This window comes from Tauraco erythrolophus, chromosome 3 (genome assembly GCF_009769465.1).
Source record: "Tauraco erythrolophus isolate bTauEry1 chromosome 3, bTauEry1.pri, whole genome shotgun sequence".
Lineage (NCBI taxonomy): Eukaryota > Metazoa > Chordata > Aves > Musophagiformes > Musophagidae > Tauraco > Tauraco erythrolophus.
In genome coordinates this window covers 54,358,844-54,503,022 of record NC_141467.1, presented here as the reverse complement: position 1 = coordinate 54,503,022, position 144,179 = coordinate 54,358,844, and positions in this window count along the sequence as shown.

The window sequence follows — 144,179 nt, the reverse complement described above, 5'->3', positions numbered from 1 at the left end:
AGGTCCCTCTGGGTGGCATCCCTTCCCTCCAGCATGTCCACAACACCACACAACTTGTTGTCATCTGCAAACTTGCTGAGGGTGCGCTCGATCCCACTGTCCATGTCTCCAACAAAGATGTTAAATAGCACTGGTCCCCGTACTGACCCCTGAGGAAGACCACTCGTCACAGGCCTCCACGTGGACATTGAACCGTTGACCACAACTCTTTGAGTGTGACCACCCAGCCAATTCCTTATCCACCAAGTGGTCCATCCATCAAAACCATGTCTTTCCAGTTTAGAGACAAGGATGTCAGAGGTAAACTGTTTCTGCCAGTTTTGTCTTCATCTCAGCAGGTGCTCCTATGCACCACCTTCTCCTCTCTTCTTCTATCCTGGCCAGTGACAGCACCAGTTGGAAGCAGCTGGGTAGTTTGCTGTCTTGTGTAAGATGTGTTAAATGCCAAGTTGCTGAAGGTAGCAGCTCACTTCACTCCAGTGGAATATGTTGAATATCCAGACGCTGTTTTTGACCTCTGACCTTCTGTGCTGTGTAGTGTCTAGCTTTGCTTTTTCTTACTTCTCCATGCAAGTAACATCTGACTTGGAGGGGTAAGCTGTGAACTTTATGATATAGGAGTTGCCTCAAGATTTCCTGCCTTCAGATTGCCTTTTGGTCTGCACTCACCTCTGAATTCAAATTGGGTTGTTTCAGTGCTTCAAATATGATAGGTATTCCACAGGCAAATGATTGAGCAGCTGTTCCCTGGAAAAACTTCAAAAAAACAAATAGTTATCCAGCCTCCACTGAAGGGTTGATCTTCAAATATAATTGTGCACTGACATATGAAAGCAAGGAATGTACCGGTTTTATCTGCCAATATAATTTATTTCCAGCCACAACTCTACCTGACCACTGTTAGATACACTCATTGTATTCTGCGCTGCACAGCAGAAATGGGACAGGAGGGCAATGAATGGATAAATGAAGGTTTACAAAATCGCAGAGGCTGTGGATAAGATGAACGCAGAACTGTTACTGACCAAACTTGCAATATTTGGACTAAGGAGCATGTATGGAATGTTAGTAGGAGATGGGCTTAACATGCATAAAAAAAAGTACTTTTTATGCAGCAATAATGACCTGGAATTTGTTGCCACAAAGGCTGTAGAGGCAAATATTTTTCAACGGGTTCAAAAAGGGCTGAGACTGATTCATAGACCACAGGACCATAGAGAGATGCTAAGAGAACAGGCAGGGATACGCCCTTTGACACCTCATGAAACAACTGTGGAAGCTGAAGAGCAGGATAGGAGGGAATGGACTGCAGATAGTGGTCAGGCTTGTGTGTGTTCCAGAAACAGCACTGATACTACATTTTCTGCTGACAGATCTAAGGGGAACAGTTCACTCTCTGCCCCCTGCGCTCAGGCCCCCTTGAAGGGCCAAACCTTCAAAGTTGGCTTTGAAGTTCTTCTCATCTTCTGAGATAATACAGGTTTTTTTCCACTTTTTCTTCTCTGTAAACATTCCTGACTGATATAACTGATCCATATATCTCAGTTGCCACCTTCAGTTCCTCAGTCCCACTTCTTAAGTACATAAGAGTATCCTTAAAAGACTGGCAGAAGAGTGTCCGTAACTATAGCTCGAACAACACTCCCTCAGTTTCTGCAAAATGAGTTTCAGAGTCTCTGTGTACTTGTTGCATCTACAGGGATTGAAAGAGATTATGTGTTAAGACCTTAGAAATAACGCATGTAAATACCACTTTACAGAATCCTCATTTCTGCTTTTCAAACAACACTATCCTTGCTAAATCTGTGAAAACTTTCCACGCACTAAAACTTAATAAATGGACCCAGATCTTCTAGGACAATGTAATGTATACCTCTAGAATGTCCCCATAAATAGACCCATCAAAATACTTTGAATTTGTACATGATCTTCTTGAAAATTAATGTCCTGTGCAGCCAGTGCTGTCATTGTGAAACTGAATAATCAGTGTGCAGAAATAAGAACTTTTGCAGATAATCAATAAAGAGTAGAAATCTTCAGCTCTAGTACTTTTCACAAAGCCTCTCTGACTTCTCAATAGCAAATCTCAAGGGACACTTACAAATCCCTTCAAATAATAAGCCTAGTATCAAAATTTGCAACTCCTCTGGATACTAAAAAGGGGGAAAATGAAGATACTACTTTATGTGCCACTACAATTTGCCATCCGACCCTATTTTCATCAACATGAATGGTTTCTTTTTTGTGTCTGTTCCATAAGATCTGTCAACTCTCTCCCTGATAATGTGTCACTTCTCTGCCAGTGCTTTCTTCTCAAGTGATCTAATTAGTTAGCAAAATTAGATTTAGCGATGAGCAAATATATCTAACTTGCTTTTAGCTTTTTTTTGATGTGATGCTTCTTACCAGACCTCGTAAAAGAACTCCAAAGTCTGTTCTTACTGTTTTGTAAATCTAATAAAAGATAAAAGTTTTTGCAGCCCTACATCCAAACAAAATGCTGGAGAAGATAGTCTTAGCACTTACCTTTTGAAGATTGTTGGTGTGGAAAGGTAGGAACCAGGGAACAAAAGAGTTTTTTTCAGATTACATTGATGTGGAATTTTTGATGGTACGTCAACATCAAGTAAACACATTTCCATGTTTGGCTTTTTCATGAGAGTAGGAAGATGACTTACTTACATTTGTCATCTTTGCCGGGACTGCCAGGTGTATTGATTCTCATACACATTTCTCCACTGGCACGAACAGTTCAGTTAAAGGCCATCGCAAACTCTTGTTAACCAGTAATAGGCTTTGGTAACTAACAATTGCCTATATTGAAATATATAGCAGAAAATAAATTATTTTCTAGTGTAATTTCCTTCTCCTGTGCTGTATTTTGTAGATAAGGTTTCTATGGCTTAGAATTTAGAGCTTCAAATGACACATAAAATAGTGTAAATAAAATCTAGGTGAATTTGAAAGACATCTTTTGACCTTTTGACTTCACTAGGCTTTGGTTCATGTTTGGTGGTCATTTAAGAAATAAAATCCCACCTTTTAGATATATGCGCATATGAACCAGGTACTTTTATAGCCACTGCTTCTTGATCTTTAATCTGAAAAAGCAGAATGGACTGGGGAAAAGATAGGTTTCTTTTTACACCACAGAAATAACTTGCAGTGTTTCTTAGATCTCTCTACAAGTATGAGTAATATGGGAAGTGATTTCATTATTAAAAAGGTCACAGATCACTGTTTTTAAGTGAAAGACCTCCCTTGGAAATGTAGTAGGCGTATTTTACCAAGATATGTTTCTGTAGAATGCATTTAAGGAGTGATGAAAACACTCTTTACTCTTGCTCAATCTGTGAAGGCAGCTGCTTTGGGAAAGGGAATGGTAGCAAGGGAGAGGGAGGAAGAGGGAAAAAAACACTTTGCCAAAGGACTTAATATCAGTATCTCTTTGTTTTTTCTCATTGTGTTTTTATGCATTTACTTTGAAACTAGGGTGTTTGGTGGACTTTCCTGGCTGTGTCTGAGCTGAATATTACATCAAGCAGCCCAGCCCAGCAGCGGTCGCGCAGCCCTGTCTGATATTCCCTTTGTGCGTCAGGCAGAGAAAGGTTTTGTTTCATGCATCATTCATAAACTCACTGCTGGGATTCTACAAGTCGCTACATCTCCCAGTCCTATTGCAGAGACTTAAAACAAAAAGGGATGACTGTATAGTCGTCTTTTGTGGAAATTGGTCACAGATGCCACATCATAAGCTGTTGCTGATGGCAAAGACGACACTTATTTTGAGTACAAGGTAAAAAAGTAGCTGTTTACTGTTGCGTCCATGTCTTGAAAGTTTTGTTCAGTCACATTGTGTGCTGTCTTGAGGTATTATTTCACATGCTGACAGAGGAGTTACCTATATCCCCAGCACAAAGAACAGGAGAAAACAAAGCCTCTCCTTTATGTGGAAAGCCGTTGCTTGAGAACTTCTGCACATTACTTAATCTTCCAGTCAATCAAAAGCTTTTCTCTTACCCAGCTAAGGCACAGTTGGACCTCCTTCCCCTCAAATTCATCCTATTCTTTGCATCTATTGGACTTCTTTCCTCTCTTTCCTCCTCCTGTATTGCTACACAGTGCGTAGTAGATACTTTCCTCCTGTTCCATCCACCATCTGGAACGACTATTCTGTGACTGATTGAGTTGGGCTCATTTCATATCTGGTCTCATGGGACGTCTATTTCCACTGGCCTATGCCTCCTTTCCCAACTAAAAAGTAATTATAAAAACCTCCAGACTTTCATTATTGAACTTTGCATTCCCCATAAGAAAACATCTGAAAAGCCAAATGTTGCAGCAATCACCTTTACTTCTAGCCTAGACCATGTGTGGGATCCATTGTAACAAAGAATATTTGTATTTGTGCTGATAAATGTGGCCCACAGAGGCATGTTCTCAGATGCTTCTGGTAATGGCATATATAATCCATCACAGTGAATTTTGGAGCAGGCCCCAGGATGGGTGATGAATCCTGGGCTGAATCAGTTTATAGTAAGGCAAATGTGTGCTCCTATCTGTTGCCCAGAAATTGTTCCCTACAGATGGCTAGTCACATCTTTCACTGCATTTTCACCTGATTAGGCAGAAATATAGGAAGTCCCTGATGCAGATCCCATTCAATCAAGGGAAAGAGTATAGGAATTTGATAGCACCCAGGAGAAAAATCCCATATTCAAATTTTGACGTCACATTTCTTAAAGCTCCCCACAGATGGAGGGACATCAGCTTTGATCTTGCGCTGGTCCCTGCTGCCTCTTCCAGTGATTGCTCCCTCATCTTAGCCATATGATTGTCCTTGTTTATCACACCCAATTTGTGCGTCAGTGTTAAAGAATTCAGGACTGCAGCAGAACCCTGAAACACGCCATGCTTTTTATATAATTCTTCAAATCTTTTTAGTAATATCTTCCTTTGCTGACCTCCATAGAGCTTGAAATAGATGCACTTTTCAATACACTACAATGCAGTATAATGTAATACACAGTTCGCCCCAAAAGCCAGATGAAGTGTCTTTGTGTCTAGTGTAGTATAACTAAAGGCGTCTTCTGAAATAAACCAAAATGATGAATGTATCAGGGAGCACAAGCTCAGAAAGATGCCCTGCTCCTCTCCTGCTCTTCATTGAGGCTGAAGTAGCAGTTTCTCCTTGTTAGGGAGCTAATAAGGACAAAAATAATAACACAACCGGTATTAGCTTTGTGCCACCTTGACCCTTCTGCACTTTTCAGTCAATGACCGCTGAAGGAATTTAAAACCAATATGTTCGCACCACTGATGTCACATTACCAAGAAACCCAGACAGACATTCAAGGGCACAATTGCATAGGCTTTTCCTGTTTGCTTTTTCTTGGCTAACTCACTTTTCTCTCAGATCTGTTTGGGAAAGGAATAGCAATGGTTTTGAATAATGAAGAGACAAGTCCACCTGAACCTTCAGGCAGATGTTTTTCAGATCAGATTGAGGGATGCCGTGGATGAATATTATTTACATGGTGCTGAAGATTAAGTCTCGAAGAGCATTATTTTAAGTCTAATTAGTTTTCTCTTACATTTAAGGTAGATAAGATTACTTGGATACTAGTTGTCTGTAGTGTCATACAGCTTCTGAACTTAATTCTATTTTCTTTTACATGCAAGCTCCTTCTTAGACTGTGGATAAATTGATGATTTTTGACAAAACTAATGAAAATAAAATGAGTGGGGACATGCATGGAGGGTATTATGCTGACAGATATCATCTTTCCCAACATGCAGCGGAATTCCACTGTGTGTACTAGTTTGTGTGCAACATGCTTTTTATTGCTGCCACAATAAGCCAAGGGTGATAATGCTCTAGGCAAATTGGTATTTGCCTATAGGAATTCATGCCTATCGATTGGAGACTTCTTCACTCATACGGTATAAAAGGTGTGAGAATTTTTGTGTATGATAGTAGAATGGTATCTTCTGATAGTTCTTCTATTGCAAGTGCCTGTGCAATGTCTTTAAAGGTTTATGTGAAAGCTGTGTTTTGCTCTAAGTGACTGCCTTGTTCCTGAGTGTTCCTCCACATGCTGCAAAATGAAGATATTTAGCCCTTCACCCTGTGAATTACCAGCAGCCTTTCACTCAGCTCACATTTAATTACTGTGCAAGTCTTTTCTTGTGGGTCTATGGACCTCATTCTGTGCTGGTATCACCCCTTGTGGAACAATTTGCATAACGCAAAGTATCAAAAAGTGTCATTTTGATTTAGTCTGCTTCCGTTGAGGTATAAATAGCCACTCAAGATGTAAGGCACAGAGTATTATTCTCTGTTCCTTCCTTGTGTTGATTCAGAACCTCAAAGGCTCTTCAGGCAGATGGATCAACATTTTCCATGAGGGAAACTGAAGGGCAAGAAACACTACAAATGTCTCCTTAAGGCTTGTATGGTATGTGAGGCAACTGGAGTTTTTCATAAAGCGGTAATTAAACCGAAGCACATACTCTGTCTAAGCAAAATCGCTGTGGGGAGACTTTAGCTCAAGCTATTCTCTCTACGATGTTTGTTACTTCTATTTGCCACATCCGAACCAGAAATGTTTGGGAGTCTTTGGTGCAAAACTCGTTTACTCTGTGAAAGGATGTTATAAAATTAATTAATTTTAGGTCTGCTTTTATTAGTTGTTCAGGGGACATAATAGCCCCTTTTAAATTTTGTAAAGGACAGACAGAGAAGGGAATTACTGAGCAAGACTCAATTTCTGTCATCATGGCTCAATTTACTTGCTTTCTCTGGTAGCTGCACCGCATCAATTGCTTGCCAAAGAGCCTGTCTTCCCTTCATTACAATTTGCTAAATCTGCTCCTTACCTCCTGAACTCTCTGGCATTTTATCCAGAGGACATATCAGTTCAAAGCGAGGGACAGGACTGTAGAGCTTTCTCTCCCTGAAGAAATTAACCTTTGTGCTGGATTGACACGTCTGTGCTCTTAAAATCATTTTATACCTAACCCATGTCCAACTCAGATCCCGCAAGGCCCAGCATTTCAATCCTGAGGGAAGGGGGGCAATTTACATATAATTTTGAAGAGGGTGGGTGGAAGGGTGCCAAGAAAGATGCCAATTATGAACAGGACAAGCTGTTTTTCACCTGCTTGTTGAGACATATGCATAGGCAAATCCTTCGCTGCTGTAAATTAGCGTAATTCCACTCACATCCAGAGAGCTATCTCCATTTTCATTATCTGTATCTTTATTTTCAGGTACCAAGTGCATTACACAATTTCCTGTGTGAGGTAATTTGCATTCAGGCTTGCTCCAGCTGCATGGTTCTATAATGTTTATACGCCTGTCATTATAAAATGCTGAGTGAACAATAACAGGGACTAAACAGCAGCATATGAAGAGGAGAAAAGCCTCGGGATAAAGTGTGTGCCTCGCACAGATATTCAATGTATTAAACTGCTTTATTATTATTTTCAGTTATTTATTTCTTAGCTAGACATAGTCAGCCAGTCTACTGTAGTGAAAAAGAAATAGTCTCTCCAACAACTGTAAGAAATTTAAAAAATAAAGCTATGGCACAGCTGCTTTTTTCCTGCTGCAAGGGCTGAGAGAAAAATGCACTTCGAGGCTGAGCTGTTCAGTGTAGAGAAAGTAAAAAAAAAAAAGGAGCCAAGGACAGTACAGGAAAACCTCTGTGTGTGCAACGAGGTTAACCCTGCAGGAAAAAGAAGTTCACTGAAGTCCATGAAATGTCTCCTTGCCACGTAGTCTATGTGTTATACTCGAAAAATGGAACTACTGACAAGAGAGAAACTGGGAGGCAAAAGCGCAACTGTCAGAAAGACCAAGCGAATGTAGCCCCTGAGATGAGACGGGGAAGGAAACAAAGGAAGAGAGAAACAGCACTAGGAAACCTTTATGCAGACAGATTCTTGCAGTCTCCCTCTCTGCCAGGGTCTGAGGCACGATGAATTCTGGCCATCAAAGCAGCCCAACCAAAACCTTGCAGAGACATCAGATGACCTACCCTGCTGGCTGCTGGTCTTAGGTGGGATTTTATGAAGCTGTCATTTGAAAGCCACTGATGATGAGACATAAGGAGATAACAAGAATCATCATTTAGAGTGCCAAGTGGTTTTAACACCTGGGTTATGAAGTTTACTAGAGAAAAGCATTATTAACTGTTCAAGCACTGTCACACTGTCTTTTGTCCTTCAGTGAGATGTTTAGCCTTCTGATGAAGGGCTAGTGGCTGTCAGTGCAACCTCTAATACAAGTAAAGTTGAATTTCAGAAATAAACTATTAGGCAGCACTCACACTTTGTTAAAAAGTGTTGACCTTGAAAAACGGATCAGTCCTTTGGAGTGTCAAGGACTCAAGCATAAATAATGTTGAGTATCCAAAGAGCCCTCTTACTCTTTACTATCCAGATTGCAACATTGTTGCCCTCCAATGAGAGAGTGGAAACAGGCTCTGCCATTCAGTTAACCAGTCACAAAGCATCAGTAGCCAAGAGTACGTTGCTTGAGAACAGCCCATGTTCTGGGAATTATTCATACAAGATGGTCAATGGATATTTATGGACAACAAATGTGGTAAAACAAAGCCAGGTTACTAAATTGAAGAGCATGTATTTCTGTAAGAAAATATACATATATGCAAAAATACAAAATAGTTGAGAACTACTGAACTCTGAGTTTGAATTACTACCATTGAGAACCAATCCAAGAAAATTTAGTAAGGCGAATGATTTTAAAGAGAGTGCACATTCTTTAAATAAACCTTTAAAGCCCAGCTCCAGCTGACTCTAGGGAGCATGCCTTTGAGCAAAGAGGATGCAACCAGAGTCAGCCAAATAGACATTAAACAGTAATAGACATTATATATTGCTGAGGAACTATGAAGGATTTGGGCATGAGGAGGAGATGAATATAATGAACCCAAATAAATGGGTTACACAGTATAAAAGGTCTAAATCTGAGCTCAGAGGCATTTTATTCAGGCTTAGCTCAAACTAGCACCAGAACTGAAAGCAATATTCTTGCATTAATATGTCACCGAATGCAGACAAATAGATGTTGTGGACTGATGTAGCCATACAGCTTTCCAATCCCAGCTAGTATCCTTGCATGGAGTGACACTGCACCCTGTGAAAGTGTCACCATGAATCAACAACAGATGAAGGGGCAGGAGTGCAGCACAGCAGGGCAATAAGAAGGGAGGCAACTGTGCCTTGCAGCACCTCCAGGTTCACGCTTCATCTGCCCAGCACTCTGATGTCACTGAAGACAATTTTTTTCACACGTATACAGTATTGCAATGAGGCTTACTGTTTCTCCTCTCTCTTTGGAAATAAGGAACTCTAAACACACAAAAGACCAATAATTTTCCTCTCTAAAGGAAAGAAAATAGAAAGAAAATGGCTTTTCTATTCATTACAAAATCTCTCATGTGAAAGTCATGTCGCTAAGTCCCAGTTGGGATGCACTTTGGTCTTCCTTCATTTTCAGCCATCTAAATGAGTCTCACAGTTTTGAGGAGATCAGAGAGGGTGCCATTTCTTATCTAAAACTGGGGCTTTGAAGATGGAATGGTTCTACTTCAGTCATTTTATTTTTGAAGACATGAGAATTGACCAGAAAAACAGAAACCTTAACCTAAGTAACTCCAAACACGCTTTATGTTGTAGAGGGGAATAAAGTTTGAAACCCTACCCTCACAACTGCCTCTAATTTCTAAAGAACTAACCAAAAACCTGAGACATTCCAGATGTTCTAAGACTTCAGGATACAGTTTCAAATTCCACAGTATCAAGCCACTTTTAAAAATAAATATGAAATGTAGTACAGATTTAGACAATTTAAGCCACTGAATTCTACTCATATCCTGTATAGACAAGTTGTTTTGCTATTCCTATCAGTAATGACTTTTGTAATTGGATATGCTGTGAAATTCAGCTCTTCTTCATAGCTCCATGTATTAACAGTTTCTCTGTTCTCTTTTTGATGCCTAAATGATCTCATATTCATCTGGACCTTGTCAATGCAAAGCTGTTGTTATTACTAGCCTTTATTGTTTCCTGACTTGATTTTGAGTCAAATTCCCTTCTTGTAAATATGTATCATTAACATACTTGATAAACTTATTAAACATTGCAGCACAAGCTCATTATGGATTTGTCTGATGTGATTTAACTTTCATTTTTAGTGAGTTCATTGCAACAGAAAGGCTGCATGATGCAGAGGGAGTGCAGGGTACAGCATAATGTTCTCTCCCTGTCAAGCAGTGGTTCAAATCCAGTCTCCTCAACAGCAGCTTTAATAATCACTGACAGTTTGGGAGAAGGGTTGTTTGGTTGCTGCCTCATAAAACTAGGGATTGTTTGTGTAAAGACTTTGTTGCAAGAACTGAAGAGTCACAGAAAAGGTGCTTTATTCTAATACTGAATAAGGGACTTTATTCTAACAAAGAAAACTATTATTCCCCTTGGTTGTTCTTATATCTCCTCTTTTTCCTGCACTGTAGAATTTCTGCTGTGAACTTTTTGTTGCTTTCCCCGTGCTTATCTTCCACTTATTAACTAAAGCAATGGTAAGCCTGTTTATGCCACAGTCTGACCCTGGGCAATCACTGTGTGAGCACATATCCTTTTTCCAGCTGCAGCAGTGCCAGCTGAAAAGGTTACCAGCCCGACCCTGCCTCTCAGCTAGCCCTCCTTGCCAGAGGCAATCTAGCCTGAGCTGCCTTTGGGAACATGCTTGGATCCAGCTGGGTTAGTAGAGATTTACTCACCACCCTCTTAAGCAAGACCCACTTGTTAAGCTGAAATGTGTTGGGGAGTTTTGCTATGAGCTGCTGGGGTAGCCTGGAGGAGTGGTGGGAGGGTGGAGATCCGCCCTGGGCTTTGGGTAAGCTGCAGTAGCTCCTTCTGTCAGTTTAGCTGTAGGTAAAAGATGACACATGTCCACACTCTTTTGGTCAGTATACTTTGCCTCTCCCTCTGTAACATGGGGTTGATATTGTTCTCTGTGTTTCATGCAAAGTAAAGTCCATCAACACGTGCAAACTACTCCAAGAATAAGGGTGGAAAACACAAAGAAAAGTCAAAGGATGATTATGAATTGGTATGCCAGAGCCTAACAGAGAAATGATGGTGGGCATAGCTACTACATTTTAGCCATGAAACTAAGTAAATGGTTTGTTTCCATGCTAACTATTCATGGCAAATAAGAATTGCATCTCCCACTGTCCCTGGAGGAAAGGCCTCATATAGCCATCCAGCTCTGCATGCAGAGTGCATGCCAGGCTGTAGGTCACAGCAACGCCTTCCACCCCCACTCCCAGACTAGAGAGGAGATAGGTCATTTTTGCCTTCTAGGCTCATCTATTTTCTTATCTGTGCAAGCACAATTGAACTTGCTACTGTATTAGGGACAAGAGGAATGGGCACCCATGTCTGCCTGTTCACTGCACAAGACATAGACCACTGGTCTTCTGTAAGAAGAAAATCCCCAGGGGAAGAAGAGCCTTCTCTGCCTCCCCACCATACTTCTCTATGTGGATGAACAGGTCAGAATGTAATTCTTCATGATCAGCCCATCTTTCTGTTGGTGCCTCTTCAGTGAAGTAGCCCCAGAGCTCCCAAATGCATTTGACCATCGGACCACCCTACAAACAGACAACATTGGTGCACGATTCCCAGCATATCAGTAATTCCCTGCCTGCATTTGAAAAAAACGTTTCGTTGCAGGGGTGTCTTCCAAGCAGAGCAAAGTAAGCCTGTTAGATCAGGTTTCTGATGTGGGAATCTGCAATTAAGTCAAAAGTGCCACTTCTCTACAGTGTCTGTGTATTGAGAAAAGCACTAATATTCCTGGGAATAAAGTCATTCACTGTGATATTCTCAGGAAGACAGTAGAAAAGGCATGTCTATGTCAGGAGGGCTGGGACACACTATATTAATTAAGAACTGAAATTGATACTCTGCAGTAGAGATCCCTGTTTCAAGATTTACTCAGCTGCAGTTCACATGATCCATAAAGAACTAAGAATTACTTTTGTAAAGGATCATAGAATCATAGAATGGCATAGGCTGGAAGGGACCTCAGAGACCATCTAATCCAACCTCCCTGTCATGGGCAGGGACGCCTCTCAACTAGACCAGTGTCATGGTTTGATGTGGAGGGGGGGCTGGTTCTGGTGGTAGGAGAGGGGTTTTACTCCCTGCGACCTCCCCGGTTTTGGATCCGGGTTAGGCTTAGTTCTGGCCACCAGATCAGACTGCCATCCCCCTCGGGATTGAGCCAATAGGGCGCCTCTGCGAATTGCCCTATTTAAGTCAGGACAAGGGAACCGGAAAAGGTGCTTCGCCCAGGATCGAGCAGAGAAGGGAGGAGGGCACTGCCCCCGCTCCTTGGCTCCCGGCCGGGCAGCTGCCTGTGTCGGGCCGGCGCCGCCCACGGAGAATGGCGGCGGCGGAGCCAGCTGGGGAACTTGGGGGCACCCCACTCCCGGGGTGCCCACTGGGCTGAGTTCACCTGGAGAGGACTGAGATCTGAGAGAAACAGCCGCATCGACAGCAGGTCAGTGAGGATGGAGCGGGAGGAGGTGTGCCAGAGCCGAGTTTCCCCTGCGGCTGATAGTGAGATGGCAGGCGGCCCCCCTGCAACCAGGACGGCCTCGGTGGAGCAGAGACCCACTCGCAGCCCGTGGGGAGAAGATGCCTGAGCCTGAGGATGGTCGTGTTGGGGTGCACGGCAAGGCAGAGAGGCATCTGGAGTCTGCGTGACGACCCACGCCGGAGCAAGTGGCTACAGCTCCCTAAGTACCCGAGACTGTGGTAAAGCCCACACCGGAGCAATCTGTGGGGAAGGATTGTTTCCAGTGGGCTGGACTCACGCTGGAGAAGTTTGTGGATTTTTCCTCGTGGGTAGGGGATCCATTGGAGTAGGGGAAAAGGGTGTAAGGACTCCTTCTCCTTTAAGAAAGAAGCAGCAGTAACAGCACGGAATGAACTGACCTGCACTCCCCCAGTCCCTGCCCCCTGTGCTGCTGGGGGGAGGAGGTAGAGCCGGGAGGAAAAGGAAAGGGGAGGGGGGAAGGTGTCAGTTTTAAGATCTGGTTTTGTTTCTTTCTGTCCTCTCGAGTAATCGGTTTTTTGTTTCCCTTTGTCCTTCTAAGTAATCATTAATAAACTGTTTTGCTTTGAGAAAAGCCCCGTCTGTTTTGCCCAGGACCATGGTTGGTGGGTGCTCCCTCTGTTCTTGTCTCAACCCTCAGTCCCTTTGGTTTTTTTTTTTTTCTCTCCTCTCTACTTTACTGGAGAAGGAGAGACTGTGTGAGTTTTAGTTGCTGGATCAGCCTAAAACCACGACAACCAGTCTACTCACGGCCCTGTCCAACCTGGCCTTGAACACCTCCAGGGAGGGGGCATCCACAACTTCTCTGGGCAATTTATTCCATAGTCTTACCACCCTCGTACTGAAGAATTTCTTCCTAAAATCTAATCTAAATCTGTTGTCCTTCAACTTAAACCCATTTCCCCTTGTCCTATCAGTGGACACTCTTGTAAAAAGTCCCTCCCCAGCCTTCCTGTAGGTTCCCTTCAGGTATTGGAAGGCAGCTATTAGGTCCTGTCGAAGTCTTCTCTTTTCAAGGCTGAACAATCCCAGCTCTCGCAACCTGTCCTCGTAGCAGAGGTGCTCCAGCCCCTGGATCATCTTTGTGGCCAAACTCTTCAGACGTTGTTTCAGCAAAAAAATGAGGCGACACGGTAGAAGGTGACACTGCCGCTTTGCTGTCTTGTAGATAAAGTAGCTCAAATACTCCATGAAGAAAAATTCTCTCCTTTGGAAGAATTAGTGAGGGGGATGTATATAGTCTGTATTGTGTGGGAAATCAGTCTCAATGATTGCCACTGTCCCTGCTGGATTTAAGCTTGTCAATCTCTGCAGCTGATAGTCTGGGGTCTTGCACAAGTCCTAAACTAGTCTTTAAAAAATTGTTGAGCAGTTGTATGTGATATGCACCATAGGACAACCTGACTGTATGAGTGGCAGATTTTCAATTTGCAATATGTCTTTATAAAGAATCACACTTTCTTTTAGAACAAATGGGGGAAAAAATATTCTTGTGTTCATCAAACTGTTGGAGCTACATAACAACAAGCAAGAAGTCCAGAAACCATGGAAAAGAGGGCATCATAATCCATAACACTGCATAATTAATAATTTTCACAAAAACACAATCTTAAAAGCCTTGAAGTGTTTATAATCTTCCAGTGGCCTATTAATAAAACACAGTCAAAATGGAAATTAACTCTTTAAAATATGACGGTAGGTAAAATGAGATTTTCCACAGGATAGAATTATTCTAAGGACATGCATCTCTTTGTCTCCTGTTCCTTTAGAAAGAGTCACTGAGTAAATCTAACTTTTGTTTTAAGCTGAAGGTATGTACAATAGTGTATGGGATGGTAATTAGATCTACAGAGCAGCAAAAATGTTAGCACAGGAGCTATATAATCTAAAAATAAAATTGTTCCAATGGCTTAGCAAATTGGCTAAACAGCACAGTTTCTGAAGGCAGGAACTATAAAGAAACTCAAGCATTTCTCAGTGCTTCATGATATTTTTCCATTGCCTATCACATTTTTTTTTTAAATAAAGAATAATTGGTTTACAATACACACTCATTATTTCACATGCCAAAAATACTATCTATTAGAGAAACACTAAGGCAATAAAATAATCCCACAGAAGCAAGAAAAACTGTAGTTGCAGATTAAACATATATGGTTTAATATAAAGGACGCCACAAGAAGACATTAATGTGGAGCCTAATTTTGGAAACGTAATGGTAATGATTATTCTCCAACAGCTAGTAAGAATAATTGGCATTTATACCAGTGTCTTGCCTCCCGCATGATCTGGATGCACTTGGTACTACTGAAGTGAAGCTACCTTTTGGGTGAATGAGGAAAGTGGGGGAAAAGCAGGTCCGTGACATGCTGTAGAAGAGTGCTGGTGGGAGCCTTTCACACAGTCTCCCTCCAGTTTTCATGAAAAGGCCAAAGGTGTTTATGTGGGTTGGTTCTGTGTTTGGGGAGTTACACTAAAATGGTATTCAGTGCTTTAGAAAAGCCCAGGCTGATGCCTACCTAAAGTGAAAGGAGCTGGCAGCATGGAGTCTTCATAGTCTTTTAATTCCGTTTGTGCTTGGGGAATTTTTTTCATTTTGTTTTTAGTTAGTTTTTCAGTTTTTATTATGCTAAGTAAACACTGAAAATAGATCATACTATTGATTTGGTAATAATAAAACTGATGTAAATTTAGATAAAATCATGTAATAATGATGTAAAAAGTCTTACTAAGCTTCAGTGGAAGAAGCGTGAGTATACAAGTTGAGCCAGTCCAAAGATTCAGGATGTTAGTCATTTCTAATGTGGCTACTTCCTCAAAATTGCAAGAGCTGCTATGTATTGATCATAGACTGGATCAAAAACTGGACTTTCAAGACAGACACAGTAGATTAGGAGGTGATGCTCGTCATCACTAAACCACTGTACCTGAATTTTCAAACTGTAGTTCCCCATACACTTTAAATTGCCGTCAGCCAGCAGTGCTGTTACAGCAAGTTACTCTGCACTTCCCACAGCTCCCACTGTGAGCTCTCCTCACTCCCCTGTTGCACTGGCATCAACTTTTTCTTCTGGATGAGGCCGTAAGTGTTCGTGTGTACAGAGGGGAATAAGACTGGGAACCCGAGCAGGTTAAAACTAACCCATTTCTCTCTCTCCCTCTCTCTCTTCCCCCTCCCCTAGGTTACTTTTACCCAGGATCCGTTCCCCAGTCCATGCCACTGTGTGCCTTCACTGGCACTGATGCTCTCCCCACAGAGAGGAAAGAGCTATTCAGGCATTAGCTGCTGGAGTCAGGGCAGAGCAGGACTTAGATCGTTAAATATAAGGAAGAAAATCTTGATTCTGAGGGTGGTGAGGCACTGGAACAGGTTGCCCAGAGAAGTTATGGATGCCCCACCCCTGGAAGTGTTCAAGGTCAGGTTGGATGAGGCTTTGAGCAAGCTGATCTAGTGGAAGGTTTGTGTTGGAACTAGATGATCTTTAAGGTCCCTTCCAACCCAAACCATTTTATAATTCTATGATTCTATGACTGTTTTCTCTGGCAGCAATGTCCAAAGTGTGTGTGACACTGTGGCTGCCATTACATGGCACTTGCTCTTCCCCGGGAAGCTGAGCTGACTGCAGGTGACACAGTCATGGTGGTGACCTAGTTAGCCAGGATCTTGGCCCAGATACAAGCTCAGTTTTCTGTCCCTAGGGAGCCTGGTTTCAATATGAGGCAGGTAAAAATGGAAATGGGGTTGCTCATCTCAATGTAACTCTTCTAACAGGTCATGGGCTGCAGTTTGGCCCAGAAAACAATTTCTCCTTGGGTGCTGTCTACAGAATCGCACATAGGTGGTCACAGACCACCTTCTCCTGTCCTCTATGCTAATGAGAAATGAGCCAGCTCTGGCCCTGCAAAGGTTAGTGGCATGGTTGTGTTCAAGCCAGTAAGTTGTACTGACAAGAGCTTTGCAGTATGTGCTAACGCAGCTAAATGGTGTACGTTCCATCAAGGGGGAGGACAGGCAGAGTCAGGCCGTAAATAATGACATCTGTCTGGTCAACACGTGCTCAGAGTGGTAAGGCAGGTTATGAATCAGCGGGTTTGATAGACACTGGCACGAGCAAACTCTTCCAGTAACCACTGACTAAATGCTGATCTCTAAGATGTCTAATGCCATGGGAATGAGATTGAGTTATTGTGTTTGCAAACGTTAATCTTGGGCTCAGATGAGTTGCATAAGATTATAACTGAGGGCTCGGAAATTTCCAGCTTATTCTTTGTCTTTCGCTGCTATAAAATGGCTGAATGATTTTTTTTGGAATTAAAAGCAAAACAAACAAACAAAAATTACTGCTAAGCTAAGATCTGTATTCCAAATTACAGCATAGAGCATATTTTTATGGCAGGATTTAAAGTAGAAATGCAAGTAGAATCTTAATTAAAGGATGGCTATAGGACTCACTATATATTGGTTGCCAATGACTATCATGCTGTATATGGTTAAATATCACCTTCTAGGCCTGTATTTAGCAATATCCCCAACATTTAATGCTTCTTTTTTATAAGTACAACAAAATGTGTACTTTAATTTGATACATATGCTGCATGTAACCTTATTAACATGTTTACTATGATTATTCTGATTCAATTTCTTTCATTCTTCAAATAAGGTCTGTGGAGAGGCAGGACATGATCCCAGGGTATTTTACATACATCAATGAGGTATCACAATTCCAAGAGCGCACTGCAGCCAAAATGACTTAAAAGTATCGTTCCTTTGTTGTCTGCACGTGAAATCGGAATCATGTGTGTAGATACATTAAATTCCCCCAAAATGGAGTTACGACATAGAAAAATTGGGGAGAATTCAAAAGCTTGATGTTACTGAGTTTTATTCTGCTGTGCTGCCACATGTTTAAGAGGATGTAGCTGGGTGAAGAGAACACAGTCTGTAATGGGAATATATTGGTTAATGAAGGCTCATAGCCCATGGGGCCAGCCTCATCACAGGCCTAATTGGACACAACACCACCAATCTCAACGGTGTCGTACCCACATATGCTGGCAGCAAATCTGGCCCCATGCCCGTAGGCAACGAGTAGTAATGTTAGAGCAAATATGAAAAAGCACAACTCTACTAATGATTTTGAACTGAGATCACCGGTGACACAGTTCAATTACAGTATTAGTTCCTGGTGTCAAAGAGGGGTTAAAATGGAACGTAATGACTCTTTAGCAGATAGATTTGGAGCAATTAGAAGTCTGAAAATGTCTCTCTGTGTAACTAAAAATATAACTGCTTTTGAATAGCTGGGATATAGAATCTTTTTCTTCTTTTTTCTTTCTTTTTCAGCACTGAAAACTGTGGATTTTACTCCTATTACTCATCTACATGGACTTAATTGACTGAGGTTCTAAACCCCAACCCTCCAGTGAGTACTGATGAGGTTTTAAATTACTCTGAATTGCAAGCACTTTAAAATACAGGCAAGGAAGTGTGCTAAGGCAATGCAGCATACAGAGTGAGATGGTAGGTTTAGATTATCTCGGTTTCACATCTCTGCATGGAACTTCGCTAAGGCCACCTTGGAAAGGGCAGCATTGTCCACTGTTAATCACTGTTATTCCAAAGCTCTGTTGTCTGCAGCGTTTTCCAACTGGTCACCAGAATTGTGTAGACCTTGTGTTTACTATTCCTGGCCATAGTGGTATGATGACTGAGGCTGACATACTTTCACTGGAGAACAACCTTGCCATCCATTCTATACTTTAGCCGAAAACACGCAAGTCAGGAAGGAATGAGTGGGAGTGGGAAAGAACCAGTTTCGTGGAAGATTCTGACCTTCCCCATCAGGCTCTTTCCTGTTTTCCTGGTTACCTTCTACATCACAGGTCCAGACCAATACAACATACACCACAGCAACCCTTTGGTAGATATCCTTCTGTTTTCATCACCTTAAGTTTGGAGATTTTGGGAGTGACTGGGTTTTTGGGATCTTTTGATCACAAAAGATCCAGCTTTTGATGACCATAGCACCTGCAGCAGGTGTTCTTGAATGATGAATAGAGGCATTTGAACTGTACTGAAATGAACAAACAGGAGTGCTAATGAGATACAAAGCAGTCATACTGTGTAGAAGGACCATGCTGTACTCGTATTTCATGTAGGTTTTCAGCCCAGCATCACTCTTCTGCAGTGCTCCCCTGCCCAAAAGGGAAGGGAAGCTCCTCTAAGTTCTGTACTAAAGATACTCTGAACAGCAGCATTTCCATATGACAAGGAGCTGCAGAGCCAGATTTTGCACTTCCCTCCTTCCACACCTCAGATGTGTCAGACTTCAGGAGGAAAGCAAAGCCAGAACCAACATCTTTCAGCTGTTGGTGTGCAATCGTAACCTGCTGATGCAAAATAGACCCAGAACTACTATGGAGTCAAGCAGAAAACCAAGGAGCTGAGTAAATTTCACTTGTGCACCCCAAATGAGCCAGAGGAGTTCCTCCTGCAGGGGTTGGTGACAAGCCGCTGCCCTTCCATGCCCCCCAAAGTGTCTGAAAGGCATATTGCAAAGCCACTGGGGAAGAAACTCATTGGAGGGCAGCAGTAGAGGAGCACAGAAATTGTCATGCTGCCACCTGTCTTCTTCCTGTTTCAAAACTTGTTTTTTTGTTGTGGTGAGCAAACTTCACTGATTGACATGATGAGAGAGGAATAAATTTCCAATAAACAGCTACCTCCCAGGTGTCAGATGCATGAGACAAGACGCATATCAGATTGGCTAAGCCATCTCTGCCTGAAATCTAGTAGTGCTGGCAAGCAGCAAGAGATGCCAGTTTTTGTATCCCCATGATTTTGTTTTGGACATAGGGAACTGCAGAGACCAAGAAAATTTTTTAACTAAATCTTAAACACTGAGACTCTTAGCAGTTCTTCAGAGCATTGACCCAAAATGGGAGCACAGGCTCAACTTTGGCATGAAGAGCTAAAGCAAATATACATGCATTTCTATCATTTTTATAGCACTACCAGATGTTCTGCCTCATCTTCAACACTGCTAATGTGGGCAATGAGGCTGCCTGAAAACATCAGGTCACTTGACCTTGAGTGGAATTTTCCTCATTCCTATGAACAGCAAGGTCGCATTCATTAGCTAGAGAGGCAATAAATGTTTATGCCCAATTTAAGCAATTGCAGACAATACCCATTATGTTTGGAGTAGTGGGTTTTCAACAGCGAAGATGAATTGAAAAAAGAAAGTATAACTGCCGTTTTATTAAGACATAAATCCATGAAGGTTTAATTGGAAGGAAACAGGTGAAGGAGAGCAGTACTCTACCTTCTTCCAGAATTTCTCCCAAATAACATTCTCAGCAGAGCAGTAAATGCCAGCATATTCCACCAAGGAAACAAAAGAAAGAAAGATTCTATCATAAGCACAGTCTTCACTGCGTATTCAGTGATCTACAGGTAAGATATTATTACTGACACTTGCCACTTCTGAGAGTTGATTAATCGTTCTGGAGGTATCAGATACATCTCAGCAAAGTCTTGTCTGTTTGTTTATAAAGTGATCAGCGTTGGATGCTTGCTAGTGATTCCTGATAACTATTTTTTTTTTCTCTTGACTGCATGTTTAATTTTCATCTATGCAACCCTTACATCAGTTTTCAAGTGATATTATAGCTCTCCAGAGTTTCAGGAGACAACACAGTCGATGGCAGCAAAAGTCTAATAACTAGAAGCTCCTGGATTCAAATTGTGATTAGCCATTAACCTATTGCATGACCTCAGACATGTCTCTTAATTCTCTTGTCTCTCAGTTTAGCTATCATCTAATTTGTTTTCAGACAATTGCAAAACCAAACCAAAAGATTAAGAGCCTCCAGTGAACCAGCTATCCCGAGAACAGGGAATTAGAAAACAATGACAAAAGGAGCACAAAAAGAAAGTGAAGAAGAAGGCAATGGAAAGAGTGCTAAAATTGTTACTAAAAAGAAGAGAAAAAGGTTCATCTCCATTCATGTGAGCGCCTTGTTACACTATCTGCTCTTTAATACTGAACAAAACCTTTTCTAAACAATCTCATTGGCATCTGCTTCTTAGAGATTTTTCTTCTTCTTCCAGATTTGTTGACTAATAGATCTGGCATTCAGGTTCCTTTTAGAATTAATGTAAACTTATTGCTAGAGCAGATGAGAACAAGTAGCTTTCCATGTCTGGAAAAATCTGGTAACTCACTCAAAGCTGTGTTGGTAGCTGAAGCTCTCAACAGTGATTTGTTTTTCCCCCCACATATAAAGTAAATCTGTAAAATAACTAAAAATGTGGAAGACACTGGTCAGCAAACAATGTGAGCCCAATTCTGACACCCTTTTACACCATTCTAGACACAAAAAGAGATTTCTGACACAAGGAATTCCAAACACAACTAGATGCAAGACCTACTGGCACTGGTGAAAATACCAACCATCCAGTTGCATGTGCTCACAAATTCAGTTACTCTGCTCATTTTGGATCAAAAGCAGAGCAGAGGGTGATCCAGAGACACGCCAGCTGGCTGGAGGGTAGTCGCTCTGAGCTTGGATGCACGCTAATGCCAGACCCCAGCAGAGTCCTGGTTGCTCCAGCTTCACCATGTTCAGAGCTAAACACATAATCTTGAGACAGTATGGGTTGCACCACGTTAACCATAATGCTTGTATCATCATTTCCTTAGACATCTTTGTGCCAGGGTCTGTTTTGCATTGTGTGAGCTCAGTCCTGTCTGTGTCATTTCTACTTCATTCCCTGCACTTTAGTGTCGTGGCAGAGCAGTAGGCATGGATCTGCTCTTGTACAGACCTTTATGACCGTTGCTAGATATAAATTCATCTCCAAATGAAAAAAAAAGAACAAACTCATAATTAAAATATTTTGTATCTGGATTGATTGTGCCTTCCCTCTTCATTACTACTCTTCTACCGCTCCCTATGGCTAAGATCCCAGAAGGAGGGTTGTTTGCAGGTCACACATTCATTCCAGTGTGCTACAAGCCATATGATGAGTTGGTCCTTTACCCTTCCACCTTCCTGGCCAGTCCATGGCACTGACACTCCTTCACGGTCACCGCTTCAGTCTTGTTAGTGCCCTTCAGCACTCCTGGCTGAAGCACTGCTGAATCACGGTGCTGTGTTTGTCTCCCATCCCTCCTTAGCAGAAAGGGACTCCTAAACGTGCATTTTCTTTCCTTAACACGTATTCTCTTTTTCCAGAGCCACCTCTTACTATGCGCCCAGAGAGAGCTTGCGTGTGACAGTCTAAGGGCACAGTCAAGGCAAGGTTTGTTGGTACTAGCATTTAATAACCCGCTGGTATAGTCTGTCAAACAAGCTCTTGGGCACACAAGTCCTTTTTCAGGCCAGCTCATACGTGATGTTTTTCATTGGTAGGCCTCAAAGTGCTTGACAAATGAAAGCACTGTCATTTTGCAGATGGGGAAAAGAGGTGGGGAGCAGGAGCCTAGCACAAGAAGGGCGTGATCTCGCGGCTTTTAGGAAGCACTGAAATGTAAATAATGAAGAGAAAGGCAGGAGGCTGCATACCTAACCCCTTCACCTCGGCATTATGCACTAGGATCTCCCCTGCCTGACACTGCCGACACAGCGTTATCTTCCATGAACCAGGTGGTAATTTGAGATACAACATCTGAATTATTAATAAAACGTGCTTGGAGACATCATGCCCTATTAGAGAAACCTCTTACAGTGAAACTCTGCAGATGGGGCAGAATGTCGGCTTAAACGACACGATTAATATTTATGCAGCTTGATAAACCAGTTTAGATCCTGGCCCTCAGTGGGTTTCTGTGGACGTGTTTCCAGGCTTGCATCCCTTCCTTCCCTCCTCTTCCTCCTCCTGCCACCACCCTGGTAGTAATCATGTGGCTGCTGTCTCTGCCGTAGCTCTCAGATTCCAAGGTCTGAGGTCCAAGCTAGGAAGGGGCTGAATGCTGCTCAGCCTTAAACTGGAGCTTCTGCCCTTGCCCCCTCCCCCTGTCCCCCCCCTGTCCCCCCCCCCTTTTTTCTGCACCTCTTTTCAAGGAAGAAGAGGAGGGGAATCTGCTGGCATCCATTTAAGTGCAAAACAGATGCATGAAAGCACAAAGCTCAGAGAGTCAATCTTGGATTAGGATAGAGGTTTTAAATTTTGACAGGGTTTTAGGTGATGCAGAAGGAGAACAATAAGAAACTCAAGGTAGTGAAGCTCCTGAAAAAGATGAAGTGATCCTGTGAAATGGTTCTGCAAGATATAACAGACCAGGGAGCATCATTTTTATACGCCCTAAAATTTAAAGGAACAGGAACCTAACATGTCTATCGTGATTTTGTTCAAGAAAAGTTCCCCTATTTTTTTCCAGTTGGGCTGAGTTGCCTTATTTTACCTCTCAGTGACAGTATCAGCCTAAGGCTTATCAATACATCACTGTGGGACGATTCACTCATAGCACACTTTAAATCCAATATCCACAAATTGGATTACAGCTCCAATGTTAAGCTTTCATTGTGTAACAAGTGCACTTGCATAGGAAAAGCGACGCTGAATTTAGCATAAAGCCTTGCTTTGCCAATTTCATGTGATAAGAGCAGGCAAGAAAGCAGCGTTTTGCCTGATCGGTGGTACTAACCTTAAACCTCCCCGTCCGTAAGGGAATGCAAGGCTGTGAGCATTAGAGGGCAGCACAGCAACACTTTCCCACCTGCAAGGAAAGGATTTCAGGATGCCATCACTTCCAAGTGGTCCAGTTCAGCCAGTTCTGTCAGATCTCCAGGAGCTTCACATATCTCCCATTAGGAGATCTCTTTTCTTAAAGGGCTGTGGAACAGAGGATGGAGACAGTGTTGGGCTCAGGAATAGGCGAAAGAACAGTAATTTTCACATTGTGACTGCCGATAAAGTTTCTGACCTTACAGTCTCTCTGTTGGCAAAAGTTTATTTGCCCATTTGTGGCTCACTTTCTTTGTTCTCATTTTATAAAGCTTTTAATGTTGTTTTCTGAGAGAGGGCAGAATCAATCCACTCCAATGATTAACATACCAGTTGAGTGGTGATTGAAGTGTATTGTGTCTTCTGGACACCCAAAAAAAGTCTGTCTTTGGAAAGGGCAAGTTTAAACATGAAAAGAACTAATGATCTGTAATAATGACAAATCACCCAGTGCGTTATCCAATTTGCTAGCACCAGGCACCTTGGCAATTTTTGTGCTCTGAGTAGGAGACTGGATCTTGGTAAATAATCCATAATAACGCTACCGTCAGATGAAGATTGATTCAAGAAGGCCATTTTCATCCTGCAAGATCTGAAGGATTTATTCCTTTCCTTTCTTCTTATGTGACTAAGTCACTCTAGTTGTGACAAGATAAGTACATACGATATTGGAATATACATGAAAATGTTACAGAACTCCTCCATTGCCCAGACAAGCCAGAAGACTGATCCAATTATAACAGGATGAGACAGCCCCAGCTCCCAATTAGGTGTCATGATGAGCCCAGCTGGAGATTCAGACCAGCAAGTGACCTCCAGACTGCCATTCTGCAGGCCAGTGGGCTGGAAATAAGGTTAAGAAGGAGGTGATCAGCTCCATTCCCGAGCAGCCAGAGTTCCTGTCCCTGCCTCATACATGCCCCATTCTCCCCGCGGCACAGCAGCCAGCTCACAGAGGACCAGCACTGATCAGAGGCAAACACTGAACATCTCACAACTTGCTGTACCAGGCTCTGAGTGTCCTGAGGCGATGTCGCTGAGGGAGGTTTTGGGAGCCATGAGCGACACAAAAAAAGGCATGCCCAGAACCAAAGGGAAGCAAGCAAACTCTTTCACAACTAATTAGAATGGCGTGGTGTCCTAACTCCATCTTTTAGGCAGGTGAGAAGCTTTTTCTCCATGGTAAGAAAGAGAAAGCCTGTGAACAGATGCCTGGGGCCTGCAACACACATTCAAAAGACAGGAAGGAAAAAAAGAAGAGAAAAAAAGTCTGCTTGCATACTTTCAGCAAACCAGCTGAGTGAAGGCTTGTATCATTGAATTAGCTTTTAAATCAACTAGACCTTCCATAGTCGAGGCCAATGCTTTCATTCTTGTACACTCAGTTTGACATCCTTTACCCACTCATTCAAACACTACCCGCTATCACTGAACTGTGCTGCAGGGTGCTTGACAAAACAGTGAAAAAACAAAAACATACATAAATAAAACTTGGCATGATATGTCTTTCTGCCTATGTAGATCAACAGCCTTGTCTTTATCGCAAATTTCTTCAAAACAACTTTCCTTTCCAGTAGACAGTAATTTAGCATTGTCCAGGGAAAATTCTCTTATTTCATGCATTTAATTGTACCACAGATGACTGGAATCTGAGTGACGAGACAGACACTTATGTGAATAAATTGATTATGAATAATATTCTAAAACTTGATTTGGAGAACAGAAAATAAGATGGTTGCTTTTTGATTTCCTCTTGGAGCAAGCTCTGGCTCCTGTTTGCCCCTCATACGTGCTTTTTCTTTATGTAAGACCAGGCTATCTGGAGGGAAGGAGTGTGTCAGGCCAGTTATCACCTTACATGGAATTGGATGCATGTTATCATACATATGTGTATATGACTGAACTTCCCTTAATCATTTGACCCTCTTGCATCTACAGACCAGTGGTTTACAGGGACTATCAGCACCATGTAGGCTTTCTCAAACAGGCTCTACGCCTCCATGGTAAAGCCTTTGGAAATACTAACAGAAAACTAATTAAAACAAAAATATGGGTGCCAATTACTATGAGATGCTGCTGCAATTACAGAGACAGTGCAGGACAGGAGTGCAAGGAGACCTAAGATGACCTTAAACTAACTAGCCCAGCTACCAGCAGCTGTGTAGCTGCCCAAATTTTTACCTATCTCCTTAGCTTGCTTTTTACTTTGAGTTACCACAAGTTCACTGATTCAAGGTATTTTGAGTATAGATACAAGCTGCAGTCACAGCAAGAGAGGCAGACACATTGTTAAGGGGAGAAAAAATGAGAAGAAAGAAATCAGAAGAAAGAAAAAGGAGAAAGAAATAAAAAAGTGGCAGCTGGGGCCAAAAGATGAAATTGCTGTCATGATGGGCTGTAACAAGCTCCTTCACTCTTGGTCAAAGATACAATAGCACTATATCTTATCTGATATCTCCCTTCCCCTTTCCCTGAGTCACTCACTGCCCCATTCATTTTGGTTCTCTGTGGAGTCCTCCAATCTCCTACAAAATTTTCAAGAGTAGGCGGAAATTACAAGGTAATGCAAATGCAAGGTAATCTTTGACGTGTGATCTGCCTGTGGATACTTTCCGAGGCACTCGGAAAGGGATGAAGGAATGTCAGACATCCTTCTTTCTATGGAACCAGATAAGTAAATGACAAGAACCCATGTCCAGAGAAGGACTTTTGTTCTTAAGACTAGAAAAAAATCCTGCCTGTGCTATTCTGCACCTGAAAAATAGTAGTCAATTAGATTTGCTTGTGTAAAGTTCTCTAGTGCTGCGTCCAAATCTAACATCATAACTTTAGGATACATTTGCCTGATTGTCCAGATAAATCACTTTTTGCAGCTGTTTGCCCATGTGTTTCTGTGTCTGGAAGGCACTCTGGGCCTGTACTCTCACCTGGAACTTTGAGAACTCAAACGATGCTTCAGTGCTAAATCTTGCTCTGCAGACTCCCAGAGCTTCCACCATACTGACAGCTACACTTCAGCAGCTATCTCCCACCCAAATCTGGTCACGAGCTAAAAATGTGGGAGTTTTGTGGCTGGCTTCCCCGACATATCCACTCCTCACATCTGCCAGCGGCGTTGTGCTCTATGCAAAACACAGGGACTCTGGCAAACCTGTCTAAAACGCGTTAAGGCTTTGAGGGCCACTTCCATTTCACACAGTTGCGTTCTTGTGATAGCATCCACCCGGGAGATCAGATGCCTGGGTGTAGAGCATTTTTCCAGAGTTAGTGACTTCAAATGCCTGCCTCTTGAAAGAGCACCTCAACAGATAGACTTTTTTGGAACTAATATTCTGTCTCTCCTGTTGAATACAGAAATAAGATTTCTTGGGCAAGTGTGACTCTTTACCCAGAGCACGAGGCATATGACTGGGAAAGGAGCTCTCTGAGCTCCTGATAGGAAGAATACAATAGATACGCTTTAGGCAATGATTTAATAGTACAAATAGTACTGACAGTCTGCTTTTCTTTTCAGCATGGTCACAAATAATTGTAAAACAGTAATTTTCTTGCTGTTTTCTTCATGTCTAAGTTTAACCTCGTTTGGAGAGTGCTTTGATAGGAGAATCCCTTGCTCTGTTTTTTGTGCTCTGATTGGCATGGACCAGTCCACACAGTTGGGAGAGGCAGCAGTAGATATTCTTATTCTCCTTCTCCTGATGCGTGGTTGTGGTCTTCATGATTTACCTGAGGCTGAATTAATGCAGCAGTACCTAGGCTTTGCCTGTGGGATTGCTTGCAAAAGTGTATGGATGCATGATTTGATATGGTCTTCCTCTGTAGACCTCAATAGCTTTGTAGGAGCGTCTTGTCATCTGCATGGAGCACTCCGCAAGCCTGGGACCAACTTTTGGATGAGTTCCCCCTTTATGTGAGATGTAGCTGAAGTGAATGCTGTTGTTTGCATAGGTTTTTAGACTGATGAAATTTGTCCTTGTTTATGTTGGAATACACTTTTATCTCCCTTGAGTATTATCCAAGTGTAGAGGTGTTAAAAAATAGGTATAGTTGCCCCACCACAGCTACTGAGTAGCAAATAAATTAATAGCTTCAACCCTCCACCAGTTTTGGTAAAATCACACACAATTTTAATTCATGACATATTTCATGGCTTGTAAAGACACGAGTTGTGTATTTTGGGGATGAGATTCTGGCATACTGAGAACTCACAGACCTTTCCCACTCCACAAGGGGTATATGTTCTGCATAAAGCATTTAGGTACTACAGACAGGGGGAAAAGGACTAATGCTTTTTCTTCTCATAAGCAAAACACATACACCCCTTTCATAATTGTGGAGGCAAAATCTGCTGGTAAAGACCACAATGAACTCTGCTGCAGAACTGCACTGCATAGTTTTGGGGAAAAGATATGCACCATTTATGCAGCTTCAGTTTTAAGGTGAAGCTTCTCTCTGGAGTATTGGATTTATTTTTTCCTTGAGAACATTTCTGAAAATATCTTCAGCATAGTATTATCTGTCTTGTTATAAAAGCAAAAGTATAATTTATGAGCTCCAAGTATAAAATCTCCCTCAGATAGGGACAATATGACAGCTGGCAGACAAGAAACAGACTCCATCAGAGGTGAAGAAAGTTACTCAACTGTTCTTTCAATTGAGTAGTAGGACTTTTAACGAGCTGGACCTTCAAACCCCATGGCAGTATGTTTGGTGCACATAGGGCTGCTATCACCTGTCCTCTTTTGAATGGTACATTACCAGTCCTATTTTGGATGAGCATGCAGTCCTCTTCTAACGACTCCCTTGCAGAATATCATGTTTAATTTCTGAATTTCACGGTTCCGTATGATGCAGTTGGGTGTCGCTCTACAGAAAGACGACTGCTGTGCGTGTTAAGTATTGGAGTGATTGAAGCGGCAGGGCGTAGTTGTGCAGGCTGCAGGAGACAGGGAAAGGTGTGAACGCAATGTGAGCTGAGGGAGCCCCTGTTCAGGAAGGATGAAGTCAACTGGTTGGAGCAAGACATTTAGAGGACAGAGAGGAGAGGCTGGGAGTGATTGATGAGAAAAGGCCATATTGGGAAAGAGAGTCCCTGTGGAAAAAGACCCTTAGAAACATGTCCTTTCATAACAGATGTACAATGATGTTGGAGATAATGGAATAAGAAAGCAAAGGAGGAATTTCTTTCAACAAATCTTAACTGTTAAATGTACTTAAATGTTTCGATTCAGATCAATTTTCCCACTCGACACTCTTAAGGCAAACTCTTGACCTTGTAACTCCTCAGTCAAGACCTGTGTAGTACTATGATGAAATTCTCTTATTCCCTGGATGGTTGTCTCTTTTGCGGGACGTAAGAAACAAAAGTATGTATTTTTTGAGGTATAGTAAATTGGAGTCTTTCAGCTGTTTCCTTTCTGTTTTCCTCTGTATCAGTCCTTTTGCCACTCCTCAGCCAACTGCCTGATTAGAGGAAAGAACATTGAAATGCAGTTGCTTTGTGTTGGGGATCTACTTCAAGTCCCAGCCTGTGCTGAGCATCCAAACAGAGGTTGTTCCCTTGGAAGCTGCTAGCCCTATTCCTTCGGGCTCCTTTCAGAGGGAACAATGCTCCAGGCTCCTCTGCTCTGTCTTGATTCAGTGCTTCTATTAGTGCGGTGATCCCTACCGTCTTCTCATCATTTAATTTCACTCCTTTGTGGTTGATGGTTTTCTAGGCATGTGGCTGCTTCTGAGTGAAGAGATGGGCTGTTTATTCCAGGTGGACCATCTCTAGCATGTGAATGTGGCCTGGAGAACTTTGATATTGGCTGGAAATAAACCAGCATGGGTATCCTGACGATACAAAGCCAGGCTGTGCTTTGTCCTATTTTTCAGCTTTCTGTTTTCACTCTCTTTGTTAGTTGTCCCCCAGCTTTCTCTTTTTTTAGTAAAGAAAAACCCGACCTAGAAATGCAACCAGGAGGATGGGAAGGGAGAGTCACAGCATGAAAGGATGAAAAATTACAGCAAGTACATACCTTGATAGGAACATGGCATATAAAACATGCAAGAGTCCAGCTAGGACCCTCTTGGCCAGGGAGATCAAGCTGAAGGAAGGCAGAGAAAGTTAGGGGAGAAAGTCCTATTGCATTCCTTGCGTTAAGGAACGTGGCATCTGCATTCACCTCTCTACATTTCAGTGAGAACCATCTCTGTTACCTAGAGAAGTTAAATTGCATTTTCAGTGCTGCAAGCAAGGAGGTAGTTTTGAGGAAAGATTTGCTATCAACTTTTACATGCTGACTCATTCATTTCTGTAATGTGGTAAATCTGCTCACTTGGTTGATGGTTAGTGCAGATAATTTCTAATTGCTACCCATAATGCACTTCTAACCCCAGAGAAACCGATTTTGTGACCTTTATTTTCCTCCCTTGCATTTTGTTAGTTGAGATTATGTTGATATCATGTAAATTTACAAGAGAAAATTTTTTCTGCTCTGTAAATCTGCTGTCTGGACATCCACAGCAGAGGCAACAGCTTCAAATGTTTATGAATGAAAGAAGCCAATGTCAGCAAAGTCAATATATTGTAATTTTAGTATAAAGTATTCTGCCTCTTTGATGTTGAAAATATATTGACTTCTTTCAGACGTCATTTTGTTGTGCTGTACACATAGCTTAGCGAGAGAGGTCTTCCAAGTTCAGGACAGCTGGCTTTTCCACTGGCTTCGCATGTGGGTGTTAGTGTGGGCACAGTAGTCCGAGTCTTCCAGATTGTGCTTACTTTGAAGAGGCGTCTCTGACTATAATTCAAGTCAAAAATTAATTTAGCCTGCAGCCTAAACAGATCTTGCCTTAGTGGGCTGTTGTCTATGCTACCGAAGAGCTTCCTGCCATATTTTCCCTCTTGTGAGAGCCTGCCGTGGGCTCAGATAACGACCAGAGCTGATGCAAGGGGAAGGGACTGCAAGACTGCAGGAAAAAACAAGGATTGCATTTTCAGTACTTGTAAAGTGAAACTTCATTTTATACTCATCTCACTGAGCAGCTAAACTTCAGCCAGATTGCTCCATAGGTGTGTTATGTTCAAGATCTGAAGGGCCTCCTGTTTTCACGTGTCCCATTACACACAAGCTCGTTGCTACACTTGTTGGGAGAAAGTAACTCTTCCAAATAGCACAGTGTGTTGTCTCAGTTATGGCCCAGAAAAAGGAGCAATGAATCAGAGGCCAGAAAAACACTCAAGCACCAGGTATAGGAAAATAGCTTGACTTGAAAATAGACTGTCAAATGTACTGCCCTGCACTGCACCTGCCTTCAGAGCTGTCTTTGGGGAAGGGGTGGTCAGGAAACAATGGACATGAGTTTACAGTATCTTTTGTGAAAAAAAGGACATTTCACTTCGAGAAGTAACTGGGATGTTGGGTCTCCTCACCTGATTTTTAGGGCTGCAGGGAATGTCTGCATCTCTGGCTGGGTCCTGCCCTGCCGTTAAGCCAAACGAGTGGGATGTGCAGCAGAAAAGGATGGGACATGACATGAGAAATTGCTGGATGTGACAGATAACCATGTAAGGAGCTGACAGAAGTTAGAGATAGTGCCATGAGGGATGGCCGGGTTTCACAGGTGGCTAAGAGGGAGTTATGTGAGAAATGGCCAGGCTTCACAGACAACTGAGCTGGGGAGGGCTGGAGACCTTCCTGGCCATAGTCCTGCAAGGCCACCAGCACCTAGATAACTGTGTCAGTAACACTCGATTTGGGTACAGATGTAGCAAAACTGGCACCCATCGGAAAAAAAGAGCAGTTGTTTGTTTGGGAGGAGGCTGCAGTAGGCAAAGGAAGGTAGGAGGGCAGAAGAAAGGAGGATAAAAATGGGGCAGAGGATAATAAGGTGCACAAATCCTGTAAGCAGTGCTGCCTGGGGGGTTTGTGATGATCAGCCCTGCACAAATAAACCAAACCTGTTCCTCTGACCATACTACTGGGCTCCAAGCTGTGGCTAGGAGATCAAGGGTGGGGGACAGGATGCTCCTCTGGGTTTACAATGGGATGCCCGGGTGAACTGATGGGACATCCTGCTGTCACTGTGTCCGTGCCCATTCCAGTCTCGAGGGTGCTAGCAGCTGCCACCACCTTGTAACACTGACAGGCACGGTGCTGGGCCACCTTACCTGGGACAGGAACAGATAAAACCACCTTCCCCAAATTGCAAAGAGGAATCTTGTCCCAAGAATAAAAAGATAACGGTCTTCTTTCAAATAAAAACATAGTTGAGAATGCTCTGTAAAACTTCTAACAGGAGTGTATCAGAAAAGGAAAAATAACCCCTAAAAAGTTTGTTGGGAAAAAACATTTAATATTTTAGGGGGGTGCAGAGGGTTTACTTAGGCACAGGAATGCAGGGGGTTAATTTCTCAGTGTTCTTATGCTGATCAAGTGGGAATGCTTGGAGGACTAATCATAAATAATGATAATCATATCCTGCCTAGATGGATATGGGTTTAAACATAGATGCAGTTGCCTGCAAATTGTTCTATAAAGATACTGAAGGCAAAGAGGGGATATGTGAAATTAACAGCAGAATGGGCTAATTAAGATCTTCAGATAGGTGCTTAAAACTGGGTTATCATATAGAATGTCACTTACTTGACTGTGCTTTCTAAAAATGCTAGTTTCTTGAGGTCTTTTTTGTTTTGTTTGCTAACTTAACTGCTCCAACACTTCCGTTTTGACCTCTTTGGGACGCACAGGTGTACAGGGCAGAGTCTGATCTAATGAACACTGAGCAAACGCTGCAGCTTCTCGGTTCTGCTGCCTCCAACGTGTTTTGCCGGGAAAGCCTCTGGGAACAGACTGGTGCTGAATAACATGGAAGAGAAAAAAACTTTGGAAGCAGCACTTTTTTTTGTTGTCTTAAGGGTTACTGAGAGAGTCTCGGTCCATGCATGCTGAATGTTGCTTTCCGGGCGGGTCTTGTGGTTGGTTAAAAAACTCTTTATATTTTCTCCTGAAAAATTCACTCTCTCTCCTGCAGTTTTCCTTTTCACCCAAAGGCCTCCTGGCCAACTCATCAATTCATTTAGTAGAAGCAATGAGAAGGCTAGAAGGTGGATGTGGCAGAGCTGTAAAAAAAACATTGGTTGTGGCAAGAGAAAGGAAATGTTGCATCTCTGCATCAGCACTTCCACATGAAAGGATAAAAGATACAGAGCTAACCAGAACTCATCAGCTGCTTCTTTTCCATAAATAATTGAAGTTGGTCTCTCTTTTTTTTTCAGAAAATGAAAATGTTCTTAAGATCTAGAGGGGTTCTGCACTCATGTCAAAACCATTGAATCATTCCAAACTTTCTGGCAGATCAGCAGCACTTTCACTTCCTAGATAACTGCAGGTACTGTGTTGGCACAAATATTTGAAAAGTGCTTGTCTGGGACACTACTCTGGGAAGCAAATGTTCACATCTCTCCATAAGTGGAAGATAAGTCTGAGCTCCAAAGGACAGCCGTCAGTGTTACAAGGAATGTATCTTCCCAGCTGCTTTACTACCACTGCTTTTAACTTGGAAACGTTTTGCAATACTCCTAAAACACAAGCACATGAATTCTCACACTTTCAGAGCAGATGTCTTTTTTCTGTTTTCCTTTTTTTTTTTCTTTTTTTTTTGTCAGCTGTGCCCCTAAAAACTATTGATGGCTCAGGTTGAACACATTTTTTTATGCTATTTTAATGTGTGGTTATCGGGATTGCTTCTTGTTGGTGTGATGGTAGTTGCCTACCAGCTGGTGTCTAGATTCTGCTGGACAATGCACAATTTTCCCCATCTAGTGAATAGATTTACTCCACGTGCATCTTGTGTGTGACAAGGTCTGAGGTTCAAACAGAGATGTTTTGGTGAAAGACTGTTCTTCACTGTCCAGGGTAGGGCTTTCTCCTGTATGCTTTTCGTGTTTTCAGAGAACTATGGCTTTTGAAAGTGATGGAAGTGCTGTTTAAGTGGTTTGTGATGCTCCAGTTAGACTCCGGTGATTGCAGTTCCTCTAGAAACGAAGCAAAACTACAGAAATGGTGTTTCTAATTTGGCGAATAACAAATATCAAGGATTTTTTCCTTTTCACACAAACTGTTCATAATTAAGTGTCGAGCTCTTTTGGTGACCTGCTTTGTTTCCACCTCCTGCACAGCTCCAAATTAACAGATACCCTGTAAAACCAATCATAGCAGGACTGAATTGTTTCAGAGTCCACTTCACTACATCTCATCCTGCCAAATTCCAGCTGATTGTAGAAGTCATGCTGTGCACCCATTTAAATTGAAAAGCTCACAGGCTTGGCTGGGCCATTTCAAAGTTTGCAGAGATTTAGCTCTAATCCTCTTAAAATATTAGGCCATGTGACCTTGCATACCGTATTGTCAGAGGGATAAAGATCCCTTTGATTTTTATTTACACTTCTTCACGTGGGAGGAGGCAGGTTAATTCATTACATCTCAGTGCCACCTTTGGCTCCTCATCCCCTCCCTTAGGTCACTCATGTGGATGCAGGAATGCTTTGACAAGTAGGGTTTGCATTTTTCTGCAGTTCTGTGTTCCAGTTTGTTCTCCAGAGGCACGTTTACAAGATCTCAGCTTTGCAGGCAAATAAATTGTTTTATTTTTGCATAAGAGATGTCCTTCCCTCTATCTTTATGGAATGGATTTTTTCAGTATGTTTCATGCAGACAATTTCAACAATGCATGTTCTTGCTTTTACTTTATAACTTTTCAATTAAAAAATGATTTTCAAAAGCTGGCAGTAGTTCCAACACAATGTTGTTATGAATTTTGTCTTCAAGCACGGTGAGTTTTTTTATGTTTACAGTGTAGCAAAAAGAAAGCATAAGGAGTTAGAGAAGGAAAATGTTGTAACTAGGGAGGATAATGGGGTTTAAAAACCAGAGAACATAGGAGTTCCACAACCCCTATCTTCATTACTTTGCATAGTTATTTATACACACAAAAGTAGTAAAACTTTTTGATTTACTAGTGGGCTTGGCTAGGAAACTATGTTCCATGCAAGGAAAAATACGGAGCTTTTCTGTCTAGGAGAGGAGGAAAGGGGAAGGAATATTTTTCAGAGATAAATTGAGAGAGTTTTGATGTTGTCCAAGCATTTAGTATTTTGACAATGAAAAAAAAAAAATGCAAGAGGCTGGATACGTTCTGTGAAAATAACATTTTAACTGAAATTCAATTTTTCTATCTAGTATTGCATTCCAACTTTGACTAGTGTTGTTTTCCTATAGCCTTCCATAAGTCCAAACTAAGGGTAAAGCAGGGGTGGTTTCAGGCCCAGTGCTAAAGATACACTACTTGCCTATAAAGTTAGTGAATGTAAAGTCAAAATATTAACCTATTCTGCCATCTTCTAGTAACCAAGCTATTCTTACACCATACCAATATTATGAAGGTCAGATTTTGTCCATTCCTATGTGTCTTTCCTTCTGAAAGAAGTAACTTGTGTTACTCGTCTCCGTACTTCCCTACACTTCATCAGGCAACAGTGTACTTCATAAATTATTTAAACACATACAAGCCCATTAAACAAAACAAATTTACCAGGCGACCTAATACAAGGCAACATTAATCCAAACTTTATCTGTCCGGCTGCATCTCCAAATGAAAATGCCCATTCCTACAAGAAGCCTTTCCCACTGTCAACAATCCATAAAGATTTCTATGGGATTTAATAGCCCTTCAAATGTGTAAAACTGTATTATAAAGGGGATAACTTTAAGGGTCGTCTTCCAATTTAAATATCACCTAGATCTAAGAATTTTCCAGCTTCTATTACTTCAAGTAGTGCCTACATCTTCAGACTGACAAAGATTTAAAAAAACCCTTTTTAATTCTACTATTTATTTTACACATTCAGACACATTTTCTTTTTCCAGGTGACTCTACAATGCATAAAAACTTTAGAAGAAATAATACTTTCATTTTTGGTGTCGGGGTAGGAGAATGAGGCTAGGCAGATAGCTACAGCAATTTGGAGGCTTGGCTCAATTTCTAACTGAAAAGGAAGAGATCACACTTAAAACATGTGGAAGAGTCCACAGGCTCTGGATCACTTTTCCTTCTATACAGCTGCAGCTAAACCGATTACGTTCTCCCCACCACAGCTATTCCCAAAAACGGGAGTGAGGGTTCTAACAAGGGCAGCTAACTCCAAGATAGATGATGAGTCAGAGGCTTCAGCTGTGATTTGTGCAGCCTGGCATATTAATGTAAACTGATAGCAGCTTATAATGAGCATCTGCTATTGCCTTCTGTTAAAGATGAGGTACTGGACTTGCTGGACTTTTGATGTGACCCAAGTACAGCTGCTCTGATGCTCTTCGTAAGGGCTCAAATCATTAGTGCAGCCGCTCAGGAGCGGAATAAAACGTGCAGGAGCTGACCATTGCAAGTTCCTTGGATGCCTCTCTGTAAATCAACAGAGCTTGGGGAAAAAAAGAAAAAAGAAAAGTTAGGATTAGTCTTTTGGGGACGAGACTCAAAGCTATAGATGGACTGAACCCCTGGAGTAGGCTTACATTTTTTAAGCTAGGTTGACGTTTGGTTTCTGTTTGGACCCTGAAGGCTTCAAATGTGCCAGACACAGTGATTCAAGCCCCGAATAATATCGTAGGGTCTGTGTCTCATCAAGAGGGAGGCCAGTCAGTGTCAGATATGTGTGAGAATGCTCACTCACACAGTTTCTCCCTGAATACTCAATTTTAATTTGTTATCTTGCATCTCTTGTACTCCAAGAAAGGTGATATGTGTGAGAAGGAAAAAAAAAAAATGTGTCTAAAGAAAACTGCAGTTGCAAATTTGCAAAGAGATTTGGGAGCAGATGTGAAAATTGAGGCTGCTTTTAATTCATTTTAAATAGCTGGATGGCAAGTCAATGGCATTTCTCTAAATGCATGGTTATATGCTGAACAGGTATATAGCACATATCAGAGCATTAGATCTATAGATTGCTGCTCTGGAATGGTATATAACCTGTGCTGAAAATTAAATGTCATCCCACGTTTAGTATTTGATACAGTGAAATATGACTTTTGAGACTTGGGTAGAGAGTTGAGGACTAAGTGAATATTTTGAGATCCTGCTGCTGCCACGTGAAAGAAGAAAGTAAAAGGTTCCTGCTGGAGTGGGTGGGAGTGCCACAGCCTATTCCTTGTGATGAAGTGACTGGATTAGACAGTTTCTACATAAACAGATGCGGGAAGGTTATTACTATCTTAAAGCAGTAGCAGCAGGCAGCAGCGCTGTGAGAGAAGGGCCGGGTTATAAACAGAGACTTTTTCTCAGGATTCAAGCTGTTGCTTTCTAGCTTTCCATCCGTTCCCCCTTCTGAGTGATGTGATGAAATTATAAGTTGCTGTGATGGGCGATAAGTGGAGGGGGATGGGAACGGCATTGTCGAGAAATTAGGAGTGGCCTTTATCTTTTGATTTCCTTCTAAATCTGCCTCTTGCCTTTAAATCCTTCCTCTCTCTTCTTCCCTGCGGAGCTTGCCCCCCTCTCTCTCCGCTTACGTGCTTACCAGCAAAACTGACTCCTCCTCTCCCTCTGCCCGCGGGCCGGTAGCGTCCCGTTGTGTTGTCCCACCGGTGCGGGGCTGGGTGCACAGCTGCTGCTGGCACCACGGACCCGGCACCCAGTAACACGCCGCAGGTGCTGCGGCGCTGCTGGTGCAGCTGGCGTGGCAGCAGCTGGGCACTGGGGGGGAACGGGCTGCTTTATGGAGCGAAAAGAGACTGTGGGCAAAGGGGTGGTAATTCCCTCACAGGGCTTTCTGGCTTATTTTGGGAAGCTCGATGGCTGCGTGTTTTGTTGTTGAGTGATGCAGCACAGGGGGATTCTCATTTCAGCGGTATGGTAACTTCTTTTTTTCATTTGGGAAAGAAAACAAATTCACAATTGAGACATATAAAAACACGCCCAAACATCGGTACTAGGAGTATGGGAAGTTAAAAGGAGGAGGAAGAAAGCAACACTACATGACAAATTCACTGCATGCTGGACAGAACAACCTGGGGATCTGCCCTGTGGAAAAGGAGCCGGCAGTGGCCCCTTCACTGCTCAAAAACAGGAGATGAAACCTGGGAACAAGGGGGTAGAAGCAGGTGGAAAGCTTGAGATTAACACACAGGGACTGAGAGGACAAAATTCATTAGAGCTGGAAGAGGAATGGTAGAAAGGAAAGGGCTGTCAGATCACACACGTTGTTGGGGTAGGAACCAGTTGTGTTGAGCAGTAAATGCTGCCAAGGAAAGATTATTACAGTGAGTCCTCACTCCAGCATAAACATCAACTGACAGGCTCTCAGGAAAAGAACACATCTTAAAAAAAGGACCTTTTGCTTTTTGACTGAGAGCAAAGAGATCAATGAATTGTCTCACACAAGCTATTTTAATTTTTGCTATTTAAGAGGTGATTGATTTAGGTGTAGCAATACTTCTTGGCTGTACTGGAGCCTCTGAAATCTCAGCGATTTGCAAATGAAAGGTGGCTGTCGATCAGTGCAAGGAGTCCTCCCTAAAGTCTCTCTGTGACTGTGGCAAGGAAGCAATGTTGTGGCTGAAGCAAAATGTTCCAATAAACACAGCCAGCCAGGGAGCGAATCCCTGTGGGCAGCAGATACAGCGCCTGGACTGCTACCTCAGAAGGTGAAAGCAGGGTAGATTATAAATGCAATAAAAATTACAGTATCCTTGAAGACAATTTCACTGTAAAATGAAAAATTCAGATGATACAAAGGAGTCAGTGTGGCTATGAGAGCCTGCTCTGAGAGGTGGGTAAAGTAAAAAAGACTGGTGCTGACAGAACACTGGATCCAGAAAAGCTAATATGACAAAGTGACTGGTCAGCGCTTTCAGGGAGGAGGTACAGGCAGACAAACCAAAAATGAATAAAAGATATTCTAAGATCTGAAAGAGAAGAAGGCTCTTCCAAGTCCTTGGCGTGAACAAAATAAACATTATGAGACAGGCGTACTAATGAAAGGCCTGGGAAATGCATAAAAAATGTTCCACTCTGAGTAACTAAACAGATGCTTTTTATTTCTGCTGCGGCTAGAAAAAAGAAACAGCATGGGGAAGAGTCAGAGTCAGACTCAGATGAAGGGGACAGCATTGAAAGGGGTGAGCCCTAGTAAGGCAGAGAGGAGCGTTCATGGCTATCAGTATAGAGGGGAAGAGGATCCATGGTTCTAGCCGTGCCGTGCCTCCGACATCAGCAAACACCTACGAGTCCTCCTCCAGAGGAGGTGGGTGTTTTCTGCTGCTGATCTAGTTATTGAGTGGCTAAGTCACTACTGAGAGCTGTTTGCTGTGACCCGAGGTGCTGCTGGTGGTTGTTTGGGCTCCAGAGCCAGACACTATGCGTGCCACCGCACTACAGAGTTGCTTGCAGGGTCCTTCTGCATCTTGCTCTGACATGGCTGCAGAGTCCTTCTGCACAAGCACAAAAACCCTCTCCTTCGGGGGAATGATGGAGCTATCACTCTTCCTGGCTGTGCTGTGGGCTCCAAGTCTACCTGGAAGTGCCTGGCCCACTCTGAAGATCCTGTATTTTATGTGTGTATACCCTTCCGTTTGGAAAAATGCCGGACTAAAGACAGCAGCAGACAAAATCTAGCAGCACAGGCCAAAATGCTGAGCAGTTACAGTTGTGCTTTACTCATGGGTGCCATATTTGACGGCGTTGAAGTAAGAGCCCTCTAAAAACCAGAGACCTGCTTGTCTGACTTTTGAGAAGTGTCTGCTGCTTTTTTAGCTTCGTCTCACTGTAGCCGTGCACAAGGCAGGAGTGCACGTCAGCGGCGGCTGCACGTGCTGCGTCGCGACTCCGCGTCAGAGAGGTGTGGTGGACGGGTCTGCCTCCCTTCGCACAGCCCCGGTTCGGGGGGTGGACACCCACCCCTGCGTGCAGGTGTGCAGACCTTGAGACGGGCATGTGCTTCGGCCTGGGTGCCTTTATGGACAAATGGAGGAAACAGGGTGTGAGGGCACATTTTGGTGGGTTGCTGTGCTTTCTAAGTGCAGCCTTGCTTCATCAGCTTCCCATCTTTAACATGGAGGGAATAGAAACTCCTCTCTAATTTAAAGATAAATTAACTTCTGCTTCTGAAGCCTTCAAGTGGCATATTGAGGAGCACCACAGGAAAGTCCATGAAGACATAAATCATTTTATCCAGAGGGAAGGGATTTGGTTACTGTACAGTTAAGCAGAGCCTGGAACTACATGGTAGGTGAAGGGAATGAAACAATACATTGCACAGTTGTGCATTGGCACCATCTATTGCACTGAGTGATGCACGGGGTTTTGTCAGAAAAAATAGCCTGTGGCCTTATCATTAAAGGCTGTATTGCAAGCAGAAGGGGGGTAGAAAATCTTAAAGCTGCCATTTCCTAACCTTTGAACAGTTGTCTTTGCACCCATAATGTTCTTTTACTGTTTTGTTTGGTTTTTTTTCATGTAGCACAATACAAAACTGAAAGGGCTTTTATTATTAAACAGAAGTGACAACAGGATGGATATCTGTGGCACCGGGCTGCATAGGAATGTAGTGGAGTCAGCAGTCCAGTCCATGATTGTTTAATCCAGGGTTTAGGCAGTCTCCAGGCAGTAATACACACTGTGCAACCGCTGTTCATCCGCCTGCAGGTTAGAGAGGACCAGGTAAGGACCGCATCTCTGTATTTCCACCCCTCCCTGATTATTTTGTTTCCCACATAGTCACTCGTACCACTGCAAACCAGGTTAATCCATGAAAAGATGCAACATTTTGCTTGTACTTTACGCACTGTTCAAGAAGCAAGCAATGAATACACCTGCTTCAGCATGTACTCCTTGCCCTCACCATGTGTTTTGTGCTGCCTTGAAGAGCTCTTTTGTGTTAAACAAAGGTGAAACGTTAACATGAAGATAGTAGAGAAGCAAGCTGATTTTTGGTGCTTAGAAGTAGTAATAGATGCTTTCTTCTTATGAACTTTGTGTCACTCAAGCTTAACCTTTACATGCTTGTAAGGATAAGAGATAGATTAGGCTTGAAGGAAGACTGAAGGTTAAAAAAAAGAAAAAAACCTCAAATCCCAAAGGCATGGGGGAGAAGCCAGAGGTCTGATTGCATTGTGTTAGATGGCAGTTCTTCTCTTCCTCTTTGAAGCAGCTCTGATACACGCAGGGTAGTGTAATGCCATGGTGCTACAACCCTCCTCTATTCTGTGAACCCTTAGACATTGTTTTCAGAGGAGCAGGAGGTCCTTAGACCTTGTCTACAACAATATGCCCAGTTTCTTAGGCAAGTGCTTCATGTTTATTTTTAGACAGTGTAAGAAAGACCAGTACTGCAGCCAGATGAAACTGTGCCATGCTCAGCTGCTTGGTCCTGCCACTGCGTCATCTCCTTTCTTGCATTCCATGCAAAAGAAGAAATGACTTGGGGATAGGAATAAGAAGTCCAAGTGGGCAGATCTGCTGCCCTAGTAATTACCTGCTGGCAAGACAAGTTTATAGTGACTTAAGCCCTAGACCCACAATTGCCTTGTGGACTATTGTTAAGTGATGCGGACTGCCAGGTTTCAGCATACCATGGGATGCAAATTGCTCTAATGGATGAGTCAGTAAATGTAATGGAGAGAGTTTATAAATAAATTTATACAGTAATTAAGCATTCTCAGGGTGGTAGGTAAATGCAAGTAAGGAGAAGGGACTCCTGGACTAGGGGTGCACAGGCACAAAGAGTGTAGATACCTTTCCGTATCCTCCACTACACATCTTCAGAACTGTGGGCATCAATCACCACAAAACCCTTCACTTTTCTCCGTGTTACCAAAAATGTGGTTGAGCAGTCCGAGTCAGACCCTTCCCTCAAGAGTGCACATTTGTTTACATTTGGAGACATGAGAGACCCTGATGTGGTGAGGTGTGGGGACTCAGGGGTATATGCTGAAGTCTCTTTGCCCTCTGAAAGTGGTGTAAGTTACAGCTCTGAAGTGAATGAAAATGTCACTCTATGCAGCATAAGCTAGTCTAAAACAGGGCTACTCTGATTCCCCCATCCCTTCTGACTCCAATTTTATATTCCCATCCACCCTGTTTTAGCTGCTGCTTGTAAAGTCATAGAATGAGACCTGAACCAACTGAATGCTCCTGAAGCTTTTCTTTTTCAGTTTTACACAGTTAGTTTAGCTCCTCAAACAAGCTCTTCATGCAGCTGCGTGAGTATCAATCCTGGTGCAAAGGAGGGGGCAAAAGCACAGCTAGGGGCAGAGCCCCTGGGTGCAATGCCAGATGGGGCACAGCTGACTTGGATCAAGCTCACCTACTAAGGAACCGCAGCTTCATTAAATATCCTGAGTGTTGCTTCTGGCCCCACAGAAATGAGTTATATACAGCCCTTGATTACAGGCTATGCTGAAACTATTGTCTAGCCCAAAGGCATGCCTAGAAATCTCTATCACTCCCATTGATACAGAACAAAAAGCCCAGGAGACTTTGCCTCCACCTTCCAGAGCAGTCCTTCCCAGTGTTTGTAGTTGCTTTCATGCGTTAATGGTTACGACGACTTTGGCCTTTTGTATTCATCATGTGGGGTGGTAACAGGCTGTGGTATATATGTATGACATGTTTGTACTACAGGGATTACACAAATTAAAACTAATTTCAGGGAGGTGGGGAGAGTAACAGAAAAAGGTGATGATGAAGAGCTAGTGGAGGAAGCAATACGAAAGAATAATCCCAGCCATCTTTATAGATCAGCCAGTATATTTACAGCTACTGTTGAGAGATGAGATATTGAATGATACCCATTTTCACCCTGGCCATAGATTTCAGAAATGCATGCAAGTACAATTATCTTCACCCAAGCGGTGAACGTTTGGACAGTTATCAAATCTAAACGTTGTTTATGAATCGATTTTTGCCTCCTTAAGTTCAGCTTGGCTATCCTCACAGCATACCAAGCACCGTAACCAGCCTGACAGATTACACAGGGGTTACGTTTTGCATGTGGAATCCTGCATGCAGCCCTCGTCCTGGAGAGATGCTTTCAGACATCTGCACTTGGGCTGGAAAGGAAAAGGCAGACACAGGAAGACGTACCCTTCCTCCCTCTAAATGTAATTCTAAAGGCAATTCTTTAAGGACAGTCTTTTGTTATTGCACAGGTAACGCTAGTTATGCTTCTGTGTTTTCATTGTTTATTAGTAGCATAAGCTCTGCAGGTAACAAGGGCTTGACTTTTCCTGCTAGGCCAGATCCTGTGGTCAGCTCTCAGCTTCAAGTCGTGCAAACTCCTAATGTGAAAACTGGAGGGATTTGCCTGCATACAGGCTTTTAGAATTTTATTAGCTGTAAAATTGTCTATAATGAGGATTTCACTCCAGTCTCTGAAGAACCTGTGCTGGCTGCTGTCGGGGACAGAACGTGGCGCCGGATGGATTAGTGGAGTAATCTAGTAATGCAAATTCTTCATATTTAATCAGGGGAGCATCTACTCTGCAGTCCCAAATGCTTCTTGGCAAAACAGACTGGCAGCGCTGAGCTCTGGCAAGATGGCAGCACTGTTATTTCTCCCAGAGGGCCAGAACTAAGCTACCTCCCCTTCCCTCTGGGAAAGGCTATAAATAGACGTCTACTGGGAGCCTGATCTGATGTTCACAGAAGCAGCTGCCGGCTGTGATTGCCATTGACTCCCTATCCCTTCTTCATCTTCGCTCCTCTCTTCCTTGCTGGTATTTGTGTGATTTTGAGGTGAGCTGGTCCAGGGAATTAAACCAGCTGAAAACTAATCATAGGAACAGAAGAGTCTGGTGCTTGCACATATTGCACGTTGCTGCCGCCGTGTTTCTGGCTACCCCCAGAGAAGCTGGCTCTACCTTCCTCGTGACTTTCCGAAGCGCCGGGCAACGAAGTAAACAACGTGCAAGACAGCTTAGAGATTTAAGTTAAATCCACGTCTACGTAGTAAACTTCCAGAGAAAGGCACATATTATTCACAAATACGGGGTCAAACTGAAAAATGCCAATCACAAGTTATTACTAACTGCAGTAACAGTTACTATCTCTGTGCCTGTAAACCACCAAGAGGAGGAAACCTTGTAGGTTAAATTAATGGAAACTGAGACAGACAGCAAAACAACTTGCTCGGGACTACAGAGTGCCCAAGGTGTAGTTAACTCCCAAGCTACTCTGAGCTCATGAGCCCCTGCCGTACACCTGCTTTCTTGAGAAAGAGCTGCATTTCTGTGCAGGAGGAGAATGTCCTCAGAGAAGGGCACAGCCTAAATGAGGGCAGGAACACCAGCTAGCGAAAGCGGCGCTGCAACAGATTTAGTCAGCTATGAAGATGGATCTGTTGTATAAATTTTTCCCCTAAATGTTTAGCCTGTTAAAAGCTCCTGCCTGATAAAACCACAGGAGAAGGGGGACATTTTTTAACTGACCAATATTACATGTGTGGGAAGGAACCTTTACTAAAGATGCCCCCGGTGACGTGTATTTTGCTGGAGGGACCAAGTGACATCTGCTTTATCAAGATGCAGGAAATGCCATTTCCCGTCTAGTCAGGGGCATCAAGCCAAATACTGGTCTCAGTTGTCAGCCAGTCAATTATTTGATTATGGATGTACAGCCGGCTTGCGTTTGTGGATCGTCCTCCAGCTAGACTGCAACGATTACATATACATTTGACAGTCAGTCTCAGGCTTATTTTCAGCTTAAAACCATTACTTATCAACACAGAGGGCTGGCCTCATTGAAGAGAATTGTTCCCAACTCCCCTGTTGTTCAAAAATTTGATGCGAAGTGATGAGCTTGCTCAGGTCCTTGTTCTTTTTTTTTTTTTTTCTTCAGTGAAAAGAACTGGTTTCTTCTTCTCAGTAAGATAAGAGTATTTTTCCCCCTTATATCCTGAAATAAATTAAGCAAGGTTTTCTGGCAACGGTGTTCATTTCACCCCTTGGTTTTGGGAAACGCTATTCATCCTGAGAAAACAACTCTCTGTCTGTTGGCTTGAGGAACCAGCTGCTTGTCATGTTAGACCGTGTGGAGACTGCATCTAAGTCCAGCTGTATTGCCAGGATCAGTGCCCCAGGGACTCAGCACAAAAAACACTTTGATCCCTCCCAGTGACAGGGTTTTTGCTAACAAGCCTCCAGACATTTCAGTTGGTATGTCATCACCCTTGCTAAACTAGAACAGAAGGATGAAACAAAAGTATCTCCAAAGACCTTTAATAACATCAGTCGAAGGGGAACGAATAAAACATCCCAGGTGAGACACTTCTGTAAAAAGCGTTAGCATCGGCCGCATGACTGTACAGAGGACAGAGAGGCTTTTTTTTCCCTCCTTTTTTCTTTTTTCTGTCTTTCTCTTCAGAGATGAATGAAAGGATGGGAGCTATGGACTGCAAATTGCAATGAACAAAGCACTTAACATCCTTTAAATAGCTGGATAGGGTCAAAATAAGGCAAAGAGTCTAAAATGCATAGAAGAGAGAATGAAACTGAAAAGTCCTAACACTTTTTATAGTGAGCGGCCCCCCTGCAAATTGTACCTCTCAGTGATGGCCTGATTAGTTCAAATTTTCCACGCACTTAACAGGGACTAAGTTACATAGCTCCGGTACATGGTGATAGGATTTATGCTTTTAATTCCCACCGTTATAGAGCTGCGAATACACCCTATTGCTTTTCCTTTTTGAAATCCAGACTGCGTATGCAGAGGGCATGTGAATTGTGCAGCCAGGATTTGGGATGAGTGCCTCAAAAGTGCAATCGCCTGATGGTCTTGTGCCAGGATAATAAGTGAGAAGTTAAGTAATGCCTTGCATCGATGAAGCACTCTGGTTAGTGACTAACTTGCAGGTACCGTTGGATTTTGTGCTAGACCCCTGAAATCCAGGGTTTTTACAATCTAAGTGCATTACTTGAGCAGAAATCGCATTAGCTGGATTGTCAACAAGGCGGTATGTGATTAGCATTAGCAGAGTAACTTTCAATAGATCATGTAAATGAAGCAGGTAGGGCAGCAGGGCCAAAATCATTGTCTTAATGAATAGAAAACATGTTTTGTAGATGATTTTATGGCTTAAGGAAAAAGAACTGTGAAGGAGAGACAGCATTAAAATGCAAGGCTCTGTGACATGCCCAGCCACGCTCCTCCCACTTCTGCAGAATAATTTTGCAGAAGACAGGCAATTTGATCTGAAAGCCTGACTCTGCATCCAAAGGCACGGCAAGCTTGCCACTTGGAAGATGATACTTTGTGCAGCCAGATAACGATCCAGCATGACCTAGTGGAGCAGAAACATTTAAGCAGGTGTTTAACATTTGAGCACGTCAGCTGGGCTATGATGCTTGAAACATGTGATCCTTAGAAGAGTATATTTCTGAAAGAAAGAGATACCTTGAAGGTTTTGAGGCTAAAAGTCTAAGAAATCAAGGCACAGATACCTTTTCAACAGTGTGATAGAGTTGATCAGTTCATCCTGTCAAGCACCATCCAGTAGCTACCTTGACTAATTATTATTATTAATAATGTTGTTCCAGATAATGAGCATTAGTGAAAAATGACCAGGTTTTCAGATCTATGCAAATCAAGTGGGAGACTATTTGTCTCTAAAAAGCTGATGTTTTGTAAATGCACCTTTTGTTTCCAAGATTTTTATTTCAAAAGAGTGATTTTATTTTTTTTTAAAAGGCTCCTCTTTCCTTCTCACCCTCACGAAAATATTTCCATCTCCCTTTTTGCTGCAATTTGGAACTGCAGAACGGAGAAAGCTTCTTAAAGCAGTAACTCGTCTTTGCCACACAGGACAAAGGAAACACGTTTCTCCTGACCTTCGCTGGTTTTGACTCCCTTTTAGTGTCATCAGAATTCTGTTTCCCATCCAGAGCATCTCTGTGTTTTCAAGCTGGGTAGCATTTGCATTATGGTTGAAACAACTCAGAAAATTTGGATTACTTGTATCATGTATTTCTTAGCGAATGGCACCCAAAGAAACGTTTTCCTGCCAGAGCTCCCAGCTGTCCTCTTGACAGAAACTCTTGTGGCAGTGAGTGCAAATAGCTCAGTAAGTGGTTTTAGGGTAAATGTGAAAAATCTCCCCCATGCCAAAGGGAGATTTCTCAGGAGCATTTCACAATGTCACTCTCCACAAACATCAAGCCATGCCTGGTGGCAACCAGACTGACATTGCCTCAATATTTCTCTTCTCTTGATAGTACTTTGACAGACAGTTTAGTTGTGGGTTTTTTTTTTTCATTAATGGCAGCACTTGCAGAGTTTGTTTGTGCTAGCTAGGCAGCAATGTGCCCACTAGTGTATTAGCCAATCTTTCCTGCCTTCATGAAGCAGGGATGCAACCAGCTCTACTACTGCGCTTATGGTACACTCTGATCAGAGCTTACTTCCTTGTAGTTTTATTTTACACTGTTACACTTGGGAGTATGGGCACATATCAATCACATCAAGATTCCTGAAGGCATTGTATCATCCTTGCCTGTCTGCTCTAGCTGTAAAGCAAAACAGCATCATTATATACTGCCCTCCTACATGAGTCAGGTGATTTGACTTCAATGGCAAGAAACCAGTTCAGGAAACATCTGAAATATATTGGTAATGTCACTGAGCTGTCCAATATTGTTATACAGCTAAAGAAGAGGAAAAAAATTGGGCTGGAGAAGCCAGACTTGTGCCTCAGATGACCTTGAAAAAGATGCTGGTGACATGCAGTGGTAGAGAAGGGAGGAATAGTTAATTTTTCCTTGCAAGTGCACTTCATCATTTGGCATGAACCAAACAGTACCCCTTCAGTGGAAGACTCCTGAGCTCATCTTCAATGGACGCGGACATATTTGTTAGTTCCATCTTGCTTGTTCTAGCCCAGTGTCACAGCCATCAAACAGCACCGTGAGCAGACACAAGTAGAAGGCTTAGCAAGAGCAGAGGGGGTTTCTGTCCTTTGTGTCTCTAATACATGTAGACTCATGCTCTTTACCTCTTGGGTTGTACCCTGAAGAGACACTTTGGAGCTTGCTTAATGTTAGCTGAGGAACTCTTGCCTATTGTCCTGTTCTTCAAATTGTGTAATATACATTAAATTTCCCTTTTTCAGTGAATGGAGTGATGCTTGGTAGCTTACTGTCTATCCGTGAAGTCTTTTGACACTATGTCATTGCTTTATTTTCTCTCTTAGATTCTGTTAAATGCTGCTGCATTTCTGATCATGCTTTTGCAAGACTCCAGCTTTTTGTTAAAGTGACTATTCTGGAGACTGAGCATCCTTTGCTAACAGTTGTGTTTATAGGCAATAGCTGACTCAGCTGAAATACTAGACAATAGTAATTGCAGAGAATTTTTATTTACTAAAAAGTCTGATTTTATGTGAGCTGGAAAAACTTTTTCTCTTCTTCCCTCTGAAGTACTGTGCATGTTCTTATTCTAAGTCTAGCCCTGAGAGAATCTAAATTTACTCTTTTGTGGCTTTTGAGGAGCAGACAGCAAGACATCAGGTCTTGATGGGGAAGAAAGCTCTGAAACGAGGGAAGCACGAGAAGCTTACAAAAGAAAGTAGCTTGTCTGTATTTACCTGTTTATAAGAGTAGTCTGCAGTGTCTCTGAGGGTACATTTTCCAAGCTAAGCGCAGGAAGCCTACTGTGCTGTGAGTAAGCCGGGTGTGAGTCAGCTCTCACGTGAAAGCCACGTAATTCATCACGTTTTTGCTAGTCTGACTGTGGTGTCACGCGAATGCTGCTGCCACTGCCACCCTCCGCGTGTGCGCCGATGGGCACCGCGGGAACAAGCGCCTTGCACGCGGCTTTCCCTATCCTTACAGCCTTTGCGAGGAGCTTTAAAGCCGGCGTGTGCTGGCTTCTGCTTTGAGACTCCTTTCTCCTGCCGCAGTTGTGCAAGGGCAGACTCTCATTTACGCAGAGGCCTCTGTGAGCAGCAGGTCCTAACTTTTTGATGGAAGTACCTGCAGACAAGAAAAAAAAAAAGGAGTTCTGCTTTAATGCTTTTGTGTAGTCGAGGCTTTCTTCCTCAAAGAAAAGGAAAGCTTTCTTCCTGCCAATAAGAACAAAATCCTACACGCAAATGTCTATTTCTGTCAGCATCCCTGGAGGTGATGCCCCCTCCCTCCCCTCCTGGCTCTGGATTCACAGACAGCCAGGAGCAAGCCATCACCAGGAGCACAAAAGCTTCCTTGACCTGTCACACTGGTTACCTGGCTGGAAGGAAACACTGATGAGGAAGCTGTTTGGAAGAGAGATTCTGAATGTCAAACTTTTTTTCTTTTTGGTAATGGCTCAATCTAACTGAAGTGCTGTAATTTTTCCTAGATTTTGCAAATATTGCTGCGTTTTTATGAAAATATGGCAAGTTGGGGCTTTTTTTTTTTTTTTTTTGGGGGGGGGGAAAGCTGGCTCACTTCTTCTTACTCTCCAGGTCAATAACACATTAGGAGAGTTTTGGAAAATTCAAATCCCTCTTCTTTCTTACTCTAAGGCAGTTGGCCTCAAATCTTTTGTTTTACTGTCTGTAAAGCCATACTCTTTTACTTCACTTTAACTCTGCTGGTATAAGGGCTTCCTTTCCCAAAAATGTGTGCACAGATATATGAGTCTTATATATGATCTTCGATAAAGGTCCCACACAACTTAATCTGTGAATATATCTATAGTGTGCATCTCTAACTATAGCTGAAATAGTTCATGGTGGTGTAGCAGAACAGCCTAAGTGACAGCAGCAAGGAAACCAAGGTCCTAACTGCCTGTGTCAGGATTTTACTATCAGAACCACCTAAGTAGAGAGTGTGAAAGTTATGATGATATAGGGTCCTTCCCCTCAAGTAATTCCAGCAAAATATGTACCTCAAGTTGCAACTCCAAGTACAGTTGAGTAACAGGGGTTTGGATGTGCTGCTGTGATTCTGCTGAGCTGCAACAGCTCTCCATGAGGACACCGTTGGTTGTTGCCTACAGCACAGCAATGCTTACCTTAAATATCAATGATAGTGTCAGGCACAGCGTCAAGTGAATAAGTGTGTGTGGAGGGGGTGGTGGAAAAATACTGATGTCAATATATAAATGAAGTTTGATCCAAACACAGAAGCTATTCATATATGCTGAACATACCAATCATATTACAACTGTAAATAAACGAGAAAGGTCTCTGTTGTTGATGGCACAGGTGCGGATACAGATAAGATACAAAACCAATTTACTCTCTTCCTCCTGTGAGAATAGCTCTATTGGCATGAAAGATTTAACTGCATCCACATTAGAGAAACTGTTTGGATTTTAGTCCAGTGTAGCTAGAGAGACTGTTATGCTAGTGTAGGTGAAGACTTGAGGTTAAGACTTGATGAGAGACAGAACATCGCTTGTATTTCCTCTGTAGTTAACAGAAAATATACACAGAAATGAAATGTTGTGCATTGATAATTTCCACTAATTTATTATGTCAAGTGCAGAATGGAAAGTCTGCTACTGATCATAATATTCCCGCTCTACATCACTCTCTAACATAAAAGTTCATAAGTCATTAGGATAATGATTTCTACCATTCCTTGTCAGTAAAGTGTGAAAATATTTTTTTTATTATCCATTTACATTAATTTGACCATCCATTTGGTCAGGAATATGGACTTTCTGAAGTGATTGCTCCCTACAGATTAACGTGGCCAGAAGTTTTCTGATTTGCCAAATAACACAGAACAACATTCTATTAATAGTGGCTGATTTTTGTGTAAAGCTCGGTATCTGAAGAGGTTTCATATACTAAATAGTAAGGCTTAGAAATACTCCAATTTAAAAGAGAACATGTATTTGTAGCGTGGTTGCTGTGTTGAGGATTTCACTCCTAACACATACCAGTAGTGATCTTTTGTCTTTGGATGAATGGAAAGTTTGAGCCTTAGAGAGGCTGAATTTATGTAATCTCTAAGGTGAAGAACCATCCTGATATAGTGAGCCATCTGTATGCAATGCAATTTAAAAATGTTTTTCATCCTCCTCTGAGAAGGAGCTTTCCCTGCCGCACTTACATTCATTCAGGATTGGATGGCAAAATTCACTGGTAAACTGGAGATTTTGCCATCTGGAGGAGATGCTTTAAAATAGCACCTGTCTGACCAAACTGTCTTTTGCTGGGAATTTTTGATTCTTCTAGACCAAAATTTTTCAAGGGAATGAGAAGGAGTTTCTGGAAAGATCAAGGCATGTGTCCCAGGATAAGCAATAACCCTGTGCTAGAAGAGGGACCAGGGACTTAAGGTTTCAGGATTTGACTCATTAATTCAAATCAGTAACATAAACCTCTGCCACCAACTGTGCTGTGACAGTACTGACTCAGCTCTTTCTGTAGCAGTTTTGTGGAGCTAACAAGCTGGTAGCTGAGGCTCTATCTGATCCTCCATAACTGGAGACCCTCACCACCATGTATTGAGGTCTCTTTTTCATCCTAGTTTGAAATGTCTTCTTTCCCTCCTAATCCAGTAAGAGGAGATATTTGAAATCTTGGGCTGGAGACAGTAAAAGCATTTTCTGTTTACTTGCTGTAACGTAGAGCTGGGTTGAAAGCAACAATGTTTGCCACTACTCCTTTTGTTTTCTCTTTCTGTGAATGCTCAAGTGAGAAGGATTTTGTCCTCCACGTTTGTAGAAAAGCAATTTTAGCAATTTATTTAAAAGTTTCCTTGGAAACTAGATACTATATTTTGCCCAGGCAAGCACTGTTGCTCAAGAAGCTTGAATATGCACTCAGCTGGGTAATAGGAACAACACCATGTGACTAATAAAATCAATGTCTGCTAAGTAATGTGGTTCAAACTGGAAATGTCCTCAATCAATCCAGGGGTACTGTTTTTTTTCTGTCTGAAGAGTAAAATGGAACTAGTTTAACAGCAGATATTTTGCTATAGAAAAAGTTAATTTATATAAAGCAGGATTTCAATAGATCTGATCAGCTCTACATGAAGACAACATCTCTGATTTAATGCTATCTTAACTCAGTCAAAGTAGCATTAAATCTTTTCTTCGTGTAAAACGTTCCCTGTGATTAACCAGTTTCTGCCCTTACTCCTAACATGCTTTGTTGTTACAATGCGCTTTGAGTATTGAAACACTCAAATTAGGAATCAGTGTGTCATTAAACACAGCTGGGAAGAGATCTGGCATAGTTCTATACTTTCTTATTGCTGAAGTAACTGCTGAATATTAGCACTGTAAATTGCTGGCAAACCACGAGGCATCGGGACCCTGCAAATCTGGGAAGGGATCTTGAGGGAGTAACAGTGATAGAAGTAAACGCTGCAGAAAGAGTTCAGGAGCTTCTTCAAAGTCAGACGAGGGTGTTTCATGCCCAGGTTTAGATGTCACCATGTGCAGTTTGGCTGAAGAAGAGGCATTCCTGGGCTGTACCAAAGTAAGAAAGAGAAAAATGACAGTTCACAGCATTCAGCTTTGCTTTGTTGAGAATCATCTAGAAATAACGCTCCTTCAGAAACTGTTTTTTTCTTTTCTACTCATCTCTCATGCTAGTAAAACACACCAATTTCAGTACAAGTCCTCTGTTTAAAGACTGTAGTTTTGATTCCCATGAAAGCAGATGGACGGAAAATCTCTAGTGTGTAGAAAATAAACCATGCTGTCCAGTTAAATTGCCACACTGATTCCTAATTCCACTGTGGCCTGCCTGAGAAGGCCATTAGGAATAAAAAACCTCTCCAAAGAATATTTTGCTGGCACTTTACACTCCTGAGAAAGGTATCTGCGGGCAGCTAGGCATGCAGCGTGCTGGGAAAAGTGAGAGACACTCAGGACTGAGGATGTGTGGCATTCTGTGCAACATTGCAAGGAAAAATAGAAATATTTAAACACCATAAGTAATCCTAAGCAGAGATGCTATGATCAACATAAGAGCTGAGTTTCACAGCAAAGGCAAGAGTCTTGGTGTCAGAATCCCCACATCTTTGGCTCTTATCACTTGCATAGGGCTGCAAGATGCCCAGCAGGCAGGCAGGTAGCTGTGGGGTGCAGGCAGGTGGCCATGGGCTGCAGGCAGATGGCCATGGGGTGCAGGCAGGCTGTGTGTAGTAAGTTAAAGCAACAGCATGCTCTTTAGTAACTGCATTGAGGAGGGGAAAATAATATTTACTTACCTTAATACCAGGCTGCAGTAAATGTCTTTAATACATGATGTTAAACAGGCAATTAATAGACAAACGTTTCTATATCTAGAAATATGGCAGTATACAAGTTAATCCCTAATGGTACAGAGCAATCGCACTAAGCTTATTAAACTTCATATCCAAAGACAGTATATTTACTATAGAGCTTTCATATCTAGCGGTGAAATTCCAGGCAGTTATATCTTTTAATTTGAAGGTAAACACTGATAGATCCATTGCTTGGAAACTGCCAGTTGTAAACTGAAAACAAAGAAACGAAATACTGTGGGTTAAATGTGTTGTCTGTGTGCTGCTTTCTAGCACCATATACCAGGACACTGTTTCAGTATCAATGAGATTTGGCAACAAAAAGGAAGAATATGGAGGAACACATTTGCTTTACAGAGCAATGCACTACCAGGGCTGTGTACGGAGTACAAAGCCAAGCCAGTGAATTTCTGCACCAAAGTCAACAAATAAGCTGGTCGACAGTGTTTGCTGATAACAACCAGAGTCTCTCTGTTACACCCAGCCAAAGCAATCAAAACTCAGTAAGCATGAAGGGACAGTATGAGCAAGACCTACAGTTAATGGATGAACAACAGCAGCCGCTCAAGCTTGAAGAGAGCTTGCTCACCAGAATTTGAATCTCCTTGCTACTCGCGGTAGCAACAGAAGTGGTTTCTTCTTGCAACATTAGAGACCGCCCCCAGAATAACTGTAAAAGAGTGAATGCTCGTCCTAGAGCCGTTACGCCGTGTTTCAGCTTGTTTTCTCGGCAGTGTTACGGCGGAATGTAGTTCTGTGAATCATGAATCATGAATATGATTCATACTAGCCAAACTGACCTTTGAAAATTGGGAGTAGGCAAACATATCAGAAAGAGATTCAAGCTCTAACAAATAAGCTGATCAAATCAATGAATGATATTTACCGGCCATGCCAGTCTACTAAGAGGTCACTTTAACAGCCCTGTAGGTCCAAATGTGAGACTTTCCACTCTGTCCTGTGCACCTGAGCAGCCATTCGTACATACCTAACAGCGAGATGTGTTCTCACCGTTTTGGCTATTCACACAGACAGCTCTGTGATAAATCCGTACGCAGACTGCAGCCAGTGCTGCAGAAGACTATGCACATGTTTTTGCAGATCTGAGTGCTCATGAAGTTCCTGACAACCTTAAGAAGCCCAGCTGAGACAAGGAGAGAGAGAAATGAAGGAAGGAAAATTATGGCAGACGTATAAAAACTTCATCATTACCTACAGCTGACCTTGACCTAGGGTTGGAAAAGGGCCCTGCTTTGAGCAGGCAGCAGCGTTAGAGGACCTTCAGAGGTCTCTTCCAGCCAACGTGTCCCCGGCTCTGTGCAATCCCATGGGAGGAACCTACCTGAGCAGACATGGTGGTGAGCAGGGTAGGTGCAAGAGATGATCATCAGTAAACTTTCACCAAGAGAGCGCTAGAAGGTCACCGTTCTTAAAGACTTTATCAGTCAGTGACTGTAGACAGTTTCAGTAATGTGGTTTGCAAGACGTACGCCCTAGCTTGGTTTTGCTTCATGTGAAATCGTAGACATCAGAAGTGCTGGAGGAAATGTAAATGACCTCTTAGCTAGACTATTTTCTTAATCAAGGGATCCTTGGCACAAGTTGAGACCATGACCTGCCCGAGCCCTGGAGTCCAAAGCTCCGTGTCGCAGTAACAGAATATTCTTCCAGGCACCCCTGTGATAACCTGTGCCATTACTGGGTTTATAACTTCAGTTTTTAGTTAAGCATTTAGAAAAACCGGCACATGCAGTTTGTGCACTTCTGAAGCTGTGGCTTCGCTCCATAGCTGTATTTGATTGCCATATATGAGCCCTTAAAGAATTTTGGAATCTCTCTAAAAGAGAAAAGCTGTTTAATATAAAAATCTCTTTCCTTTTTTCAGTCTTAATAGCAAGGTAAATAAGAAGTGCTGGGAATTGCGTGTGACAGGAAGATTTGAGGTTTGCTTAGAGCCATTTCAGTGGTTATTTAGAACCTCTATAGAAAAACAATATCATTTCCTTTCTTCACATTCATAACTTACTAACATATTTATATTTTCAGCTGAACATTTCCACTCTTGGCTGTGCTGAAAAGTGATACTCCGTTTACTGGATGTAACACAGAGCAAAATTCTTTCAACCTTTTGAATTACCTCAGGTTGAAAAGTATAATCCATTATCCAAATATTCTCCTTATGTTTTTCTAGTACAATAATATCGCACAACAAGCTGAAGATGAAAGCTTGGCCTGGATATAGCAATTGCTAAGGATTTCTTTGGCTGGAGATGAAGGAAGAAGGTTTAAAATAAAACCATGTCTGTATGTGCTCAGTGAGTGTTTTGCTTAGATTGTAACTCAGTGCAAAGAACCATTTGAAACTGTCTCTCTAAAAACTTCCTCTACCTGTGTGGATGAGAAGCTGGTACTGAGAATACCACACTCAAACTGGTATTAGCTACTTAAAAACACTATGAAGATGTAAAGCCAGAGTCCTTTAATATCATTTAAAAGAACAAGAAACACGCAATAGAATAGAACATGACTTCAGTATGATGTGAATGTAGCTATGAATGGCTACATACTCAGAAACACTACATGTGCTTGTGTGTGTGCCACACGCATGCGCACACACACACTCTCCTTTTCTATCTGAAAAAAAGTAAAGGAAGTCATAATTTAAGTTCCTTCTCCACTTTGTCGTCCATTATTCTTCATATTACATTGACTTTCTTTCATTGTGAGGCTACAGCCATGTGCACAGATCATTTGTCTCCATGCAAACATTAGTAGTCAAAGAGGGGACATTGCTTATTTCCTGGGAGTTAGGAGCTTCGGTACACAGCTGGAGTCATTTAAAGGCTAACATCTCATTATGCATAAGACTTTTTTTCTCTTTAAATAATACTAATTTAAAAAAAGTGGTAGGATGCTAAACAGGTAAAACTCTTCTTTTTTTCTTTTAAACTGCAGTTTAAGCTATGCAATGTAACATGATCCTTAGAAGGCAGTAGCATTTTTTGCTTCTGCTTAAATGCATATTTAATACTGTGCTTTGCCAAAAATTAGAGAATCAGGACATCATCCCATCCATCCTTTTACCCACAGCAGGATCAACTATACTTAGATCATTAGCTGACAGATGCCAACCTATTTTGGGAGGCTTCCCAGGCAATCTATTCCTGTGCCTTGCTATACTTCCAGATAGAAAGTTTTTCCCTGATGTCTATGCCAAATCTCTTGTGTTGCAAGTTGGATCTATTAGCATTCACTTTTACTCTTTTTCCTCCTCTCCTCCTCCCCCCCTTTTTTAACACAGTGCCTAAAAATATACACAGTATTTCACCTGAATCTTTACAACTGAAAGAAAGAAAAATGTCATTTTCATGCTGGTTTTGCTCCTGTTTATAAAATGCAATATGTTGCTTATCTTTTTGTTTGTTTTGTTTTTGTTTTTGTTTTTGACAACAATCTTATATCATTTACTCATGTGATACATAACCAAAGTTCTTTTCTGCAGAACTCCTACCTGTCCAGATGTTCACCAGCTCTATTCATGCAAGTGATTGTTTCTGCCTAGTTTAGAAACTTCTACTTGTGTTTGATAAAGTTGATCTCATTTTTTCAGTTAGTGTTTCCAATTTGTCAGAATTTTAGTTCTTTCTTCCCTTTCTCTCTTTCCATGTTAGTGTGACATGCAGATTTAGGAAACATTATCTTTTCCATCATCCATCCCATTAACAACAATATTGAAAGAAAGGAGAGATGCTGCTGGGGCATCTACCTTCTCACTAGTGGAGAGTGTTCTCTCAACCTGCTAGATATACAGAATCGCTTCACCACAGCTTCACAGATGTGAGGGACGCAGAGGTTTGTTTGCTTCCTTGCTTGTTTAAAAGAGAGATAGAGTGGTTCTGTTTATTTTTTTTGTTGGCAGAGCTGTATTAAAGTTCATGTACTCCCTGAAGGTCAGAAGGACTTACTTGAATCCAGAGTGCTCTGGGTCTTGCCTGGTGTACACATGCCACATGCTTAGGCTCAACATAACACAAAGGGTCATGGACTGAGCAAAAACTGCAAGTCTGCTGACCCATCAGTCAATCTTGACAGCCACGTGTGAGACAGACCAGTCTGAAATCTGCTCTTCCCTTTGCTGACAGGGACCTTACACAGAGCTACCATGCTCTCTTTCTTCAGTCCTTACTGCCTGGTGGTTCTACAACATACATGCAGAGGATTGGGATGCAGAGCTTCTCCCAGCAGCGTTCCAGTCTGGAAACACCCTATTTACTCTCTGTGGTTGGGGTGGGGCTGCTTGCAGCTTGGGAAATGCTGAGGGAGACTGATGAGTCCTTGCCCTACATCTGTCACTCCTTAGCCTCCTGTTGGGTAGACAGGTACATAGGATTGATTCCAGGCATTTTTATGCTGCTGTCACAATCTTAGTATAATCTAATGCAGTTCCACTGTCAGGTTTTTGCAAATGCAGCCTGACTTTGAGATTATTTACAGCCTGGCTAGCTGGATGTTATCCTTCCTGTCTTCCTTGTTGTAATTCCCAACAGCAATCTCTTATCTCAATATTATACAATGAAAAACCACTAGATTGGCAACAATAAAATGAATAACAAGTTATTGACAGTAATTATTCTGCGATTTATCTGGAGTCCTCTGCCTCACTTTATCGGATGTTCATTCTTTCTGATTCAACCTTTTGCTCACTTGTTTTCTTGCTTGAGTAAAAACATCCTTAATGACTTTTTCTTGTCCAGAAAAGAAACTTCTTTAGCAGAAAAAGAACGGCTGATCAGAGAACAGCTTTCACTGGCATATTTGTTGTGACTACTTTATAGTCTGTAACATATGTGGGAATAACATGAAAAGCAATACCACTAATAATAGGGTGTCTTACAAAAGCAAGGTAGGCAAGGTCTATGATACATTGAACAGACATGAAAAATAAATAGGTAATTCATTGTAGAATAATAATTTGCCACAGAGCATCAGGGTAAGCTCAATAAAACTACTGGGACAAATCTAACAGTTGGTATTGGGTACTGCTGATGTGTCAGGGAATGTAGCCCAGTAGGAGCAGATCCATAGAGTGAAACAGTCGAACTAGATTACTGATGTAGACACTCACCATGACCAAAGAGAGGAAGCAGAGCAACAAAAAATGAGGAAATATATTAAATCTAAAAATAAATAGCTGAGCTTAAATTATTGTAGCATGTAATGAGGCTTTTGCTGCTCTGGATGACAGAATGTCATATTGTAGTGACTTCATTAAAAGAAAGTGGCAAATTCGCAGTAGCCCAGTGGTACCTCAGGACTTCTTAGAATCATCTCAGGCTATTTTGTTTAGATTTTCTGGAACCTGTTCTAAAATCAGGAAAGTCCTGAAATCAGGAAATTCAAAATAATGCCATATCAATGGAGTTTCAGGTGCATAGTCAACACAAATGGAGTGAAAAATGAAGCCACTTAATCCATTCAAAATTGGGATCATGATTCCAATTTCCTGGGGAAAAAAACCCAAACAAACAAACAACAACAACCACTCCATAACAATCATCAACTTCTAATTCTATTTTCTGTTCCACAGAGTCTTATATTTCACTTACAACCATGGCCTCTGAGCAACTTCCTGTATTGCCTAAGCAGTGTATCTACCATCTGTCATCTATTTGTTTTGTTCTTCTGCAGAGAAGCACGGACAGTGACATCTCTTCTTTTTGTTTTGTTACTAAGGGATTTTTGTTTAATCTTTCACATACAAGCTACTATACACTTTTAGGGGAGAAATGAATGTGATAGAGCTGATGGTTGTCTGTGGTTCCTTGGAAAACCTATTCAGATAGGCTCCTGAGAAAGTTCTGTGCTGGGGATAAAAAAAAGCACCAAGAATTACTGATGGGTATTTTATCACGCTACATTACTGAAAAGCTTATGCTTTTGTGTGTAGGTGCGTATGTGTATATACATTATCTGAGAGCAGGGGGAGAGAATTGCAGAGCTTTGTGTGAGACCAAGGAGTTAAGGGAATTTGTAGTCCAGCAGTGACTACTTTTTCCCTCCCTCCTGATTTTCCTTGTGCTTTTCTTCTTGCGTTGCTGCTACCTCAGGGCTGAAAATACGAATGATGACACTGCAGTGAAATTCTCGTATCTGTCTTACAGAAGATTCATTTAGCTTGTCTCTATTTGCTAATCTTCTTCCACAGCCACGATAGGCAATCAGAGCAGCAGTGAAAGTAGTGGGGAAGGTGCGGAAAGGAAAGGAGAGTCAACAGGCGCTCAAGGCACTCACTCACCAGCGGCACGCAACTAGCATTTCCAGCTCGAGAAACAAGGAGTAAGAGGTGGATCTGGGCCACATTGTGAATCTGGAATGAGTAGTAGCTGCTGCCCAGCTTTTAGGTGGAGAAGGGCATGCTCTGGGAGTTCGTGTACTGAAATCACTCCAGCTCTCAAACTTGCAAATGCTAAAACAAGAATTCCAGCAGTGGAGCAGTAAGTGACTGTATTGGGTTTACGTGGCAAGGTTTTGGTAGCGGGAGAGAGGGGAGGCTACAGATGTGGCTAGAAGCTTCCCCTATGTCAAACAGAGTCAATGTCAGCTGGCTCCAAGATGAACCCACCACTGGTCAAGGTCAAGCCCATCAGCAACAGCAGTAACGCCTCTGGGATAACATGCTTAAGAAAGGGGAAAATCCTGCTGTGCAACAGAAACTGCAGCCGGAGAGAGGAGTGAGAATGTGTGAGAGAAACAACTCTGCAGACACCAAGGTCAATGAAGAAGGAGGAGGAGGTGCTGCAGGTGCCAGAGCAGAGATGGTGAGGCAGGCTGTGCCCCTGCAGCCCATGGAAATTAATAGTGGAGCAGAGATCCACCTGCAGCCCATGGAGGACCCCACACTTGAGCAGGTGAGTGCCCAAAGGAGTCTGTGACTCTATGGGAAGCCTGTGCTGCAGCAGAATCCTGGAAGAATCTGTGGACCCATGAAAAGAGAGGAGCCTGCTCTGGAGTAGATTTGCTGGCAGGATTAGTGACCCCATGGAAGGGATCCATGCTGGAGCAGTCTATTCCTGAAGAACTGCACTCTATAGAAGGACCTATGCTGGAGAAGTCTGTGGAGGACTGTCTCCTGTGGGAGGGACCCCACACTGGAGCAGGGGAAGAGTGTGGAGAGTCCTCCCCCCGAGGAGGAAGGAGAAGCAGAAACAGCATGTGATGAGCTGACGACAACCCCCATTCTCCATCCCCTGCACCATTGGAGGAGAGGTGATAGAGAAAATCAGGAGTGAAGTTAAGCCTGGAAAAAAGAGAGGGGTGGGGGGAAGGTGTTTTTAAGATTTGAGTTCTATTTTCTCGTTATCCTACTCTGATTTGATTGATAATATATTAAACTAATTTCCCCAAGTCAAGTCTGCTTTGCTTGTGATGGTAATTGCTGAGTGATCTTGCTGTCCTTATATCAACCCATGAACCTTTCATAATATTTTCTCTCCCCTGTCCATTTGAGGAGGGGGAATGATAAAGCGGCTTTGGTGGGCACTTGGCATCCAGCCAGGGTCAACCCACCACTGTGATGTTCAACTTAGCTGCCTTGGAGAACTGGAGAACTACAAACCTCTGGAGATTCTCCCTCATGCAGCGTGTCATAAAGTTGCGCACGCTTGCTAAAGTTTTACCACATCTTCACGTTGTACCCCTGCTTCTCTGAGCCACACTGCTTTGTTTCTACGAGCTGGCAGGAAACGGAAAAATCTGTGTAGGCTTCTTATATGTTTCCATAGCTGCCTAGGCACAAATATGACAAACCGTAACAAAGTTTTCATAAGGACTAATCCTTGCTGTGACAATAGTGCAGTAGACAGCTCATGTTTGTTCTGCAGTTGCCACTGCTGTCATTTATTTCCTCTGAAAAGTGGCTCTTCTGAGGATATTATACGAGCACCTGTTCCATCAATGCTACGGGGTGCATTTACACACCTATCTAACACGCGTAAGGGAAGAGTAACGCGGAAAGAGAAATCAGTTATACGTGCTTTGAAGGAGAGAGTCTAAACTCAATATTAAACAATGCAGATCCAGGCCTGTTCCAATCCCATTTTCATATTTACATTTAGTATTTAGCAATAGAATAGCGCAGCTTACAAATGGCTGTGCTGGCACCATTTTGGGGTCCCGTTATTAATAATTTATGTAACAAGCATTAAAATTAACTATGGAAGTATTTTTAAGGAAGCAAGAGTTCATGAGCTAAGAAGCAGATGATGGAGGACCTAATCAGCTGGAATGTGCTTTGCTTATGATGTGTGAGTCTCACCTAGTGTTGTAGGTTTGAAGAAGAGTAGACTTGCTGCATCAGAAAGTTTACTGTGGGCTCATGGTATCTTTGTGCATTTTCATTTCCAGCTAAAGGGTGCAATTTTTGCTTTGTAACTTTCAGAACTAAAAGTGAATGTTGTTGTGAGCTCACACAGACAGCAAAGCAGTTTCAGACTCTTGCCTCAGCCACGCAGACTGTTGCTGTTGTTATTATCAAGTTTCACACGACTTTTGTCATCTCACTTTTCTGTCTGCCCTCAAAAGAAGTGCAAGTTTTGCTTCTGTTTATAAGCAAATGTGGATGCTAGATCTTAGCTGTGATTTAGAGAAGGTCTTGTTCTTCCTCCTGCGAGTAAAAATTCCTGCCAACACATAAGATAATTTTTAGATTTAGAGGAAATAAGCAATACTGGATGGTAATAAAAAAGAAGGGACAAACTAGTTAGTTTAAAGCTCTCGTAGTAACTGATTTTTCATGTGATATATATATAACCCCCTTTTCTTCCCATAGGCTTTACGTCCTTGATCTGGAGAGCATCAGTGTGCAAAATTGTCCTGGTTTTATGAACTGTTCTTGTTCTGCCCTGGTGCATTTCTGCCTCTTTGTGCTCTGGCCAAATACGTCTCCTGGTTATGTTGCTATGTCAGGAATGGTCTAATAAGTGGTAGCCAAAGCACCGGTGGGAAGGAAAACAACAACAGCAAAAATCACACAACCCCACTGTAATGGTTTCCCCTGGTAGCTGGTTTTGTACATTTTCCTCTGTGAGATCTTGACTAGAAGAAAGCTTTGTAGCAGTGTGACTTAGCAGTTCCTTTTTGGGTTTTGTTCCTTCTCCTTCTTCGCCCCCCCCCCCCCCCCATCTGTCATCTTTTCATACTTGCACTATAATTGTGTCCTAGGAAGCTGCCTGTTGATAATGGCAGTTAGGAAAAACCTGTAAAATTATCTTCTGTTTCTTTAAAAGAAACACATAGGTCATGGGGAGCTGTGCATATACAAGGACTTGTCTGTCATTCTAGTACAATTCCTCCATTAAAGGGCTATAAATTTCAAGGCTATTGTTACTATTGGTCAGTTCTCAAAATCATTTGAACAAATCAGTAGATCCTTGCACCTAAATCTTTGAAGTTTAATTTTGAAACTGGTGACTAGTCCTGCAAGGGAAACATGTTTTAATTCCCTTTTTCTTTAGTTATGACAGTCTTGATGTGTTTGTTTTTTCCCTATCAGATTACTTTTTGAAATATAATATGTTGTCGGCAGTATAGAGGCTGTGAATAAATACGAGATTCGCTACTAGCTTGAGAAAGAAGGCAGCTTGTACATTCTTGTTTCTGTAAAACCATATTTCAGTTGTCCTAATCACCCGCACTAACACCCAAAGGGGCACCTTTACTGATACAGAAGAGGTCACAGTCAATCAAAATGAAGCCCATCTGGAATGCAGAGGAGGGTTTAATGTTAATACCTGCAGCGTTGCGGGTGGATGTGAAGGATCTGCAACATCCGTGATTTATAAGGAAAGCAAGAGAAATGCAGCCTGCCTTCAGACTCAGGAAGGCACTGATCCTTACTGGGCAGTGCAGGGCTCTTTCTGCCTCAAAAGCTATTGAGAAACCAAATGCCGAGGAGAACTCTTGTACGTTTAGTCTGGTTCAGCTAAACAGGGCTTTCACTTTATAAATGTAGGCCAGCTCTTAGAAACATAGACCAGAGGTCTTCTGCATTTTAAATCATTAATTTTCTATCTGTTTCTAAACTGATCGCAAAGTGGCCCCAGTGAAACACCACGGCAAGAATCTTGCACTTTGCGCGCCGCTAACATGAGAGTGATTTATGTGTGAGTATAGAAAGCAAGGAGGGGAAAAGAAGGCAAAATGAGCCTTTGACACTTAAGAAGCGATGGCAGGTATGTGATGAGTGGTACACTGCACACTGAATCCTAAGAAACACCTGTGAGCATTGTAAATTGAGTGGAAGAGCTACATGTTGGGCTGAGCCGGTGCATAATTGGAACCCTGGAAAGTATTTGTGCAGTCTGCAGCAGACATACGGAAATATGTGGACTTGGCAAAAGCAGCCAGTAGTGTCAAATAATTATGAAATACTTGAAAGCTCCAGGTAAATAACCTCTTCAGAATTGGCAGGCGTCAATGGGTCATTAATTATTTTGCTATTTCCTTCTTTATACGGTGAGCTGTTCTAAATCCCTGGTGGAAAATCCAGTGAGGCAGACAGGGGAGAATGCAATCAGCAATCCAAGCAATAAGAACAAAAAGAAGAATGGCACTTACAAATTTTCCTACGAACTCCACAGTCCTTTCCAATTCCAATCTGATAGAAAGGATTTAGCTGAGCGGCTTGGCTGGGTGAAGTGTAGTTTTTACAAGTCTAGCACAAAGGACCAATACGTTTGATTTGGTGGATGTGTAAGCTCTAACAATAATATTCAGCAAATTCAATTCTTTAATCATTGTGACCATAAGAACCAAGTGTTTATAATGTTCTCAGGACGTGTAGAGAGTAATTACATCGGATTTTAATAAGACTTGCTGTGAATTGTTGATCAATGATTCACTATGGGGAGAAAAAATTAATTAAATTTTAATGTGAAAAATTATTGTTAATTAAAAGTTGGATGAGAAACAGCCATAAAAAGTAGGGAAAGTGGACAGGTTTTGAAATGACTTAAAGGGTACATAAAGGAACAGAATAAGATATACTTTTGGCCTGGGTTTTACCCTGCAGGATATATACCTGAAAAGACATATCCATGTGCAGATTCTCTTCTCTAGCCATGAAAAGTCTTCCCCAGGAAGATGCACACCCTGTGACAGATCACAGTTTGCACCCATGGATGTCGAGATAGGAGTGGACTGTGGGATCAGTGGATGGGCCAGACTCAGGAAGGATGTTTACTTTCACACCTTTCTATATGTTTGCCTCTGCAGAGCTTACAAGTAAAAAGAGCGTGCCAGCTGAGCAACCAGTGCGGGAATGCAGCCACCTGGAAATTATGCCACTGCAGCCTCAAGGTACCTTCCAGCCCAAGCCCCTGCCAGCTATGCCTCTGCTTTCATCCATGTTTCCCATCCCCTGGCCAGCCTCTGCTTCCCACCTCCAACAGCGGCCTTTTTACAGGGCCTATAAAGAACCCTCCAGTCATATGGAAGCTGGAGAGAAAATGCCAGAAAGAAACTTAGGCACAGGTCCCAAAAGCGACTGAAGTGTAGTTTACAGTTCTCAACAAAAAATTGCTATCCTCAGGACCACAGCTGAGCTGCCACCCAACTCCACTGCACCTGAGCTGCTGTAGACACCCTGCACATAAGGATCTGCGTTTGAGCATGACCAGAACACATAGGAAATGTGGCTAAGCAGAGCCCAGTTTGTGTCTGAACCTGATTAGGATCTACGTTTTCTTCCTCCTCTGAGAGGTTTGGACAGAGCCTGGTGCACTCTTGCAACACCTACCTGATCAACATTAATGTACAAGAGAGAAATAAAGTGGGATTTTTCTGTGTATTTAGGGAGAGGATTTTGTGTGGGGAGTTTGAGCTGGGTGGGATGCTTTTTGTGAATCTTATTCTTAGGCACCTGGTTTTCCTGCATATTGTTTCGTCACTCTGGTTAGAGTTGTGGACCAGGCTTGGAGGACCAAGGACCATAATTCAAGTTATGTAACACCACCATTATGGCAAAGAAGTCCTCTTTAGGTTCCAGACCTTAGCATTTTCCTCCACAACAAACTTATGAAGGATAAGCAGGGTCTCAAGTTGAGGGACGGGTTTTCTCACCAGGATTCTTTTACAGACTGCTTTCTCCTTTTGCAGTCCAGAGATTCATGGGTCTTAAGTCACTTCATCTTATGTGTCTCATTCAGATCATTATAATGAAATCAGCAGGGTTAAATCACGCATTACAAAGTGCTTTTCCTTAATCATCAGTTTATCCAAAGAGCTGACAAGTGAGCTATTGCACTGGATAATCCAATATCCATTTTCTCCCCAAGGATTAGGATTTATTTACTTGTAACTGACAAGCATCTACTATCTCATTTTGATGGCATTTGTGCAAATGAAAATTTAAAGTCTTCCCCATTATATGGTAAACTCCTATGAAAACATCATCTTAAATTTTAAAATAAATGCAGCTGTATATCTGTATAGTTGGCTTTAAAAAATCTCAGTTCAGTGGTCTGAAATATATTGGAATATAACACAATATTTGTGGTGTAAATGCTTTACAGTAAAATATTCCTCACGACTCTGTCAGGAGGTCGGTGATCGAAAGCGGAACTATAATTGTAGTCTAACTGCTTAGACTCATTTTTCCAAACAAAAATGAGCTTGAATCTATTTCCAATGCTCAGTATTTCTTAAAAGGCAAATACATGATTAGAATTAAATTGAAATTTTAATTTAGCTTTGTGAACACCGTACTTGCTGTTCTAAAAGAAACCCAAGTGGAGCTTCTAAAAGATGCTTGCAGAATCCTGTACCTTTTGATTGCTGAGAGCATCTCTAAATATTAACTCAATACACACATATGTATAACCTTTCAAAGAGCAGTTTGCATGTCATTCTCAGCAGCCCCATGAAAACGTTCCAGATAAAATGTCAACGGTGGGATCTTTTTTTGCATATCCACTGATCAAAAGTTGTGCTTGCTACACAGTCCTGTGATTATGATGACCTGAGCCACACAAGCATAGCTGCACCAACAAAGTACAACATTAACCAAAAGTAACAGCTTACTCTACCATTATTCTGTTGCCTAAATCACGTAATTGTGTGACTATTAATAAGCATAGTTGAAAAATAAAGTTATCTGGAGAGGTTATGTCACAAAGAAAAATCAAGACTGCCAAAATATAGCCCAAAATACAGAGAACATGTCCTTTGATAGAAAGGAAACGTTTGAAGGCAAATTATTTCTAACACTGTAATTCCCTCATATATAATTAAAAAAAATAAGAAAAGCACTTGCACAAAAATCAACATTTGATCCCTAATCAGTGTACGCTGGGCTACAGCCATACAATTGCATCTGATCTCCTCATCAGAGCACTGCAGTATCAAAGCCAAACTTCAGAGCAGGTGGCCACCCAAGCTCTGCCTTCTCCTCCCATCCCTTGTTAGCTTGTGTGAAGACAAGAAGTTCTGTGTCGGCACAGGGCCTGCTTCCTTGGGGACCCATTTGTGAGGGGGGGCCTTTCTGCCAGAGGTCGTGGAAGATAGGGGAGCGGTGGGTATCTTTTTGGTAGTGTTTGGGCATTAGCCTTTGAGACTCTTTTGTTCCTGAATCATGCAGGACCCTGAACCAAATCCTTTCTCTTTCGCCCTGATTCTGTACAATGACTTCAAACCATTTGCACCTGTTCTTCACTGGCAATGAACAGTCAGCCACTGCATCCATTTTTGTCGTAATTTTGCCTTTCATTGTGATCATACTTCTTAAAACGACAAGTACCTAAACATCTACAGTCTATTCACTCATCCTGTGCCTATAATCAATAATTCATTCTCTGAATAACTCCATAAAAATGGCAAGGATGATTAATATTTTCTTTCTCTCTCAGTTTAAAATAAAATCTATATTAGTTTCATCAACTGGCAATTATTAATGTACCTTACTTAACCAAGAATTGATTTGATTCTGACAAATTCTTAATGTCTTTAAATTGTGGTAAATAATTGCTATCCATATTCAGCAGTTCAGTATACCAACATAAGCTGATCTTATTTTAATGGCAGACATAGTTGTAAAATCTTGCAGAATATTGGGTAAAAGCCTTCCACTGCTGACAAGACATTTCTTGTGCTTTAATGCTTGTGCTGGGCTGGGTGTGTGGGCAGCTATAGCAATAAATGGAGGCTAAACAAAGATTGGGGCTCAAAATTCAGAAGTAAAATCAAGCTGCAGATTCTCAGGTTGACTCAAACTCAATATATGAGAAACGTGTCTCATCACTATTTCTATTTTTATTCCCTAATAATCTGAAAATTGTTATATAAAAGTCTGCCTTTTAGAAGTCCTCATGGGTTTGGCATACCTATTAATAATTCAGGACTTAGAAAGGATAGCCTGTCAGTGGCATTAACTTGTCATAAAATTGGTACATTTTATGTTACGGATATGGCGATATTACATATACCTCATATAGACAGTATAACTTCTGCAGCAGATATTTAGCTCAGATGTTCAGGTTTCTTTGTCTAGTGCCTTCCCTCTATAAAAGCCTGTGAAGCAAAGGGGAAAATACTGATAATAACTACGGATTGAGGGACTGTGGGTAGGATAGACCTTATTTGAAATGTAAAATGGCCGTGGAATAATTTAAGAAATATGGTATATTTGGGAAATGTAGTCAGTTTAAAGACCTCATGACTTTTGATTTCTTTATTCTTTTCCCATTTTTGACTGATGTACCGCACCATTTGGCTGTCCAGCGGTGGATGCTGAGTAAAGCACATTGAGCCTAAGTATTTAAGATTAAGTATGAACTGAACTTGCACAGTAGCTGATTGAGGGTTCCTAAATCAAATGTGATCTTCTCTAACAGTCTATCCCAGGTCTTATTCAAAGGCACTTGTCCCTGTTGGAAGAAAAGTCTGTCTCATTGCACAATATCTCAGCAATGAGACTTAATGTAAAAAGCTGAGCTTGTAGGTATAAGATGAAAAACTTTGGAATGAGGAAACTAGAACTTGTTAACATATTCTGTTTGTATGAATGGCATTAAGCTGCCCAGACCTCAGGAAAATAACAATGATAAAAAAAAGTAATAAATCCGTTTCAAATTCACAGAATGCAGGTAGAGAAGTGCTGCCTGGATTTAGTAATTTGTTTATTTAAAATGGCACGGTAAGCATGAATTTCAGCCATCCTGCTGGAGTAAATTGTACTAAAGTGGGCTACAAGTGTTGTTTAGGCCCCAGACATAAGCCTCTTCCCAGTAGGACAGCTTACACAAGCCTGCTGGAAAATGCTTGTATTCAACAGCGAATCTAAATTCACATTGAGTAGTAAACCTTGCTATAGTCTGAAATGACGAACAGTCACTTGCAAAGCACATATTGTAGAAATAACCCACAAAGATACAGGAGCTCACATTAATCATGTGAGCTAGGACAATGGGTGACCTTTTCTAATAAGAAATGAAGCATCTAAAGCAGCCATTAAACTTCACAGCAGCCCTATTTACTGTACGTCTGTGGCATTCATCATCGCACGATCTAAATGTCCTCAGACTGCCGATGTTTGCCAATCATCCTTCACTGAGAGGAAAATTGGTCTGAAGCTTTTAGTGCACCGCTTCCCAAATTCTGGCAGTGCCAAGGCCGTTATAGCTCCTTTCAGCCTCAAAATGAACAGAGAGCAGCTGTTGAGCAAGTAAGGTTAACAAACCTTGGAAAAGCATTAATACTGATTTGTTTTTAGCACTTTTCTAAGCACAAAAGTTGAAAATGTCTGCCTGACATGGGCCGACCACTTTCCTAGGACTCAAATCTAAAAAGTCATTGATAAGATAGATAGGCTTTGGCTTTCAATAAAAATTCTCGTGCTTACAGATCTAATTCATGAAGGGCTTTTAATAAACAGAGGCTGATATGTGCTGAGATGTAGTCACTGCTTTAAGCTCTGCAGTTTGATTTCGAACTCCGGACAGAGATGATAACCAGAAATGCTGTCGAATATAGATACCATAATTCGGTGCCCAGGGAATGCGTTCTCTTGTTGGGCTCGTGAACTCTCTCTGCCACTTTGAAAACTTGGACATCTGCTACTCCTTCAAGACCTTGTTTCACCGGCACATTGCTTTTAGCTACCCCATTAGGATTTTCTGCTATTGAAATTAGCCTCAGGCCTTCTCAGCTTCACAGAAAAAATGATGTTAAAACAGCAGCTAGACTGGTGCAGATCAGTCAGGAGCCTTGAAACTATCAGTGGGCTTTTCTTGTTTTCTTTTTTTCCTTGTTGATCTGCCCAGTCTTAACCGATAGCCCCTGCTTCTGAGTAGGGAGCCATCACTTTGACACCAGTGCCCTCCACAGCCCCAGCGGTGTCTGGTTCCACATCAACGGCGCCGAGCTGGTGGCAGGACAGGTTTCGCAACATTAGGCTTCCGCGAGCACCAATGAAGTTTCATGCTGGTTTAAACATAGAGCAAGAGAGCCCTTTGCCACTGATGGATGATCTGTTTCTCGCTACCAGCAGATGAGTCCTTGGTGCTATTACCATTTCAGCTTACATGGCATTTGATGCAGCTGACTTGCCTGAGAGATTTGGGAGAGTGAGGAGATCTCGTCCCTTTCAAAATGCCTTCTTCCATTTCTCTCCGACAAGCCTGGGCTGTTTATTAGGATTTTCCTCTACATCCTCCCCTGGTAGCTCTCACCTGGAAAACTTCTGTTAAATGCCATGTTTCTTTGTTTTGATGAGTATATATATAAAAATGTGTCACAGAAGATAACATTCATTTATAGTGTCTTAAACGTCAAAGATGAATGATCCTCTAATTCAGTGAAAAACGGGATTTGAGAAGAAAAAGACCTGGTTCAAGGCAAAAAAATGAGAGTTGTGACTTCTTAAAAAGAGAACACAACTACTTTGATGAGAGGAAAAAGCTGTGTGAGTTGCCTCATTGATGGACTGCTGTCATCCCTTTTTTAGGTTATAGTTTTGGATTCAGTCTCAGGTTTTCCTTCATTCTTGGATGTTTATTATAGTCACTGAAAGGAATGCCAGTGGATAGCAAAGAAACCCAGCTTTGGAGAGGAGCCAAGTCTCTGTAATCCAAGTTTTGGTTTTCAGTGATACGGATTATTGCAATCCTTTCTCCTTGGATATACCAAAATAACCCCTGTGAAAGCTTAGCTGGTCTAAAATGCAGTTGCAGTTGCACATCTTCCAAACCAGACAGCTAAGAGAGTTATCAATCCAGTTCTTCTTTGCTTTTCTTGGCACCTATATCCAGTTCCTGCTTGGACTGAAAGTGGTTTTTCTCAGTTTTAAATCCTTGAACAGAATAGGTCATGGTTATGTCAGTGTCCACCTGTTTGCCTGTGGATTGTGGTGTCAATGACCACCAACCAGACTAGATTCACTGATTTTCAATGTCTGTGGACAAATCTGAATTTGTCTTTAAAGACTGAAACTGACACTGTGAACACTAGGGGCAGATGTAAAGTTCATCTCTTTATGTCAGTCTAACAGACTGCCCAACATGTATGTCAATGACTTTAAATTAAAATCTCCACCCATTTAACACAATGTATGGTAGTGCAAAATAACGAGAGGAGTTCAATGAGCTTATCAGGGCAAGGATGGACAGTTTGAGAGTTATGCATAGTGCTAGAGCCGCTTGCATGCAGCTTGTATGCCTTGTCCTGTGGCAAACAACCAACAGTTTTGGTCCAGGAGCTGCTGGAAAAAACAGACCTCCAGTTACAAAGGAAGTAAGCCACTAGTGAGTACCAGGCCACCTACATCATCCTAGCCCACCCCATCCTGGAAGGTCACTGCAGGACCATAGGCAGCCAGCACGATTTTCTTGCCTGAGAACCACGACTGGTGCTTCCCTGTGCTACTGGTCTTCAAGTCCTTGCACCTTAAGAGAGATTGCAGGCAGATGGCAAGAACCCGGTCAGCCCACTGCACGTTTGTAGAGACAGAGTCCTCAGTCAGGAGAATGCTGAGAGATAATGGATAAGAATCGACAGATGCTTTCCGTCAACAACATCTTTAATAACATTTCCAACAGCGGCAATAACAATTAATTGAAATGAATGTGTGCAAATACTGACTGCAGTCTGCAAAATTTATAATTAATTGGCTGAAGTGTTTGCTTGTGGCCAAATCTGAAGACTTGGATATTTTTTCATTCTAGTGTACTTGCCTTTTCCTCTGAGGTTCAGAAATCCCAACTGAACATCCTCTGTTACAATTCCCCATGGGAAGGGATTTCACAGGGGAAAATATGGCATACGATCACTGATGTAGATCCAGTTACAAGTTGATTGCGTAAAGGACAGCAGCTAGCTGACTCTTAACTATGAAGCTTCATTGCAAGACTTCTGAATAGACATGTTTGGGTTCTGTGTGATCTTTTTTACACAAAAATCTGACTTGCTGGCAGATCATGCATCATAAGCACTTTCTGTTAAGAGGTGGGAAAACATCTTCCAGACAGTTAACGTTTTCCAGACCTCTGCTGTTTTGAGTGAAGAGTGACAAATAACACTGCACATCAAAAGACTATTTTCATTTCAGTCCCCGTTCTTTCTGGTTTTTCTCTCTCTCTCTGTCCAAAGTGTAAAAAACAACAAGCACTGCCCCAAACACAAGACAGCGGAGGAAAGGCTATCAAATAAAGCTTTTACAAGGAGAGAGTTGCAGAGGCAGGCTATAGCGGTCGGATAGAGAATACCATTCCTTATGAAAGATTCAGTCATTGCATCCATGCACTCCTCACTGTACCAGCCACAGACCCTGCCTGCCCTTGATCATTAATGAGTGCTGTAAAGTCATCAGAAGCTCAGACCTTGAACCACACACAGAAAGCAAGTCCTGTGTGCACATCTGGATCTGTCAGTGCTGTTTTCCACTATGAACATGAATGTTTTCAGTTTCTACATGATTAGTCTGTAAAGGGATACTATTTCTATGCATGGAATTTTCTTATTTTGTAAGAAATGGTGGGAATTCTCTACATGCAAGTAACAGTATGTTTTGTTGTGCACTCTTTCAGACCATCTAGAGGGCACCTTTCTTTTAAATATCATTCTGTAGTGTTGTTGTTCTTCAGATCTTTATGCAAGGAAATACTAAATTTGAAAACACACTATTTAAAGCAAGATTTTTATAGGAGAGAAATTTCTTTGTTTTGTTCCTTTTATTTTAAACACATATTTTAAAGATATTCATTTAGCATGATTTCTTTTTAGCACTTGAAGGAGCTAACCTTAGCCATCAGTTTCATTGTAAAGAGATCATTTTTCTTCTGACAAGCCTGTGAGCATCCTAACCTATAATTCACCCAAATTTGTGAGGCATTAATTCTCTCTGGCAGCTCAATCCATTAAAGACAGTAAAGAATTTGGATCAATTAATACATTCTTTTGACAGACGCAGTAATGAAATTGCTACTTTCATTCTATTTGCCCTTTGACGTAGAAGCCCAGATCAATCCCAAGCTGGTATGAGGGATCATTTTCATGTCTGCTATCCAGCAGCGACTAGCTATTCTCTCTGCATTCTTGAATTATGTCCCTAGGAGTATTTATATAATATGTATCACAGTAGCATATTAATATTTCCCGAATTGTTCCATATTCTTATTTGCAAAAATTTAACATTCCACATCTCTTGAGTAGGAAAATGGTACCAGGAGTGGTGCAATGTACAACTATCTTTCTACTCTTGGTGGCAATCAGATGTCTTCTTTGTAGTCCCTGGGGCACTAGACTGTAATAGGGACTGCTTACTTCTGCCAGAGTAACCCAGGCATTCCTCCGATACCCAGGTACTCAACTGAGTTTCTCAGAATGAAAAAATAGAGGAATTCAGCAGGCATTATGTAAAACCATTTGGCATTGCAGCTGGCTTGCTGGACCTCCCTGGCCTCCCTCTCTGCTCCTCTGTTTTCATAGCATCAATCATAGTTGGATCCAACAGCAGGACAGAACAGCAATAGCACTCATATTAGATGCATTTTTTACAGTTAAGCAACATATATGAACATTTTTAGTACTGTATTTTTACCTCTTTCATAATCTCTTATCTCCCTAGGTTTTATGGAGCTGAATTAAAATGGCCTTTAAACTCAGGTTATAGGAGACCAGGGATGTTATAGACCTTGCTAATGATTTATAAACATGTACAGTTGGCTTTGCTGCGATACACAGCATGTTTATTTGTGTTTCTCTCCTTCCGAAATCCCCTGAACTTCTGCACCTCAAATGCTAGAATTTGATTTCAGAAGAGTGCAGTTTTTCTTCTGCTGTGTTGTTTTACTATATAGATATAGATATAGAGGATCAAATACCTTGTTTTGTCTTAGATTTTGGTCAAGCCCAAAGAAAGTTTGAGGCTAAATGAGGTGGTGAGAAGGAGAAAGTGTTCAAGTGAATATATATTCTTTTCAACTGATGCAATTGCCAGCAATTTAGAAGTTCCTAATTTTTTCTTTTAATTCAAGTAGTTACCCAGACCCATTCATCCTGATATTGATGGGGTGACACACTGTATAATAACAAGCATCAGGGTGACTACTAAATGTGTGATAGCTTTTTGACTTCTACAGTTACACTGGTAGACGCGCTGAAAGGAAAATTATCACAGAGGAGTTATTTGTGGTCTACCTCAAAGCTAGATTTTAGTACCTCAAAGCAGGAAAAAGTAAATGTGTTGATAATGAGTACGTGTGTGGATGACACAATGCAGGGAGGCACAGTCATAAACAGCACTGTGTGTAGGGACCAGAATCATACAAACAATAGCAAAAGACCTAGAGAACTAAAGAGAAACAAGATCAAAGGTAAGAGTAAGGAATACACCACAAATCGTTGCAAGAACATCTAAGCTCAAAGTCTTATCAGTTAGAGATAACAGATCAGGATCTGCTATGGTGAGATCTGGCTGTGAAGAAAACATGCATAAGGTATATGCATTGGCCATATTACTTCTGGCAGAGAGAATACAAAACATGATGCTGTTGTGCAAGACACTGGCACAGTTCATCTAAAAAGCTGTACGCAGTACTGGTTTCTTACATGAAGTGTGAAAGCTGGAACACATTGAGAGAAGAGCTACCAGCATGATCTAAGGTCTAGATCCTATTTTACAACACCCTATTTTGCAAGAGGACCATGTCAGATACAGACATGTATCATGTATTCTCAATGCTGAGAAACTATATCACTATTTGTGCCCCACAAAAGTAAACCCTGAGAAGAAATAAAAGCTATTTAAGCTAGCACAAAACTTTGGCACAGTTTCCCAGAGATAGAATTCAGACCAGAAATTAGAATCGACTGGCTTCTGGTAAGAGAAATGAGGTCTGGTATGGTCTTCCTTTAAGAATAGGGATTAAAAAAAAAAAAAAAGAGAGAACTGTTCTGAAAATATTTTTTCCCTAGCTTTAAGAAAAATATATGATGATATTTTCTGTGACAACAGAGTACTGGACCTAACAAACTAGATCTGGTAAATCCCATTTTCTGTATTCATAGAAGATCCTTATATTTAGATATGTTACTTTGGTTCTTGAACATGATCAGTTGTACCCATTTACATCTGCATTCACACTAATAGTGAAATGTAATAGTACTTGAAATTAAGGTACAGATGTTTTAAGCATAGAAATCACTATTTTACAAAGCTAACCCTCAGGAATTGTTAAAGATTGTTTAAAGATTTGTTCTCAGCAGCAGAAGTCTCACAGTTCTTTCTGTTTTTTAAGACCAGATAATATTTACTGAATAGAGCAAGTGAAAAAAACCCACAAACATGTTTACAAACACTCTGTATTTGCTTTTAGACTTCAGGCCCATTCAGACTTTCACGGTAGGTATGTGTAATTCATTCTACATGGAAACCAACAGAGTTATAAATGTTAACATGAAATCAAGATAAGCTTTCAAAATTCTTATTTATACTTCTTGTTTTGTATTTTTCTCAAAGCCTAAGTGAAATGACATTCTGAATGAGACTACATAATGCTGCTCTTTGTCTGTTGAAAAGCAAAGACATTCCTCATGTTTGGTACATTGGCTCAGAAAGTCTAATACCTGATGCATTTTCCTCGTTTCACTGTGAGGATGTACATTATAAAATGGTCTTAGCTTCATCTTCAGAATAATTCTATTCAGAAACAGCATTAATAAACTGTCTACCATCTTTATGGTAATTGTTAATCCTTTTCCCACTCAGTTCTCAACCTGTCTGGCATTTCAGTATCATAGATATACTTTATTCTTTATAATACTGCTTGCATGCCTTTATAAATATAGTATACTTCAAATAACAGGATACTTACAGCTTCCTCCTGAAAGAGCGTTTTAATGGACTGCAGAAAGTCTCTCAAAGCTACTGGAGTCATGACAGCATCTTTTAATGAGCCAAGAGCCCTGTCTCACTATTTACTGGACTTTTGGATACATCTGAATTTTTACATTTTACACTCAGCAGAGACAGCTGAGTATGTTAGCAGCTCAGTATTTGTCAGTAAGAAACCCCAAATACGCCAGTATACTTGCACCACTAGATGGATTTAGACAATGGCCCAGTAAGAATGGATTTAAGAGACAGCAGCAGAAATCCTTTGGTTTTGTGTGTTAACTGGCTTCTTGACTGTGGTTCAATGCATAGATTTCAAAAAGGGAAAATTTAAAATATCTTGGTTGCATTTGTCCTGAAAATGCCGTTTCCTTTCCATTAATACTTCTTTATTTAGGACCAGTGTAAAGCTTTGTATTGGGTTTGCATGGCAAGGTTGGGGGGGAGGGCAGTGCTACAGGGGTGGCTTCTATGAGAAGCTACTAGAAGCTTCTCCCATGTTCGATAAGGCCACTGTCTGCTGGCTCCAAAAAGGACCCACCACTGGCCAAGGCTGAGTCCATCAGCAATGGTGGTAGCACCTCTGGGATAACATACTTAAGAAAGGGGAAAAAAACCTGCTGCACAACAGCAACTGCAGCCAGAGAGAGGAGTGAGAATATGTGAGAGAAACAAGTCTGCAGGCACGAAGGTCAATGAAGAAGAAGGGGCAGGAGGTGCTGCAGATGCCAGAGCAGAGATTCCCCTGCAGCCCCTGGTGCAGACCATGGTGAGGCAGGCTGTGGCTCTGCAGCCCATGGAGGTTAATAGTGGAGCAGAGATCTACCTGCAGCCTGTGGAGGACCCCAAGTCAGAGCAGGTGAGTACCCAAAGGAAGCTGTGACCCTATGGGAAGTCTGTGCTGGAGCAGGGTCCTGGCAGGATCTGTGAATCCACGGAAAGAGAGAAGGCCACTCTGGAGCAGGTTTGCTGGCAGGATTAGTGACCCCATGGAAGGGATCCATGCTGAAGCAGTCTATTCCTGATGGACTGCACCTCATGAAAGGACTCATGCTGGAACAGTGCATGAAGAACTGCAGCCTGCGGTAAGGACTCACATTGGAGAAGTTCAAGGAGGACTGTCTCCTGTAGGAGGGACCCCACGCTGGAGCAGGGGAAGAGTGTGAGTTCTCCCCGGAGGAGTAAGGAGCAGAAGAAAAAACATATGATGAACGGACCACAACCCTCATTCCCCATCCCCCACACTTCTGCGAGAGAGGAAGTAGAGAAAATTGGGAGTGAAGTTAAGCCCAGGGAGAAGGGAGGGGTGAAGTGAAAGTGCTTTTAAGATTTGGGGTTTATTTTCTCATTATCCTATTCTGATTTGATTGGTAACATACTAAAACACAAGTTGAGTCTGGTTTTGCCCATGATGATAACAGGTGAATCCCTGTCATTTTCTCACCCCATGAGCCTTTTTTTATACTTTCTCTTCCCTGTCCATTTGAAGAGGGGAGTGAGAGAGCAGCTTTGGTGGGCACCTGGCATCCAGCCAGGGTCAACCCACCACAATCTTGAAACAAGATTCTTTCTACAGGCACAAATGCATCTCTGGAATGGAAATAAGCATGGAAATAATCATACACTTTGGTATGTATGGAGGAACATAGTGCAAATATGAATTACAGCCTGTGTGTACATTTGGAAAATCATTTTACTTAGGCATCAGGAAACACTGTGAGTGTGTCTTAGGAGGTGATGTGATGAACATAAATAGAAAATTGAGTTTTCTAAGACTGGTCCTTAAGAACCTCCACTCGTGTCTAGGATGTGTGAGGCAGAAGATAAGCCATAGTTTTGACGTTGAATTTTTGGTATACACCACTGTCTGAAGAGAAAGCAGTCATCTTTCTCACTGAACACTGGTACACCATGTAGACAAGCCTTAACATGCTACATCTGCCCTGATTTTGTACTCAGGTACAGAAAATACTCGAGGAACCGTGTAGCAAATGAAAGGGAATGGATAGCAAAGATGAGATCTTGAAAATGAGTTTGACCTGGTATGGACTTGAATTCTGGGTTGTAGGAGAAAGGAGATGAAGTAAGGAAAAGATATCTGAGGAAAAATTAGCCTCTGAAGGAGCAGCCACTTCTGCTGGAGTATCAGAGCAGCAGCCTGGTTCTGGTGGGACCCAGCCCAGAGCTCTCACCTGACTTTGAAATGAATAAACTGCTTGACCAGGCTGGTCTGATAGTTTTATGAAGTGTGTGGTGGCCTCTACTGGTGAATCGAAATGTTACATGGACATTTGTGTCAGAATTCTTAAAACTCTGGATATTCACGAGGTAAAGCTCAGAGATGTTTAATACTCACAGACCAGCCAGTCTGGGGTCCTGTCATGGTTGTTATTTCTCCTGTAACGCAAACGTAGTGGTCTTTTAGGTTATGTCTTTTAGTCCAAGGGATTTTCTCCTCAACTTGGTACAAGGTTTGCATGTATCTGGCCAAATAGATACATTCTCTTTTTTAGGTGGTACACAGAAGGATTCTTGAATTATTGCTGATCTCACCTGACATGCCCATCCTTAGCACAAAATGCCACACTTTGTTCTCTTGCATTTTTATGTCTTTTGATGGGTCCTAAAGATAATGTAGTAAAAAATGATCTCAGATTGTTTCCTGAATCATTATTTTATTGCAAAGGCTTTGTGTCTCGCTAGAATAAATTTATTTTGTACTTCTTACCTGTGCATCCCTTGTAAGATCATCTGATATTCAGGTAGTTCTTACATGGTCTCATAATTCATTATCGTTGAAGCAATAGTTAATGGGTATTTGAGAGGAAGTTATTGCTAGTGCTTAAACTCAGCTAATACTTTATTTGCTCCTTCATTGCTAACTAATTTGCTATATCTTCACAGATATCTACTACAATGCAAAGGAAGTTCAGTCATAACATTTGAATTAAATAATAGGAGCTTAAATAAGCTGTTGATTTTTCCTTCTCTAATAGGGCTAACTTGCCATGAAGAAGTAGCTTTTCATTTTATTTTAGGAGAGAGAAAGCTTCTATGGAAACGGTATAAAGGGCTTGTAAAATGGATGAAGGCTGGGATGTGAGACAAGGAAACAGCTTGTTAACTCCAGGATCTACCCTTGCGGAAGTGATTGAAGTAAGGGAGTTTTCTAAGGATTTCCTTCAGTCTTTCAGGTGCTCAGATTTCAGATTTCACACTCTGTTAGCACTAGTTACTGGGGCCTCAGGAAAGACATAGAGGTCTGGGTCTCAGTTTCCTCCTATGGAAAACAAAAGGTGGAACTGATAATAAATGCTTATTTGTCAAACGTTTTTTTATTTATGAAAAGCATTGCAGCAGTATAGTGAAGAAATACTAGAACCTCAATTCAAATGTTTATTTTTTAGAGTTGTGGGAGCTAGAGAGAGAATAAAGGAAGACTTGACTTGCTTTTCACTGAAAGATGAACAGGAACATCATTTGAATTACTAGTCAACAGCTTAGGCAAGATCAAATTCATTTCTTGTAATCTCCAGCCATTTCATAGGCTGCCTTGTCGTAAGATCCTTGTTCAGCTCCATCAAGTGGCCTGTGTTTTGTGTTCTCCAATCGCTGTCCTCTCTGCAGCACCATAGTACCAGCAAGAGGACTCTCATCAGGGCAGGTTATCCTTCTCTCTTTCTCAGTTGGAAATGCTCTGTGGTGATACAGGAGCTGGAAGGGTGGGTATGCTTATGTCAGCTTTCATAAGAAGATATCTTCCTTGAGTAGTTTCTCAGCTGGCAAGGTCCAAACAACTAACTCCTCAAAAATTAAACATGCTCCCTGCTGTGAGAGATGATAATCACCTCCAATCACACTAGCATCAGTGAAGATATTCCCATTTCTTTGGTGCGGATGTCAATCTCTGCTCAGATTCCAGAGCCAAATGTAAGTTTGTATTGACAGCATACACTACTGTAACTTTCTTCCCAGAAGGAAAGTCTTGTTGTTGTCTAATAAAGATATCTTCAGGCAGTCTCAAAAACTCTAGCCAACAATTAATGTCTGTTTGTTACCCAAGCACTGATAATGAGTTGCATGACTGGAGTACTGCAGTAGAGGTACTTGCTCCTTGCCTTTGATCTTCCCACTCCCCTTGCTTGCTTTCTGCTAGCTCCAAGGCTCATCTAGCCCTACTGTAAGCCAGTGCATCTTGCTAAAGGTAACACAATAAAGCAGTAATTGGCTTTTTGCCATCCTAGTGAACTGGATTGACTCACCAGAGGATGGACCCGTCACTGGGGTCAGTGCAAGGGAAACAGACTTACCAACTCTGGTGGAAGAGCTGGAAGGCAGCAGTGTGGTTTAGCCAGCTGGGGAAATCTCACACAAGCTGCATCTCCTGTTTGGGTGTGGTTCTGCCAAGTTTGACGGCAGAGCTAAGAAAGTCCAGAAACTGGAGGTTTCTGATGCAGTCTAAATTATTTTGCTACTAGCCTTTCAATAATTTCTTTCACAGCCTATAACCCCTGTCATCTCTGATGCAACCTGCTCCATGTTTTAGCATAAGGAATAACAGGTAGCAATCAAACAGCTCTATTATTTCATGCAAGAAAAGCCTGGTAAGATCTAAAGAGTTGAATTTCTCCTCCCTATTTTTGCATTCCTACATTGCTCCTTCTCAAGAGGATGTGATAGAAAACAATGTTTAGCTCGATTTCCTCTGAACAAAATGAAACCAAACCTGTCACAGAAGAATAATTCAGTGCAAAACTGGTAATAATGAGGATGGTCTGATGAGCAGAAGTCTCTCAATCAAAACATGCTCCCCACAGGACAGCATTTTAACGGATACTGCATTGTGAATTGTCTTGAGAAAAGGCTTCTGGCCAAAACATTGACATTCACAAGCAGCTGCTGCACTCAGAGAATGTAGGTTTTAATTATCTTGGGTAAAACAATCAATTTGGAGTGCAAGGCAAGTTAGCCTCCTGAATATTACTGATCACCTGGAAAATCACAATGAATGTATGCTTTTCTTCTCAATCTACCTTTCAACCTGCAGCTCGTTCCCTGGGCTGTAACAAATGCATTAGGTTTTGCTTAGCAAAGCAGCACCACTGAAGAAAATCCATGAAATGAAACTGGAAAGAAAGTGGATTACCTAAATGAAAAAAGATATGCTATTGTTAGCCACTTGCTCGTCATTTGTTTCATGGGGATTTAATACACTTGCGTGTGATTCCCAATTAAATAAAATGGTCTATCTACCAATATCTCCTCATTGACAACAACTGAACAATCACAGTTATTTCCTGTTGTTTCCTGCGATTTTTTTGAAGACCCTTGCAACACGATGCCTTAGATAGCCGGAATCATACACACTAACAGGAAATATGTACATACATTGCCTTTTCCTCTATTGTGTCCTGCTAGAAGCCGTAAACACCTATCTTGAAACTCCTAGTGTTGCATGCGAAGTCCAGCGCTGGCTCCCGGTAAATGCCGGCCAGTGCTGGCACGGTAACACCGGGTGGCAGCAGTGGGTTTTCAGCGGCGAGTTGAGCCGTAGTGAAGCTGTTGTCAGAAGTAATGAAGATGCAGAAATTATTATTGGTTTGATTTCAGAGCAGAGTGCTTGGCATGTTATCCAACTCTGAATTTCTTCAGGTTGTCATTTGTTCATGCCTCACAGTCCTAGGTTCCTTCTTTTGACTTAACCTAACGTTGTAATTGCTGTAAGAAGGACAGACTCGTCATGGTTTAGGATACAGGAGGACGTGTCGCGTATGTATCATCTACTGAGAATTTGGGATTGTTGCCAGTGCTTTGTAGCTGGAGGGAAACTGGACAGCAATTTGTCTTTAGGGTATACGTCATGTTTGTCCAGCTCTTTGTCCCTACTTAACTTGTCAGAGTTGTGACAAGCATAATAGAAGAAACCCTTTCAGAAACATATTTTGCAATTACTGTAAAATTTGCTAGGCAGATGACAGACCTGAGGAGCAAGCTGCCTGCTGACTGTTGTCTTCTAACAGGGGTTTTTCTTTACTTGACAGGTCCCATCTGAGTGGGCATCACCTGCTACTCGGGAGGAGAGCTTTGGGTAAAGACTCTTTGTTGAGCTTTTTTCTTCCTTCTGGGGGAGACTAGGGTGAGGTTGAGCTCCAAAGCCAACATCCTCTTGCTTTGTTTGACATACTTGTTGCCTGTTGCTCTGATAATTCCCAGATGCAGTTGTTTTTTTAGCAATATAGAGAATGAAATATACTTCTTGTAGGGAAACAAGTGGAGGATGTAGAGTGGTTTCGAGAGCCCACACCTCAGAATGCATCTTGCCATTGGCCAGAGCCATTAGTAAGACCACAAACTTGAGGCACAAATAGGACTAGCTTTGTTTCCTAACATTAGTGGTGCAGCAGCATGACTCAAGATACTATTTTTGGGTTTTTTCTCCTCAGGAATAGGCAAAGGTTTTCCAAGTGTCTCACATTCCTCTGGTTGCTCAGATTTCGCTATTTCAGTGATTTAGCTGAGCTGGCTCAAAGGAGTAGCATGTTACGTCTTGCTTGCTTTCACTGCTGATTAATACCCCAAAACTACCAGTCCCAGCTGAAAGCAGTTATGATAAAGACCTCTGCAAAACCAAAATGTTTTCCTTGTAACAGGCTTCTGTTCATGCTGTAAATTCCTCTTTCAAATTCAGGGCTTTTAACGTGGTCAGACCATAGTTCAAAACCCAATTAAGGCTTTTTCACAAAGGTTGGTAACATGTCTGTCTGCAGTGAAAATCTATTTGTTCAACAGTTAGTGTTTTGAAAGTCATACACTGCTTTCCAGATATTCTTTCCTCTTCTCTTTTCTCCCAAAAGTCATTGGAACACAATCTGGGGCAGCTCAGTTCATGGCAAAGCTGATAATCCTAAATCCTAAATGTCTTGAAGCTACACATAATTAGGCACAATATGCATAAGGACAAGACTGGTAAAATTGATTTGGTTACTCGTACAGGACCAGTGGTCAGAAGTACGAACACGTAACTTCCTGCATCATCTGTTGGGTCTTAATGAATAAAAATGAAGATGAACTCTGTTGTTTGGTTTGTCGAGTAGTGAGAAGTGAGTATGTTTAGAAGATCAAACTGGACATGAATAACTTGAATTTATTTATGTTTTACCATCAGCTATATCACAAGTATATGTACTGTGAAAGTTGGATACATACCTGAATGGGAAAACTGATCCTGCATATCATGCCAAAACAAGATCTGAGGATGGATTTCCATTCTTAAAAGAATAGGAATAGATATATTATGTATAATCTAATAAGATATATGACATATATATAATATATATGCCAGCTATATAGCTGACAAGAAATGAGAGAGAAGACTTGTCCCTAGAAACAATTGCAAACATACATTGAACTATGCAAAAACAGGACAGAAGGGGCTCAGAAAGGCCCTCTCTTTTCCACAGTGCTTTCTGCCCCCTGTTTGCCACCCTTAGTAGCAGGTGCACACTGTTCCTCTATACCACCTCCATCTCATCATCATGCTGCATGCTTCAGGTACCACACAAATCCTCCCTTTTGAGTTCCCTAGGAGGTCCCCAAAAGCATCTTCTGGTGCTCCAGACTCATACCTGACCTATTTTGCTGGCAGTACCACCAGCCCCAGCCATCTCTCCCAGCATCTTGTATCTTCTTAAGATTTCTCTGGATTTCCTTACTTGGGTTTTTCCCTACTCTACCTTGACCCCACTGTGCCTCTCCCTACGCATGGTGATGTCTATTCCGTGATGGCCGCAAGTTCATGCACTGCTGGTACCAGGGTCAGCGCTGCCCTGGGAGATGAGAGAGGGGTCAGAGCCTCACTGGTGGCTGAAGGGAGCAGGAGATGTGAAAAGACATCTGGAAGGATGAGGAGAGTGGGTATGTAGCCAGTCAAGCATAAATCAATATACACTGCTGCAGAAGCCACTCTAAATCTCTGTCTTCTCACAACACCCTTAAGCACCTCGTGCAGTCAAAACTGCTGACTGTTTTCAGCACTGGGGAAGCCACATTGATCATCCGTAATGCATGTTTACATGGAAGTTATTTACACAGATGCAAAATGCAGCAGCTCATTAAATAATTTTTCATCACATGTCACTTATGGAGAAGAAAATTTGGCTGCTACATAGCAGTTTCTACTGAAGTGGCTAGGACATAATACATTGACATTCAGCTGAAGCAATCAGCTTGAGAAATTTTGTATTGAATGTATTCTGAAGAGTAATTAAGCTTCCTACAGTAAGCAATGCTTGTTAAATTGGGTGTTACTACTCGTTACTTAAAGCAGATAGTGCTACATTGTTTTAAACAGCCTGTCTTATCTTCCCTAAAGAATGAGATTATCTCCTCTGTCTTGTTCTTCCCAGACTCCCATGAAATACACTTGTGTGTGTCCCTCAATCTGTTTTTCACGTGGCCTTCCATAGTAATGCTCAGATGTGTAGCTGTCAGAGCAGCTGTAAGCCAATAAGCAGTCATTATATTCTTCCATGTCTCAGGGCCCACTCTGCCGCTCTTGCTCTCACAGAGTAGTATCTCTTGTTATTGGGAATTATGGGACTGCTTGCCTTACAGGCACTACTCAAAGGAGTAAAAGCAGCAGAGGTGCTGAGATGAGGGTAAGATATTCCTGCCACTATAAAAGTGAGAGGTCAGAGTCCTGCGTGATTTACATGACTAACTTGGTTAGTCAGGGCAGAGAGAATAAAAACTTTAGCCCCTTGATGAACAGCGACTTCCTGTAACCTCCAAATTTCAAGATTTGTTTACAGAACAGCAATGCCCAGGACTCATTCTTAAGGTTCAGGATCAGAGTGTGTATAAACACCAAACAAAATGATGTTCACTGCTTCTCCTGTAAAACTGCTACTGCTTTAGTATAAGGCTATGTTAATGTGATCAGAGTTTTCTCCATAATTAGAGTTTACATTATGGAACACCTCAAAGCTTAAGTGACTGTTTTTGATACCATGCAAATATGTATCACTTAAATGTGCATTATTTGCAAGTCTCGAAGGAGCAATTGAGTCAAGTAATGTAATTCTTCTGAGCAGGATTAGTATATCCCATGAGAAGTCATGTCACATTACAACTGATCTCTTTTTTTCTAAAAATGAAGTCACTGTGGTTTCTAGGTACCGTGTATGATCCATTTTCTTACATTTCAGCTCTGGGATAGCAGTCACTAGGGAGGATTTTTAATCTCATGACTTTTATTAAAACACAAGAGCAGAAGCATAAACCGCATTATTGCTGAAGGAAGTTGGTGTGAGAAGCTGTATTCCCACATGCATGAGTAAGTGAATTACAAGTTAATCTATGTGCAAAAGAGTTTTAGTGATCTCTGTCTGCCTTCCACGGTTTCAACTCTCCCTGGAAAAATGAACCAAACAACACTACAAACACATATTTTTCCACTGTCAAATATTTCTTGTTTCTAGACAGAGTCCCTTGGCACCTCAGTAACTTCTTTTTCATTCTTCAAGTGGATTAGCGGTCACTTAGGCAACAGGCACAATTTCCAATGAGCGAGCAGACTTGCCATGAAAACATGCCAGCTAGTCAGTGAACAAGTGACATCTCCATGACTGGTAGAAGAAATCTCCACATGATCTCTTTTATCTGCAGCTTGACAGAAGCTGCTGAACTAGGGAAGATCTGAAAAGTAATCCAAGATTATCAATAGTTGAAGGCAGGCACTGTGTGCAGCAGTTCTCGGTTTGAGTCTTCATCATCATGCTAATCTTTTCCAAAGTGTTAAAGTGACTGGATGTCAAACTGACATCCTCTTTTGGCAATTTGCATGCTTGCCCCACAAATCATGCATAATGCTTGGCTGTTCCAGAAACTACTTGAGGAAATAATGCAGCGTATCCCATCTTTTCTGCACTCTTGTACAGACACACACTGTATTTTGGTCACAACAGCATGTTTGCGTATGACACGATCTCCAGAGGATCCCCATTTTCAAAAAAAAGCTAAATCCTTTAAGAGAGTGTGAGTGCAAGCTCCTTGAGGAGAAAGATGTTTAGTTTTTTTCTAGTTTGGATTTTCAGCAGGATTTTCTATTTAGTGGTATAATCTGTCCCCTGTTTTTTTTTTCCCTATAGGCCGAAAGGTCAGATGCTAAAGTCATGGCTGCTACAGCATAAGTTGAGAAACTGCTGTTGCGAGCCCTGTCGTGTACAGTACTATACGGTGGGTTTGAACAATGTCTTCTTGTCAACTAGGCACTGAACAGCTACCTTCCCTTTTTAGTCTTGATATGGTTCTGATCAGAAACATCTTGCAGGGCAAACTAATGCTCACTGAGGTAATATTGCTAATGATTGGAAAGTGGGGCATTCTGGACTCTCATGAAATAACTTTTGTGAATGCACCGGGAGTACTGCTTCAGCACACTTTTGCCTCTTCTCAGTATGCTTGCCAGCAAGTATTCATTTCACAAAATTTATACTGTAGTTCTAGCTGTCATGGCCAAGATGTTTCAGCAAAATTCATGCTTCTGGAAGTCTAAGATTCATCTACGGTCTATGTAAAACTGAGTTTTGCAACCTTTTGTGGAGTTGCCTCTTACATACCTTCATCTGTTGCTGCTGCTTTTAGGAGAAAGCATTTGATATCAAGGTGGTGTTGGGTTTGCAAGGATCATGATATTGCTTGCTCTTGTTTTTTCTTCTGTCAACAAATAAGGTTAATAGTATGAGTGAAGGTTCAGGATTATCTACAGCCTGTCCTCTTCTTTTTCTATGGCCTTTAAAGGTTCCTCAGACAGAATGTCAACACTGTGACTGCAAATGTCCTCGGTCTGAAAGCTTGAAATGGTTCATGAAGAATGCGCACCCAATGATGTTTTTTTTAAAAAATGTGTAACTATGGCCAAATTTTTACCTTTTTTTTCCTATTCTTTACTGTGAAGGCAGTGAATGAGATTTTCGTTTCTCTTTAGAGGCAATGTGATTCACAGCCCTTGTAAGGCTCACACTTTTGAGTCAAATATTCAGAGGGAGGAGGGTGGTCTCCAGCCATTTCCACAGAGGACCCTGAGAAATTGGGTGAAACCTAAAGCAAAGACTGCAGTCTTGACTGCCTGTGTTGTTTATTAAGCAAATTACTTCTTTCTAATCTAATATCAGTGACTTCGTTTAGATGTATTGAAATATGTAATGATTTGAACATATGGATTTGTGTAATTCAGTTGGAGTTCTAAGCACAGAGAAAAGATCAGATTAAATGAGAGGTGATCAAGAAATACCAAAAAGCCGGAGACAGCTGCTGGAGCTCAAGGCCGTCTCAACTCATGAGGTTCTGAAACTATGAAGGTGGAGAGTTATACGCTAAGGAAAAAAAACCTCTTTCTCCAAAAATTCCCACAGTCTACAGCCTCTTGGGAATTCTCTGATTTGTGTTTTATCTTTGAGAATCACCCCTCAAACTGAAATATGTTTCTCCTTAGCCTTCACTGGGAGCCAGCATGCAGCAAACATCTCTGAAAGCACCAAGATTTGGGCCAAGATTCTCAAACTAGATAAATGCCCAACTCGTCTTTAATTTTTGGGAGATATATTCCCAAATACCTTTAAAACTCCAGTCTTTATACTGTCACATTTTTGAGAAGGCTAGAGCAGTCCTGTAGAGGACTACTCCATGCAGATGAAAACTTCTCGTATATTTACAGGAATCAGGAAAAAAAATGACAGGGAATCCTCAGGGAATATTGGGCAAGAGTTCAGAAAATATGAAGCTCAATAAGAAAATTCCAAAAAGTATTATTATATAAGTAAAGGCCAGTGAAGTCTGTGCCATAACTTATACAGATCAGAATAAAAATCTGTTTAGCATTTTCCATCCACGTATTTCAGTGGCTTTGCACCAAGACCTTCCCAAATGTTTAAAAACATGAGCCTCAGAATTGCCCCTAGGCTTCCTTACAGCCTTCAGGACCTGACAGAAATCTTTCCAAAAGTGCAATTCTGTCAGAAAAAAAAGGAAAAAACCCACAGGAAATGTGATGTGAAAGTTTTACATTAAGAGGATAATAATTACGTTGAGTAATACCTACTATGTGCTAGATACCTCACTAGATACTTCATAAGGAGGAAAGCCTTTGCTCCAAGGAGCTCACAATCTCATGACTGCATATTCAACCTTAATGTTTTATTTATTTCCTTTGTTTTGAGTCTTACTGTGACTTTAAACATTTTTTCAGCATAGTTGGAGTTTTGGGGGTTGAGGTTTGAAATATATAAATATTCATTTGAACGATAACAGTGCTTCTAGTCTAAAGGCTTTTATCTCAGACATTCAATAATAATTACTCTATAAATAAATATCACAGTGCTAGATAGATACAAGCAATTTAATCTGAATGATTAATTTGTAGGCTTAGCTAATTAAGCTTGCCGGGCCAAACTATGCCTTGCATATATTCAAATCAAAAAAAGGGAATAACAGGACAGAATAACAATTTTTGGGCCTGTGTTTTTTCAAGACTCTGACTCAGAGCAACTGACCACACTGGAAAATCAGGGCCAGAGTAGACTTTGAAGGAACTCTGTAATGCTAAAGGGGAAAAGCATCTGTTATTCTGATATTTCTTAATGTTAAATACAAAACTTTCCTCTGGGGTATTGTTAAGTTGGAGACAAACACATCCACATCTCTGCTATAGCTCTCATACAGCAGGGAGCATACGTTTTGGTTCAGGACCATCTGCCTTTTTGTGTTTGCCGTTTAGACTAGGGATGACAGCACGTGTTGAAGTGTTAAAATAATTTGGATCACGCTGTCTCCTTCTGCTAATATAAGTCTTATGTTTTGTTTTACCTGCTTTCAAGTCTGCATGTAAGAATCGGATCAGTGCACACAGCCCATGCTGAGAACTGTGTGCCATCACAATAAGGGAGGAGAACCACAACGTTCAGCATCATTGGTTGATAGTCACTACAACTGTGTCTTTAATGTGCCAGCCGGTAGAGTACAAAGTAAGCTCCTGGGAATGACAGCCTGGTCACTGGTTGTGGCACTCCACACAAAAGGTGATCCCTGACTCTAATAGTCCTTTTAGTTCCCTAACAAGGACTTCACGATAGATTGAGAAAGTTCATAGAATCATAGAATGGTTTGGGTTAGAAGGCACCTTAAAGATCATCTAGCTTCAATCCTCCTGCCCCAGACAGGGACACCTTCCACTAGACCAGGTTGCTCAAAGCCTCAAAAAAATTTCTGGTGCTGATTCTGAATGTATTCCCCAGTGGAGAGTTTTCTTCTCAAGTCTGTATTCTGGTCAAATGCATAGACTTAAAAGGTATGTCTGCACTGCAGGCATGGCATTAGGAGAAGCCTGGCTGCAAGAGAATGACAAAAAATCTCAGAAAATCCTCATGCTGCCTTAGCCAGACTGCAAGCCAGCTTCCTGTTACCAGTTTGGGTTCTGCCTGGTTGCACTGTAGCACAGAGACCTGTCAGGCCAGGAGCTGAGTTAGGAAGTAAATAAAAAGTCCAATGTATCACATTTCAATATCAGCACTGTCACATTTCAAAGTCATGATGTTGCTAAAAAGCTTTCTTTGGAGACTTTGTTTTCTGAACTGTAGCTGAGAGGAGGAGAACAGGTTTCTGCCCAGGAGTCAGCAGATGCTGTTTTGCTGCACAGTTCCCCTCGCATTGGTGGTGCGGGTTTCTCCTCTGCCAGCTGCTCTGAGGCATTTTGAACTCCTATGTGCATCAGAAAATCCCCCGCCCTAGACTCGAGAGTGGGGGACAAAATCAAAGAGGGCAGTGAATAGAGAGATGAGCACTTGAAGCTTTCTAGTTGTTCTTAATTAATTTTATCTTGCTGCTGAATGGTTTTCAAATTTAAAAGGAAATTTCTGTTTTACAAGACCCTTTGTTTCCATAAAGAAAACCAGGCAGCTGTCTCTTCAGTCATCCCAGGCAAACTTCCCTGTTCCCCCAACGCACATGCTACCTGATAGTGAGTAGCATAGCTCACAGTTCTGGTGTCAGACCCCTAGTTTCTGGCCTGCATATGGGACAGGTGCCTAATACTCAGTTGCTGCACTTTGACTTTTGTGCCTTAGACTCATTTGAACTAACCAGAGCTCTAGGAAATCTGAGTCTTTGAATGTAGGGTTTTGAATGCACTCCTGCTTCTGTTAGGATGGTGCCTCTTTCAGAAACTCTTTTATTCCCTTGTATGCCTTGTCCAACAAACTGAACACCAAAATGCAATAGCAATCTGAATCCATCTTGTACAAGAAGCAATTTCAAAGGAGGAAATTAAGTAATCGTCAATCTCTGAAATATATCATCTGCCAGTTAAATAGGAAGAAGAAATCCCGAGATGCAGACCACTACGTCAGGTGTTCTTGACAGGAAATTTCTGGCATAGGTGATGCAACTGCCTGGAGGTTCCTCAAAATGCCTCCTTGATTTTCAATGTTAATGACTAAAAGCGTAAGTTGTAGAGAAACTGTGGCAGAACTAGAAACAGGCTGCTGAATAATTGGATTGACATAATCTAGAATACAGCATACCATAGAAGTTAACTGCATTACAAAGAGCATCCAAAAAAAAATTGTCCAAGTTTCCTAGAACCAGCAAATGTCACAACTTACTATTTCTATCATAGACCTTTTTTGGTAAGGCTAACAGCCTTTTATATCAAGTTAATTTGCCTTAGTGCATCTGGTGTATCCACAGCTTTTACACTGGTGGATACAGACACAACAACTGATTTATAAGGTGAATTGCCTCTTTTCTTAAATGGTACTCTTTTTATGCAGTGCTCCAAGAAAGCAGCTTACCCGAGCTGAACAATAGGGATAAACATCCTTTCCTGTATTGACAGGTAGCATGCATTGAACAAGATGGAGAAAAAGACTCCATAAGAGGGAAAAGCTAATACCTTTAAGAAATTGTGACTCAGAGGGTTGTATAATGGTTGGGATGTTGAACTTGCAGATGTGTGAAAACTATCTTTTCCCTTTTTATTTCCGTGCGGTATATTTCTACATGTTACATTATTAATTGTATTTAATATATTGTGTATTTTAACTTCATTACATTTCTTTCAAAATTTATAATTTAAAGGATGAAAAAAAAATCACAAATGCTAAAATACAAAAATATTGGATAAAAATAAGTTAAGAACTGATGTGATTTATCTGATATGATCGTCATAAAGAAACATAAAATCACAAAAACATAGGGCTGCAGAGTTCAGGAATTTGTAAATTATACCTGCCAACATAATAAACAGTACTCTCTGATACTGCATGTCTTTGTTGCAGTATGACCCTGCTAATTTGGGCCAGAGCATAATCTCAGAAGGTAAATATACAGTATATGGAGAAATGACCATGCTTATCTGTCTTGCACAAGAATCTGTGTAGCATCTAAATTTATTATAAACTGATAGAGCGCACCTTCTCAGTGAGGTGTTTAAAGTAGTATTTGCATATGGTTTTATATGATTTATACTGTCAGTTGAAGAACCAGTTACTGGATATTCCCTGATTCAAAGGGCATTATGAGGGAGTACTATTTTGTGCATCAAACATGCATCAAACTATTCAATACAAATAGATAACTTTTAACAACAATAATTTGCCTATTAATTTCATTGCTATTAACCGCTTAAATGTTGCGTTTTATGTCAGAAAACGTCTTAAAAACGAGTTATATTCCCTAACTGCAGGTTTTTGAAAAATTACACTATACTCTCATGCTGATTCAATGCTGTTTCATGAAGAAAATGTGACTGTACTGAGAGCAAAGCTTGTGTTTTATTTTCAGGGAAACCAATATTTAAATTAGTTTATAAGTTCAACACCAAATAAAAAATATATAATGAGTTGCATATAATGAGTTGCACATTATCCTGAGTATGCATGCTAGCAACTGGAAGAACACTTTAAACAAAGTAACTGCAAGGTATAAGGATATAGGGTATAATCTCTTGGTACAAGTGCTTAAAGGAAAGGGAGTGTTTTCAGGACCTACCACTGATTTATAAAACCAACACTCAAAAACAGAATGTGTGTGGGTGAACAAACATTACAGAGACTGAGAAACATAAAGCTGCTTTAAGCACAAAATGATACTTGTGGGGAGGCCATTGTCTAAAAGAGAGTCCCATGGTTTTGTTAAGTGCCTTTGTTTATTTGTAGATTCCTCAGTGTTGTGTGTTTTGTAATTTAGGAACTATTAAAGAAGTTGCGCATGACCAAATGAGAAAAATCTGCCAAGAGCTCGTGAGTGCATGTTGATTTAAACCAAAGATGTAAATTGGTATTTTCTTTTCAATTTTGACAAGATTATTTTGACAACTCTTATTCTAAAAACAGAAAATATTACTAAAGATTATATTGTGAATGTTAAAATTGCTTATATAGCAGCATATCACATCTAAAATGTTGCCGAGGAAGAATTAATTAAATAGTTATCGATATTGAAATTAAGGAAAAATTCAGTTTACAACCATCTATATTTTGTTTCATAAGAACTTAAAAAATATTCAGAATATGTTTTATTTTTAGGATTCTAGAATACTTCATCAAAGTAATCCCATTTCTCCAGCTGTGGTACTGTTATCTTCAGGTTTAGCCTGAGCACTGATTATCCAGCTGAAGGAAATGACTTCACTGATATGATTTTGCTTATTATACTGTACAGTGCCTTAGGGATTATTTTTGGCCTGGTTTCCTGAGGGAAGAAGGGCTCAGATCCTGCTTTCCGTCTATACCCCTCCTCAAGTAGCTGTTAAACACCCGGGATAATTTCAGGGGATGAGGGGATGGACCCAAGCGAGGGTCTAGGCTGAGAAGCTGCCTCTCCCCATCGCTGCAGGTGTACTTGCAGCCTGGCCTCTGCAGGGGCTTTTCCTCACTCCGCAGGTGAGCAAGGAGGGAGGGCATCGCCCCATGGCAGGGAGATGTAGAGGGCAGCCAGGGACCCTGTAAGGATCTGAGGTGCTACGTAGAGGGCAGGTCTTGGGGAAGGCTGTGGGTATGGGAGCGTATGGGACAAAATTAGGAGTGGAAGAAAGAGAAGAGGTGCATGGAGAAGAGAGACCTAGGACATGAAGTTACAGACCATCAGGCTTCATGAGGGGCACTGCAGACTTCAGCTTTTGAACACTCGAGAACCTCACCGAGCACATGCAAGAGAAAAGCATGATCTGTACGACTGCGACCATAAACACATGGACAGAAGTTTGGGCAACAGGACCAGTTGCACTGGCGCAGGCAGTAGGGTGATGTTGCTCCTCTGCTTTAACAGGCTTAGGAGAATTCATATGTGAAGCAGATCAGGGGTTGGCAGCATAAGTTTTTGCTTGTGTGGCTCCTGCCTCCTCTGATGCACTCAGTATCCAATGAGACCATGAAACCTCCTCCTCCTGCTCTCATCCCATGGCCAAATAGGCTGAGAAGGTAAAAGGAAAACTTGGTAACACGGAACCAAGTTTACGCCCTTCTATATACTGACTGCCTGAAGGCTGCCACTGCAGTCCTTTAATAACCTCAGGATTCAGCTTTATTAAATACTTTTTCTTATCCCATGTAACTCAGTTGGTGTGTTGCAATCCCTCAGATAAAACACTGCACATACCTAGGAGCCTTTGCCAGTGCTCTTGGCATTGGGGGCTACAGACTGGCAGTAACCCATTTTGCAGTTATAGTACTTGTTTCTGAAGAGATAACTGGACCCAATAAGTGAACATATTTTAAAAGATTCATTGAGTCAGAAATGCCAAGAGTAAATATGACTCTTTAGCCTTAAAATGTGAGCCCCAGCATGGGGTGATCTGGGCTCTGGCCCCACTCCCAGGGCAATTTCTGGTGGATAAAACACACAAGCAATCTGAAAAATATATCAGCCTCTTGAGTGAATACAACTAACTTTCATCTCAGTCTTCTTTTGAGTGCATGTTCTTTTGTAGGTGAGGTCTCTAGGACTAAATCTTGTCCCAGCTGACACACTGATTTAGTAACACTGCATAAAAAATACAGTAACTCACAGTTTGACCTCTGATAGTCATTAATTTATTCACACACAGGGAAACACCAGTAATTCCCCATTTCCTTTGGGTCTCTAGGCCATTGGAGATGTTGGTTCGTGTGTTCCAGCAATGACAGTTTTGGTGACTTATTATGGCTATTGCAACTGTGGCTATTGCCCAGATTGCCCAGCTGGATTGAATTGATTGATTTCCTAATTAAGGTTTAGACCCTGCCTACAAAAGGTGGGCCATTTCCTCCTGGCTGTGGGAGATGCAATGACATTCTTGGGGCTGCAGCCTGGGCTGGTGAGCAATGACTTGTTTGAAGAGGAGGGGTTGATGGTGCTTTTTCTTATTGAAGGAAATCCCTAATATATCTAGAAATACTGTTCCTTTACCAAATATGAAAAGTAATGTTTTGGAAAAATACTGAGGTCTTTGTTGGCACTGCTTTCATCAGTAAAACTTGCACAGAAATTAAGTATGAATGGGCAAATACCAAATGGCTCAACTTTCTGAAAAGGGAGCATAGGCATTTCTGGTTAGTGGAAGGGTAGAAGATTTCATTGTCATGCATCTCATACTGAACATAATCTTTTACATCTCTTACTTTATATGACACAAGATTCATTATTATCCAGTGTATAAGAAAATGTATTTCCATTGGTTTGAAGTGTGTGATTACTTTCTGAGTCATCTTTGTCATAAGTACACATGTGCACAACTCTTGAAATGAATGTCAGTGCATCTCCAGTGGCATTGCAGGAAACTTGAAAGCACAATATCTACAGAGAAGTTTACTTTCTTACTTTTTGTTGGCAATGAGTCTGTGCAGTCTAGCTTATTGAAACCTAGAAGAGCAGAAAGGTATTTCAAATCCCAGGCACTCAATGAATGAGATGTGAAATGAATTTCATGTGGATCAGCCCCCTGGAGGCTTGTCACAATAGATAAGGCAAAGTGGATAGATGCTGCATTAGTTCATGTATGCTTCTGAGTAGCAGAGCTAATAACTAAATCATAATTTCACTTCAGGACACAAGGCTACTATATACTGTCCTCCTTTGATCTCTTCATCCATTGCAGCAAGCTAGAAAGTATCATAACAAAAATTTCTAAATACATGCAGGGAAAAAAAACAGTAAAACCTTATAAAATATCCAAAATATTCCACAAGCTGCACCTATTCTTAACCCCTTTGAAGAGGAAGATGTCAGATACACTTTGTACTTCTAGTCTTGAAGATATGTAAGCTTATTTTCAACTATTTGTATGTGGGACAGCAGAACAAAACTTCATGTGTGACAGACTGTGCTTGTGTTTTGCAAATCCTTCCATTTTACTCTTGTTGAGAAGATCGTATGGAGACACCTGAGCTGATACTGCAGTAGGAGAGCATACTTTGCTCAGACCACATTGACTCCTTTACTTTTTCTCCATAAAAGAACAATTACTTAATGAAAGAGTAGTGTCGAGGTGTTACTTTTCACCAGCTCTTGGTAGCTGAGTACTACAGAGGCTGCGTGGGAACAAGAAGGATGAGATGTACTGTGTAGAGACACTGATTTGGGAGTCTGAGTATGGGAAGGTGGACTAATGTGGGTTTTGTTATCACTTGTGCCAATACCAGCTCTTCCAAGCATCCCCCTCCTGCGTGCCAAGTCACTAGAGAGGAAGCACCAGTACCAGGAGCAAACACTAGCTCCATGGCTGACCAAAACATTTGGTTTAATATGAGAAAACACCAGGGAGTATCAGTCAGTCTGGTTACTCTTTCTCCTCCTTCTACTCCAAAAGTTCTCTCCAAATCATGTTGATTTACTGTAATCCCAGGACACCCTCAGGAGCAGATCCACCTGAGAGATGCTGCTCCCCTAGATTTCTTTGGCTGTTAGTGCTGCCTCTGTGCAAGTCACACACCATTTGGCTGGACAAGGGACCCTTTACAACTGCTTACCTTTGTTTTCTGAGATATTCACATGCAAGAATTTCTTACATTATTCATTTTCTAGGTGAATTACGGACTGAAACTTTTCATTTTATGACTCTGATGTTTGCTTTTCTTTTCTTTTTTTTTTCTATACCTTTTGTATTCATTCCAGTTGTTTTGATTCATTCATATATCACACAGAAAAGCCCAGCACAGAGTACATCAGCAGTGATTTTAGGTTGTGGGGTATTTTATAGCTCAGGGGGGATAGTGCGTGTGTTATTACTGACTTTAATCTAAACTCCCAACAAGTGACTTCTAAGGAAATCACTGTCTTTGCAATCAGAGGTAAAATTGCAAACCATGACCTGTTTTGACTGGCTTCCTGCTCTCATTGAGTAAGCAAAGCAGGGACAACAAGAAAGCTTATCATATCAACATATTTTCTATTTAATACAAAATTTTCAATAAGTAGATTCTGGAATAATCACAATCTATGAATCACAATGTAGGTACAAATAAAATTACTTTCCAAACCATTTGCACCCATACAAGTTAATACAGTTGTACTTAAACCTTTTTTGTGAATGATCCCTGAAAGAGGTAGAGTGTATTCCTTGACTCTGAATAAAAGCACAATGAAAGATGATTAAACACTGATTTTTAGGTAAAAGAAGATAATATAAAAATGAAAATCCTCCTTGCTCTTAAGGGAAATGATGTCTGAAATGCTTTTGAAATCAAGTTCTGAAATCAGAATGCTCCAGTAAATCATAATTTGAGAGATGAACAAATTGCTCCATATCACCAGCCTATTTTATTGAAAATAAGAGGATGACATTATAGCAGCTATTGCCCTCAATTGTTCTTCAATATCACAGTGTTGTCATTACCACAGGCTGAGAATTTCCATTTCAGAAGCAATCCTCAAATCTATCTTAATTCTTGGTCTGTTAATGATTATTTGTTTTCTGGTTTGTGTTAAAGGACAAGTTTTCTCTGCTACTAACTCCATTTTTGAGTTTGTTCTCTGAGATTTCATATAACTTATTTTTATGGAGTCAGAGAAAAGGCAGAGTTTTGTTTACCAGTTTCTCAACTCTTTGTTCCCAAGTCACATGAGTGAGTTTGTTCTAGCACAGAAACACAATCCGGGCTTCCATACCTATTTCCTGTATAACTTAATAACTCTAATGGACTATTTGTCTGGGTAATTAACTGCTATGTGGGGAATTCGCACACATCTCAGTTGATGAAACAGTTTCTGCAGTGTTATGTTTTAACAGTGTGTGAAAAAAACCCAAAGACCTTGTGAGTGACAACCATAGGAAAAGCTTTTGTCTGTGGCTATATAAATAGGATTGTAATGTGTATGTATGAAGTTTGCTATAAAGTTGCTGCTTTTCATTTCTTACGTTCTCAAAGTGGATGTACAGATGAGTGGCAGAAGAGTCTTTCCTGCTAGTGTAGCAGTGTGGGCATTGATTCTTTTTCTGTACCCCAGCATGGATGGTCCATTAGATGCAGAGCCCCAGGAAACTCTGCTCTGTTAATCTCATGTTTAGCATCCCCAAACTAGTGTCATTAGTAATGGAGGAACCCTAAGGCTGAAGCATAGGATTACTCTGTTTTATTCAAGGAGCAGTCCCAGCCAGTGGATATTGCCAGGTTTCTGCTAGCCCGTTGTCCCTCAGGAGGATTAAACACTTTTAAGAGCAACCTGGTCTAGTGGAAGGTGTCCCTGCCTATGCCAGAGGAGTTGGAACTAGATGATCTTTAAGATCCCTTCCAACCCAAACCATTCTATGATTCTATGATGATTTGGCCCTTTGTTTTTCAAATATATCTTTTTTTCCCTATTATCAATGGCCTTTGCTTCATAGGCCACAACTATATAAGCTTATGCATTTTTCACTAATATAGTAGTTTCATTGAAATTAGCTCACCAGTAGTCTGTCTGTAACTCTCTCTGGGAGTCACTCTATAAACAGCCGTTAAAAAATATGCACACAAGCAGGCAGGCGTGTAGCAGGCAGGCATGTAAATACGTAAACAAAGACCCTTTGGAAAACAAAGTGATTCTTTGTTCTGAGAGAATTTTCTTCTGTTTCTTTACTTAAAAGTTAGGACATATGAATATTACTGAGGAATGAAGTAAACAGAACAAATAGTTAAGATGATCTGCTGTCCTGGGGCTGATCTCTCTTGATGACCTTGGTGACCTGGTTCTGAAGTTCCCTATTTTTCAAAATCCAGCCTTCTTTGTGCTCACAGTGTTAAGGACAGGACTTTTTCAATTCAGGGGTTACTGTCCCTGTGTGTGCCTACTAATGGAAAACATATAGGATACAAGCAAATGTGCAGTAACTCGAGTGCCTAACAGCTTGGAAAACAGCCATTCACTTGTCAAGTTCTTCATGGAGAGTAGCTGAGAGCCTTGTCAGCCACACTTTGTTCTCTAATGTAACTAATCTTGTTTTATTGCTGCTTTCTCGGATAGACAGGTACAGCTCAACTTGAATCGCATTTTTTTGTTGTTGCTGTTTCAGGTTGGGCTTTTTTTGTTGTTTTGCTTTTAGTGTAAACAAGCATGTCATTTCTGTCCTCCTTTTCCATCTCCAGGATACGGTCTAAGGTTACTGGGATAGCGTTTGGGGCAACTGAAAGATCTTAAATAATGTTAGTGGTGCAAAGCATTTTACCTTGCCAACCATGCGTTAGAAAGGTCTGGACTTTTAAATCAGGCACATGGTGGTAGTATAGAGCATGCATGCTGCGCAGGATATCCTGAGGGTTTTGAGATCAATTCAGCTTTGCTCAGCCGTGTCAACAGCGAAGATCTGAAGATGCTGACACGGCTCAGCTTGATACGTTGAAGAAATTTAACTGCTTTGATAAGGTTAAAGGGGGAATCCAGGTAAGAATAGAAACCAAACTGAACTACTGCTTAGAAGCACACCGTAGCAACCCGTTGATGACTGACAACACAACCAGTGCAAATTACCTTTCCTCCAGGAAAAAAAAAAAACAACAAGCCCTGTGTTAAAAAGGAATCAGTTGGTCTCTACAACCTTCCCTGCTCTATCAGGTGTCAGGCAATGATACCAACAAAACCTATTACTTTCCTCTTCCTTTCTGTATCACAAGGCCTGTCAGTGTTATGGGGCTGAGAGCTTCAGAAGAGGAGACTGCCTCAAAAATGCAAAATTGTATCCTGAATTTAAAGCTTTCCACTGGATAAGAACTCAGAAAGTAGATATAGGGCTTTTAAAAATCTTTTTGTGGAGGAAACAAGGCAGTCACTTATTGCAAAAAAGCTGATAGAGCTTTCGGGTAAAATTTGAAGCCCACTTAAGTTAGTGCAAGGATCTTCATGCTGAGACCTTAGTTAAATTGGTTTCAAATCCCTTTTTGCATGCACACAGTTCAAGTCTGCTCTTAAATGTTTTAAAGACTCTATTAGTTCATCAGTTTATGGACTGAAATGAAAGCTAGTTATTTTCTGAGTAACTTGTTAATGCAATGTTGTTCTCAAAATAACTTTTGTCTACTTTATCACCTTAACCAAATAAAAACACTAAAATTTGTCATCAATAGCCATCTCTCACACAATGTAACATATACACAACAGGGACAGGCATTACTGGGCATCTGCTGTTACCGGTTATGGGAACTAAGCCTGCTCACAATGTTTCATTACTTTCAGTTTTCACCAAAGCTTGTGTGTTTTGGGCTATTTCTAGATTATCTGATCTAAAAAAGAACACAAACAAAGAAATCATGAAGTATTTGATGCCTGGCACAGGCCAGGCTGAACTTTGGGAGACCTAACCCTTATTCCTTGTCTGACAGAATATGGTACATGGAGAAATAATAACCCAAAGCAGGCTTCTGAGATTTACAAAATTCTTGATTAAGTGGGAAACAAAGTTACGGATCTAAGCAGTTTCTAAATTAAAGAATAATTGAGTGTTTGATGGGATGGGCTTGAGAAAACATTATGGAGAAGGGCTAGGAGGACCTCAAGATAGGCAGGAAGTCATTTTTAGGGAGCTACAGGTAAGGTCAAGCAGGTGTAACCTGGTATGGAATAGCTAGTACAGAATTGTGGGCAGTGTGAGAGCAGAGTAGAGGGGCAGAATCACTTGAAGTTTCTGTAACTCTTGTTTTTGAAATCTACTAACCTTTTTTCTCTAAGTCAAGGTTTCCTCATTTAAAATTTATCAATTTCTAGGCCTCTGTTGATTTGATGTATAATCAAATCAATAGTGTGTTTTCAGAAGCAAGCCCAGGATATTTAATCTGACATTGTACTTTTTGCCTAGATTCTACCTCTCCTCCCAAGTTATGTCACTGTTTTGAGTAGATGATTTTAAGAGTGTCTTGAGCTTTCTAGCGCAGCAATTGTTTTTTTTTTTGGATGATGCAGCATGCCTCCGAAGGCTGTGAAACTGCCATTTAAACAGGCATCAGCTACGTGTGTACCCACAGGCACCAAAGAGCTTTATGAAAACTCTGGTTGTTGCATGTCAGATAATATATCCAGGAGGAAAGCAACATGAAAAGATTGCTTAAATGATCAAAACAGAAACGATGAATAATGACACGACACTGAGAATTTCTGAGCATTGAACCAGTAACAAAGCACGCTTCTCAGTTCTTCTCAAACAGAGCCTGTCAGGAAAACAAAGCGAGTCAAAACCAAGTAGCACAGACAGGTCTTCTTTCTCCCAGTTTTGATCCTTTGCCTGCTATTTTGAAGAGGGAGTTGCATAATAGCTTGAATGAGCTGTTAGCATTTTAATTATTCAAAAGGTCATCAATGTGCGGGAGAGCTACGCCAAAAGCTGGAGAAGATTTCTGAAATCGAATGGAAAAGACAGGAACAAACTACAGGCATACCTGTAAAGGATAGCTGAAGTGGAAGAACACACCTTACAGGAAAGTCTGCATGGAGACCACTGCCCTTGACCCATTCACTTGCTTGTAGCATTGAAGAGCTACATTGGATCTAACCATGTTTACAGTCTCAGCACTCCTATCTCCTCATTTAATAGAATATCACTTGTTTTTATTTTGCTTATCCATCTGCTGAGCCATTGATTTAATGTCCAGTTACTTTTGCTAATTTTAGAAACTTATGTAGTGCTTGAAAGGGCTTGCTGAAGACAGCGCAAGCAGTGAAGTATTAGAAACTCCCTTGAAGTATCAAATGGAAGTGTGGTATTACAGACACAGTTTCAGAGCACTGGCAATTTAGTATGCATATCTGTGGGACTCTAGAATTTTCTATTTTTAGTAATCCCTGGAAACTCAGTTTGCAGTTTTATTTGGTTTCCCTTTAAGAGCCAAACACCATTTTACTGGAAGAGATGCATAAAAAATTGATATTTTCCTGAAGTTTTGGTACCCCTGTGTTTTGGACAGTTGCAGTGCAGAGATTTAAGCAGCCAGTCTCAGGCTAAACTCATTCCTGGAGCTCCTCCAGAAGCCTGAGTGTTCAGCATCATCACTTCAGGTCTGGCCCATCTGACTTTCACAGTACAGCTACACTCTGTTTTCTTTTAAGGATGTGTTCCTGAAAAGGGCAGTGGCTATTGGAGAAATATTTCCCATAGGATTTAATGTAATAGGGCGGATGCATAGAAGGATTTGAAAATGCACATTATTTAAATACATAGAGAGAGAATATATGACATGGAGGATGGGAAGACAGGAGCAGGGTCATGAGCTGGAAGAAATACTGGCTTTTGAGCAGTTGGCTTCTAAGAGTAGATCATTGCTCTGAAAGATCTCATCTGCTTCACCTGTAAGACTGAACAAGCGGTGTAAATCTTTCAGTAAGAGCATTCTTGGTGTTTCTAATTCCATGGTTGCATTTCCATAGTTGTCATCATCTTCTTCAGATGAACCATGGGTAATTAAGGCTGAAGGACAAAAAAACAGGGTAATGATGATGATTAGCAGAGTACAGCATCAACAACTGGTAGCAAATTCCAAAACAACAGTGGGAGAGGCAACTGGTAGTGGGATGCTCTTGCATTGAAATCACTTGTCTGTGCTTCTCTCCTCAAATATAAATGTACTTAAACCAATATTTTCTGTGGTACTTGCATTGCAGAAAACTAATGATATCTGTCCAGGGAATAAAATCAGTTCTCCATCCTTTTAAGTGAGACAACTAAGTACAAGTAGCTTTTCTAATCTTTCCCTTTAGATTCTCCAGAATGATACACTACCATGCCTTCTCTAGGGTTTTGTTTTGGAGAAACACCCAGATCCACCCTTTGCAGATATGGGGTTCACTGGAGGACCTTTGCAATGGGCCTGGACACACAGATCCTACCAAGCTTTTTAGGCAGTGACTTAACTTCTTCAGCTGTTAGGTCCTGGAGAGTATCTCAAGTAGAGGTTTCATGTGAGGTAAACACAGTATTTTCACAAGAATTTTTGGACATGGATTTGAAGAGCAGGTTGGTGTCAGCATTTTAGGGAGACAAAGTGGTATGTGGTAAATGAACACTGAAGAAAGGCTGCAGATGTCACCTGACAGAATGGAAGTATGAGGGGTGAGGTGCCGGAATTTGAGGGAGAGTTTAGAGAGATATAAAAGGAAAATATGCTTGTTTGTTATACACTTCTGGGTTGATACTATGTTGAGCATCCACATCTAATATTCCAAAAATTTGTCCTGTCATTTAATTAAAAAATTACATAGAAGGCCAGAAAGGTTTTGCTCTTTCACTCTTACTGTTTCTCATTAAATGGCTCATTGGAAGCTACAAGAGGAGTACAGAGGAATTTATCTCCTTACAACTCATGTATGTCTTAATCCTTCTATCATAGACTGTTGTAGCTAGGGCCTTATGAACTTCTTTTTCAAGGTGAAGCTGCCTTTCTTATAATGAAATTTAAAAATAGTCATGAATTCCTTCCATTTCCTCTTTGCTAAGCAATCTTACACAGCTCAACAAGGTCAGTGTGGTCATATTCTCCAGGCTGTAAGAGGAAGCTTTCTGTGCAGAGATTTTCTGCCATCAAAAACGAAAACCTTGCCCCTACATCTAGATTGCAGAGCAAGTGCTTCATGCAGCTCACCCTGTACCCTACAGCCTCCCAGTAGTGCACAACAGGAGAGTGCACCACAGCTTCTTCCCAGCTCCTGCATTCTTCCCCAGGGAAATCAGGGCAAGGAAAACAGAGCACATCTGGGATTCTTCCTGACATGGGGACAGCATGTGGCCAACACGTATTGCACGTCCCATGGGACAGACATAACACAGAGTGAGTGCACCCTGCACTGTAGTTGTGCCCCTGTGGCTTTGGAAGGTTTCAGACTTCTGCTGATGCAGCTTTGCATTTAAAGGTGAATGTGCACCTAGTGTCAGCATGCCTTGCCTTCCTTCTGGCTCAATCCCCTGGCAGGCTTGTGTTGCAGGAGCTTCATCTTGTTCAGCTGAACTAACTATTCCAACAGTCAAATCAGAAATCTCCTAGTAAAACCTGTGATCAGTGCCCTGTGCCTGCACAGAGTTATGCATATACATCCCTTGCGCACCAGTGCCTTCCTTTCCTGGAAGTTGTACCACTTCTGCTCAGTCAGGCACACAGCTCCTCTGTCTCCTTATACTTCAGCCTAACATTACCTAGAGACTAGGATAGTCTCCTGCCTCTCTTAGTCCACCAGAACAAGATAATACATAAAGGATAGGACATCCCTCTCGCCTTGTGTCCATAACAACAGGATCTAGGGCAGAAATATGCACTGGCATAGGAAGGCTTGCCCATTTGCAAGCAGAATGATGCCTGGATATGCCATCTGACTCCTGCTGCCACTGTATGGTTTTGTAATAAACATTTGTGCCAGAAAAATACTCTCTTCACTAGCTTTGTTTTTCAGACTTAAAAAAGGAACAGAAACATTTGAATCTGTGGTTGCTCCTGATTGTCTCCACTAGCCCATAACAGAATTTTCACAGGAAAAGCTGCCAGGTCTGGAAAAAGGTTTTTTTTTTCTTGACATTTCTGTCCACACTTGAATTCCTGCTGCAGCATATACAACTAGTATTTCTCATGGAAAGAGAGGTTAACTATTGTCTAGAAGAGTTTGGAAATGGAATATGCTGCACCGATGCTGAGAGATGAAATGGCATTGAATAACTGTACATATGTTGTACTTTTGCAAAAAGCAATAAAAAGTAGGCACACTCACCAAGGAACATGCCTTGTGGACCTTCTATGTAATGGAGATAATTAGGAGAAACTACGAAGCAAGAAAAGTAATGACTGATCAATTAAGCTACACATTGTTATCAAAATGAATTACTTAAACTGGAATCCCACACAGTGCAGCAGCTGCTGGTAATGACTATTTCATACTCGGTGTGCTGAAGACCTTGGTGATTCAGAGATGTGTCCAGAGCTCTGGGCACCTGGAGGAGGATGGTGGCGATGCTGGGAGTGGCAGGCTGGGCAATGGTGGCAGAGATAACCGCAGCCAGCAGCTCGGGATGCTGCACTTGCTGCTGGGCCACCTGGTTTCCAAAACTCAGCGAGTCGCATCCCTGCTCCATTTTCTGCTTGTGAGCTAACTTTACTGGCAGACTTCAGGAAAAAACATAGTCTCAAGGCACTGTTTTGGTTTCCAAGACACTGTGGGAGGTAAAATTAGGGACTTTTGTATTTTATTTTTCTTTCTAAGCAGCGTTTTGGTCTGCAAAGCATCTCAGTACTTCACAGGCTGTGAAGGTCTGAGACATAAAAAGCTATTTTTATCCCCATTATACATAAAATAAACTGAAAAACAGGTTTGCTTAAGAACCGCATGGGAAATTTAGGGGACATATCCAAATTCTCGGGATTGCAACACCGCTGCCCTAGCACAGAGCCCTTTCTTTTCCTTAAAAGTTATATCTGGCTGTATATCTTAATGATCCACTTTTTGATGCAGTAAGAGCTAACGCAATTAGCATAAAATGAGGATGCTGTAAGCTTTGGGAGGATTTCTGATCATTGGGACATAAGTGCTCTGCTCCCAGATTAGCTGTGGACTACTTTTGAACAGGTCTGGGAGACTGTTCTCCACCTTTACGAATAACATGGATTTCAGCGGCATTTTGCTGTTTGATAATGTTTTGAGTCCTATCGACGAAATGTTATAAAGGCATGGTACATCTGTCCAAAACTATTTTTAATCTTGTATTTAGAAACTTTCGATGTACAATGCTTGAGACTCTGGAGAAAAGAAATGAAGACCACAAGTATGTATGCAAGTCAGGGCGAAAACCACCATCTCTAGTTGTCTGCTGTCCTAGGGGTCATCTCCTTGTTTGTCCTGGCACATGGCTGCTTGTAAATTTGATAACAAAATATGGCACAGAGAGGCCTATAATTCTGTTTTGGACTATTTTCACCTTTCCCCTTGGTCACAATAATTTTCTTTGACTAACAGAACAGGCGATGACTCATGCAGCGCAAATTAATAATACACTGTGCTGTCAGCCTTTTGGTACGTCTGCCAGAGAGGAAAGTCAGCTTTTCTTTACCTTCAGCACGTAAAGGAGTCTAAAAGGTTTTGCATCTACAGACAGCCCCCCTCCTCGATCTCCAGAGTAAGAGAGGAAGAAATATAGAGCAGTTTGCTGCTTTCCCCCAACCGCTTTAATGCAATTTTCCTTATATTTCAGCTGCTCTAGGAGAATTTTCTCTCTCTTCTTATTCACAAGACTCCAGGGTACTCTCACATATGTCTCTGTGAATGATTTAGGCCAGTAAGAAAAAACAAATTAAACGTGGAAAACTGACCTGGTAATACCTACCAAATGTAGTAGCGACTCTGTTTAGCTGACACCTCTCGCCTAGCATGAAGGGGTGCAGAAGGACTTTTCCTTTACAGTGGCCATCAACAGTCGCAACGGGAGCCAGCCGTGCCCTTTCTCATTTGGTAGTTCATGTAATAATCAAGATTTTAAGAAACCTCTTTATTTCAACTCTCCCAATTTATTCCAGACTTTCACAAATACCTAGCTATGCAAACATAGTCAGAATGGAACCATTTCTGCCGAGCATTTTTATTTTGTCAAATTCCAGGGAAAGAAATGTGTTATTACAGTTTTCCCAGTCAGTTCTATTCCCCAGCCGTGTGTTTCTGCTTTTTCAAAAGCAATGTGACAACAGTCCTGAAAGCTATTGCTCAGCATGGAACCATTGATAAACATGGTAATATGTGTGGAAGAGGTGATCTGAGGATACTGTAAGCCTGAAAACCCACACTACCCCATCCATTCTAGTGCTGCTTTCAGAGCGCAGAGCTAAATGATGAGCGCACACTCCATCTTTTCTAAACACAGTATTCCTAATGCATTGATGTGCCTGACATTTCTGTGTGTAAGCATTGCTGACATGGCCAGTCTGCAGCAATCTGTAACAGCAGAGGATTTTTGGCCTGTCTTCAGTTCATAAACCTTTTGTTATACACCACTTGTCACTAGAGTTCAATTAATTTAGTCTGCTGTTAGTAACGTGCGATGTGTTTTTCCTCTTTTTTCACTAGTAGCTGGAGTGCCTAGTACAGAAGGGTTACCTTCATCTCTGTCCCATAACTTTATAGCTGCTCATTTTAGAAAAGAGTGGGGGTATGTTAAGCTAACCATGGTGCTGGCTTCTAGAGAGCTGTAGATTGGCTCAGATTTTTTTTTTTTCCAAAACAAGATCCATCACAAGCCGCTCTTAAAAGAAATCTTCAAGCATGAAAATTTGCTGTAACGCTGTTTAGCCTGTAGCCAGAGAAGCTTACACTTTCACAGTCCTAATTTAATTTTGCCCTAACATGCTTATCCTTGTCTGACTTTCTCAATAAATTCCTAGCTGCTTCAAGTATGTAAATTTTTCTTCAGTTATGGACACAGGTTACCCCAGCCAATGAAAATATTTCTAAAAAGAGTGCAGAATAGTGCTGCTATTAATATGGATGTTTATTACCGGTGGAAGCAGCTTGGGTAAAATAAGAATCTGCCTGAATTTTTGTCCAGGTACTTTCATTGCAAGTGCTTAATCCTGAACCTACCTTTTGGCACATAGGAAGTCCTGTTGGAGTCTGACTCATTTGAGACTGTTTCCCATCCAGTCTTGCAGAATATCATAAATGTCTGTTATGCAACATTTTAATATCCTCTTTATCTGAACACTTTGAATCAATTTATGTTTCCTTATGTAACACTATCCTACTCATAACCCCCTCCTTTAGCTTTCCATACAATTGATAACCTTCCCATTGACCTTGGAAATGTACCTCTTTTTTTGTTATTGGGTAATTTAGGCTTTGAGAAAGATCTGAGTCTGCTGTCATCTATTTGACTCACCTCAGATGAGCTATTATGTTGAAAGACATCCTGGACAAGTGTTTAACTGACCTTAACTTTAGCAAGTAAAGAAGCCTAAAAGGTTTTACATCTACACACACACACACACCCCCCATCTCAGAAGTAAGTAAGAAAGAAAGAAATGTAGAGTAGTATAACTGCTGTTTCATAAATAGTTGCCTAAGCAAACAAACAAATGCTTGAGCCTCTTGAAAGGATTTCTACTGAGGTTTCCAAAGTCAAGTACTTTAAAGAAACATCAGATTTTATGACAATCCAGGAAACCTCTGTATACATGTTACATCACAGTCCTCAATTGCCTGATGATACGTGCGATATATAGACTGTATAATCCAAGGCTTCTGCTCTGCTCAATGAATGGGTGGACTGTGTTCAGGGAATTAGGCAGGAACATCTACTGAGAACAGCTCTTATCTGTAAAATGTCTGCTGATGTATGGCAGAAGGTGACATCTCTTGAAGGAGGACAGGCCTGCAACAACATGCTCGTGTAGCTTTCAGTGCTCCTTTAGAGAATTAGGGTCTACCAGAGGCTCCAGAATGATGAGGAGCAAATTGTACCTCAACTGTCCAAAATCCAGAGCTCAAATTCTCTGTGCAGTGAAGAGGGGTGGTGATTGACAGCTTCAAAGCCAGATGTCTGAACGTATGAATAATTCTCGGTATGTGTTTCTCACTTCCTGGGTGCACAAATTTAGCCTCTGAGACTATTTCTGGCCCCAACCAAGGACTTTTGAGAGTTGTTGTCTGAATGTGTAATGAGCCACATAAAACTAAATCCTGTGAATAATCAGACTTATACATTTTAAACATAATTCGAAATCAGTAGAGGCAATTCTACATAAGAACAACTCCACATCCACCTCCTTACCTCTCCTGTAGGCTACAGAGATTAAAGTATTGCTACTTGCATATGATTTAAGTGCGTTCCACAGAAAAGCCTGTGCTGAAATACCCACATCTCTAATCAGAAGAACTGAACAGCATGCAGTAAATGAGTTGTAGAACCACGTACTGCACAATACAAAACAGCAATATGGTTTATTTGTTATAAGAGAGGCCATGTGGCAGGAGGCATTCTGGTAGGCTTGCAGTCTTTCAAGAAGGGATACAGAGCAGAGGGAGACCCTTCCAGCGCTGTCAAATGCCTTTTCCCAGAATCCATTTGCTGCAAAGGTGGTGATGGCAGTGTTCACAGGACACTATAGTCTGAGGAGATTCACAACTAGATGGATAAAATCTGCTTGGATAATAGGTCATACAAAGTAGGCTCTAACAGATTTGCTCTACGGGTGTACCTGTATGTATTAGAGTACTGTAGGGATCTATCCTAGGGACCATCCTGTTATCTTTATCGATATTCTAGAGGAGATGATGGAATGTGCTCCCATCAGGTATGCAGATCACACCAGATTGGAAGGGACTGAGGACACTTGATGGCAGAGCTGCCATCCACAGGGACCTAAATAGGCTGACAGGAATCTTATGAAATTCAGCAAGGACAAATGCAAAGCTCTGCACCTGTGAATGAAGAACCCTGTGCAACTGCATAGCCTGGTGACCGACTGCCTGGGGAGCATCTCTGCAGGAAAACACTTGGGGGTCCTGAAGGACAGCAGACTGAGCACGAGCCAGCAGTATGCACTGGCAGCAAAGAAGGTCAAAAGCATCCTGGGTCATATTAACCAGAGCATAGGCAGTAGATCCAGGGAAGTGATTATCTGTCTCTACTCAACACTCATTACACTACATTTAGAGTACTGTGTCCTCTTCTGCCCCGCCATCCAGTACAGGAAAGACATTGATAAAGTGGAAGGAGTTCAGCAGAGGGTCACCCGGACAGTTGGGGCTTGAGCACTCGCCCTGTAAAGACAAGCTGAGGGACCAGGCCTGGCTCAGCCTGCAGAAGAGGCAGCTTCAGGAGGAGCTAACAGCAGCTCCCCAGAACCTATGGGAATGTTACGAAAGAGCCAGTGCCAGGCTCTTCACAGCATGACCTGAGGACAGGAGCCGATGGGGATAAGTGGAATCAGAAGAGGTTGAGACTGGATTTAAGGAAAACCTTTTTCACAAAGATGATAACCAGGCAATGGAATAGGTTTCCCAGAGAGGTTGTGAGCAACTCCATCTTGTCTTACAGCTGACTCTGCTTTCAGTTGGATGGGACACCTCCTGAGGTCCCTTCCATCCTGACTTATCCCATCAATTTATGACATGACGTAAGGGATGATGGAGTATGAAGTGGCATTGAATAGCATGTACATAAGTATGCGAGTAAATAAATAAAAATTCACTGAATAATGAGGGTAAACCAAAATACTGCATAGCTTCTCATTGACTGAGCACCATCAATTCTCTGTTCTGAGGAAGGTCTGGGTCCTATGCAAAGATACAGCATGCAGCGATCTTACTACTGGGTCATAACGAATATCACCAAAAGAACAAAATTTTGGTTTTCGCAGACAGTCTGAATTTAATTATTTCCTGACTTTGAGAAGCTTGACTTTTCAGCCTTAATGTCCTTTTATCACAGTTTTCATGTAATACTCTATAAACAACACAAGAGGTTTTACACTGAAAATGTGGTTAGATGTTTGTTTTATCATTGTGCAAAAGGTTCCTCTCCTTGACAGATTGTCGTACCGATACGGCTTGCTTTCTTTGCACCTAATCATGCATGAAGCATAAACAGGGTGAAGGGTGTTTCATTTCAAAGTCTATGAATGGTAATCTTGTTGGCTGCTGTGCTGCCCAAGCACATTAGGATGTTATGCAGTCTGCTGGTTCAAGCGGCAGGCTTGTAAGTCCCAGGAGATAAATGTCCGTATTTTTGTATCTTCATGTTGGTCTCTGCCAGCTGGACCTGTGTCAGACTGTTTTTGGACAGATCAACAGATCAATGCATCTGTATTCACACTCATGTCAGTTATCTTTTCTATTATGAGCTTAGTCTTGAAATCCCTGTCTACTCAAAACTCTCATTGACATCACCAGGAGTTCTCGGGGCTGCATTTGATAAAACAGAAACTGTTAAAAACAGGGAACATTTCAATAAAACATAAAATACAGCTCTATATTTAAGCATAGAAGGTGTCCCAATACACTAGTAAGAAATTTACCTGGCCTATGCCTATTCCATACTTGCAAAGTCTGTCTGCTGGTAACCTCTGCTCATCTTGACCCAATGTGTGCAATGGAACTGACATAGCACATTCCTCTGGCTAAGAAGGACAGCATGGCTGTGAATGTAACATTTCATGTAACTGCTTTTTCCTAGTGTAAATAAGGGCTATTCGCATACGTGTGTATGTATATATATGTATAAATTTGGAAGGAAGAAAAATTTGACTCATAAAAGGGGAAGTAAAAGGGTAAGGAAGAAAATGCAACCTGTTTTCTAGTGTGCAATATGCTCCCATCCTCCAAGAAAGATATACATCTGCTAAACTGAAACTACTGCAACTTTACTGTCATTACTTCATCTGCTATCACAGAGCAACACCGATGACAGCAGCAAGATTTGTAGAGTTGATTACTATAAATTATCTTCCTCTTAGGTGGCAGAGTGTCTTACTTATCAAAAATTATATATGCCAGAAAAAATTATTTGTATCATGTCCATCCATCTATCCTCTCACTTTGCCATATCAGAAAAATCTACCTATCACAGTAAAATCTTTTTGTTTTCTAAAAGAAGGTTTTTAGTAATGAAAGCATTGGACTTTTGCCACAGTGTGCTGCCACTGGTATTGGATAGAAATGTTGACAAGGAACTGACCTGTACTTCAGGTACCTAAAGTAGCAAAATATGTCTCACGCGAGTGGTTTCAGATGCCACAGAACTGTTGTCACTGAAATTGCTGATATTCTGGCTAAAATGGCACCTAAAAATGATATAAAGAAGGCTTTTTCTATTTACTTGTTTGTTTTCAACTGCTAAGATTATCAAAATCTTAATATCACAAGAATTGCAGTAGGTCCTTCTTATCCAGTACCTGCTTTCTGACAAGGTCAGAAGTAAGAAAGTAGAATTTAAGAACTGAATTGCACTTTTCTAATCTAACTGCTAATGACGGAAGATTTCTCTCATCAGTAGAGAAGGATGGTGCAGCAGTTCTTCAACAGCATTAGTAACCATCCCCTCTCACTTTAGATTATGTTTTAAAATATGACACATACTTTTGACAGCTGGGACCAGTGGTTGAAGAGGTTTAAATGTTGCAGTGATAGGACCATACTCTTTACTGGTTTAAGACATATGGATGTGTAGCAACTATCATCTTAACTGCTAGGAGGAGGTGAACAAGCCATTTCCAGCCCTAAAAATATGAGTCTCTGTAGCTTGAATAGAAGGACTGCATTTGGGAGCTGGAGTATGTAACAGTCATATAATCTAGGGATCAAGAAAAGAAGGGGAATTAAAAATCCAGTGTATGACAGATAACATGTGGACACTTTAGTAGTCCTGCTTACAATATAGGAATTAAATTATAATTTGGTAACATTATTTTTGAGACACATGCAATTTTTTATAAAAACATTGTAGCTGAATACCAAATCATACGCCAGGAATCAAACATTTTCTTGACTTGTTCTGAACACAAGACACATTATTTATTGTGTTTGCTCAGAAGTATAGATATTTTACTGCTTATCCCGATTGAATAGCATGTCTCATTTAGTACCTAAAGAGCCTACATGCATGCAAAATTGATAACTACAACTGGGTTCATAAGCTGCTCAGAATGCAAAGATACCCATTTTTCATGTTCAATGCCAACTGGAACCCAAAAAGATGTGTTTTATGTATGACAGGTGCACACACTCAGATTTTACCAATGCACCTAAGGTCTCATGCTTGCAATAATTTGGCATCTCTTCTGCAGTAGATACAAAACAGATCAAAGGATCAAAAGCATCAAATATCACAGGGCATTGAAATACCATCCTGTAGTTTCCAGTGCTGTAAACACTCTCTTGAGGCATACGTACATCCTGTAGAAGAAGTTGTTCGCCTTGACATGAGTTCAGTTGACACAGCCACTTTACTTGAAAGGTAGGACTTAGATGCAAACATACTCCTCATAATTCTTTTAATGATTTTTAAATGTCCTCGAACCGTTATATATTTTACAGAGCTACGATATACATAATACAATCTTCTGTAATGAGCAAGAAAGTATGTTTTTCAGTATTAGACCTAAAAGCACCTTCAGAGCTTCACTGTAAAATTATTTATTTTAATGTTAGTGTTTCTAGCTGTTTGTATGTCATCAGAGATTCGTGTCAAAGAATAAAGGAAAAACACTTCTGACTACAGGTAGTCTTTTTGGTTTTTTTTCAGCCATAGGAAAGCTCAGGTAAATCCCAGGCAGTGCGGTACTCTCCACAACCATCCCACAGGTTGCAGCAGCATGTGGGCCCATTAGATAGTCCTCTCCCACCAAGTTCAGTCACTCCAAACTTTAAGATTTCATGGAGAAGCAAGATCATTCCTGAGCTGAGCAGATGGGTGAAAGAGCCTGTGAATAATGCTTCATTGGTTTATTTTGCTTCATAAAGCTTTACAGTTCCTTAATTTAAAAAAAAACAAACTAACAAAAACCAAAAAACCAGAGCTGAATGAAAGCAAGGCACACACACCTTAACACAAAATATCTCTGGTTCCTCTTCCTTTGTAGAATGGCAAGGGCAGAGATGGAGTGGGGAGGCCCAGTCTGAGCAGAGGTGGGAAGGTGTAAGAGGTCCCATATTTCGTATTCCTCAGCAGACAAAGTCACAGTAACATTTGTACTCTCCTAATCGGGTGAGTTATTTTGGTGATTTCTCCCGAGGTAAATGGACCAAGAAAGCCTCAATACTTTTGTACTGCACCCCACAGTCCTCTGCAAGGCTGTGCTGAGCAGAGTTCCATGCAAGACATTTTATTCCTTAGAGCTATTGCTTCCTGTTCGCTGTGCACTCAGGTGAGTGGCAGTGTTACAGTGCATTAGTCTCGTTTTCTAGCTCTTCTTTGTTCTCTTTTTCAAACAGAAACATGGATTGTTGGATCAATCTAGACCATAGTTATATCACTCCAGAGCCTTGGTGTGGACGTTAAATTCTGCATACTCCATCTGGCACTGCTCACACATACTGCCCAAGAATAAACGAGTCGTAAATGCAGTGTTTTTCCTTCATTCCAGTACTACTGGGAAGAAGAAGGATTTTTCTGACTGACAGAATAAAGGTCAGAACTTGTGTGAAAATATGGCAGACTCTAAATGTGGGACTGAGCTAAATCTGGGGCAGTCACTAAATTCACTCTGTTTACTTCTACTTTACATCACAAGTTGAACTTGCAGATTGCAGTTCCCTCATTATTTCAGGGTGGGTTTTTTTAGAGTCTTTTAAAAAACAAAGTAAAAAAGCTACTGGGTTTATTGGAGAATTTGCTGTGCAAAACCTTCTGTTGTGTGAGAGGTCAAGCCAGATAAATGCATTGGTTCTTTTAGGCTCCAAAATCAATAACTCTTTGGAATTAGTGCAAAGACTTGGCGTACTGCTGCCAGCTCTTCAAAAGAAAAAATCTGTTTTCTATGTCCTTATACTCACCCTGTCCACTTTGAAATTATACTGCTCATTGACAGAATTAATACGAGTGCAGTTTCCAATTTAACTGATGCAGCATTTTTTCAGTGTAGAAAACACAATTCTTTGTAGTAACTGATTTGTTACAAGTAAATAAAGGGTAATTATGTAGCCTGCTGTTCATTATATTACACAATCCATTTAAGCTCCTGCTTTACAGATGTTTAAATCCATACAGATGTTTGGCAGCAGACTGAGGGCATATTTACTGCATATCTGCAGTGAGTAGAGACCAAAATCACTAAATCTGCAAAATGTGGTAACAGATCATACAGATTTTCTAGCAGCTGTCCAGCAGTGCATAGATACTTTATTATGGAGTTGCGTACAAGTTACTTAGTCCTCCTGTAAAGGCATTAATTAACTGAGGGTGAGTAACCCACAGATGCAGCAAATCTTACTTTCAGATACAATCTGTGTGCCTGCAGCTTGTTTGTGCCTCAGCATTACAGTTTCCTGCAGTTACATTTTGGAGCCTAGTCTTTTTGTTAAACAAGTGTCACCAGTTTGAAGGACAGATTTAGAAAAGAAAGAAACCAATGTAAAAAAAAATTCACATTTTTGAAAGTATAGCTTTGCCTGTGTTATAAACAAGGCTATGTACAATGAACTGTGGAAATACGGCAAGCACTGGCAGTGTCTCAACTGATAATATCTACAGGAAATAAAACCCTGCAGAAATCTCAACTTGCTGTCAAAAACAGCCCAAACATTACACACATGGGTCGTGCAGCTAAGAACCTGGAATCAGAGTGTGTTGAAGTGCTAAACTGCCTTTTGACAGCACTAGCCTCCTGCAGGACAGAGGATGATTTTTTCATTTCACTGCATTTCCTTAGTTCCATTCAGTGACTATTTAATTCAAACCTGAGAAACCAACTAGGAGTTGAAAAAGCAGAGAGGCTGATATTCCTCCTCAGACCTCTCAAAAAAAATGGGAGCGGAAGAGGAGCAGATCTACTACCACTTCTGAAAGCTTAGCAAGATTGTGACCAGAAAGAGCTACTGCTGTTCAGTTCACTAGTAGATATTGTTCCCCTTCTTTAAAAAGTCAGCTAGTTTTAAATGTGAAGCTATTTTCCTCCATTTAAAAAATGTTCTCAGTGCATTTCATGTAGTTTTTTTCTTTCTTTCTGTGAATGCTAATTGAGCTCCAGTTGTTGACCATACGCAGCTTGATCCAAATCATAAGTAAGAAAGGAACTAACACCTGGTAAATAAGCAACGAGGTGGTTTCACAGTTTATAATATGATAGAAATACTGGAGACAGAGAAAAAGAGTACATACTATTTATTGTTTCATTGCTTGAACCAGTTCAACTTGTGCAGTCTGCCAAGACGGCTCCTCTGGCTCACAGCCCATTCCTCACTGCTGGCTCTCCCAGTGATTTCTCAGGAGTAACCTACGAGGCAAATAAAATACTCTGTCGGCAGAAGCCTCATCCAAGCTGCTCTTTCCTAGGGATGCTGCCACCAGGTGGGTGCACATCCAGGAGTGTGGCAGTATAGGGACAGAAGGAATTCACAGAGATCCTCTACTGTCCATGCACTGTAAGTGCGGTCACACGTTAATGGGCCAGCCTTCCTCTGACACTAGAAGAAGGTCTGAGGCCCACCGTATGTAACTTACTTAAACAAATGTGAATAAATTACAATGTGCAGTAGCAAAAGGAATCAATATTTCTTTTGGAAAAGGCTTATGTAAAGCAAGATGATCAAAATCAACTATTTAAACTGTGTTTTTCAGCTTGCTGATTTAAAATGATATTTAAACTTCTTTGCTTTAACCAGGCAAGTAACTATGTCAGTATTCAGAAGTTACCTGTACACCCATGTTCAGATCAGCAAATCAGTCCATTCCTAAGCAGAGAACAAAATAAATCAAAATCATTGAGGTCCCTTGGGGTGTTTGTGTATGTGTATGGAGAGGTTCATTAGGAGGTTGTGTTACTTGTAGCGTATCTGAATGAAAATTTAGATTCTTGTGGCCAAAGTGTCAGCTGTGAAGTTGAATTAGTCATATTGATTAAAAGGAATCAAGAAAAGAAAAAAATAATATCGCTTTTTCAGAAGTGCAAATTGCAAGCCAGGCCATGGCAAAAAGCTGCTTTTCTGCACTGTTTATTTCATAACTTTCATTTATCAAATTCTTCAAGGAAAACTGTAGATTCCTAGAGCTCTGATAATACTTTGGACTTCTCAGTTTTTATTCATTTTAAGCTATTTCTTCTCCCTATTAAAAAGGTTTTCTATGTTTCAAGAATGTAGCAATAGTATGACTATATTGACAACATTTCTCATGTGACAGACAATACAGGGTTTCCATGGGAAAAGACAATATTCTGGATTTTAATAGACCCAAATGGCCTTTATTTTGTATAAGACCGACAAGAAAGTTTTGAAAAACCTTCCTTGCTGGGAGACAAAAAAAACTCATAGAGTTTGCTACACAAGAACAAAAATATAGTATTAATTACATGAAGTTTCTCGTTATGATTGCATAAAAGCTTCATTTACAATATATGATGGGAAGCATATCTGTAAGTTAGATAGGCTGGCTTGAGAATCATTGCTTTATATCCTCACATTTCCTTAGGCATACAAAAAACAGGCTTTGTGCCGAGGGCAGGGGAAATGCCTCTGTCAGCTTGGTAGAAGAAGCAACCAGTGGCTGGTGAGGTGGAACACTGATCTGCAACTGCAGAAAAGTTTCTATTCCCTAGTATCAAGCTAGCACCAAGTGATAGAAATTGCTAGAAAAATAATATTAAGCATTCCCTGAATATTGATGAGTTGTGCCTGGATTTTACTGAACTGTTGACCATCTTCAGCAAACTCTATAGATTTTCACTATATTCTGGAGAAGGTAGTTTAGTTCTTTGTCATCTGTGTCATTAAAATCATCTTCATGTTATGTATGAGATAGGTAATTCCTGCTAACTTTGATTTCAGAAAGTTCAGGAGCCTCTCTTCCTCTTCCACAAGATGTGCAAATGGCTTCGTTATGTTCCTCAGATAGGATTGTTGTGAGAGGGTTAGCGAGGCAGACTTCAGAGTACGTGCCACTCCACTCCTGGTTTCCTGGAGTTTTCAAGCGCGCAGTGCTCATTTCCCTGATCTAAACCCTCCATCCTGGAGACAGACAGCACAAACATTCCTCTTGTGGTTAGGAAACCTAACTTATTCCAGGGTCACCTAGGGCCATGTGTCTTGCAAACCTTCCATGCCTGATCATATTTCATCTGACTTCTCTTGCATTTAGTTGAAATGTTGTTAAAGCAACAAAGATTTGCCTCAGAGCACTCATTCTGCATCAGGAAGTCCTCTTAGGATTCTGCTGGACCAAGGGATAGCTGTGTTCTCTAGCACATACTAACTTTCACAACCCAACATTTGGAGCTGGATCTGAGCTACAGCTGGGAGGAAGACAGTAACATTGATAGCTGCAGCAATCCCTGCTCCAGGCACAGGTGCTGTATGCTATGTTCCCCTGCAACCATTGGATGGTTTATGCTATTGTCAATTTACAGGTGAATCACCAAAAGGATGTATGTACTGTCTAACTAATTGCATTGCTCCATTTTCCTTCCCAAACTGTTTGCCAAGTTTTGCTGACAGAGTTGCATTCTTACATTCCAATGAAAGAAGTGTTGATTCTCCCTCTACTGAAAAGAGGTACAGATATCCTCTGTGAGGTAGGGAATGGTTATCTAAGAAGGTTGCAAAGACACATATAATAGTCAAGGAATGATAAAGACGTGATCAGAAATTTCAGCTGAGGGCTTAAGAAGACGTGACTCTCAGAATAATATGACAGAAGCAGTGCTGCTGTCAACGAATCCACAAGCAAGAGACACACGGAAAAAGGACTTGATATCATAGATAATGTCAACATATAGTCAGAGAAAAGGTAAAGGGACCTAATTTATCTAAGAAATTTATATTTATTAAGGCATAGACTTTCCACTTCAGATTTCAGACAGACATGAATGTTGATAGTTCCTGCCTTATGTTTTTGCTTTGCCACTTTTTTTTGGTTGTTTCTATTGATCATCAGTCACTAATACTGCAAGAATTATACTGTTCAGCTACCATTATTCTGACCTCACATTATCTACAGCATCCTGATCTCTTTTTATGCCCAATTTAACACTTATTTCAGTGACATTTCTTAATACAAGATTTCAACTGCTCATTGCAAACACAGAAAAGGTATCAAATGAGTTATGGATTGCATCAGTGGATGACGACATTGTGCTATTTCAAGAACATCAAATTATTAATTATTGTTTTAAAGAATTAGAAAAAAAATAATATTTGGTACTTCAGAACTTAAGTAACCCGAACTAAACAAAAGGATTTGCAATCAGGCAACCACTAAGGAATAGAAGGACTTTCTGTATAGAAGCCTTTGCCCAACTTTTGCAAGTCAAATAATATCATGGCAGATGCGACTACTGTCTGAGTTGTTTAGAGCAATAAAGTCATCTTTTGCAAATATGACATCATTGGAATTAAATGCAGTGAAGTGAATGGAAGGGCTGGAAGGTCCTGTCTCATTGCCACAGCAGAGGCTGTGAGAGTGAGAGTAAAGAACCTGATTCTTCCTTTTCTCTTAACCGAAGCTAGCTGATCCAAGAACAACTCCTCAGATGAAATTGTAAGTACACACAGTGTTTACTAGCTCACAGCCGTGCCAGGGTGACAGTGGGTAGGAGAAAAGGGCAGAGTGCCTGCGGCATGTTTCTCTATTGTCCAGCCCCACTGCAGGACTTGGGGATGTTCCCATGGAGATCAAGCTCTGGAGGACACAGAGTAAGTCCTCGCCTTCAGACGCAGAGGGAAAAACTTGGCATCTGTAGTAAGGACTGCCCATGGATACTCGACACAATCCATCTGTGTAGCAGATGGAGTTAAAACAGGAGCAAACCTCTCACATGCCTCATGTAGGCACGTGTGTCATCTCCCAGTACTCGCTGGGGAACGAAGAGAGGGCAGCTGTGGGAGAGCACTATCATCAATCTCATCATCCATCTGTGTTTGCAGGCTTTCATATATGCTAGAGGATGAAGTTTATGGTGGCCATAAAACCCCACCCAGAGCTAAAAGGCAGAGCACTTATGGTAGGCTGGAAGCTGTTCGTGAAACTGTGCACCACACATACAAATTGTTACTCAAAATTGAAATTCTCTTTCCAGCTGTGTCTGCTTTTTGTGGCAAGAATGTGTGATTTTTATAGACAACGATGCTATGACCTTGTTAGAAAACAGGCATTATGTAAGTAGGATGTGTCATAAACAGTCATTACGTCCAGCACTCGCTAAAAAACTACCAATATTGACAAGGATATGAACAACTTCAAAAATCAGACTTAGAATGCAATAACTAACAGCTCTTCCAAAAGCCATACGATGGAATAATTCTCTCAAATGTGTTACCCAGTCATCTGGACATGCTGCTAAGTATAAAATACAGCACAATTACAGATCTTTATCTCTCAAATCAAGATCATTCCTTTTATGATTTTCCCCCAGCTATATAACAACATAATTATTTTGCTTATATTAACATTTCTTGTTGAATATTATTTCTCACACTGCAACTATTTAAAGTCACATGGTGAAATTTAATCTTCCCTTTAAAATAATTCAAGGAGGCTAAAAAATACTTTTAAGTAAGTTTGTAAGATTTGCTTTTGAGGCATAAACAAAAATTTGTTTAGCAAAAAACATGGTCTGAAAGTTGAATTTACCTGGGAGAGGAAGATACTTTAAATAAAAGAGGAAATATTCTGAATTCAGTGCATTCCCGAAAACTCAAACTAAGGAAAACACATTTCCTGAGTTTTCTTGAATTTTTGATCACTTTCATTCAGAAATATAACTTCTGTCTAAAAATGTGACAGAAAAAGAGAATCAATGAAGAAGACAACAACACCCTAACTAAGAAGTGAAAAAAGATTTTCACAAATAGTTGATTCAGCATTTTTTTACAATCAGTTTTCCAATTTCCAGAATGTTTGCAGATGGGAACATGCAATAACCTCCCAGGATATTTTATTTTCTGTAGTTATGCTATTTTGTGAGCGAGCAACTATTTCTATTTCTCATTAAAGTCTTTGTGAATGACGCATCTTGAGATCCAAGGGACTATATCTACCTCACTGCACTGCCAGCTATCCTCCCTGCAAAAAGGAGTTCCGGTATATCGTAGCAGCCTATTTTACAGCATTAAGAGTTAATGAAAAAGGTTTTAACACTATCATCTGTGCTAAACTCACATCCATACTGATATACTAAACATGACAAGGGTATACTCACAAGCCCTGGCACATGATGCTCTTTATTTGTTCGTGTACTCCTAATGCGTATTTTTGACCAATGCTAACCAGGGCAGGCAGCTGCCTGTGCTGGTGCTGGCTACAGCAGCGCGGCTTGGAGAGCTCCAAAGGGCTCCATTCCCGGATGCCCACTGGGTGAAGTTCGTCCTGCCCGGACTGCGGAGGTTCGTCAGGCCGGTCGAGCCCAGCACAGCTGCAGCAGAGCAAGGACTGAGATCTCAGAGAAATGACTACACAGACACTAAGGTCAGTGAAGATGGAGCGGGAGGAGATGTGCTGGAGCTGAGATTCCCCTGCAGCCCATGAGAGACACAATGGAGCAGAGATCCACCCACAGCCCGAGGAGAACCCCACACTGGAGCAGAGATGCCTGTGCCCAAAGGAGTTCATAGAGGACTGCCTGTATGGGAAGGACCTCTACGCTGCAGGAGACTGATGGTGAAGCAGAGATGCATCTATGGTCCAGGAGAAGGGACTCCATATCAGAGCAGGTGGCTGCACCCTAAGAAGCCGTGACTCTGTGAGAAAAGCCAGCGCTGGAGCAATCTGAAGATTAAGGATTGCATCCTGTGGGAAGGACTCACGTCAGAGAAGTTTGTGGAGGACTGTGTTCCATGAGGAGAAGCCCCATGTTGGAGCAGGGGAAGAGTGTAAGGAGTCCTTCCCCTTAGGGAAGGAGAGGCAAAAATAGCATGTGATGAACTGATCTGCAACCCGTCCCACTCCCTTTCCCCCTGCACTGTTGCAAGGGAGGAGGTAGAGCTGGGAAGAAGGCAAGTTTAGGGGGAAGGTGTTTTTAAGATCTGACTTCGTTTCTCGTTATTCTCTCTGAAGTCATAAATTAAATTGGTTTGCTTCCAAGCCCAGTCTGTTCTGGCCAGGGCCATGGTTGGTGGGTGATTCCTCCCAGTTCCTGTCTCGACCCTCAGACCTTTTGTTACATTTTTCTCCTCTCCACCCCACCAAGGGGGAGGATTGAGTCAGCAGCCTCACTGCAGCTTAGCTAAACCATGACACATGACCTAGGTGTTTAAGAGCATATTTACCAGGATGTGCTAGGATCTTGCTGTCACAAAAGGATATGTATGTGAGCCAACAAATTTTGAAGAACAGGTTTAAACTTAAATTGCTGACAAAGTTGTATTTTAACATGGCTTGGCTAGTTGAGGTGCCCAAGGCCAAAGTATGACAAGCCTATATACAGTAGGGTTTGACAACGCAGTAATTATTTGTAAAATACAATTACTGTTTTGGGATGTGGTGCATGAGAATGTCACTGATGTTTATTAAAGGAAAATTATGGGGATATTGTAACTTCCTTCACTTTTAATTTTTCCCACCTGTTCTAACATGCAGTCTACATGCTGTCTGCTGGGTCAGAAAGCAATCAGCATTTGGGGTTGTTGACACAAAAGCAGGACAGGATAGAACTTATTCCAAGACATCACTGCTCCTCAGCTGCCTCTTTGGTCAGAATTTCCGAACTCTATTATCTCTTTTTACCCTCCCCATTTTTAAAGCCCCCCTTTAAGTGTGGTCATTACGTATCTCAGCCACACATGGCCCAAATCAGCTACTCCCAGAGCATCCTGAAGTGATGTTTCTCTCTTTCCCCATGGGGAGCTATTCAGCGTTTTAAGCTACAAAACACATGTATGCGGTCGGCAGGAACCCAGCCTCCTCCAAAAATCCATCCAGAGGAAGACAAGGCGGCGAGGAGAAGGAAAGGCATCCATCAACCCCTTCCTCAGCACGGTGTGGGACAGCACGCTGCCAGGTAGGCGTAAAGCTGCCACCAGCCGCCCGTCCTCCCCTTCTCACTGCCGCAGCGGCGGCTCCGTGCCAAACGCCCGCAAATCGAAAAACATTTGTTTTGCGCTATAAAACCCAGTGGCTAACAGCTGCACATGTTGTCTCCAGTGTTGTAAACCTGTCATCGGCGCGGTATTGTTTACATATGGCTACAAGGCCCTCGTAGCCGAGCATCCCTATGTGGTGCAGCGGCAGCCAACGCTTTCCTGACAGCTGTGTCAACTGGAAGCAGCACAGCCAGTTTATTTGTTCCAACAGAAGCCTCAGTAACCCCCACCCCAAAGACACGAATCAGATTCTTTCATTTTTTTAATGAGCTCAATGTTAATAATAGATCAACTGCAGTGCAGATGCTGGAATGGAAATAGCTGGCATTTCCCTAACAAGGCACATAATTCTGCTAGAAATAATGGATCTCAACTGAAATAGTTACAGACAGCCAGGCAGCACTTATAATGCATGACCAAGTGTCCAAAATGAAATCAAAATCTGGGAAACATGCAAAGGTGCTAATTTTCTACATCAGTGGGATTTATCAAGTTCCTACTGATTAATATGAAAAGTTGTTTCGTTGTTCCATTGATAGGGCTTTGTTTTGCTTGCACAGACATTTGAAAGACATTGATTTAGATATTACAGAAACTTCTAGATTGGCAGAATGCTTTTAAACCAGTAAATCAATTCTCTCTGCATTATAAATGACAGTTATTAAATAGAGGAGGTTTTTAAATCCCTATCTAGTGACAAGATTCCTATCTATTGAGAGAAACAGTTATTTTTTTTTTTTATATATACATACCAAGGCTTTTCTTGAAATATCAGAGTTTAATCGTTGTTTCTTCCACCATCTTCCTTTACTTAAAAAACAACTACTAATCTTTCCTGTTCAAAAGGGATCGTTTACCCAGGATTCTTTGCATACTATGTTTTGAAGTTGCTTGGCAAGAAGGAAAGATAAAAGAGAAATACGTAAATCAACATTTGCTTCAGAGCACATGCTATCCCACAGAACTCTGTCCCCAGATCATTAAAACTGAGGTTAACTTGCTTACCTTCATCATGGTTATTATTCCACGGTTATTCCTTAGCTGTAAAAGAGAGAAATGCAGGCACATGTTCTCCAACTCAGCCAATGTCCATTTGCTCCAAATCCAGATTTTAAAAAAAGTCTCCAATCTTTTCATGATGGAGTAGATGGAGTCCTGTCATATAGCGGAACAATTCGAGATTGGGAGTAACTGTCCTCACTAATTTCTGAACTGAGGTAATCTCTCTTTACTTTCCGCAGGATTTTATTTTGCATACCTTCAGGACCTTTAGGCACGTTGACGACCTCTAATAAAATGCTGCAGCATTCTCAAGTCATTGTCAACAAGAGCTGGTGCCAGCACCCAGTACAGAACAGAACAGTGTGGTGGCTGCACACCTGGGTTTTGAAAGGGCTATACTCTGCTAATGATTTGTTGATGTTATTATTTTGGGTTGGTTTCTAGAACAGATTTGGCCAGTAGGCACAGATTCGCTCTATTGCATAGCGTGGATATTCTGCCTCAGCATAAGTCTTTGGAAAAAGTAAGGCCTGATCCTGCAGTGTGCTAAGCACCTCTAAGTGAAATGCAAAGCATTCCACACCTTTGAGGTTTGCAGCACCTTACAGTGTCAGTCTCTTATATCTCAATTCCCTGAGCATTACTTATCTTACCCTCAAGCAATACTAATGCTACAATCATTAGAGGCAGAATACTTAACCAGGTGTCCCAGTTTTAGCTGGGACAGAGTTTTTTTTAACAGCCAGAAGAGCTCCCTGTTTTGGTTTTACTCAGAGGCTCACTCTGAGAAGAATGTTGATAGCAAGCTGATGTTTGTGGTTGGAAGTGAAACTCCAAGGACTTTTCAGTGTGCGGAGTACAGAAACACGGCAGGATAAGGGGGGAGCATAGCTGGGACAAGGGGGACACGATTCCCCTTGTCATTTGTGTGGAACTTAAGACTGAGGGCCAAACTGGCCAATTAGTATTCCATATCATGCAGCGTCATGCCCAGTATAAAAGCGAGGGTCAGCCGGGAAGAGGGGCTTTTGCGCTTTTGCTCTTTTTGCACTTTTGCTCTTTTGCGCTTGCTGCGCTGTTGCTCTGCTGTTTTTTCTTCTTTCTCTCTCTCTCTCTTTTTCTCCCTCTCTGCCCCTCTCTATTTCGGGGCCTCGCGTTCGTCCGGGATTTGCAGTTTTCGGGACGAGACGGGCTTCGCATACGAGGGGTGGTGAGCACCTACATTGTATTAAATCATCTGTATTAAATCACTCTTATCTCAACCCACGGGTTTCACGTTTATCCTTTAATTCTCTCCCTCATTCCTGGGGGTGGGGGAGGGGGAGTGACCGGCTGTGTGTGGGGCGGTTCAACATAACCCACGACAGTCTTAATTGGCGCCCAACGTGGGGCACGAAGGGGTTGAGATAACGATGTGGCTGGCCGGAATGCTGTTTGTTATGCTTGCGTACATGTTACCGGACATTCATAATTTATTGTCTTATCTACCCTATATGATGTTAGGCGGAATGTTTATGCGGTTTTCTGGCTCTGGGTGTTGGACCGGCATGAAAAGTATGTTATCGGTAATTAAGGGTTTTGCTATACTGTACGGTGTAACTCTGATAAGATCATCGGTGCTGGGACCGGCTCAGTCTTTGTATTCGGCGGTGCAGAGGGGGATGGTGATGTGGAACTCGTTTATTAATTTTGAGCGTCACCTGGCGGATATCATCGCCAATTATACCGGTGACTTTTCATTCACAAAAGCTTACGTTGATTTTGATAATGCCGAACATCATTGGAATAATTTAACCGGTTTGATTGTCCTGCAAGGTCTCCTGAATATATGTTTAATTATCTATATATTCAAAATCAATCAGCCATTTAGGGGTGTATATCAATTTATTTCTCGTGTTATTGTGCTTGCCATCTCAACTCCCATGACAAGCACTATAGCTACTCAGACTACAACGTTATCAGTTGCCCCCGTAAGGAAAAGAAAATGTATACAAAAGTTAGACGACGAAGAAGAGGAATCAGGGCCATCACAACAACCAAATGAGGAAGAGCAACCAGGACCATCAAAGCAACCAGACAAAGAAGAACAACCGGGGCCATCACAACGATTGGAGGAAGAGAAACCAAGGAAATGTCTGCGAAAATCAGAACGCAGAGGAGAGGATGATGATGATGATGAAGAGCGACCAGGGCCATCACGAGAAATGAAGCGGGAGCGTTCTGTTTCGCCCCAGAGGAAATCTCAATGGAGGAGGAGTGACATCATAGATGAGAGGATAACCACCAGATCTCTAAAAATGAGCGAGCTGCGAGATATTCCAAAAGATTATGGCCGCCTTAAAGGTGAGCCCATTGTCTCTTGGTTGCTCAGATGCTGGGACATGGGAGCCAATAGTCTGGAGTTAGATGGTAGTGAAGTTAGGCAGCTGGGAGCCCTTGCCATGGATGGAGGCATTGATAAAACAATTGGAAGGCAGACACAAGTCCGCAGCCTCTGGAGACGACTCCTGGCAGCCATAAAGGAAAGGTACCCCTACAAGGACGAGGTGCCATGTAATGTAAGCAAGTGGACCAACATAGAAAAAGCTATTCAGTATCTGAGAGAACTGGCTGTGCGAGAGTTGATTTATCTTGACTCGAGAAGTGGACCAAGACTCGAAGATCCAGATGACGTCCGGTGCACACGACCAATGTGGCAGAAGATTATACGGAGTGCGCCAGCCGCATATTCCACCTCATTGGCAATAATGGACTTCGGGGACGATGAAGCACCACTATCCGTAGGTAATCTGGTCACCTACCTCCGACGATATGATGATGACACTTCTATACGAACCTGTGTTGCGGCTGTGGAAAAGCTGTCTGAAGAGGTCCGAGAATTAAGAGAAAAAGTAGATTTCCCACCACCCGAACGTTCTAGAATTTCAGCTGTCAGAACCAGGCGTTACCCTCCTCGAGAGAGACAAGAGAGACGGTACAGATCACGGGGTGAGCTATGGTTCTACCTCCGTGATCATGGAGAAGACATGAGAAGGTGGGATGGAAAACCCACCTCCGCTTTAGAGGCCAGGGTACGCCAGTTGGGAGGAAGAACCAACAGGAATAGAACTTTCTCCAATTCCTCCAGGACAGCTGTTGCCCCAGTCTACAGTGAGCAGTCCACTAGTCAAAATGGGAGGGCTGATCCTCCTAGCCATCCTGACTCCAATCCTGCTGATTCCTCTGATGAATATGATAACAGGCATTAGAGGGGCCCTGCCTCCAGCCAGGTGGAGGAGAGGGATAATCGAGTGTACTGGACTGTGTGGATTCGGTGGCCTGGCACATCATACCCTAGAAAGTATAAGGCTTTAGTGGATACTGGTGCCCAATGCACTTTGATACCATCGAACTTCAGAGGGGCAGAATCCATCTCTATTTCTGGAGTGACAGGGGGGTCTCAACAACTGACTGTGTTAGAGGCTGAAGTGAGCCTAACTGGACAGCAGTGGCAAAAACACCCTATTGTAACTGGCCCAGAAGCCCCGTGCATCCTTGGAATAGATTATCTTAAGAGAGGGTATTTCAAAGACCCAAAAGGGTATCGGTGGGCTTTTGGCATAGCTGCAGTAGAGACAGAAGAAGGCAGGCAGCTGTCTACTTTGCCTGGTCTCTCAACGGACCCTTCTGCTGTGGGGTTACTGAGGGTCGAAGAACAGCAGGTGCCAATTGCTAATACAACAGTGCACCGACGGCAATATCGTACCAACCGAGACTCTCTAATTCCTATCCATAAGTTGATTCGTCAACTGGAGAGTCAAGGAGTCATCACAAAGACCCGCTCCCCTTTTAACAGCCCTATATGGCCTGTGCGTAAGTCCAATGGCGAGTGGAGGCTGACGGTAGACTATCGTGGCTTGAATGAAGTTACACCACCATTGAGTGCTGCCGTGCCAGATATGCTGGAACTTCAGTATGAACTGGAGTCAAAGGCAGCCAGGTGGTACGCTACAATTGATATCGCTAATGCGTTTTTCTCAATTCCTTTGGCACCGGAATGCAGGCCACAGTTTGCTTTCACTTGGAGGGGCATCCAGTATACCTGGAATCGACTGCCCCAGGGGTGGAAACACAGCCCCACTATTTGCCATGGACTGATCCAGACCACACTGGAACAGGGTGATGCCCCAGAACATCTGCAATACATTGATGACATCATTGTATGGGGCAACACAGCAGAAGAAGTTTTTGAGAAAGGTGAAAAGATAATCCAAATCCTTCTGAAAGCAGGCTTTGCCATAAAACAGAGTAAAGTCAAGGGACCTGCCCAGGAGATTCAGTTTTTGGGAATAAAATGGCAAGATGGGCGTCGTCAGATTCCGATGGACGTGATTAATAAAATAACAGCTATGTCCCCACCAACCAACAAAAAGGAAGCACAAGCTTTCTTAGGCATTGTGGGTTTCTGGCGAATGCATATTCCTGACTACAGCCAGATTGTAAAACCCCTCTACCAAATAACCCGAAAGAGGAATAATTTTGAATGGGGCCCAGAGCAAAAACAAGCCTTTGAACAAATTAAACAAGAAATAGTCCATGCGGTAGCCCTGGGACCAGTCCGGACAGGACAAGATGTCAAAAACGTGCTCTACACCGCAGCCGGGGAGAATGGTCCCACCTGGAGTCTCTGGCAAAAAGCGCCAGGGGAGACGCGAGGTCGACCTCTTGGGTTTTGGAGTCGAGGATACAAAGGATCCGAAACCAACTATACTCCAACTGAAAAAGAGATATTGGCAGCATATGAAGGAGTCCGAGCTGCTTCTGAAGTGATTGGTACAGAAGCACAGTTGCTCCTGGCACCCCGATTGCCAGTGCTCGGCTGGATGTTCAAAGGGAGCGTCCCGTCTACACACCACGCAACTGATGCCACATGGAGCAAGTGGATCGCGCTGATCACACAAAGAGCTCGGATAGGAAACCTCAATCGCCCAGGAATTTTGGAAGTGATCACTAACTGGGCTGAAGGTAAAGACTTTGGAATGTCACCAGAGGAGGAGGAGGTGACACGTGCTGAGGAGGCTCCACCTTATAATGAACTATCAGACAATGAGAAGAAATACGCTCTGTTTACCGACGGGTCCTGTCGCCTTGTAGGAAAACATCGAAAATGGAAAGCTGCTGTATGGAGTCCTACTCGACAGGTCACAGAAGCTACCGAAGGAGAAGGCGAATCAAGCCAGTTCGCAGAGGTGAAAGCCATCCAACTGGCTTTAGACATCGCTGAACGAGAAAAGTGGCCAATGCTCTATCTCTATACCGACTCTTGGATGGTAGCAAATGCCCTGTGGGGATGGCTACGGCAATGGAAGCAGAGCAGCTGGCAACGCAGAGGTAAACCCATCTGGGCTGCCCCGTTGTGGAAAGACATTGCTGCTCGAGTAGAGAAGCTGATTGTGAAAGTACGACATGTAGATGCCCATGTACCCAAGAGTCGGGCCACAGAAGAACATGAAAACAATCAACAGGTGGATCAGGCCGCCAAGATTAAAGTGGCTTAGGTGGATCTGGACTGGCAACATAAAGGTGAAAAATTTCTAGCTCGTTGGGCCCATGATGCCTCAGGCCATCAAGGAAGGGACGCCACATACAAATGGGCTCGTGATCGAGGGGTGGACCTAACTATGGACACCATTGCAGAGGTGATCCATGAATGTGAAACGTGTGTTGCAATCAAGCAAGCCAAGCGGTTGAAACCTCTTTGGTATGGAGGGCGTTGGTCGAAATATCAATATGGAGAGGCTTGGCAAATTGACTATGTCACACTTCCACAAACTCGCAGTGGCAAGTGTTATGTGCTTACAATGGTGGAAGCGACCACTGGATGGCTGGAAACCTATGCTGTACCCCATGCCACCGCCCGGAACACGATCTTGGGCCTTGAAAAGCAAGTCTTGTGGCGGCATGGCACCCCAGAAAGAATTGAGTCGGACAACGGGACTCATTTCCGTAACAATCTTATAGACACCTGGGCCAAAGAGCATGGCATCGAGTGGGTATATCACATCCCTTATCATGCACCAGCTTCTGGGAAGATTGAACGATATAATGGATTGCTAAAAACCACACTGAAAGCAATGGGTGGTGGAACCTTCAAACATTGGGATACGCATTTAGCAAAAGCCACCTGGTTAGTTAACACTAGAGGATCTGCCAATCGAGCTGGTCCTGCGCAATCAGAACTTCTACGTACTGTAGAAGGAGACAAAGTCCCTGTAGTGCACATGAGGAATATACTCGGGAAGACAGTTTGGGTTATTCCTGCCTCGGGTAAAGGTAAACCCATTCGTGGGATTGCTTTTGCTCAGGGACCTGGGTGTACTTGGTGGGTGATGCAGAAGGACGGGGAAGTCCGATGTGTACCTCAAGGGGATTTGATGTTGGGTGAAAATAGATGATAAAATGAATTGAATTGTGTGATATTAATTGCTGAATAACCCTGTCCCTGCATACCATCATCACTATGGTTGTCACATTGTACTAATGTCATTATATTAAGAATCATCCAGGTTAATGAAGAATGAACTTCGTCAGAATCAGAACTGATTCCAAACAACCAGCAACTTCTTCAAGATCAACATCTTCAACCTGCAGACAGCGGCCGGATACACCAACTACGAGCTCCAGGCGCCACACGCAACAAAGACTACATGTCATCCGTTCTACCGACTGAGCAAATTCCACGTCATCTTTCCTGCCCTGAGAGACTGCTGTAACAGATGAAGACACATTTTGGAGGGATGACCCATGGCTAAGGGAATAGTATATATGTAAGGTTTGAGCATGACATGCATGGTATGGAATAAGGGGTGGATACTGTCCCAGTTTTAGCTGGGACAGAGTTTTTTTTAACAGCCAGAAGAGCTCCCTGTTTTGGTTTTACTCAGAGGCTCACTCTGAGAAGAATGTTGATAGCAAGCTGATGTTTGTGGTTGGAAGTGAAACTCCAAGGACTTTTCAGTGTGCGGAGTACAGAAACACGGCAGGATAAGGGGGGAGCATAGCTGGGACAAGGGGGACACGATTCCCCTTGTCATTTGTGTGGAACTTAAGACTGAGGGCCAAACTGGCCAATTAGTATTCCATATCATGCAGCGTCATGCCCAGTATAAAAGCGAGGGTCAGCCGGGAAGAGGGGCTTTTGCGCTTTTGCTCTTTTTGCACTTTTGCTCTTTTGCGCTTGCTGCGCTGTTGCTCTGCTGTTTTTTTTTCTTTCTCTCTCTCTCTCTTTCTCTCCCTCTCTGCCCCTCTCTATTTCGGGGCCTCGCGTTCGTCCGGGATTTGCAGTTTTCGGGACGAGACGGGCTTCGCATACGAGGGGTGGTGAGCACCTACATTGTATTAAATCATCTGTATTAAATCACTCTTATCTCAACCCACGGGTTTCACGTTTATCCTTTAATTCTCTCCCTCATTCCTGGGGGTGGGGGAGGGGGAGTGACCGGCTGTGTGTGGGGCGGTTCAACATAACCCACGACACCAGGACAATAATAGTCCTGTTTTGATGGTCTCTGTCAATATGGCTGTGAAAAACATGACTTTTCAAAGCCCTTAGACTCAGACTGAAATGCTGTAATGGTGCTAGAGAGCTTCACTGTTAGGAACGGTCGTGAGCGTGATCTGCAGCCAAAACCACTGCGTGACATTACTCTGCTCAAAAAGGGTGATCAGAGCCAGTTCTTCTGCTCTAAGGACACATCTTGGAGGAAGTCAAATACCTGCTGAACCACCTCTCCCCTCCAGTAAACACTCCCCTCAACGAATGCCTATACCCTGTGGCTGGTGGCTCACTGTTGTAGTTGCTAGTCAGTGTTCATGGTCATCCTGACAACATATTCCTCATATCTAACCACAGTAATTTTTGGGACTGCTTTGAATAGCAGTCTCTGGATCAATGGATGGTCACCAAGCTGCTAACTACTCGTTAGTCTTTGTTCTACTCAAAGGGCATTGATCCTAGTTTATCTAAAATAGTTTTCTTAAAAGTTTTGGTTTTGAACAAGGGTCGAAAGTACCATCCTGAACTAGCTCTTAATCTTATGTATTATAGATTATGCTAAATTAGATAGGATTTGAAAAATTACCTCTAAATGCCTCGTAATTATTAATCATCATTCAGAGCCTGCCAGCCCCCAAAGGATGATCAAAGAACATTTTTTGCCTTTGTGATGTTTTGCTATGCACTGTAAAGGTTATGACATTCTCATTCAATACTTCTTACTTCCTTAACATTAATGACAAAAACAGGCAGTGAAAATGTAACACTTTTAGAATAGATTAATTTCAGCCCCCTATTTGTATTAATTGGTTTTATTACCAACATTACATGTTATCTGATAGAGTCTGGCATTTTAAAAGGAAGGATGACTTTATGCAATAAGGGCAATAACCAATAAAACAGTAAAATAGCAAAATAGCATTATGTTCCAGCAGATAAATATTTATTAGCATTTCTTAGAACTAGGCTTACTGACCAGCCAACAAAAAGGGTATTAATCTAATTTATCGTTATATCATTTTTATCTAGGAATGTGTGCATTAGTCTTTATGTCATCAATATACATTAGTGCCAGAGCACCCTTTTCATGCCCCTAGTAATTAGCTGTTGCTTGATGTGAGGCCATAACACTGTCTACTTAAAAGCAATTATAATCTATCAATGGTCTATCAGCCTATTCAGATTTTTAAGTTTGGGGCTTTTTCTCAAGAAGGACTACAGATTTTTTATTTGGTCATACTGCACTGTTCCACATAGGAAGTCTAAAAATTTTCATGAACACCTTTTGTTGAAAGAAGCGCATGAAAGTCGTAGTAACAACAACAATAGTTGTGAAAAAGACATTCAGTTTGATTGATGCTTTGGGTACCCTTGAAATAACATTAATAATTCTTCTCCAGCAAGAACATATGGCTTGCAATATATGTCACCTCTTTCAGATGTTCAGTTTAACATGTAGGGCATTGTATTTTAGGATGCCTTTTAAACTTGGATTTTTTATTATTCCTCTTTCTCTCCATTTCCTTCCTCCTCACAAAACTTCTTCTTCAGAATCTGAAGGCACCCTCCAATAACATGTTACACTACATGTTTAGGAGTTAGTTGTATATAACTCGAACCTCCAAAATTTTAACTAGCGTTCCAAATTTTGAAATGTTGTTAAAATTATTAAAATTCAGATAAGAAGATATGGATAAATTTTTGGAAAAATTCTTACATGCACTTTTCAGGCATCCGTGTTTGAAGCATAAGTATACTCTAAGCTAATTGCATGAATTGTCTTAATCAAATTCAGGGAAGTTGAGCAATGGAAAATGAAAAATAAAAATGAAGGTTTCCTAATTTCCTAAGGATGTGAATAAATGGATAAAGCAGGAGTAGCTGAGGCTGACCTCTCAAGAGTCTTGGCTATTTTCAGCTGACAGGGCTGCAAAATACAGATTTTTTTTTAAGATGTTACATAATTTAAATATCTCATAGCAAAGCTGGGACCCTCTAAAGTCATAGTGCTACCGTAGCTGAGCCAGCAAGCAGAAACGTGTTGAAATGCCGCAGTGATGTAGTTGCTCCTGGTCCAGTGTTAAAGTGATATATAAGTCTCTAGTACCAAGAGGTTACTATTGCAGTCAAAAAAAGAAATCTTGATACTCCTGTACCTTTTCTGGTGAAGGAAGGAGAATAAGCTGCACAGGTGTGAAATACATTCCTACTGTTACCACTAGGGTTCAAACTAGAGCTGTATCTGTGGGACAGTTTCTTTTAAAATAATGCATCTTTTAGCAGCAGGAGTACAAAGCTCTTCACAGTCCAGCTTTCTGCCTTCTGTGTGAATCATATGAACTAAGTCCTGATTTGCTCTGTTGCTTTGGCTTGAGTGGTTGTCGCTCTGAAAAGGGATCACTTGTGATCATACAATTGCTCACCTTAAAACCGCTAGCAAATTGTGTAGAGTAGGGTTGGGTTCTTTGTTCTCTGATTCATCTAGCTTCTCGTGAGTCGGACAAACTAGAGCTTTTGATTTTTATTTTTTAGTGGATGCAGCCTTGCTTCTGACATCTGCGTCTTCTGTGGTCTGCTGGTCTTGTTTTGTCTTTCTGGTCTGAATTACATCGTTGCTTTCATTGTAATTTAATTGACTTAGGATCCGGTACCGTAGGCATCATCAAGCTGACTGAAGTCTCCACTTCTCAGGGAATGCAGCTGGAGCATACAAAGGTGCTATATCCATACTGGTTACCCTAATAACAGAATATTTTCTCAAACCAATGGTGTTAGAGATGACTGAAAAATCAGGTACAGTAAAATCTGTAATTGGTACAATCTAGTGGATTATTTGAATATGAGGATTTCTTGTTCACTGAAATCTGCCACTGATATTAGTGTAACAGACTGCGTAATTTATGGGGACAGGGCTGGCATTTATGAAGATGGAGTGAATTATATACATGGTACCTCTCTTAGCCTTCCTGGCAGCATACATATACTAAAAGCATGGCACAGCAGTGCAAGAAACACTGATCTTGAAATGGCTCTCCATCTTGAAAAGTCTTGTTACAGGAGCTGCCTATTGCCTATACCAATAGATGTGTGAAATTGTGTTATGCTTGGCTGTGGTTACAAGCTGTGTGCTGTTTTTCTTGGCATGCTGAAAATCCGCCCTCTGGAATGTCACTCCTTGCCTGCACACTGTTCTCCGCTAAGCTCTTGTGGCTCCCCTGGCGATATGCTGGCTTAAAACTCAGCAGGGGAAAACATTTCAGTGTCTTAAAATCTTAGGACACTGAAATCAGCACAGCGCTTGTGAGGGTCCAGCAATGTCTGGTATCTGAAACCTGCACTCATGGAGTTGGTTATCTCAGAAAACTGAGAACTGAAAATGCACAGATGCCCTGCTATCACACAAAATTGTGGCTTTGACAGTGAGGAAGTGTTAACCCTCCCTTAAAAGGCTATGCAGGTGCAGATTTCATGGGAAGACTTATTCACAGTAAACTTCAGTTCAAGTTTCTCACTCAGCTGGTCTTTCTGTCCATCATATGTGAAAGCCCTTATAGAAAGCTCTTTAAAACCATAATGAAAATGATCTCTTAACTTAATATGTGTGGTGTCGTCGACACGTTGGAAGGGAGGGATGCCATCCAGAGGGACCTCGTCAGGCTGGAGAGGTGGGCCCGTGCCAACCTCATGAATTTCAACCAGGCCAAGTGCAAGGTCCTACATCTGGGTCGTGGCAATCCCAGGCACAAATACAGACTGGGTGGAGAATGGATCGAGAGCAGCCCTGAGGAGAAGGACTTGGGAGTACTGGTGGACGAGAAGCTCAATATGAGCCGGCAATGTGCTCTTGCGGCCCAGAAGGCCAACCGCATCCTGGGCTGCATCAAGAGGAGCGTGGCCAGCAGGTCGAGGGAGGTGATTCTCCCCCTCTACTCTGCCCTCGTGAGACCTCACCTGGAGTACTGCGTCCAGTTCTGGAGCCCCCAACATAAGAAGGACATGGACCATTTGGAGAGGGTCCAGAGGAGGGCTACAAAGATGATAAGAGGACTGGAGCACCTTTCCTATGAGGACAGGCTGAGCGAGTTGGGGCTGTTCAGCCTGGAGAAGAGGAGGCTCCGGGGTGACCTTATAGCGGTCTTCCAGTACCTCAAGGGGGCCTACAAGAAAGATGGGGAGAGGCTGTTCAGGAGGGCCTGTTGTGATAGGACAAGGGGTAATGGTTTTAAAATAGAGGGAGGTAGATTCAGGTTGGATATTAGGAAAAAATTTTTTACCATGAGAGTTGTAGAACACTGGAACAGGTTACCCAGAGAGGTGGTGGATGCTCCATCCCTGGAGACATTCAAGGCCAGGTTGGACGAGGCCCTTAGCAACCTGATCTGGTTGGAGATATCCCTGTTTGTTGCAGGGGGGTTGGACTAGATGACCTTTGAAGGTCCCTTCCAGCCCTAACCATTCTATGATTCTATGATTCTATGATCACAAGCACAAGTAAACTGACAAGGAATGCATTCAGAGTGGAAACAAGAAGGTTTGTAAAGAGCAAAGCCCTGGAATTCAGACATACCTTCTAGTAGAGGCAATGCTGATGAAAAATTTGAACAAGTTTTATGATAAGGCTCATGAAAACGCTGCCCATGATGACAAGGACATACAGACACAATGAGCCAGGATATCCCTTCCCTCAAGTTTTCAAACTGCTTTTTTAAATATGTACTCTCACCATGAAGTAGTTCTGGAGCAGAGACTAGATTAATTTCTGAAGCCTGGCAGATTGCCTCATTTAAAACTGGTAATATTCTATGTGTTCATAGGCATAAGTAAAAAAGTTATGAGTAAGTATTTTCAAAGGGCTAGGTAAGAAGAATGGCAGCTGAAAAGAGTGTGTTAAAGTCCTTTCCTCTTTCTGCAAGGCTAAGCAACACTGCTTGTGATCATTTATTTACGTTGTGTCTTTATGGGATACAAGTTAAATACAGAACTTTCAACAAGACTGAGCAGCTCATATGCTCCTCAGGACGTCTGCTGTTTCTAATCTAGCTGCTACCATCTGGGCACTGTGAACAAACAAACGCACAAGCTAAGCCAGGTGGGTCTTACGCCGCTTCCGACAACGAAACACCTCTAAAGTGAAACACAGTGAAGTGTACAATTTCTTTTTCATTAAATTTGAATGGATGCATACAGCTATGGGCCATACCCTGAAGTCTTATAATAGCAAAATCCCCTTTGAAGTTGTCCAGCAGCAATTTACACTGTCAGCAGTTTTCATGGATTTTCGGTCATGTCTTTCTCAGGCCTTGGCTTGAAAGAGAGCTTGCCTGAGGAAAGATCTGAATGTGGTCTTTGCTGATTAAATGAGAGGTCATTATTATTGTGAACCATGAAGGGAACAGTTCTCACTGGGCTGGCTTCTTTAGAACTTACACAGTTGTTTCTCCACATATTTCTGTCTATATATATAAAAAAAATTAAACATTTTTCAGAGTCCTGCTCCATAGCAAGGAACAGATACAAAGCAAGACGCCACCATGTTTAGAATATTGCTGGCTTTCATATTAGGATCTTCCTGGGTCCTAAGGAAAGTTTTTATGGAATCAGTTCTTAGCCTTGAAAATTTCACCTTATACTCTGGTCAAGATCAGAGACATGTTGATATAAGGGTCCCAGGCTGGACACATTTGGGAAGGATGTGATCATTCTTCTTTTGCTTAACCTCATCACTTCTTTGGATGTCTTTCTGTCCTGCTTTTCTTTCATTTGGTTGAAGGCGTATAAGATATACTCAAGACTATAGCTTGATATAATTCCTTTGAGTAAAATTATTGCATGGGTTTTGTGTGTCCTGTAAAAAAAAGCAATAACAAAATTTTTTCAATGTATCATTAATTCAGTTTATTATAACCATAAAGTGTATTGAACAGGAGTAGTATTGGGTCTATGTTTTTCAACCCATTTTTCTTGCTACTGCAATAATGCTTCAGCAAAACTACTTCTTTTTCTCCTTCATGATGCATACTTCCAGCACACTCATTCTTTTGCTAATATAGGGGGGGAAGTTATGATGCTGAGTAAAACTTTTGCCCTCTGATTTTTCATACTACAAAGGCTGTATGATTTACTTGCTGTCTTCATTAGTGTAACTGCAAAAGGATTAAAAATGTGCAAGTTGCTAGCAAAAGGCAAAAGCAAAAACTATTCATAAATCAGTAAAGGCTTGAGGACCTTTAAATTATTTATTTTTAATTATTATAGTTAATAATAATTTAATGTAGCCTAGAATTGATTATTATTGATTTTTTGTGATGACTTCAGAACAGAGAACTCTCACTCTGGCTTAACAAATTGACTGGTAAACTGACTACATTGTTAAACATTAGCCTGGAAGTAAAAGATAAGAAAGCACATGCTTTGTCCTCTGATCAAGCAAGTTGTCAGTCAAAGCTGCAGAAATATAGCTAAGGAGTTTAAGAACTGAGGGAACATAAGTTCAAGACCCAGGAGGGGAAACATAAGACCAGACAATATGCCAATTAATGGAATTAAACCAAAAAGATTTAGAAGGGGTTTCCCTCAGGAGACAGCAGGAAAGAAAAGACAATGGTTAATTCAATAAGGACAAAAGCACAAATGAGCTAACTATGAAAGAATCGGAATATTTACAGATGATGGTGTCTGAAGAATTAAGGAACACTAGCTTGCTATTACTGTGAATTTATTATGCCCCAGTAGCATGTTCTAATTTGGTCTCGTCTATCCTCTGAACAAATATGCTCATCCTTAAATTCCAGAGCAAAAGAAAGAATCCCTTTCTAGTTGCAGCCAGACTATGAAACTGATTAAGATCAGCAAAAATTCAAAGAGTATAACAAACAAAGGCAGCTTCACTGAAGTTTCCTGTCCATCATCTGTATCAGCGTTTGCAGGCTCCACAGCAATTTAAGGTTTATTTTAGCAATGTTGTGTTCATGAAGTCCATGAGCAATATAGGTCCTTGAGCTCCCTTTCCCATGCAATGCAAGACAGAGAAGGATAAGACAGAGAGGACAGCACAGAAAGTCCCCTTTCACATTCTGGACTCCAGCAGGCATGGGAGTGAAGGCACGCAAGCAGACAGCGGTTGTCCCTTGTGCTGGATTTGCTGCTGAGGAAGCTGGGACCTCTTCCAGAAAGGAGATCTCAGCGCTCAGCAAGAGATGCCTTTCAGAGGAGCCTCACAAACTCTGTGAGGAGCATCCCTGCTTTTAATAAATATCTGAGACTCACAAATTCTATTTTACCCTACACGCTGTGGAGATATTTTAAACTAGAAAAGGGAAGATAATAAAAGGAAAGTAGGAGAAAGTTTCAGAATCTCTGTGATTGAGATTCAAAGAGCTTCAAATATTACAACTTTACAGCACTGTACATTCACAAATCTGCATGAATCAGCATCCCTCCCGAGGTGAAAACTGGTGCCGTGGTATTCAGAAGGTCCCACAAATACAACACCTCAGCGAGCAGCCACATCCCTCAGTGAATCACAGAACTCTGAATTGAAAGGGAGATGGCCCTCATGGCCTCTCCAGGACAGAGGAGTGTGCTGTCAATGAGCTGCATTCCCCTCTCACGTCTTTTGAAGGGGGTAAATTTCACCCCTTTTTGCTTCTGGCTTCCCACCCTGTCCCATATCAGGTTGGTCCAAAGCAAATCAGAATTTCCAATTACTCATCAGCATGCTGCTAATTGCTCATCTGCGTGTCCTTAACAGTGTCGCTCACTTCCCATAGCAGGGAAAGTGTTAGTGAGCTGGATCATCAGCTCCTATGGTGCCTCAGCATCCCATTTTGGATGGCAGGACTAGGAGAGTTTGGTACGACAGAGGTGGCTTTCTGCTCTCTACTGCTGCAGCCTTGTTCCAGCTACCAGCAGGGACCAGGGGACCAACATCAGGGGGTTTCCAAGCCTGCCTTTTCTTTGTTTTGTGAGCTCCTGTTGTCATTCTGTTTCCAGTTTTGCAATACAGTTCTTCCCCCTTTTCTTGCTAGAATGCAGCTTGTTTTGTATCTAATGTTTGAAGAAAAGGCAGGAAAATGTAAGCTGCCTGAGGTAATTCTGCTCCTCCGGAGTTAACAAATCCAAATATGCTGGCATAGCAAATCCAGACAAGTTTGTAAATGCAAGGAGTTGGAAATCTCATGTTGTTGGGGTCAGTTTGCTATTATGACATTTCCAGGACCAGGGGAGTATTTCCCCAGCAGCAATTAAGCTGTGTCTCTCTGTACAGGGACAAGCAAAGGGGTGATCACAGAGTTTTAGGAAACCCTGTACTGTCATAGGCAGGTACTCTGCCCTCACGTTAGTTATTTTGCTGTTCTAACAACTATACTTCTACCACTTCCCCAAAAAGAATTGCCAAGCCATTACTCTGTGTTATGAACTAATCATTTACCAAATTAATTCCAATAAATCAAATCTCTACTGAGTCACATACAGAGGGCTGTGGGTGGATGGCAGAAGAGGGGAACAGGAAATATTGGCATTCATAAATTTCAGAAAGAGCAAATTGATATTTTTTAATTTGTTTAAACAAAAATTGCTCCCTAGATGGAACGCTGTGTGCTGTGTTTCGCCTGGAGCAAATGTTTATGGCTGAGTTATAAAATAGAAGTTTGTGACATCTCATAGCGCTGTACATGCACACACAGACACACACACACAAGCCAGTTTCTGTCCAATTGCTTTACATCAGATTAAATGTCTGCTTTCTCAGCTATTAGTGGGTGTCTTGGGAGGCATCAGCTTTTGAAAAGGTCCTTCATCTAATGCTATCTTGTGTCAGCTTGTTATGATGATGTGTGGTCTGCTTTTGTTATGCCCTGCATGGCACCCATCAGTACTTCAGGTAACAGCACAGGGAACCAAATCTAGAGTAGTAATGTCCAGAGGAGATATTTTAATGACAACTCTAAAAGCAGAAACGGTGCTTTGTTTTATCAGAAGGAGATTCAAACGAATGCTGAACCTTATCTTAGCTATATAAATTTATAGGCAATGCTAACTGAAAGAACTCAATAATCACCAGTGTCATTCTGCAGAAACATGAATGATACAAGCACCATCAAGAACTCACCTTATTTGTTTTTCTCTTTTACAACACCTATGGAGAAAGTGAAAACTTACTGCTTTTGCAATTTTTTCCTAATGTATACTGTATAGCAAATGATCATTATATGGAACAGTGCTAGCTTGTGGTTCTGCAAATTGCAAATGTTGCAGTAGAATGGTTCATCAGCTGTCTTGGTCAGTGTTGCAAAACTAATTTTCTTTTTATATTGAGGGAAGTGCTCACTGCTTTGATACAAGATAAGCTGTTTTTCCTGAATTGTCTAATAATGAGTTTAGTCACTAAGGTATGATCATAATAAGCAAAACAAGCAGAATAATAATTCAGATATTGTGCTGACGGTGGTCTCCGTATAGACTTTTGAACTGTCTGGGACTGTTGTGTACATAAAAGACTATGCTGTAAAGATATGTAAGGTGGAGATTGTGTCTTGCTCTAAAATTGTTTCCTGAAAGTCACAAAGTTCAGCTTGTGCTCAGGGCTGTCCCTCCATGGTAATTCCTGCCCAGAATCACTCGTGGCAACTGGATGCCAAGAAACGAGTGAGAGCCTTGCAGCGGGGAAAGTCTTCTCAAAGAGTTTTGAGGTTGCAATGTGGGCTGAATGCAAAGAGTCTCTGACTGACAGATCCATTATCATTGAGGACTTGGGAGGTCAAACAAAACTCCCAAGTTAGGGCACTGAAAGGTATTTATTCCCCCCTACCCTTCTCTCTCATGCTCATGCATGCACATTCTGTTTATAAGAGCAATCAGCAAGATACCCCTCCGCAGGTGTGTCTTTGGGAGCAGGGGTCAAAATGTCTTGTTTCTTCCTGGGAAGTCTTCCTCCTCCTCGCCAAAGGCAGTGGTCGATGTTCTCCAAAATACAATGGCCGGAGCCTGAGAAATCTAGCAAATGGGTTCTAGCACAAGGGGTGCCCAGGAAACCGTGCCACCTGGCAGCATTTGTCTTCAATAGCAACAACAAGGAACATGAGGCAGGAGGACAATTCTTGTACCCATCCTCAGGGTACCGTAGTCAAATTCATTTTGCTATGGTCAGGAGATGATGGTCTTTTGCATACCATATGCATAATTTTCTTGGTTGTTCTAGGTCACTGAATAGAATGACTTTCCTAACTAACTGTTCAAGCTTTCAAATCGTTACCTGTTACAGGCCTGATTTTCAATTCTCTTTGGATTCATGTTAGAGTAAGTCACAATTAGGTCTAAAACCCTTGGTATGGTGAAAAGCAAAGCAAGTTCAACATCTGAAGCATTCTGCAAGCATTGTCCCATCTGCAAATTAGTTCTGGTTCATGAAGGGCTCTCTGGAATAGCAGCTGAATTACAAATCTTTGTAAGTAGGATAGTGATCAGCACCTGCTCAGAGGCGTAGCAGTTGCCAATGGAGTCTTTCTGTTCTACCGTTGACAATGCATACTCATAAATGTATGTTCCACTCTGCCCATTGTCAAAGGCAATGAGAAAATGCAAAGTAGTGAGTTTTCATCAGTCACTTGCATTTTGATATCTTTGCCAAATGTCTGTCAGTCAGTTCTGGAGCAAGGTTAGGAAAGAGAAGCAATTCTGGCACATGGGGGAGCAAATGGGGGAGAGTGGGAGAGGAGCTACCCACCCACCAAACTGCAAGCAGCAGCCACAGTGAGATTACTGCCTTCTGGAGCCAGGGTTGTTTGTTGTGCTTTTTTACGGTTTTGGGTTTTTAATAGATAAGGGCCTCATTACCTCCAGCACAGTCTGGTCCACATTTTCATGCTGGGTTTCCCAGAGCGTCCTTCAGTGCACAGCAACTGATGTAATTCGTTTTGGGTTCCATTACAGGAGAACAGAAAGAAACAGGATTTGCTTGGAGTCAGGACATTGAGAAAGATCTCCTCATTGCCTTCCTTCCTACAGCCTCATTTATCTGGCCACAATAAAACTGTCTTCCCTCTGTCAGGTTAACTCACTCAAAACCCCTTCTCTAATTAGCATTTTTTTTGATTTAAAGGGGACACTAACACTGATGGATAGCTGATAAAGCAAAAGACAAAACAGTGAACAAATTTAACTCATTAAGCCCTTAAAAATCTATCTACTGTGTGTTTAAAGACATTTCCCCTTGAGCAAACAGTCCATGAGAAGATGGTAGCTCCCTTCCATGTTTGGTCCCAGAAGCTTTTCATGAAGCTTGTTTGTGCTTTGTGGACAGAAGTAGCTGTCTCGCCACCTAGGCTTTTTGTTCTCTGAATGGATGAGTTTGTCAAACGATTCAGACTTCTATTGTAAATAGCATTTCTTGTGAATATTTCTATTCACTTTCAAGGTGTATTTGTGCGTAACAGCTTTAAAATGTTTTCTCAGCACTTGCGGTTAATAGAATTTCATCACAGCAATCTGTAAAAATCAAATCAAACACAGAAGAGAGTGTCAACACAGCAATGTTTTAAAATGCGCGTGTATACTCAGCAAGGTTTGGGGTGGGAATTACTTTGCAGATGGTTGGGAGTGGTGATGTTCATCTGCTTTTCCAGTATCTCTGCAGCTCCAGAGTATTTTGTAACCAGACTCACAAGCCATAGAATACATTCCAGAAGGAAACTCAGAAGATCTTCATCTCCAGCTCTTAATTTCAAAGACTAAACTACTGCAGACAAATGTTCATCTGTCCTGCTTTTAAAATACTCGAAAAGATTCTGCAACCTACAGTTTATCTTGGTCCTCATATTTCTTTAGACTCTTACTTCCTTAATTAGAATGTATTTCCTAATGTTTAAACTAAGTCTCTTCAATTAAATGACTGCAATTAAATTGCTGCAAGTTAAGCTTATTACATCTTATCCTACAAGCAGTGGACTCAGAGGACAGCTATTAACTTTCTCCTTGGCTACTCATCCTTCTCCCTCTATTTTTCTGTAGACTAACCAATCCCAAATCTCTTCCAAAAACATCATGTTTCTTAGTGTTGTGCCTATGCTTCTGTTGTCTCATGAACTGTCTTTACTGTGTCTATATCCTTCATAATTGTGGTACACAAACTGGATATAGTGCTCTAGCTGAAGCCTTGCCAAAAAACACCCTGTTATAATTTGTTGAGGAGTAATCACATCTTGAATCTTAATCATTCTAATCTAATGGGATGTCCTGGTTTCAGCTGGGACAGAGTTAGCTCTTCTTTTTAGCAGCTAGAAGAGCTCTGTGTTTTGGTTTTAGTCTGAGACTTGCTCTGAGAAGAATGTTGACGGTGCACTGATGTTTATAGTTGGCACTGAGGTCTCAAGGACTTTTCAGCTTCCCATGTTCTTGCCAGTGTGCAGGAGCACAACAGGATAGGGGGGGAGCACAGCTGGGATGGGCAAGTCCATGACTCCCCTTATGATTTGTACTTAGACTTCGGATTGAGAGCCAAATTGGCCAATTACTATTCCATATTATGCAGCATCATGCCCAGTATAAAAATGAGGGACAGCCAGAAAGAAGGGCCTTTTCTATTCCGGGACTCTCACTTTCGGACTCTTAGAGTGCTCTCTCTGTCTCGCTCTCTATTTTTGGGCCTCTCACTCCTCTGGGATTGCAGTATCAGGACTTATCTGTTTCGGGATCGTTAGTTTGGGACGAGATGGGCCTTGGTCAAGAGGTGGTGAGCAATTGCACCGCGCATCACTCTTTTATATATATTTATCATTGTACATATCTGTACATATATTTGTAGCGGTAGTAGTAAATTGTTCTTATCTCAACCCACGGGTCTCTTTTCTTTTTCTTCTTTAATTCTCTCCCTCATACACGAGGGGAGGGGGACAGTGAGTGAGCGACTGCGAGAAGTTTAGCTACCGGAGCGGCCTAAACCATAACATGGGATTTACTTCCATCATTACTAGAGAGCTACCAAAACATTGCAAAACAACTTGAAACCCTTAGGAAATCAAATATTCTGAGTAAGTTTCATATCATATCTTCCATGTGAAGTAGTTATAATGCATCTAAAACCAGTCAGGACCATGTACGCCATTGTACTCGTATTATTAACACTATGGCAGCTGAGAAAGAACATTTCATTAAGTTTCCTCGAAGACCTTGCTTCAAATTACACATCAAGAGTACAGTCTTGGACTCTCTGAAGTCAGATTTACATGAATTTAATTCTAAGTAAAGCAGAGATCCCAAGTTACTTCATTCTCTGTCCTGTACTTTGAGTCAGTATATAGAGTTTCTAGCTACGGATTTTATCTAGCTGTATGTTAATGCTACTCCAGAAATAGGTGCTTTGAGTAGTTCTTAAGAGGCTGTGCATCAAAACCAAATATTTCTTGAAGTTAGGCCAATTCTGACAGTGTTGTATATACAAAAAAGCCTCACAACATACAAGTAAGTTGCAGCAAAGGTAAAATGTCATATTTTCATGGCTTCAGAACAAAAGATTTCAATATTTTACTTTTAAAACAGCTCTTTTTTTCTCTTACAGAATAATGCTAAAACTATATGGAATGTTTCACATGCAAAAATAAAACAAAATTTTGTAACATCTTTTTAATGCTAATCTGGAATTATTTTTCTTCAATGCAGGTACAAAATAAGGTTTATTTCTGAAATGCTTGATGGCGTGAGGCAGTTGGCCCCATAACTCTATTGACTTCTCATGCAAAGACAACAACTCAAATCAGCCTACCTTTATAATTAAATTTGTAGCTAGTAATGTAGTGTGGTATTTTTTTTCTTTATCAACTGCATCCTAATAAATGTGATGTATGTATACAGTGATGTCAGGAGTAAATTTCAACATTCTGGTATACGCAATTACTTCTTTTCATCTTGTATATGATCAAAATTTCTAGACAGTCGGCTTATAGTTTGAAGCAGCTGTACTTGCAAGGTAGTTACATTTTCATTTGTATTTTTATTGGTACTTTCTTTTCTTTTTTTTTGTTGACCTGGACAATTTTAGAGCATCAGCTGCAACAGCACAGACATAAATAAGTTACTAGGCCAAAGCAGACAGGCAGGACCATCTTAATGTGATGGTCAAAGCCACCAAAGCCAATACCTTCTTGAACTATGCTGTTCACTTCTCCAGTTTGCAGTCTGGCATTCCAGCTTAAACCTATCTACTTGACTGTTTGTTTTGGCTAAGACATGAGCTTTTGGGAAGATCTGAGGTGTTGGCAGCAGTTCTTTTCTTCCAGACTCTGCCCTCTGGTGGTATCTTTCATCAGAAGGGTAACACAAGACAACTAGGGAGGTACACACTGCAGCAAAATTTGTCAAGGGGTATCTGTCAAAGCCCATTGGAAATATTCTCTAATATCTCACTGAAATACATTTAAAATTATAACTAAGCATGAACTACTATAACATCTTTCCCT